At 41.7% G+C, this 138,285-nt stretch overlaps 3 protein-coding genes across 5 annotated transcripts; 1 reads left to right on the forward strand and 2 right to left on the reverse strand.

The window, feature by feature from the left end:
* Positions 1–10,043: 10,043 nt before the first annotated feature.
* On the forward strand, positions 10,044–11,549 carry ptger4c (prostaglandin E receptor 4 (subtype EP4) c). The gene is made up of 2 exons (XM_068340911.1): positions 10,044–10,901; positions 11,001–11,549. Exons 1-2 carry the CDS (start codon positions 10,044–10,046, stop codon positions 11,547–11,549), a joined length of 1,407 nt encoding a protein of 468 aa, XP_068197012.1.
* A 2,548-nt stretch (positions 11,550–14,097) lies between these two features.
* Positions 14,098–38,318, reverse strand: LOC137612743 (glial cell line-derived neurotrophic factor). Of its 2 annotated transcripts, none has more exons than XM_068341422.1 (4): positions 38,109–38,318; positions 19,982–20,052; positions 15,284–15,497; positions 14,098–14,947 (listed from the first exon to the last, which is right to left on the reverse strand). In XM_068341422.1, the coding sequence occupies exons 1-4, from the start codon at positions 38,215–38,217 to the stop codon at positions 14,442–14,444; spliced, it is 900 nt and encodes a 299-aa protein (XP_068197523.1). In that variant the 5' UTR covers positions 38,218–38,318; the 3' UTR covers positions 14,098–14,441. The 2 variants fall into 2 exon arrangements, with proteins under 2 accessions (XP_068197523.1, XP_068197522.1); XM_068341421.1 differs by having other exon boundaries at positions 38,031–38,318.
* Positions 38,319–49,072: 10,754 nt separating this feature from the next.
* Positions 49,073–112,519, reverse strand: st3gal3b (ST3 beta-galactoside alpha-2,3-sialyltransferase 3b). Of its 2 annotated transcripts, XM_068340924.1 has the most exons (13): positions 112,005–112,519; positions 100,140–100,287; positions 90,267–90,329; positions 89,801–89,842; positions 88,233–88,275; positions 86,867–86,959; positions 79,937–80,031; positions 68,241–68,304; positions 68,056–68,151; positions 67,682–67,868; positions 56,988–57,134; positions 54,815–54,961; positions 49,073–52,669 (listed from the first exon to the last, which is right to left on the reverse strand). In XM_068340924.1, exons 2-13 carry the CDS (start codon positions 100,246–100,248, stop codon positions 52,580–52,582), a joined length of 1,176 nt encoding a protein of 391 aa, XP_068197025.1. In that variant the 5' UTR covers positions 100,249–100,287; positions 112,005–112,519; the 3' UTR covers positions 49,073–52,579. The 2 variants fall into 2 exon arrangements, with proteins under 2 accessions (XP_068197025.1, XP_068197026.1); XM_068340925.1 differs by lacking the exon at positions 90,267–90,329 and having other exon boundaries at positions 112,005–112,517.
* Between the last annotated feature and the right edge of the window lie 25,766 nt (positions 112,520–138,285).

Raw genomic sequence — 138,285 nt, forward strand, 5'->3', positions numbered from 1 at the left:
TTCAATATTGTTTCAATCGATCAGTAGTTCAGTCAGAGGTGAGGTACAGCTATTTGCTGCTGCACTGTGTGTCCTAAACAACTTTTTAATTAGTTTTTAATGTCAGGCTGCTACTGCCAAATGCAATGCTGTTTTACTCCTAGAACTGACTTTAACATGGGTGTCTCACCGCAGTGATCCTCACAGCACATTGCTGCAGACAGAATACACAAGCCTAAATGCGCCCCTCCGCCGCCCGCCCAGAGCTATCAACTACATTTGCAAATCAATGCAGCACACCAGACACCTTTGTCTAGCAGTGACTCAGCTCTTGAAATTTCAGAAAAGGCTGGAAGTTCAGCTTTGAGGGTTTTTCATTCACCTTTATGCCAGTTTCTCCGCATACTAATAGAATGGACCATCACTAGAATCCAGATTACAGCACAATGGCATTTTTTAGACCAATTAAGTTTCAAGTGGGTTATTTCTGGCACCACAGTGGTTGGGAAATACTGAGATCAGTCAGTCAGTCAAACTTTATTAATAGAATTGTTGAAAGTTCCTTAACTTTTGCTACGTTATTGTAGCCGGTCAGTGGGTCTCTCTCCGCTGCTGCTCTGCTGTCACACCAGCAGGTCAGTGAGAGCCGCCACTTCTGCGATGCCCCTTGACTACTGTTGTTAGGGGGCGTAGGCCCGAATACTTTGTGAGGGTACCCTTGGTGGCGGAGTGTGGCATGGCTGCCGGCCAGACTGCCGTCTTTTTTTCAGCGAACTTGTTTTTAACCAATACTAATATTAATATTAATCCATATATAAGGCACATCAGATTATAAGGCGCACTACGGGATTATGAGAAAATCATAGGCTTTTAGGTGCGCCTTATAGTGCGGAAAATACTGTACTCGAACTGCAGTACGTCTGGCCTGCCTGTACCTGTCAGCTGCCTCTGGAGTCCCACAATTCAATAAGATTTGGGAGGACTCTTTCTTCAGCTTGACAGCATCCCTTACTACCGCGACAGGTCCCAGAGACCTTGCTACCACAGCTCCGTGCAGCCACTTTGACAATGGCAGTGGACAACATGGTCCACTCTGACTCATTGTCCCCAGCCGCCTGCGGGATCTGAGAGAAGCTGTCCCGGAGGTGGGAGGTGAAGACCTCACTGACAGAGGGGTCTGCCAGACGTTCCCAACAGGCTCTCAAAACACGTTTGGGCGTGCCGGGTCCGTCCAGGCCCCTGCTCTGCTAGTGGATCCAGCTCACCACCAGATGGTGATCGGTTGACAGCTCAGCCCCTCTCTTCACCTGAGTGTCCAACACACGCGGTCGGAGGTCTGATGATATGACAACGAAGTCGATCATCGACCTCCGGCCTAGGGTGTCCTGGTGCCATGTGCACTTATGAACATCCCTGTCATTGAACAAGGTGTTCGTTATGGACAAACTGTGACTAGCACGGAAGTCCAATAACAGAACAGCACTCATGTTCAGATCGGGGAGGCCGTTCATCCCAATCAACCCTTTCCAGGTCTCACTGTCATTGCCCACGTGAGCGTTGAAGTCCCCAAGGAGAACAATGGAGTCTCCAGTCAGTGCACTATTCAGTACCCCTCCAAGGGACTCCAGGGAGGCTGGGTATTCCGCACTGTTATTTGGCCCGTAGGCCGAAACAACAGTGAGACACCTGTCCCCAACTCGAAGGCGCAGGGAGGCGACCCTCTCATTCACAGGGGTGAACTCCAACATATGACGAATGAGTTGTGGGCCTATAAGCAAGCCCACACCTGCCCCCCACCTCTCCCCTTGGGCAATACCAGAAAATTGGAAAGTCTGGCCTCTCTCAAGGATTTGGGTTCCTGAGCCCAAGCTGTGGGTGGAGGTGAGCCCGACTATATCTAGTCGGTACCTCTCAACTTCCCTCCCAAGCTCTGGCTCCTTTCCCCCCAATGAGGTGAAATTCCATGTCCCTAGATCTAGACTCTTTATCTGGGGATTGGGTCGTCCGGCCCCATGCTGACGCCTGCCACCCAATCCACACTGCACCCGTCCCCTATGGTTTTCTCAGCGGGTGGTGAGTCCACTAGAGGTTGGGCCCACGTCATCCTTTCGGACTGAGCCAGGCCATTGTTGGAAGTCTAGCATACTAGTGGTGGGTTTAGCAGAGGATATTAGGGAATTGAAATTCCATTTGCTGAAAGCACTCCAGGATATAGCCAGTTTTAACCAATTCATCTGCTATGGGATTAATGTTTTGGCAGTATGTGATGGATCTCATCCCTGAGATTTGTAATTTTTTTGAAAGAATCTAAGAAAATCATCGCAATCCAAATTTAAAGAAATGGTAAGCTCGGTACTGTTGTGTTTTTTAATCAGCCTGGCTAAAGTGCTGGGAAAAAAAACAAGGTTTCTCTTTATTTTCCTATATTAATTTAAAGAAGTAAGTATTTCTACTTCCACAGAGAGCCTTCTTGTATAATATGAATCAGTCTTTATATCATACCTATGTATGTACTGTATGTAAGAATGCATGTTCCTTGTAAGTGTGGCACCATTAGAAAGGGAAAATAAACATTCTTTCCACTGATATAAGATATTAGATCACATTCATTTCTGGTGTTGGCTCACACACAGATGTATCTGTGCACTTTCACTGACACGTGTTTGAATATTTTTCATGTCGCAATCTTGCTCTACACTCAGTGCAGATATTACCACACTCATTGCACTCATAAACTGCATTTATATATTAAACATATCTTTTAACAAAAACTTGGCACAAATGTGTAGTTATTGGCTGTATAGTTCTGTGTTGCTACTATTTTTGTCTGTGTAATGCTTTTAAGGGTGGCTCTCTTGATGGAATTGTTTAATATCCTGCAGTCACCTGATACATGATGACAAAATGAAGGACCATTACCACAAATACTGGTCTCTGAGCAGGCTCAACCACTCAAGCACCTCTAAACAGAGACACAAAAAGACAGAGTGGGGAGGGGAGGAGTTTAATGATGAAAAATCATAGATATATAAAAATAGAAGCTACAAGGACACAAGCACATTTTAAATTACACATGGGTACAGAACTCACTGGCATCCATCCATCCATCTATCATCTGTCCATCTATCATCCATCCATCCATCCATCCATCCATCCATCCATCCATCCACCCATTCATCCATCCATCTTGGGCCAGGCAACAATCTAAGCAGGAATGCCCATATTTCCCTCTATCCACACACCTCAAATAGCTCTTTTGGGGGGATCCCAATGCTCCATTCCGAGCTCCTCGCTGGTGACTGAGCTTGACCAATTCACCTAATCTGCATTTTTTGGAGGTGGGAGGAATCAGGAGAACCGGGAAAATACTTACACAGATATAGGGAAAGCATGCAAACTACCCAGAGAAAAAGCTCAAACATCCATGCTGCGAGGCAACAGTACTACCCACAATGCCACCGTGCTGCCCTTATCTAATTTTAATGAAAAATTCCAGATCCACATGATGAGCTGGATTACCATCAAAATCTTAGAGATTGTTTATTGGGCCTACCTCTTAAAAATCCAGATAATGTTTTGTTTGGTGCTTATAATCTTGAACATGGAGGTAAAAAATGTTTGTACATATATGCAAGTAGTATAGTAATCCAAATTGAGTGCCACACTCCAACCAGGATTCTAAAGGACGATCTATAGAGGAAAAAAATAAAAAGGAAGATGCACCCCAGTGGAAATAAGGCTCATGAGTTGGCAGGATGTGGCTCTAATAGCAGTATGATTGAATGTCTGCAGTAGAGTGAGAACAGTGGAGGAGGAGGAAAAATCAAATAAAGCTGCATGGTGACATCACAGCAGTATCATGCAACCTCAAGCACTGACAGATATATCATCACCATCAGTTTAAAGCAGCCACACAGACGTCACCGAGCCAGTGGCGTCATTAGACCTCATTCCTTCACTTAAGCCAGATAATTAAAATGCAAGTACTATGAAGGCCCCAGAAACAGAAGTGTGAGAATCAATAATGGGACTGTAAGAAGTAAGGAGGTTTGACCTTGTTTATTCATTTTATTTCTCACATCTGCCCTTACTTTGGAATAGGTTTATATACAGTGCGTGTCAAAGCTTGCGACTTCACCTTATCGTGGATTTTTGGTAGGCAGTCACGTGATCCTGTACGTGCATTCTATTGGCTGACGGCATCCGGAAGTGTGCTCGGTTCCGTGCATCTCGGACTTACGTGTGACACAAAAGTGCTTTAAACAGTTGATAAGAGTGTGGGAAAAGGTAATACAGATAGAAGGTGGTTTAAAATCAGTATGGGAAAGGTCATAAACGTTTTAATTACCGTAAATAATAAGAAATAGTTTGTAACTCTATTGCGGAACTCATTAATTGCGTGTGGTTCCTGAAACGCATTAGCTACAAAGAACGAGGGCACATTGTATATAGCATAACTCCCCTTCAGCTACAGCCAGTGACAGTTATAGGGGGTAATCCTGTGCCTAGAGTTTGTAGCTTTTAATATTTTTTGTATTTTGAGGTCAATGCAGGGATGAATGTGAATTCAGACCACTTTTTCCCTTTCATCAGTATTGTCTTTTTTGTAACATTTTTGCCAATACCATGAAAAAATAGTAATAGGAAAATCAAACCAAAAACAACGTTTGAAAAGCATACACAAGAAATGTATATGAAAGAAAATTTTATTAACTTTAATCATAGCCAGGCTAGCTGTGGCCCACCATTTATTTTAGAGTTGTTAAATGCTAAATAGAATTGATTTAATGATACACTCAATGTGCTTTATAATACAATTTCACCCACACAGATTCATTCAGTAGTGGCAGATGCTACCTGCTCAGCAGAAGCCCAAACCAGGCACATTTGCAAACACCCATGGCTATGTCTTCAGGAGCTGTTTTTGGAATCATAGTTAAAGGCCCTTTGACATGTAAACCATGGTGGTGTAAACATTGACCTTCTAAACAGATAGTGATCCATCCAATGAATGAAGGTGGTAACCCGTCCATCTCCTCATTTAGTTATTTTGTGAGAAAGAAGATAATCTGTATTTATCAAACTGTCAAATGTTTCTTTTAATCCAGTCTCAGGAACCAAAATACAGTAAAAAGTGTTTGTAAATATATATAACAGTAAGAATATTCCAAAGCTCTTGAGTTTAGTTGTGCAATGATAACCGTTATGTCCAATCAAACCGTTAACCACACTAAAACAGGCAGCAGGGTTTTGACATTATGCATACCAGCCTCCAGGATTTTCTATCAGATGAATAAATGTTTGTGTGCCAATGTCAGAGCATCCTCAGGCTACACATACCTGCAAAGGATGCTTGATTAGGGCACTGAACAGAGTGTAAAATTCACTGGGAAATCCCCAGGTATAATATGTGTCAAGTGAGAAGAACAATGACACACAAGTTTACAATAAAGCCATACGCAGGTCACAGATATCATTATTGGATCCTCAGAGGTCCCTCAGGTTGCGTGTTTGTGTGTCTGTAGAAATGAAAAGTGTATTTTTATCTGCAGGCATCAGAGCATTGACGTCTTAGCACTGGCTTATTAAGACAAAGAAACCCACAGACACAGACGTATCAAACATATATATTCTCTTGAGGCATTGTTCCGAGAGAGGAGGAAAGGAATCCACTTAAGCACAAACAAAGAGCCTCGTCTTCTGCCATTCTCTACCTGTAGTCAGACCTCCCTTACGCTTTATTGGACAAATTCTTTCATTTCTACTGATTAGATTGTCCTGCCTGTCTGTGGCAGAGGGCCTATATTATGAAGACATTATTACCTTTAGCATTTAAACTGTTCAGGGAGCTTGTGATTTATGTAGCCGCAACAGGGCACAAGCCAGTGTGTCCCAGTCCCAAGCCCAGATATATTTAGAGGGTTGTGTCAGGAAAGGCATCTGACGTAAAACTTTTGCCAAATCAAACATGCGAATCAAATCTGTGACTTTCATACCAGATCGGTCGAGTCCCGGGTTAACAACAACCACCGGTGGAAATTGGACTACTGTTGCTTGAAGAAGGAGTGGAGGAAAGTGTGTTTGTAGGATTAAAGAGAAGAGGAATGCCAAGAGTATAGGACTGAGAGTTAGGACGTTGAATGTTGGAACTATGACAGGAAAAGGTAGAGAGTTGGTTGACATGATGCAGAGGAAGAAGGTAGACATACTGTGTGTCCAGGAGACCAAGTGGAAAGGTAGCAAGGTTAGAAGTTTAGAAGCAGGGTTCAAGTTGTTCTATCATGGTGTAGATGGGAAGAGAAATGGAGTAGGAGTTATCTTGAAGGAGGAGTTTGTTAGGAATGTCCTGGAGGTAAAAAGAGTGTCGGATAGAGTGATGAGTCTGAAGCTAGAAATAGAAGGTGTGATGTTCAATGTTGTTAGTGGGTATGCTCCGCAGGTAGGATGTGAGCTGGAGGATAAGGAGAAATTCTGGCTGGACTTTGATGAAGTGAAGTGATGCAGAGCATGCCTAGAAGTGAGAGAGTTGTCATTGGTGCAGACTTCAATGGACATGTTGGTGCAGGTAACATAGGTGATGAGGAAGTGATGGGCAGGTTTGGTATCCAGGAGAAGAATGCAAAAAGGATGGAAACGGCTATAGTGAATACTTTCTATCAGAGGAGACAGGAACATGGGGTGACCTATAAGAGTGGTGGTAGGAGCACACAGGTAGACTACATATCCTGTAGACGGTGTAATTTCAAGGAGATCAGTGACTGCAAAGTAGTGGTAGGCGAGAGTGTAGCCAAACAGCATGGGATAGTGGTGTGCAGGATGACTCTGGTGGTGAGGAAGATGAAGAAGGCAAAGGCAGAGCAGAGGACGAAATGGCGGAAGCTGAAAAAGGAAGAGTGTTACAGGACTTTTAAGAAGGAGTTAAAAGAGGCTCTGGGTGGTCAGGAGGTGCTTCCAGATGACTGGACAACAACAGCTAATGTGATCAGGGAGACAGGTGGGAGAGTATTTGGTGTGTCATCTGGAAGGAAAGTAGATAAGGAGACTTGGTGGTGGAATGAGGAGGTACAGGAGTGTATACAGAGAAAGAGGTTAGCTAAGAAGAAGTCAGACACTGAGAGGACTGAGGACAGTAGATAGGAGTACAGGGAGATGCAGCGTAACATAAAAGTAGAGGTAGCAAAGGCCAAACAAGGGGCTTATGATGACTTGTATGCTAGGTTGGACAGTAAGGAGGGAGAGACTGATCTACACAGGTTGGCAAAACAGAGAGACAGAGATGGGAAGGACGTGCAGCAGGTTAGGGCGATTAAGGATAGGAATGGAAGTGTGTTGACAGGTGCCAGTAGTGTGATGGGAAGATGGAAAGAGTACTTTGAAGAGTTGATGAACGTGGAAATGAGAGACAACAAAGTCTAGAAGAGGTGACTGTTGTGGACCAGGATGTAGCAAAGATTAGTCAGGATGAAGTGAGGAGGGCATTGAAGAGGATGAAGAGTGGAAAGGCAGTTGGTCCTGATGATATACTTGTGGAGGTTTGGAAGTGTCTAGTAGAGGTGGCAGTAGAGTTTCTGACTGGGTTGTTCAACAGGATCTTAGATAGTGAGAAGATGCCTGAGGAATGGAAGAGAAGTGTGCTGGTGCCCATTTTTAAGAACAAGGGAGATATGCAGAATTGTGGCAACTACAGAGGAATAAAGCTGATGAGCCATACAATGAAGTTATGGGAAAGAGTAGTGGAAGCTAGACTAAGGGCAGAAGTGAACATTTGTGAGCAGCAGTATGGTTTCATGCCAAAAAAGAGTACTACAGATGCAGTATTTGCTTTGAGGATTTTGATAGAGAAGTACAGAGAAGGCCAGAGGGAGCTGCATTGTGTTTTAGTAGATCTGGAGAAAGCTTATGACAGGGTGCCCAGAGAGGAACTGTGGTATTGTATGATGAAGTCTGGAGTGGGAGAGAAGTATGTTAGAGCGTGCAGGACATGTATGAGGACTGTAAGACAGTGGTGAGGTGTGCTGTAGGTGTGATAGAGGAGTTCAAGGTGGAGGTGGGACTGCATCAGGGATCAGCTCTGAGCCCCTTCTTGTTCGCTATGGTGATGGACAGGCTGACAGATGAGGTTTGGGAGTGACCAGGAAGGATAGGATCAGGAATGAGTACATCAGAGGAACAGCACATGTTAGAGGTTTTGGAGATAAAGTCAGAGAGGCCAGGCTGAGATGGTTTGGACATGTTCAGAGGGGAGATAGTGAATATATTGGTAGAAGGATGCTGAGTTTTGAACCGTCAGGCAGGAGGCCTAGAGGAAGACCAAAGAGGAGGTTTATGGATGTAATGAGGGAGGACATGAAAGTAGTCGGTGTGAGAGAATAGGATGCAAAGGGCAGGGCTAGATGGAGGCAACTGATTCGCTGTGGCGACCCCTGAAGGGAAAAGCCGAAAGGAAAAGAAGAAGATAAACGTAAGAAAATGTCAACATTTTCATCACAGTAAATTTCTGATATCAAGTGCCAATACATCCAGATCTTTATAAAAGCGACTTACGTAATACTCACAATCATTCAGATAGACTGCAAATGGTAAGGGAGCTAAATTTTCTCTATGTCACTGTTTTCTCCTTTGTTGTTGAGATTCATTTATTTGGAAAAAAAAATACTCTTCATAGTTACTCCTTCAAAGTAAACTGTAAGCTTTGGGTGTGAGCTTAGTGAAAGTGTTTTATGGTGGCAGCAAAGGAAGGACAGATTCATGGGACAACACCCAGAGTTCAACACCAACAGCAGAAGGATGGGGGCCATATGCCGATAAAAATAATTAATTAATAACAGTGGAGCTTTATCCACTTCTACAAACAGACCTAGTGGAGCGCAACATCATAATCAATTAAGTTTGTCATGTTGAAACTCTTTTTTAGATTTTTTAATTGAAACAAAATGAACAATCTGTTGTGTTTTTTACTTAAAGCACACAGACAATTGGCCCAGTATTGATGATTGTGGGCTCGTTTAACCTTATAAAGGCAAATGTATCATATTCGATGCATTCTGCCTTTTAGTATTTCGATACTTATACATCATGAATTTGATATATCCCCCCCCCCAAAAAAACCCTGATGCATACAATCTGATACATGAATCTGCATTTTCCATTCGATACCATTCTGGATATAGCTATATTTATACAAATTAAGCTCATGTATAGAAAATTTTGTAAATATTTCGAAATACTTGCCAGAATGTGCCATTAGACCTTTTTTTTCCCAAAAATTTGATTTTTCTGGCAAGTATTTCATGGTTCAGGCTTTAATGGGTTAAGAAAACTTGTTGATTGTGGGTCTGACTGCGTGGGAGGCGCTGACCTTGGTGCTGAAGTGTGGGATTTCTGACGCCAGTGGCTACATGACAGTCTTCTTTTATTTCTCGAACATGCCCGGTTACACAAACAAGACTCCGTAGTCGTAAATAACCTATTCAACTTGTGAATAATAATAAACCTACACATTCTACATAAGCCTAACAGTGTGGAATAGATGTAGCCTTTTTAATGAGAGTCCGATGATTGTGATAAAATGTGATCCAAGTTTTTGCACTATTATCTGATATGTGAGTCGGTATTGAGCAGTTTGGTGAAACTGTGATTGTTCTGACACTGTAGTGTGTTCTAAGTAATGTGAGATGTCACTTCAGCAATGAAGCTGTAGGACGACAGATGAAAAGTTTTTAATTGTGAGCCTGGGAAACGGGTCTGGCTGCGGTCACAGCCGCACGTCACTGTCTGACATCAGCAGGAAGCTTAAATACCCGCACCACCGAGTCGTGTAAACGCGAGCGGGCATGGAGTGACAGGCGCACACGGGGAGCCAGACACTAGTGAAAGTAAACAAAATAATTCCTTCATTGTAACGAAACCTAAGCGCTAGCAGAGACAGGATATTTCAGGGTATTGCCGCTTTTTGTGAATATTTCTTTTGAATTCTTTACGTCGTACTTTCAGAGTTAATTTTTTTATATAAGCATGGCAGAACGTTCTTGGACTGAAACGTATGTGCTTTAGCGATCTAGATAATGATCAACAACACTCTTGCCCTTGACGAATTGAATATCAATGTCTCTGAGCCGCTGCAGCTCCTCTCCTCCGGACGAAACCAGAGCGCGTTTCCTGCGCTCCGACTCGAGTCCAAGTCTCTGATCACTTCAGCCACAATGTTCGCCGTGGGAGTTCTAGGAAACCTTGTCGCCATAGTCGTGTTATGTGTCTCCAAAAAGGAGCAGAAGGAAACTACTTTCTACACCCTGGTCTTTGGGATGGCCATCACAGACATGTTGGGAACGTGCTTCACCAGTCCCGTGGTGATCGCCACATATGTGGCGAGCCGCTGGCCGGGAGGAGCGCTGCTCTGCCACTTCTTTTCATTCTCCATGCTCTTTTTCGGCTCTGCCGGGATGTCAATTCTTTGTGCTATGGCCGTGGAACGATACCTGGCCATAAACCATGCATATCTCTACTCTAAGCACGTTGACCGGACAATGGCACGCTTTGCTCTGCTGGTCATATACCTGTCCAACATTGTATTGTGCATTATGCCAAGTTTTGGCTTCGGACAGCATGTAAGTCACTTTCCTGGTACTTGGTGCTTCTTGGACTGGAGGGCAATGGATCCCCTCGGAGCCTGCTATGCCTTCTTGTACGGTGGTGTGATGCTGGTGCTGATCGCAGTGACAGTTCTGTGTAATCTGGCAGTGTGCAGGTCGCTGGTAAGCATGAACCAGAGGACAAGAATAGTCAGAACAGAGATGTGCGACCAAGGAGCGTCACGTCGTCGCTTTAGGCTGCCATCGGTCACCTCGGTGGCGGAAATCGAAATGATCTGGCTTCTGGTCTTCATGACGATCGTTTTCCTCATCTGCTCCATCCCGTTAGTGGTAAGCAAGCGCTTCTGGTACTTCTATTTAATTCGTGTCAGTTTCATGTCTAATTAATACTCACACCCAATCTCTGGTACGTGATTTCTTTGGTTACAGGTGAGAATCTTCGTGAACCAGCTCAACGACCCTGCTTATATTTCTGCTGGGGGGAAGCCTGACTACCGGAGCGACCTGATGGCGATCCGCTTCGCTTCATTCAACCCTATATTGGACCCATGGGTGTATATTTTGTGCCGGAAAAACCTGCTCGTAAAGGGCTGCGAGAAGGTGAAGAGGACGTTGGATCGTGTCAAGGATAGTCAGGGCGACAACTGGGTGGGAGGGCAACACTCTCCGTCCTTCAACAGCAACGACACCAGTTACGCGTCTGAACGCACAGGCAGCCGCAGGGACGACGTAGAACATCGATTATCCATCAGGAATAAATCATTTACGGACTTCGCAATTAGACAAGCGTGGGAGGATGATGCCGCCCGCTTCCACCCGTTCAGTGTAGATTCGATCTCGAACAAGGGATTTCAACAGGTGGCAGCGGACTTCAAACAGGAGGTGATGGCGAAGTCGTCCACTGGACACAGACAAGTGGACATCTCCACCTGTACTTTCAGCACATCGAGTTCATGTCAGTCAAAGAAATGTCCATGATAAACTTTTGTCGGTACCAGTTTGGGATTGATTCGACTAAGGTTGAGTACAGCACGATTTTACATGGTCATCTTCTTCATACAAATCAGAAAAATATACTGTGTAGTTCTTTCCCGGTAAGAGCTCAGACTGCTTACAATACTCTATTGTAGAGTCTGCTTGTATATACAGTATGTATGTATGTGTTAGTGTGTATATATGTAAACACACACACACACACACACACACACACACACACACACACACACACACACACACACACACACTTACAAGTACAGTTTTCAGACATTGTATGAATCTACATGCATCAGTCTCAGTTCATGTGTTAAATAGTGTCTGTGTCACTATTTTAATTTAGGTCAGATTGTGAAACTTTGTTTGTGCTCTAACAGAACTGCATGATAAATGGAAAACTGAATGTGGTTAAATCTTTTTTTATGATATTCATTTGCATTTCATGTTGTAAGCAACCAAAGTGAACAAATCACTGATAAAAACAACAAAAAAATACTGTGAACGACGTGAACAGAGGTTTTTTGCTAAATGTGTTGAGAGAGAAATAAAAGGTGTAAATCAGTATGTTCTCAATGGAACAGAGGGGTGGCAGTATAGCAACATTTCTTTCGTCCAAACTGGGGACAACAGGTTCACATAACTGTACATTGTATTTTAATTCATTAATACCAGTAGGTGGCGCCACAACATAAATATCCTCACAGTTGAATTAGCTGGTGAATTCTGTTCACGACCAAAACCATTATGATGGATAATCTGAACAAAGTCTCTCTCTTAAGAAAACAATGCAAAAAGATGTATATTAGAAACTTTATTTCCTCAGAGGATAATGGCATACAAAAATAAAATAACATTTCTAAAAATAATATTAATAATAATATTAATAATAATAATAATAATAATAATAATAATAGCAATAATGCCATACAGCAAATGATGAGAAATGTTGAGGTCCTGTAGTAAGTGTTTTCTGCACACACATTCTGAACATACGACTGACTGTTTTTCATGTTAGGCAAAAACTGATTTTGCTGAAATTGTTAGAAGATAATTGAGAATAAGACAAAACTTCGTCTCAACTGCTAAAAAAAGTACAGGTAGTCTTTAAGATAGGAACATCCGACTTACGAACATTCATAGATATGGACAACCGCTCCCTGCCATGTCTGACTGCTGTAGTTCCAACTTTGACAAATCCCACGCCAAGCACCGTAACATTAACACCTCAAAGATTAAGATTTCATGTCATGTCAAAATAACTAAGCAAATCTAAGACTAAGTTAACTGTTTACTCTGATGTCAGACTTTTTCCATGTGGCTTCCTTGCCAAAGTGTCACACAGTATCTATTGTGCCACTTTTATCCATATTTCTGCCAAGTTCTGAGGAGGGAATGAATGCAAAGTGTAATGTAATTATGTGCATGGGGACGTTTGCAACCATCAAAACTGTTGACAATTCAGGTCAGGTTGAAAGTTAGGGATAGTAATTTAGGCTATACAGTAGATTTCCTGTAAGGAAACTCTGTCATATCCTGCCTGTTGTTTCATAGTTTTTAAAAAATTAGTGACAGAGTTGTCCCTTTGTAAGAGTTAAATGATGTATGAACCACATTTCTGCCCAGAAGCATTCACCACTGAACGCTGAACCCTGAATGTCTTGTTAGTTGATGTTAACTATTGGGAGAACTAAATGATGGAAATACAACAGACAAATCAAGCATGACGTGTCATTTCAGCATTTCAGACATTTGATTAACAGGAAGTGCATCAGTGTGTCATTCATTTAAGTATGGTGGAATACCTCATTGGTGTAAAGCTTGGCTTAGCCTCTACACATCCGAGGATAAAATGAATGTGGGTAGAGATGTAAAGTGAAATTACGGTACAACAGTATTTTACTTCATTTATGTGTTGTTAATGTATCTTGTAATCCTTTCTGGTAAGTCTTCAGGAATAGTACTTTCATATTTTGAGTACTAATGACATATAAATGACCTCAAATGGTGATTATAGATTGAAATGTAATAAATCACAACTCATGAAGAATTCAGCTTAGGAATAGCCTCTTGGAACCAATGGCGTTTATAAGTTGAGGACTTGTATATCTGTATACGACATCACTTAAATTTTGGTCAGTCGTGTAAAAAAATGAAAATGTGTGGTTCACTGAATATGGATATATACACGCACGTACGCACATGCACACGCACACACACACACACACACACACGCACACACACACACACACACACATACAAAAACACACTTATATATTTGTTGAGTCCAGGTGAGGTGTTGGATAAATGTGAACATCTTTAAAATAAAAAAATATATGCAGCCTATTTGAGTAGCCTAGTAACTGTCAACACAAAATTTGGATCTTGATAATAAATACATATTTATCTACAATATGAAGTTAATAAAAATACCTCTCAAAACAAGCTAGAATAAATAAATAATTTATCAGAAATAAATATATTTTACTTTTATACAGTAATACATGAAGATGCATGGCATCCATCCGTTCGACTGTGTTCACCTGAACAGGGAAAATATACAATGCAATACTGCTTTTTGTATTGAGAAAATGTATGTATGTGCATGTGTGTGTGTATGTGTGTGCATGTGTGTGTGTGTGTGTTTCAGTGAAAGAAATAGTTGATGTTTTGTCAGTCTTTTTCTTTTGTATGAATCAGGATAAAAACCTTGCATGAGTCTTAATTGGGTATATTTGTTGAGAGTCATTCTTAAGTCTATCCTGTACTAAATCGATAATGTTCAAATAATGTTTCTTTTTTGTGTAGCAACTGGCCTGCAGTGTTCTGCATGAGTTACCAGTTATTCAGAACAGTTCACTCTTTCAAGGTCTGATGACTTCATCTGCACTGGCAGCTGGCAGCTGATAATGACTGGATGGTCCTCCATGTGGTCTGGGCATCCATGAAAGAAACTGGTTCATACCTGTCAGGCCTGCAACAGGGGTGGCTGATGACTTTGCGGGTTGTGCGCCGGGGCAGTGAGCCATTCTCCAGCAGCGCCTTCAGTGCCAGATCATAGTTTGTTCTTGAAGACTGACACGAGCCCACACAAAACTTAAAAAGGACAATCTCATCTGAGTCAAAGCCCAGGCCCAGGTCACGAACCTTCATCTCTCTCTTCTCCATGCGGCAGTCCCTGCTGCTTTGCTTCAGCATCCTGCTTTTACCTTTACCCTTTTTATCACTTTTTCCTGTCTCTCCTTCTTCATCCTTTTCTTTCTTCTTCCTTTTCTTTTTCTTCACTGATCCCTTGGGTTGAATTTCTGAGTGGTCAGAGGAACGTGGAGTGCGCCCTCCCCAGGGACTACTGTGATGGTCATCCACCTCATCTATTACAAAAGGGTCTATATTGAAGACAAAAGAGGAATGGTCGATAAAAAAAAGTTAGAGAAATCTATGATTAGGACCAATAAAGTACACATTTCCTAACCACATGTATGATTTCAATTCACTTTGTATCATGCGTGTATACTATATACACACACTATACTATATAGCACACTACATACTATAGTGTGTTATATAAAGTATAGTGTGTGTATATAGTATAAATGCATGATGCAAAGTGTGTATTAACCAATAGACGTGGCATATTATCAGGCTCATATCTCCATTCGAGTGCCATACTGTCTACTGAAGCAGACACACTTGAGATAACCCTTCCATGAGAATATCAGTACCATATAGATCATGCCAAGTGGAGTAAGGGTTACTGTTGTCTTCTTGTTCCTCGTCCTGCACTATCTCTGGCAGCGTCATAGGAAGTTCTCGTTCCTCCTGTCCTCCCAGCAGGTCCACAGTGCGGCCCAAGTCTGATCCTTCACCAGCAGCCTTAATTTTCATATGGGCTCCTTCTACCAGAGTCAGCAGGGAGAGGAGCACCCACACTAGCACCTAAAAAGAACACAGATCACAGATCAGATTCATGCGTTGATATACTTCCACACAAAATGTTAGGATAATACATGAACAAGAGAATTCATTCATCTTCTGGAAGATGAAACGATTGTAATGGTTTTGTTTTCAGCAGCTTATTCAAATCCAGGTCATGGGCTACGCCGCAGCCTATCCCAAATGACATTGGGCTACACCCTTAACAAGTTGGTAGTTCACTGCAAGGTCACACAGAGACAGACTATCATACCTCCTGTCTAATGTTTTGTTTTCATATCAATAACTTATCGTGTCATTCCAGATCCTGTCTCATCAGCAATCACCTCATTCCCTTCACCTGCCTTCTCTACAAACACCTGCGCTCAGCCTCTGCTCACTGCCAGATTGTTTGGTGTCCGTCCTGACTCTTCAGCCTACGTATCCTGCCTGATCTTGACTGTGTTTGAATCCCATCTGCTCTCTTGACCCAGCCTGTTACCTTCTCCTTGTCTGATCTGTCTGCCTGGTTTGTTGATTGCTCCGTGCCTGACCCTGCCTGATTCTGGAGTCTGTCGCTTCACCTGTAGTTTATTGGATACCTCTGCCTGTTGGACTGATTACTTGGAACCTGAACCCTGCCTGTACAATTAAACCCTTTTTGAGACTTGACCTGCCTGCTACTCTGTCGTGCTTTTGGGTTCCCCCTGCCAGTCGTGTTCAACCCTTCACGGAACAATCTGGCCAAAATGAACCCAGCCGACAGTGATCCTGCTCAGCAGAACCCACCATATAACCCAGTTTGACCCAGCACTATGACCATCACCTCCTGCCAAGAGTGCAGCATGAACATTGTCCAGGAACAGCTTACTGCGCTTTTGGCGGCATTCCCGGGGCGTCCTGTTTCCACTGCTGTCCCCGGATCTCCTGCTCAGTCAGCAACTGATTCCGAGGCTAGGATTCCACCACCGGAACACTGTTCTGGGTCCCCAGGTACCTACCGTCCCTTCCTCGTCCAATGCTCCCTTATCTTCGAGCAGCAACCCTCAGCTTTTCCAAACAAGCGAGCCTACGTGGCGTACATCGACTCCCTGCTCACAGGGAGAGCCCAAGACTGGAGGACTGCCGAGAGGGAGTGGCAGTCGCCTGTCTGTGCGTCCGTCCAGTCCTTCGCCGCCGGGTTGCGAAATGTTTGATCATGTGACTCCTGGGAGGGAGACAGTCAGGGGTCTGTTGAATTTATCCCAAGGGGGAAGGTCTGTGGTGGACTACTCCATAGATTTCCACAATTTGGCAGTGAAAAGTGACTGGAACCCTGCTTCCCTGTTCGACGCCTTTTGTAATGGGTTGGCAGACTGAATAAAAGACGATTGGCCACTTGAGACCCTCCTGCGGATCTGGACTCCCTCGTGGCTCTGGCCACTCGCATTGATGTCCGTCTCCGGGAACGCAGGAGGGAGAGAACTCGCCATCCCGAAAGCAGTCCGGATGTTCTCCTCCGCATCTGCTTCTTCGCCACCTTCTCCGCCGTCAGAGGAGGACGTCTCTAGACTCTCCTTGCAAGTCGTTCTTGCTTATCCCCAGACGAGAGACAGCGTCGTCTGCGTGTGAACCTTTGCCTGTACTGCGGACAGCCTGGCCATTTTGTGTCTTCTTATCCGGTGAAAAGGGCAGCCTCACCAGGCAAGGATAGGGCACTGGTGAGCCTGATGAGCCTGTCAGTTAATCACCGAGAAACACTCACCTTTTGTCTCATTCACGCTCCCCAGCAGCCAGTGATTTTGGGTTATCCTTGGTTAAGAAAACACAACCCACACATAGACTGGGCTTCTGAAACAATCCTGCAATGGAGTGCACATTGTCACTCCGCCTGTCTGAAAACTGTCCATCGACTCATAACCCTGGTTGGTCAGCGGAGGTATCAGATTGAACTGGAGTTCCTGAGGAGTACGCTGATCTGAGGGAGGTATTTAATAAGGCACGGACCACGTTGCTTCCTCCTCACTGACCTTATGACTGCGCGATCGATCTTTTCCCCGGTACAACCCTCCTAGGGGCAGACTGTATTCTCTATCGGCCATGGAGATGAAGGCCATGGACAGGTACATCCAGGACTCGTTGGCTGCAGGCCTCATTTGTCCCTCTTCCTTCCCTGCTGGTGCAGATTCTTCTTTGTTGAGAAGAAGGATAAGATTTTACGAGCATGCATTGACTACAAGGGTCTCAATGAGATAACCGTCAAGAACCGGTATCCACTTCCACTCATCTCATCCTTCTTTCAGGTAATGCAGGAGGCAACCATTTTCACAAAACTGGACTTAAGGATCGCTTTACCATCCTGTTCGCATCAGAGAAGGGGATGAGTGGAGGATGGCCTTCAATACTTCAAGCAGACATTACGAATATCTGATTATGCCTTTTGGTCTTACTAATGGCCCTGCTGTGTTTCAATGCCTCATTGATGATGTGCAGCAAGATTTCCTTAATGTCTGTATATTTGTGTACCTGGATGACATTCTAATTTTTTCCAAGTCCCGATAGGATCACGTGATTTATGTATGGCAGGTTTTGCATTAACTGTTGTACTGCCTGTGTTGTCCTGCCTGTTGTCCTCCCTGTTGTACTGCCTATGTTGTGCTGCCTGTGTTGTACTGCCTGTGTTGTACTGCCTGTGTTGTAGTGCCTGTTGTACTGCCTGTTTACCATGGGTCTGAGAGGACTGCAATTTCATCTGTGCTGTATGTCGTGCAACTATAGTACACTTGACAACAAAGATGACTTTGACTTTGATAATCAGCTTTTTGTAAAGGCAGAGAAGTGCAGGTTACATGTCTCGGAGGTCTCCTTCCTGGGGATCATCATCGGTGTCGGGAGGATTTCCAGGGACCCAGTCAAGACCTCAGCGGTTAATGCCTGGCCCACTCTTGCTTCACGAAAGGAGCTACAACGGTTCCTAGGGTTTGTGAACTTTTATTGGAGGTTGATTAGAAACTACAGTTTGGTAGCAGCCCTGCTTACGTCCCTCACCTCCCATAAGGTCCTCTTCACTCGTGACAAGCCAGGTGGGCTCTGTTCTTTAACCATTTTAACTTTTGTCTCTCATACTGACCAGGTTCATCGGATTGGTGCAGGCGATCCGCCAAAAGGAGACGCATGCCTGCTCCACTATGTCCACCGTGTTGAATCACAGAAGCTGGCTCCTCGGTTCGTGGGGCCATTCCCCATCTCCAAGATCATCACCCAGTGGCCGTTCGTCTGCCATTGTCCCGTCCAGACCCCCACCACCCCCCTGGCTCATAGATGGTGCCCCAGCCTACACGGTCCATTGCCTCCTCTGGTCTCGGCTTCGTGGCAGGGGCGTCCAGTACCTAGTGGACTGGGAGGGGTACAGTCCGGAGGAACGTTCTTGGGTCCCGGCTCGGAGCATCCTGGATCTGGCTCTGATCAGGGACTTTCGTCGGGACCACCCCGACCAGCCTGGAGAGACGTTAAGGGCCGTCCTTAGGGGCAAGATGGGGGTTCTGACACACCTCCTGTCTAATAGTTTCTGTTTTGCTTTCATATCAATAACTTATCGTGTCATTCCAGATCCTGTCTCATCAGCAATTACCTCATTCCCTTCACCTGCCTTCTCTACAAACACCTGCAGCCACTCCCCACTCTACTTTTCATATGCCAGCTCAGCCCTCTGCCAGATTGTTCAGTGTCTGACCCTGACTCTCCAGCGTACGCATCCTGCCTGATCTTGACCTAGTTTGTATCCCGTCTGCTCTCTTGACTCAGCCTGTTGCCTTCTCCTCGTCTGATCTGTCTAATAATAATTTCATATGCATTATTCATTTATTTTGTTTTTAACTGTAAAGATGAGCATTATAGAACGGCACACTGTGAGCTCTCTTCTTTCAACAGAGGAATTGTCTGTTTGGTAAGTAGATTGATGCGTTAAATAAAGTCAACTGGACTTGTAGAAATGCCTAAATATATTTGGCCTCTTATCAGGAGGCTTCTTCAGTTCAGGATCACTATTACAACAACACATTGTCAGTATGATTAAACTTACCTGTCTAACAATCCAACTCTTTATTTGACCTTATTAAACACAGAAATCTACCATGACCTGTGTAATTGAGAAATTAATTGATATCTGTCTGGTATTTTGCCCAAATGAAGACCATTTACTTAGTAAGAAATTGAATAGCTTTCACTAATATGAAGGCACAGGGAAAATGGCATGATATTAGAGACTTAAAACACACAAATCCTTGCCATCCAACCAGCAGCAGTAGCGCTTTGTCTTAATCTTGATCTTACTTCTAATTCATGTGATCTATTTCACAAGACATATGACATATTTCTGCTGTATTTTTACGTCGGGACTCAATCTTTGTCCACTGGGAAACACTTCAACAGTTTAAAAAAAAGTGGGAAAATGAATTCTGATTGTAAAGCAGAAGAAAGCGAATGGCATATTTTTAGTGTGTCCTTTTGGTACCCTGTTCCAGACAAACCTTGGCTTTTGCTGACATCTCTGAAATAATCTTCTGTTTATCCCTCCTCTGCACCATCCACCTGGTCTCACCTGAAGAGAAAGTGAGAAGAGAAAGAGGGGAATGTAGGAAAAAGATTACTTCATCTTTCTTCCTTCCAGAACCACCCTTGAAAAGGATAACATAAAGTAAAGGAACAACATGTGGGTCATATGATGTGAATACTCTCACAATTGTCTAGATACTTAAAATAAATACGTAAATAAAACACTGCTGTGGTCCCCTGAGCAAGCTGACATGTCACATAAGTCAAACCCTCAATTCATAAGGATACTGTGGTTTTGGAGTTTGTGTAAAAGATCAGTGTTTTTTTGCTGCCAGCTACTGTGGCCAGTGTTGGCTTGTCGGCTTATACATTAATAAGAACAGCCCTGTCTGGCAACAAAAGGCAGCATCTGTGATACCCTTGTCAAAGACATTCTTCAGGGTTATCACTGTGACTGACGTACAAGCAGGTAAAAACGAGGCACAGCCGGCACAATTCACGGAGGTCCCAGACAAAAAACCCCACAGAGATGAAGGTAAGGTGATAAGAAATGTCATGAGTGCAGATGTTTATATATATAGTACATTGTGAGGATTGTGATGGTTGAAGTCAGATCAGAGCATCAAGTACTCCATGGTAGGAACACCAGCAGTTATTGTATGAAGTTTAAAAAGCATTGCCAGGGGAATTATCAAAGGATTATGTAAGTCACTGGGATTCATACACTGGCGATACAAAACCGTATATTCGTATAGTAGCGGTACACATTAATCAATCCATTGGTTGTGTTTAGTCTGTCATCCCAATAAAATGCTGTCAAAGTCTAAGACACAAATGGATTCATAAGAAGAACAAAAAAACAACAGCAGTGTTTTCACTGGAGTCCAGAACAACTGTGGGCATTTTGTCTTAATGGCTTAATGACTATAAAAACTGCTGCTGATTGCATTTGATTTGAGTAATGAAGACTCCTCACTGAGAGGGTTTGCATCTCCAGACCAGGGTTTTCACACTATTTAAAAGTCAAAGTTGGAAACTACAATTACGTTCTCACTGTTAATTTGGAGCAGCCTCCGGAAATGCCTCCAAGAATCCAAATCTGTGCCGTCTAAAAAGGTAGCACTATAAACCCAACTTTCCTTGGGGTTCCTTTAAAATTTTTGTTTGTCTGCAATGTTTCCTGTTTTTGTGCTGTAGTTTGCTGTAGTATTTCTGCTTTATAAGACATGAACATTTTTGAAACACCCTCCCACCCATTGCAACCTACAGCCTCTATGAAACCATGACATGTCATCTCTAAGTTGCTTTATATAATCTGGGTACTGTGCTACACAACAGAGTACACCGATAGTTATGCATTCAACCATGAACTATTCTTGAATTTACACATCTCACAGATATGATCACCATGTTTATGTAAAAGTGAAAAAAATGAAAGAGAAAAAAAACACTAGTTGCTATGGAAAGGCTGACAAAAGATAGAAGATTGTAGGTGATGATAAGACCTGTTGATGCATTAATGCAATCCTCCATGTTACAGCTGTAGCTATTCAGTTTAGGCAAAGTTGGAGTCTGAGGACAGATGAAAGACAAACTGAGCATAAATCAGCCACTCGAGGACAGAGAACATGTCACCACTGCAACCTAAAACCAAAATGCGCTGACTCCTCTGCCCTCGACCTCCTCTTGTCTCTGGACAGACGGCTGCAGATCGTCAGGAGAGGTTCCATTCTGAGTCCCTAACACCACAGCTGGGAGTGTTCAGGCCCTTTTAGATCTATGTACTGGGAGCCTATGTGGGACCGACTGCTGCTTCATTTCAACTCGCTGCTCTGGAGCTGTTTACAACCTGACGCCTGCAGCTTTGTTGGATGAAATGGGTGGGGGAGTCCAGGGATAGAGAGAGGAGTCAAACAGTGGGCCTTGAAGTGCTCCAGAGTAAGACAAGCCTGACGGAATGTGCATATGTGTGTGTGTGTGTGTGTGTGTGTGTGTGTGTGTGTGTGTGTGTGTGTGTGTGTGTGTGTGTGTGTGTGTGTGTGTGTGTGTGTTCAACTGCAGACACTGCATGTGCATGTTATGAAGTGTGTTTAGAAGACTGAGCATGTGTCTCTTCCATGTTTGGCTGATTAAAGCCTTTGGTTTGTCCATCAGGCTACATGTTTGCCACAGTGAGAGTGGAATTCTTGTCACCTTCCATTTACATTGTTGGACCTCTGTCTTAAAATTGTTATTCAGTTATTTAAGTAAGTAAGCTCTCCTGAAGCAAATACAACCCATAAAATACGCTACTGCTGTGAAGTGCTATTTCCAATTTTTTATTTCTTAATTTTGAATTACAATTTAAAATCATCATTATGTACAACATACTGAAAAATGTAAAACTATTTTAGAATATCTAGTAAATTAAATTTTCTATTTTCCATGTGGTAAAGTTGATTGGACATGTTTCATGCCCACCAAATGTTGCGTTAGAGATTTTGTAGACATAAAATCCAAAGTTTCATTAAATGGTACAGTCTGCCAATAATTAGCCTCGAAGGCATAGAATTAAGCTTTTACAACATTTATAGCATTTCCACAAATGGCTTAGGCCAGGGGTGTCAAAGTCAAGTACACGGCGGGCCAAAAAAACAAATTTGCTACAAGCCGAGGGCCAGACTGGTTCAATGTTTTTTAAAACACATTGAAATGAACATAGCATATTGAACCAAGAACTAACACAGTGTATGTTATTTAATGATTAAATAAATAAAGCAAAGGCGACACGGTTGCGCAGAGGGTGGCGCTGTCACCGCACAACAAGGCAGGTCCGGGTTCACGTCTCACTCTGTGCAGTTTGCATTTTCTCCCTATGTCTGCGTGTGTTTACATCCAAAAACATGCACATCAGGTTAATTGGCCATTCCAAATTGCCCGTAGGAGTGAGTGAGTATGTGTGTGAGTGGTTTTATGTTAATGTGTAGCACTGGAGTCGCGCCTCACGCCCTATGCCAGCTGGGATAGGCTCCCAGCTCCCAGTGACCCGCGCAATCGGATGAAGCGGGTAGGAGGATTAATGAATGAATGAATAAAGCGATATTTTGTTATGGTTCTGTCAGTAAGTTCAAGGGGAAATCTTTTCAACAGGCAAACAGCAAAAAAGCAAATGTCCTTCAAAAACAAAATATTGTCCTTAATATCAAGATAAATGCATACATGAAATTGCAGTCCCGCACAGAGCGGGACCCAAACCCAGAGCTACCTTGCTTTGCGGCGACAGCGCTACCCACTGCACCACCATGCCAACCTGCTGAAAAACAATGAAACCCAAAGCCCGCTTGCTGCATTGCGGTGACTTCCGCTATTGTTACATTGTGGGGAATGTAGTTTTGGTGCGTTCAAAACACCAGTGGGCCGATGTGGCCTGTGGCCGGTTGTAATAGTAATTAAAAATCATCTGGCAAGCCATAAATAATTTGCCACGGGCCAGATCTCACCCACGGGCCTTGACTTTGACATATGTGACTTAGAATATCCAAACCTTTTGTTCCTAGTGTCACTGGAACAATTCTCCTCTTTGTGAGGTCTATATCGACAATAATACAATAATTAGATGTATATGACGTTCTAAGTTGTGTTTCATGACTTTTATTAATAGTGCTACTTTCAACAGAGGCAAAACTCTTTTAAGAAAAGTTTCAGGTGACCTAAATAAATGTGTTTCTGATTAGTGATCTTTGTGCTTATTGTATACTAAATGTGTTTCTGATTAGTGATCGTGGTGCTTATTGTATACTATTACACCCTCAGAGCTGAGCTTTCCCCACAGAACCTCTATCAACCTCTCACCTTGTAAAAAAGGAAAGCTCTGAGTGCTTAAAGCCAAACTTCTCTGATAATGACCTCTTATTAGAGACACACTCTGTTCTCTGCTGTGTGTGCATACACATGAAATGTTCTGACCTCCAGCTTTAACCTGTCACTATAGTGGTGCCTGATTGCAGGAGTGAAGAGAAAAACAAGAGTACAGTAAATCACTCCTGGCTCAATAAAAGACACCTGTAGTGTAAGAGGAGATGCGGGACAGAAAGGCACCAGGAGAGCGGTCTGATCACTACCAGATACTGAGGAATCTGTGGAGGTCCTACATAACATAGCATGGTGATACAAGTTGTATTTAAAAGCCCCAAAGCTTTGTATATGCAGAACAGTGTGAGGAATATTTTTTCCCTGATGTTACTTAAGGCTTTGAGTGTAGACAACCATTTAATATCTACATTCTGATTTTTTTATTTGACGCATTTAAACCCTCATCTAATCAAATAGTTTGTTTTGGAATTTGTGGTTTTAGGACAAATACATTTTTGAAAGAGTAACATGTCGCAGATGATGCTTTCCTTCAAATTCTCAATACTCATCTCCTCCTCCTTGTGATATTTTGTCTTGCTTTTGTCTTTTATTTACTGGTTTTCATTTTATGTATATTTCTGGTTTTCTGTCACTGTTGTCCTCTGGATTCATTGCACTTGGTCTTTTTCCCTGATTGCCTCGTTTAGTGTTCAGCCAATTTGTGTTTAGTATTTCCCAGTATTTACTCCCATGCAATGTGTTTTGTTTATTACTTTCACCTGAACCTAATTTAGCACCCTGGTCTGTGTATTTAAGGGCCGCCGTTTCAGTTCGGCCCTGTAATTCAGTATTCGTTTGACCCTTGCCTGTTTGACCACAATTTTTGTCTTTGATGCCCTGTGTATGACCTTTGGCCTGTCTGTTGGATTATGGTTTTGCCTGATTCCCTTGTACCATCCTGTTTCTGATCATCTGTTTTTGACCCCTGTGAATTGACTACAAGTTTGGACATCCGTCTGCTGCTGTAACCTCTGTACTTTCTTGGTTGTGAAAACAGACTGATTAAAGATTTTGTGACACTTTGTCTCTTGCACTTTCTTCCTTTGGAAACCGTGACAACACTCTGTGACCAAGATGAAACCAGCGAGAGACCCACAGCTTCAGGCTACGATGTAGCAACAGAATGTTGTTCTGGAGCAGCAACAACAACAGCTGCTGGCAGTATTGAAACAACTCTAGATCATTACTCACTCCAGATCTCCAGATCTTTAGTAAGACCATTCTTACTAAAGACCATGCGACCTGTTTACCTCCTCACAGACCCCATGACTGCTGTATTGTTCTGAAACCCGGGACACTGCCCCCTAGAGTTCGCCTATTTTCTCTATCCTGTCCAGAGCACCTGGACATGGAAAAGTAACTGGAGGAGTCGCTGGCTGCTGGGATCACCAGACCCTTGTCGTCACAAGCTGGGACTGGATTCTTCTTTGTGGGCAAGAACGACAGTTCCCTCAGACCCTGCACTGACTACTGTGAGCTGAACGGCATCACCATCAAGAACTGGTACCCCTCCCTCTCATGTCCATGGCTTAAGAGCTTCTCCAGGGAGCCACCATTTTCACAAAACTGGACCTGCGCAACGCTTACCATATGGTGCTTATAAGGGAAGGGGTTGAGTGCAAGACCGCCTTCAACACGCCCACAGGGCACTGGGGATACCTGCTTCAGGACACGTTAAACCGTTTTGTGTTCATCTATCTGGACGACATTGTGATCTTTTATAATTCCACAGAGGAACACATTGAACACGTGAGACGGGTGTTGAAGACTTTAGGAGAATAGCCTGTTCGTTAAGGCCGAGTTTCATCTCTCAGCCAATACCATCCTGGGGTTCAATATTGCAACTGGATGCATTAGTATCGATCCAGCCAAGGTTAATGTAGTTTCAGAGTGGCCTCCACCCACAGATCGTAAGTCTCTCCAACGTTTCTTAGGCTTTGCTAACTTCTACAGACGTTTTATAAGGAATTACAGCTCGGTGGCTGCTCCTCTCACTGCCCTCACGTCCCCCAAGACCCAGTTCTGCTAGACAGAAAAGGTGGAAGAGGCGTTTCTGCCCTGAAAGGACGATTCACCACCGCCCCCATTCTCATCCACCTGGACCTAGAGGTCCAGTTCATTGTCGAGTTCGATGCCTTTGATATGGGGGTAGGGGCAGTTCTCTCTCAGAACGCACTTTGCCGGTGCCGTGACTATGGACAATGAGGATCAGGTGAAACCTACCCAAGGGGATGGGGGGGCTCCTTGCAACTGTCCTGTAATTTTTTTTTTGTGCCAATCACCATGTGTAAAAAGGTTTTAGAGGGGTCATACACTGCCCGGCCAAAAAAAAAAAGTCACTGTTTGGGTTTCAATAAGCAAATTGCAGTGTTATGATCAGGGGTTGCTTCAGTTGGTCAAGTCTAAGCTCAGCAATATTATTCAGCAAAAAAATTAAGTCAGCTGGGTATCTGAATGTACTAAATGACCAGGCAATCCCATAAATGGATTTTTTTCCCCGGATGGCACGATCATATTCCAGGACAACAATGCCAAAATTTATCGGACTCTAATTGTGAAAGAGTGGTCCAAGGAGCGTGAGGAATCCTTTTGACACATCAATTGGCCCCCACAGTCCTGAGCTTAACCCCATTCAAAGTCTATGGGATGTGCTGGGGAAGACCTTGGTTTGACTCCTATTGTCAATACAATAACTCGGCCAAAAATTAATGCAATTCTGGACAGTAATAAATGCTGTGACATTGTACGAGGTTGTCGAAACAATGCCGCAGCAAATGCGCACCGCAATCAAAGCTACAGGCAGTCCCACGAAATGTTAGAGTGTGTGACTTTTTTTTGGGCCGGGCAGTGTACGTCACAATTGTCATGTCATCCAGGGGTTCATCGTACTTTTAAATTCATGGTTAGAAGATTTCGGTGACCTGACCTCAAGAAAGACGTCCGGGATTTTGTATCTGCCTGCTCAGTCTGTGCCCAAGCTAAAGATTCTCATCAACACCCCTCTGGTTTGCTCCAACCACTATATACACCTCATCGCCCTTGGTCCCACATTTCCATGATTTCGTTACTGGTCTGCCTCCCTCCAGTCATCACAACACCATATTGACCATTGTGGACAGATTCTCAAAAGCCGTCCACTTTATTCCATTGACCAAACTCCCTGTGATAATCTGTGTCTGTCTTGATTTCGTCTTTTATTGGTTTTCATTTTATGTATTTATGTTTCTGGTTTTCTGTCACTGCTGTCTTCTAGAATCATTGCACCTGGTCTTGTTTCCCTGATTGCCTCCTTCAGTGTTCAGCCAATCTGTAATTCCCAGTATTCCCAGTGTTGTTAATTACTTTCACCTAATTTAGCACACTGGTCTGTGCATTTAAGGGCCGCCGTTTCAGTTGGCCCTGTCGCAGTGTAATTCAATAGTCGTTTGAGCAGAGAGTCTCGTATACCAATCGTTACAGTTACTCGTTGACCACTTTTGTACAACCACAAATTTGAGTTGCCTAGTCTGTTCTTTTTCTGGATTACGCCCGATTCCTTTGGAAACCATGACATTCTGGTTTTTAATCTCCTTCAAGCTCATTTTAAGGCCTGATGATTAATTTTCTACAGTTAAGTGCACTCTCTGACTCTTTTAAGATTAAACAATTTCACCCTTCAGCAGTTAATGGCAGCTTTTCTTGACTGTGTGGGGCAGTCATCAAGCCAAAGGAGAGGAAACTGAGAGAAGAAGCAGCAGAGAGGAGACACTTAAAAAAAATCAAACCACAAAAAAGAATTACTAATCAGGAGAAATCAAAATTAAAAAATATTGAACTACTGAATAAAAGAAAGGAAGCAGGCATAAGGAGAAGAAGAAACAGGCAGATGAGAGTGCAGAAAAACAGTGCAGACAGATGCTGGTCAGTCTGTAATCTCGTAATCCCTGGCAGCCAGGCAGGATGTAATTGCTCGTTAGTGCCAGTTTCCACAGTAAGGCCTGTCACTGCTGGAAAACCACAAAGCAGGGTAAAATGAGAAACAGATAGCAGCTCCCATGCCTCAGCTCAGAGACGGGGGAGGGGGGTGTCCCCAACCTGACCACCACTAAACACACACCAGCACACAGATGCTTTTTCTGTCTGCTACTACTTATTACATCACGCAAAACAACCATTCTTTCACTAAATTAATTACACAGTTTCAACACACACACACACACACACACACACACACACACACACACACACACACACACACACACACACACACACACACACACACACACACACACACACACACAGATGAGAGGGAGAAATTTATTTATTTTTAAAATCATGTTTATTCATAAAAGCCCTATAATCAAATTGACACAAAATCCAAGAGATTCACATCTCAAAAACAAAGGTAGGATTTTCAACAGTACTGTGTGTTTCCTGAACAAAGAAAACATCTAACCTTTTAACATTTATCAAACTAACAAACACAGGTTTTACAAAAAGCTGACAAAATTCAGAAAACAACTAATCGCTCTCCACATTCATCCTGTTTACTTTTGTCATTAGTTTCTTCAATCGAAAAACCTCTGCTTGTAAAAACTGGTTGGTCAGTTCTGGATTTTATACTTAAAAAACGGACATTATCCTACAGAGCCCCTTTGGGGACACAGAGAGACAGAAAAATAAAGGTCCATCTTTGCGAGATCTCGCAAAACTTTTGTGAGATCTCGCAAAGCTACAGATATATTTTTGGCTTTATGGAGAAAAAACAATGGAGGACACCCATTCCCTTGCAGTGAGAATCCTTTTCAAATATCTCTGGCTTAAGCAAAAATTGTGCCACCTACTAAGCACTACTTGAACGTCCTTAAATTTTAGGCTAATTTCTAAATAAAATGCAATAAACCGCTTATACGGGTAATGTAGCTGCAAGAGGGCACAAGCCAGTGTGCACAAAGGGGCACAAGACAGTTTGATTTTGTGCCGGTCCCAAGCCAGGATAAATACAGAGGGGTTGTGTCAGGAAGGGCATCCAACGTAAAACTTTTGCCAAATCAATATGTGAATCTAACATGACTTCCAGACCGGATCTGTCGAGGCCCGAATTAACAACGATCGCCATCGGCGCTGTTCACCTACAGGGTGCCGGTGGAAATTGGACTACTGTTGGTCCAACAAGGAGAGGAGGAAAGTGTGTTCATAGGAAGAGAGAGAAGAGGAACACCAAGAGTATAGGACTGAGAGTAGGGACGTTGAATTTTACAACTATGACAGGAAAAGATACACAGTTGACATGATGCAGAGGAGGAAGGTTGAAATACTGTGTTTCCAGGAGACCAGGTGGGAAGGTAGCAAGGTTAGAAGTTTAGGAGCAGGGTTCAAGTTGTTCTATCATGGTGTAGATAGGAAGAGAAATGGAGAAGGAGTTATCTTGAAGGAGGAGTTTGTTATAAGAGTTTGGAGGTGAAAAGAGTGTCGGATAGAGTGATGAGTCTGAAGCTAAAAATCGAAAGTGTGATGTTCAATGTTGTTAGTGGGTATGCTCCACAGGAAGAATGTGAGCTGGAGGAGGAGAAATTCTGGCTGGACTTTGATGAAGTGATGCAGAGCATACCTAGAAGTAAGAGAGTTGTTATTGGAGCAGACATCAATGGACATGTTGGTGCAGGAAACAGGGGTGATGAGGAGGTGATGGGAAGATTTGGTATCCAAGAAAGGAATGCAGAAGGACAGATGGTGGTTGACTTTGCAAAAAAGGATGGAAAAGGCTATAGTGAGTACTTTCTTTCAGAAGAGGCAGGAACATAGAGTGACCTATAAGAGTGGCGGTAGGAGCACACAGGTAGACTACATCTTGTGTAGACGGTGTAATCTGAAGGAGATCAGTGACTGCAAAGTAGTGGTAGGCGAGAGTGTAGCCAAACAGCATAGGATGGGTGTGTGCAGGATGACTCTGGTGGTGAGGAAGATGAAGAGGGCAAAGGCAGAGCAGAGGAAAAAATGGTGGAAGCTGAAAAAGTAAGAGTGTTGTGTGACTTTTAAGAAGGAGTTAAGACAGGCTCTGGGTGGTCAGGACGTACTTCCAGATGACTGGACAACTACAGCTAATGTGATCAGGGAGACAGGTAGGAGAGTACTTGGTGTGTCATCTGGAAGGAAAGTAGATAAGGAGACTTGGTGGTGGAATGAGGAGGTACAGGAGTGTATACAGAGAAAGAGGTTAGCTAAGAAGAAGTGGGACACTGAGAGGACTGAGGAGAGTAGACAAGACTACAGGGAGATGCAGCATAAGGTGAAGGTAGGGGTAGCAAAGGCAAAACAAGGGGCTTATGATGACTTGTATGTTAGGTTGGACAGTAAGGAGGGAGAGAGTGATCTATACAGGTTAGCAAGACAAAGAAACAGAGATGGAAAGGACGTGCAGCACATTAGGGTGATTAAGGATAGGGATGGAAGTCTGTTGACAGGTGCCAGTAGTGTGATGGGAAGATGGAAAGAGTACTTTGAAGAGTTGATGAACGTGGAAAATGAGAGAGAACAAAGACTAGAAGAGGTGACTGTTGTGGACCAGGATGTAGCAAAGATTAGTCAGGATGAAGTGAGGAGGGCACTGAAGAGGATGAAGAGTGGAAAGGCAGTCGGTCCTGATGATATACCTGTAGAGGTATGGAAGTGTCTAGGAGAGGTGGCAGTAGAGTTTCTGACTGGGTTGTTAAACAGGATCTTACATAGAGAGAATATGCCTGAGGAATGGAGGAGAAGTGTGCTGGTGCCCATTTGATATGCAGAGTTGCAGCAACTACAGAGGAATAAAGCTGATGAGCCATACAATGAAGTTATGGGAAAGAGTAGTGGAAACTAGACTAAGAGCAGAAGTGAACATCTGTGAGCAGCAGGATGGTTTCATGCCAAAAAAGAGTACTACAGATGCACTATTTGCTTTGAGAATGTTGATAGAGAAGTACAGAGAAGGTCAGAGGGAGCTGCATTGTGTTTTTGTAGATCTGGAGAAAGCTTATGACAGGGTGCCCAGAGAGGAACTGTGTATGAAGAAGACTGGAGTGGCAGAGAAGTATGTTAGAGCGGTGCAGGACATGTATGAGGACTGTAAGACAGTGGTGAGGTGTGCTGTAGGTATGACAGAGGAGTTCAAGGTGGAGGTGGGACTGCATCAGGGATCAGCTCTGAGCCCTTTCTTGTTCGATATGGTGATGGACAGGCTGACAGATGAAGTTAGACAGGAATCTCCATGGACTATGATGTTTACAGATGACATTGTGATCTGCAGTGAGAGCAGGGAACAGGCGGAGGAGAAGCTAGAGAGGTGGAGGTTTGTCCTGGAAAGGAGAGGAATGAAGGTTAGCCGCAGTAAGACAGAGTACATGTGTGTGAATGAGAAGGACCCAAGTGGAAGAGTGAGGTTACAGGGAGAAGAGATCAAGAAGGTGGAGGATTTTAAGTACTTAGGGTCAACAGTCCAGAGCCATGGAGAGTGAGGAAAAGAGGTGAAGAAGCATGTAGAGGCAGGATGGAACTGTGGAGGAAAGTGTCAGGTGTGATATGTGATAGAAGAGTTTCAGCTAAAATGATGGGAAAGGTGTACAAAACTGTGGTGAGACCAGTGATGTTGTTTGGTCTAGACACAGTGTCAATGAGGAAAAGACAGGAGACAGAGCTGGAGGTAGCAGAGATGAAGATGCTGAGGTTCTCTCTGGGAGTGACCAGGACGGATAGGATCAGCATTGGTACATCAGAGGGACAGCCCATGTTAGAGGTTTTGGGGATAAAGTCAGAGAGGCCAGACTGAGATGGTTTGGACATGTCCGGAGGAGAGATAGTGAATGGTAGAAGGATGCTGAGTTTTGAACTGCCAGGCAGGAGGCCTAGAGGAAGACCAAAGAGGAGGTTCGTGGATGTAGTGAAAGAGGACATGAGGGTAGTTGGTGTGAAAGAACAGGATGCAGAAGACAGGGTTAGATGGAGGAAATTGATTTGCTGTGGCGACCCCTGATGGGAAAAGCCGAAAGGAAAAGAAGAATAAGTTTTTATTACAGGGCCAAAGGTAAACTTACTGGCTGATAAACCCAAGTGATTTGTGATCCACTGCATAGTCGTCAAACTTAAGCGATAAGGAGTAGGGTGTTACATTTATGGATTTTCTGTGAGATAGATGAAGTAGCACAGTTAGAGGGGAAAACAATTTGTAAGACTTAAAACCCATCTGGACTAATGCCAACATACATGAAGCTTAAAGTTGGCAAAGGTGTTGGGGAAGTTACTGCGAGTCATAACAGCACCAGGATCAGTGGGTCACAACAAACTCAGGGAGAGGCACATTTATTAAAGGCAACAGCTCATCTGAGACCAACAGGAGCATGGCATCGCAATGACTGCTATCATCATCTCAGCCACCTGCCATTAATGAAAGACACGTAGTCTTATCTTGCAGCATCACTGCTAGCAAGCCAAAAATGGAGAGATGCTCACAGAGAAACCTGATTGATGCTTACTGAGGATATCCAGAAATCTGGAAACCAAATGTGGAAGTGGGTGTAACCAAACAACAACAATCAGGAACACTAGGAAGGTGCCAGAGAGCACCTACCTCTGCCAACACCATTTACTAAATCTTTAACAATCGGAAAATACTTTTCTCACTTAAGAACCCTTCCTGCAATTTCTATCAGCATCCTGAAGTTGTTGGTTTTTTTTCCTGAAATAACCAAGAGACACAAAATGCATTCCATTTTCAAGAAAAACAATCGTTTGTTGTGTCAATGTACGTCACCACGGTGACATTGGTGACTCAGATGTGACCCGCGTGTGTATATATAATCATTAGTTTTTGAGTTGTCGACACAAATTAGAGTCACCGTGATGACAGTTCAGATTTATTTTTCATGCAAATACAACCAATCTTACCTTTTGCAGATATTTCAAATCCATTTGAAAGAATGTGGATAATCTATATTGGGACATTATCTAACCTTCTCCAACAGTATGTTTGACTATTTTACATGCAGTTTATGATAGGTATCCAATGATACATAGTGGTGGAACATCAAGAGTCGTCCATTCCTGGGTGTTTTATTTCAAACGGTCATTATTTTTCAGGATATTGGCAAAATGTCTGAAAAAAAAGGTTTGTTGAACAGAGCAAAAAACATCCACTTTCAACTCTTCTTGGTAAAGGTAGATACATACAGCAATCAGACAAGGCTACCGTTTTCTACTTTTAGCATTTTCTAAAAAGAATTTTTTTTTTCTCAATTAGTCAATTTTTACAGCCCATTCCCATTTTAGATGTATGCTTGGTGTTTGTGCAGAATTGAAAATGGAAAGCAGCAGCGCAATTCAGTGGATCTAACCAGTAACTTACGCTCATAACATCAGTTACATCAGCTAATATACGCTGTAGTTACATGAGTTACATCAGTTAATATACGCTATAGTTAAATCAGTTAATGTTTTCTTTTTATTAACTTATCCAACAGATAATGTTCGAAATGTCGAACAATCTTAGTTTTGAAAGTATAGAACACCGTGCATTGAAGGGGTACGACGCTGGAGTGACAGTAGTATCAGCCTGATGCCACTGCATAGAAATTAAACCAATGAATACAATCTGAGTATTAGAAACAGGAATACAGTTATGACAATTGAAATGAGACAAAGTTACAATAAAACACATTTATCCGTTGATGCGCAACCAACAGCCAGAATCAGATTTTAAACTAAACAGTGAAAGTGTAAGCAGCATCGTTAACCTGCCGCAGGATTTTCCAGATCAGCTTTAACTTCTACAATGTGCCACTGCTTCTACGAATGTGCAGTTAGCACTAATTAGCCACAAAAAACCCATATTGCACCAGACTTTAAAGAATCTTGTGACCAAGTCAGATAAATTAAAGTCGACATCCTCATCTGCAATGAGCTTGCTCTCCCATGAATTCTCAGATGAAAATAGCCTAGTGATGCAACACATCTGTGTCTTCACTGTCTTGCTGTTCATCGCTTTGTTTCCTGATGAGGCCGGTCCAAATGTCCATGACCCTAATAACCCAAATTCCTGCCTGATTAAGTTGGTTTTAAGAGGAAGCCACACAGAAAGTGGTTGGGTGAGCCTATCCTTAAATGGGAACAAATTTTAACCGTGTCAGAGCGATGATCTGAGGATAGGATTTCAATTTCCGGTGTTTGTGAGGACTGCAGCACAGACAAGACAGAGAGAGCAAATGTAGAGCTAAACACCCCAAAATTAGATTGTGTTTTCTTTCATTTATATGAATGTGTCAAGTGTGAACACATTAGATAGATCTTCCAAATCACTGCCTAATTGAGAGACAGTCGCAGTAAAGATCTCCCAGCCCTGTACTTCATTTACAACTTCAGCCTGCACCCCGGCCCAAAGTATTACATGAATGAACCATAAGAACAGATGTGGAAAACACGTTAACCTGCAGATGTCAGGATTTAACTTGACCTACTAGTTAAGTTGACAAAGGGACAGAAATGAAAGGGATTGAAAACAGGACTTGCAAGGCACGTGTGGGGAAGGGTTTAGTATCAGCAGTGCCGTATGTACCTCATACAGGGGAGAACTTAACCTCCTCTTCTTTTGCTGCCTGTATGTATTTACTTTCCTCAGTGTAAATGTCAACGATTTTACTGTGGTTTTATAAAGCTGCAACAGAGTGCCACTCCCATGCCCACCTGCAATTCGTCCATTAATAAATGAATGAATGAATGAATGAATGAATGAATTGTGGGTGTGTGTGTTTCTGTGTGTGTGTGTGAATGTGTGTGTGTGTGTGTGTGTGTGTGTGTGTGTGTGTGTGTGTGTGTGTGTGTGTGTGTGTGTGTGCATGTACATACAGTATATAAGTGTATACACACACTTGACCCCTGTCACTACACCTTTACATGCAAAGCCACATACACACAGCCAATGAAATCCCCTCTTCCTTTGCAAACTTTTCTTGCTCCCATGTCATGTTATTTGTCCAAATTTAGCCCACACTAAGCCTGAGACTAACATCTGTGAGACACACACGCACACACACACAGACATATACACACTGGTCATTATTAGTATGTCTTGCAGTTGAACCAGCACTCTCCAAAGTGTTTCCGTGTCACCCCCGCGTGCCCCAGACAGGCTGGGTTTAATGACCTGGCCTGATAGTTCAAAGCAGCCCTCAGAAGCTATGATTGATGAATCTGACCTGCTAATTTCAGGAGAATACAGCTTATTGTATCAAAAAATCCTCAAAGACACAAACATTGAGCTGGGCTAGTTAACATTGTTCTGTATTTTGAGAAAAAGTTGTTTTAAGGAGGGAGATTGTGTGATAAGGACAGGAGTTTCCTTCATGTTTCATCAGCGGCTCCAGAAGCATTAACCACTGCTTTGTTCTAAATAATTTAAATTGTTTGAACTTGAATAAGTCAAAGTGCAACAACAACAAAACAATCCAAAATCAGAGCCAAAAATTAGTCCCTCAGTGTACTTACACCAGATTGCCTATTGCTACAACAGCAAGGACCCAGAACCCAGAGGTAACATGTGAAGCATTTGTCTGAAAGACTACATCTAACAAATCTAAATTCCTTTTTGTCAGATCAGGCCTCCTTCAATTTGCCCTGAAGGAATCACTAAGGTTAGTTGCATATTCTAAGCACTTCCAGATTGAAGTTGCCCTGTGGCACTCCAGGTTGCATAATCAATCTCTCTTGCTGCACTCACTCTTAGTCCGGGACACAACGACAGAATAAAGTTACTCACTGCGGCAGAGAGCCAAGACTCCTTGCACACATCTGTCTTTTTATGACAGAATACTCTGAAACGATTGTGCTATAATTTATTGGTTGAATATTGCACTTACATTTATTTCTGCTGGACCAGTAAATTTTTACAAGTAGTCTATAATAATGATGGAGGATGCTTTTATGAGTCAGCTAAGCAATCCCTTCATTCCACCTTGTGGATTTTTTAGAAGCCTTGCTTTGCTGTCCTTGTTCTTGAGCGAGTACATTTTCCAGGTAATTTAGGCTATATTACAAGACTTTATTTGACTCTGTCACATAACAATGTCTAAACTGGTCCTGACAATTCATCTCACAATGTTTTATCATATGAAGACATCAACCATTGATAGAAAGAGGACAGCTTGATCTGTTATGAAAGTGTGATGTCTGCAAATTATACTTTAGCAAATTATACTTTTGGCTAAGGACTGGCTGGCTTTCCTGTAGTTGAACATATACAGTACATAGTGTGAGCTACTATGCATTGTTGAAAGACTGACGCAGAACAAAATAGAAAATCTATTTGAGTCTCAGCCTTGGCACTGAACATGAAGCCGATTCATGCTAAACTATGTGGTCCACTGAGGGGTCATTTGAGTTTCCTCACATCACACGCAAAACTGTGTCACAGAGCCGGGTGTCCACACACAGAGACAATCAGCTTGTCCTCCAATTCTGCTTCCAAAGAATCTCAACCCTGCAACACAGTGAAAATTTCTCACCCATATAAAGTAAATGGCAATGAAGACCACCGGGCAAAGAATACCAGCAGTGACAGAATATATTTACAATGACTGTAAATATATTCATGAACATGTTTCCACATAACAGAGTAGCGATAATGATAAGTTATTTTGTCATTTTAATTACAAGTGTATAACTTTCTGCAATCCTAACTAACAACACACAAGTACACTAAAGAGTTAAACGCATTACACCAACAAACGGCACGCTAGCTCTTGTAAAACCACATGCCAGTTAAAACAAACCAGACCACACATCAAGAGCCTGCTGGTAAAAGCACACACAGGCCCGCCATACCTGACCCACGGCAGGGCCGCTGACCCCATGACCTTTGACTGGAGGAAGTGAAAACTGTGGCGGGGGGGTGTGAGATGCCTGAAGGGGAGATACTCTTATATTTACCCTGGGAACAAACTAGTGACTTGAAATGACACGAGTGAAGGAAAACAAGATTGTTTCACAACATGTTTCTACACATTTTACAGGCATTCATTGGAAGACGCCTGCTGGGGATGTGTAACATATCTTGTGATTCCAACACTTCCAACAGATGCACAAGTACACATTAACATTCAGCAAGTACAGTAGCTCTAATATGCTAAGAGTAGATGAGTAGATTAGAAAGAAAAGTAAAACATAAGAGCAACATTTGAAAATTACAGGCCTGCTATTATCCAAAAGATCCTCATTTGTGCCCATGAGTAACACTGTTGCATGCACATGAGTCAGTACTTGAGTCAGGGAGAAAGTATGAATGATCTGTGATGCATCGTATAATTTCACCTACACCTTTAAATGGAGAAATACTGACAAATTGCATATCTTGGGACAGAAAGCCCTAGACTGAGGAATACAATCAAGAAAATATGTCCCTTACCTCCAATCATAAAGCTGAAACAATCGACACAATCGTCTGAAACTGAAAAGAAATGTGACCAACTTGAAGCACATCATAACACTTGAAGCTTGAATGGACGAGAGCGAAAGAATTTATTGAAGCCAATAATGTCATAACAGCTGATAAGGTAATATATTTGCCCTTTTTACATATAATAGGCCAAAAATGTAATAAAAGCATTTAATCGATAACGTACTAATTTTTGGCTGAGGGTTTTATTTTACCAGCCAAGTTATCAGCCAAAAATTATTACACCGTCGGTTCAGGACTTTTATTACTTTATTGGCCTATCACGTTTCAAAAATGGCAAATTTATTCCTTTGTTGTTATTACATTATTGGCTTTAACAGAGCTGCACACAGTTTCCTGACTGCCACTGCTTCATTAGAACAGACAGACAAAATCACAGTAACTCCGATTTGTATTTTTCAGTCATTTCAAGTCGCATTCCGGCACCTTGTAAACACTTCTGACCATGAACCTCCAAACTCCACACCATAAAGCAAAGAACAAACATCTCACTAACTGCATTTCGCTTCAATAAACGTTAAATTAGTTTCAGGATTGAGTCCTGGTCGCCGTGATAGTCAGAGGAGGCGAAAGCAGCTGGCAGGTGCGTGCAAGGAACTTTTGGATCTGAGCAACAACAAGACATCAGACAATCATTCCAATGTTGTAACAGCAAACAAAAAAACAACAGCCCATACCTGCTTTCAAAACAACACGACTCCATCCAACTAAATTCTCGCACGTCCCTGGATTCAAACTTGTGAGAGGTTCCTTACCGACTGTCCTGTGCACGTTCCGCTCCAAGCGCGCCCCGGAGCGGACAGAGAAGCGGCATCTTCCACGCTGGATACCGTTCCTTTCTTTCCATTTGCCGCACTGTGTCATGTTTTACACCTCACTCTCACGGCTTGAAAATGTGCATAGCAGGCTTTCTCCGCCGAGGATGAAGTAAACATGAAAAATCCATCTAAAGCGGTTCTGCCTCAACGCCAGAAGCGCCTCCTCCTCGTTTTATACGCGGCCGAAATCCCCTTTTCTCTGACCGGTCTCTTGTCACGACTTCTTGGCAACCTGGACAAGAACAGAGAGTGGGTAACAGAGACTACACGGTCTGACGTCACACTATCAAAAGTGTCTCAAGTTTTGTGCAGGAAGTTACTAAAGGTTGCTTTTAGTATAAATATCATAACATGTCATTATTTCTCCATTTTCCACACTTCATTTAACACTTGTCAATGAATAAACTATACTTTTGATTTGATACCTCAATTTGAAAGGAATTGCGGCTAAATTTTTATGTTTGTTTCAGAATACTTTTTTTTTTAATTTAAAAAAAAAATTCGGTGGGATTCAGTGAATTTACATCAATTGTACTTTTTCGAGATAGAGTTTGAATTTTTAGAGAAATTTCCATCTGAAGTAAGGATTTTTATTTATTTTTTATTTTTTATGCAAAGCGCTGTTTAAGAGGGAGGAAATAAACGTTACATGTGAAAGTCTATTTAGAACCTAATTAGATAGGCCATTGATTGCGGTGACACGAAAGAAAAAAGAAGTCCATGTCAGATGTGTATAAAACGTTTGTCTTCAATCAACAACTCGTGCAAGCTCTCCGCTCAGGAATATCCAGCCAGGTTAATGAAACGAAGCCAGTTCTTCAGGCAGAACTCCTTACCTCCAGTAACCTGTTCAGTCTTGCCTCTAAATAGCAAATGCGTAAATTTCACCGCGGGAAATTTCTCACAACACGTCCTGAAAAAAAATTAAAGTCGGTCCATAATCAACGTCCCACACGAAATTGCGCGATTCCAAATTTAGGACCGAATAATATGGAAAATCTTGTTCTCTTTTTTGTTTCTGGGGGGGGGGGGGCAGCTGACTGTGAGTGCAGTTGGGTTAGTAGTTCAAACGGCCAAGAAAAAAATAAAATAAAATAGACATATATATATATATATATACCTTAAACATAAATCTCCGTGTCACGCTTTGTAAGCACATGCAGTTTCCATACACTTCTATCTAAAAATCCCCTTACTTTGGGCGCAGGTATCCAGCTATCAGGGATTTTGTTGCTCCGATGTCTTCCTTGGAGCGTCTAACACAACTACTGAACAAAGTCTACAATACCTTGCAGGACGAGAGGCTACGCGTAAAGGCAGCGCACCGCTCTGCTCCGCCTGACCGAGACTTTGTGAAACCGGAGCGCGGTGTCCGCTGCACAGAGTGCTGTGATTTTTCTTCCCCATCCATAGATCAAATGTCTTTTTGTTCCTGCGCTGAGAGGAGGAGAAGGAGGGGGTTCATTATCATACAGGACGATCATTGAGCTGTTCGAGAAAAGTGTTCAGTGGAAGAATCCGACGACTGACACGTCCTCCAGTGTTTGCACTCCAAGACTAAATGTCGAGTGCTATAGTACTATATTCCACTGGTGCTGTACATACGCAGACAGGGCAAGCGTGGATAGACTTATACACAAGGACGGATTATGTGACAACATGCTCCAAGGCAAAGGCATGTAGAAGGTCCCCTACTCGTCCAATATACAAGACGGGTTAACAAAAGACACAGTCCAGTCTCTTTGTGTCAATTTGTTAGGCTTTGTTATTTTATGGTCATTTCGGGTCACTTTGTGTGTCAGTTTCTGTACATCTCTTTACACATCTGTCTTTACACTATTCTGTTTCAGTCTTTGTGGTCATGTTGAATCGATTTGCGGTTACTATAAGTTTCTGTGGTTGTCTTTCTTACCGATACTATATTTGACTTTCACACAACAAGTCTAAAAACCAGTCACTTTGAACAGAGGCTCTGGCCCCTCACTGCTTCTGACTGGGTAAGTGCCCAGTTGGTTATTTAAGAATGCCCCCAGGGGGGAGCAGCAGCTCAGTCCACTGGGTCTTAGACTGGGGACCCGAGGGTGACTGGCTCAAGGCCCATATGTGGCAAAAAGATTTCAGAGTGTGACTGGGCAGTGGAGAGGTGCTACTTCACCTCCTGAGCACTGTGGAGGTGCCCTTGAGCAAGACACCATCCCCTTCATAGGTTGATCATTGGGGTGCACTATGATGGAGCTGCCCGCCACTCTACCTCTCACTGCTGTGTGTGTGTGTGTGTGTGTGTGTGTGTGTGTGTGTGTGTGTGTGTGTGTGTGTGTGTGTGTGTGTGTGTGTGTGTGTGTGTGTGTGTTGTGCACCACAGGCCTGTACATGGTACGCTGGCACAAGAGTGGAAAAATAATATCCCTACAGGGATCAATAAAGTTGCAGTTTTTTTCAGTCGCTAGCAAGCACTTACCCACACTTCAAATACTTTTTCTAAACTCTTAACACAGACTCACGCCTAGAAATCACAATTGACCAAATGGTTAATTTTCTTCTCAAAAACACATTTTGTTAAATAAACACTTACTCTTCATTTCAAAATAGAATACATCTTTTTCTGTACACACACTTTACCAAAACACTTGGTATTCGACTCAAAATGAAATTATTATGTCAAAGAATAATGCTTGTTTTCACTTCATAAGGTACATGCAGTCAATCAAAGTACACCAGGTTTCAAAATACTGAGTATTGTTGACATTTGAAAAATTACATAGACTTTTATGTTTCAGTTTTAATGGTATTTGCCTGCAAAATGTACACAAAATTTCGTGGTTGGGAACTTTATGTCCACATGCAATGTTCACATTCGAAAGCATTCCAGTAAAGAGAAAATGGTTTTTTTTTCCTTTACAGTTTAATACAGGAGGTGCAGTAAAAATACTGTTTACAATATGATAGAAAAGAAAAAGCTTACAGTGAACAAAATAGCCATGAAAGCCACAAGAACATTCTGAACATTCTGGGACAGAACCGCTTGGTGTGCCGGATCCACCCTTTGCAATGACCAGCTGTGTGTCAATGGGGGGGCAGTGACTCAGCGGTAGAGCGGGTCGTCCAATGTTCCAAGATTGGTGGTTCGATTCCAGCTCCCACCCAGAAATACCCGGTGTGTGAGCTGACAGTGGGAGGTGTGAGCTCACCTCCGGAGCACTGCCGAGGCGCCCTTGAGCGAGGCGCCCTTGAGCGAGGCGCCCTTGAGCAAGGTGCCGTCACCCTTACAAGTTGTTCATTTGGGCTCACCATAAAGGAGTTGCCCGCCACTCTACCTCCCCCTGCATGTGTGCAGGCCTTGTGTGTGTGAGTGTGTGTTCAGGGCCTGTTCACATTAATATACAGTATGTACGTATGAATTACTAACACTAGAATGTGCCACTAATTTCCCCTTTGGGATTAATTGAGTATATAAATTTTTTTTAAAAATTAAATTAAAACAAAATGTTCAATTGTTTGTTTATCAGCTGTGAAACATTGTTTTTGAACTGACGTCATTGCAGAAGCAGAGGTTTTTATATTGTATCTAAGGTTTGGAATATTGTTGTTGCTATTGTGTGTTAACATTCGTAAATAATAAAAAAACAATCCATAATTTTGTTGGGAGGTATAGCTTGTCTTTTAAGACAATGAAAGCATTGTGGTAATATTTTTACTGACTGCATATTGTGTGAAAGCAACATGAAATGCGTGAATGGTATGGCCACAGAAGACCGATGCTGTGCTAATTATGTTTAGAGTTTTGAAAATGTGACTGCTGTTTGGACAAACGCTTGTTAGCGACTGAAAAAAACTGCAATATAGTAAAGATTTTCAATTAAGATTTTCTTTTTATTCTTCTTCAACACAGAAGACACAGAACATAAGACACAAAAGTGTGTGTGTGTTTGTGTCAAACTCTTTTGGATATTGTGTCAACATGATTATCTTGTAATTTGGCTATTGTGAATAAATGTAATTTTAAAAATACAATCATTCTTCATCTTCTTCAAGGTGCGTCATGGTATGCAGTAAGTTTAATAACGTCGCTCTGATGGATCCTCCCACTCATTTCTTCTTAGGGTTAGAGAGGAAAAAATGGGCAAGGGAGGATGATTCACTCTGCAATCCACGGAAGGTACAGTGCTGGAGGACAGTTCAGAAATCCGTAGATACGCAGCAGGTTTCTATGAAGAATTGTTTCACTCTGAATACTCTGAGAAACCTGAAATATTGTCATCCTGTCTGTCTTGTCTGCCGAAGGTGTCGGCGGAACAAAATAGTCATCGAGATGCTGACATCTCCCTGCAAGAGCTGTCTGAAGCCCTGCAGGGGTTGAAACTTGGTAAGTCTTCAGGCCTAGATGGCCTGGCCGTTGAATTCTACAAATAATTCTTCTAGATGATTGGTAGGGACATGCTGTGCTCAGGGAAAGCATGACAAGTTGGCTGCCCCTGAGCTGTAGGAGGGCAGTCCTTGTGCTCCTGCCAAAAAAAGGAAACTTTCAGGACATCAGGAACTGGTGGCCGGTGTCCTTCCTCTGCACAGATTGTAAGCTCCTCTCCAAGGTCTTGGCCAACAGGCTACGAAAAGTGATGGAACAGGTTGTTCATGTTGACCAGACTTACTGTGTACCAGGCAGCCTAATCACGGATAACGTACATTTAATTGATAATGTTTTGGAACTCTCGGGTTTATTGGGCACAGGTCTTGGTCTTATTTCCATAGACCAAGAAAAGGCTTTTGATAGAGTTGAACACTCGTACTAGTGGCACACGCTACAGGTATTTGATTTCGGCTCTAACTTTATTGCCAAGATTCAGACCCTGTATGGAGACATTGAGAGTGTATTTAAGATTAACCGTGGCTTAAGTGCTTCTTTTAATGTCCAAAGGCACGTGAGACAGGGATGCCCCCTCTCAGGGATGCTCTACTTTCTGGCACTGGAACCTTTTTAAACCAGCTGAGAGCTGGCCTCTCTGGTTTTAATTTTCCTGGTTGTTCTTGTGGTTTTGAGATGTCTGCGTATGCTGATGATATTGTGGTTGCAATCGAAGACCGGCATGTAGGCTTTTTGGAACACACTGCACAACTTTTTAGGTAGATCTCCTCCACCCAAAGTCAACTGGGCGAAGAGCAAGGCTCTTATGGTGGGAAGTTGGCTGGACGAGATCAGACTCCCAGATGGACTCCAATGGAAAAGAAACAGGGTAAAATACTTGGGGTGTATGTGGGAGACTATTATGGAAAATAACTGGGAAAATGTTTTAGAGAAAGTGAACGGGTGGCTAAAAAACTGGAAATGGATTTTATCAAAACTGTCTTTAGATGTTGAGTTTTGATTATAAACAATTTAGTTGCATCAATGTTGTGGCACCGGCTGTCCTGCGTTGAACCCCACCAATGTTGCTGGAATAAATCAAGGCGGTGAGGTGGACTTTTTTTGGGACTGCTGTCACTGGTTCCCTCAAGGCATCCTCTTCCTGCCCAAGGAGGAAGGAGGGCAGGGACTCATCGATGTGACCAGCAGAGGCGCTGCTTTCCAGCTGCAATTCATTCAGCAGTCCCTGACTGGCCCTGAGCGCCCGATGCAGGCAGTACTGGCCCCGTGCTGGGGTCTGGCACTCGATGGCTCATTGTTTTTAATGGACCTGAGAAAAGACTGACTGAAAGACCTTCCATGTTTTCTGGGGTCTTGTCTTGTCCAAGAGAAGGTTGTCCAAGAGAAGACCACAGGATTTTAAATCACTCCATTGGATTTTAAAGGAACCTGTTATCAGAGGAGGACTTTTTAATGTAAGAATTATTGCAGGAGCATCAGTGGAGTCCAAATTCATCACAGCTAAAATCTCCACTATTAGATGTGTGATGGAGATTTGTGGACCCACTCTGGAAGACACTGCCGCTCTGTCCTCTGCTGTGGTTGAGCCTCAGTGAGGCTCATCAGAAGCCTGTTGAGGAGCTGGAAGAGCCAACTCACCCAACAGCAACTGACTTTGATAGATTTTTAGTGTACATGCCTTTTAAACCCAAATCATGCTGATCCTTTCCCTGTAGAGAGTTTGTCTTTTTGCACTAACAACTCCATGTCAGACCCGATCAGCCTCAGTGACAGTAATGTGAAAAACATGTATACATTAATGGTAAAGATTTTAAACAAATGATAAACTTAAAGATTGGGTTGACACACCATGTCGGAAAACTGTCCAGTCTGTTTTCTCAGAGAAACTTTCACTGCTTCCTAGACTGTCAGAGACTCGACAATCTGTTCCTGTTTTCTGACTGAATCTTTCTCCCATTCAGTCGTGGTTTCGAAAAGCAGGTATACATTATTGTTTTGAAAAGTAAGTAGAATCAAAAAAGGATTGGCAGATTCTAAAAGTTCTTCTGGGCCAAGCAAAGATGGCAATTTATCTAAGCAGGAGGAAAAGTTTGAAGGTTCATCTAACGCAGTGCAGAAGCCATTTTAAAGAAGAATGTGTCAAGCAAGTATCAGAATCAGTTTTAACTATTTCAGAGCTGTGAATGATTTAGACCCTTTTACGAACATATGGCGTGTCAAAGGGGTCTTGTGTTCTGTTTAGAGTAAGGAACTTGTGTTCAGTCAGTGGTTGGTTTAATTCACATATATTTTGCTTATGGTCCTACAGTTCATCTTACTTGTATTTTAAAATGTGATTTATGTTTGCATGAATCTCTTGGAATTTGTGTCAACGTGGCTAATTTGTATTTCGACTTTTAAGAATAAAAATGATTTTAAAAATTAAAAATCATCTTCTTCTTCTTATAATAATAATAATAATAATAATAATAATAATAATAATAACAATAATTGTTCTTCTTCGCACACTCAGTTGTGTCCTGGCCCATTTACCAGGCTGTCACCTGCAGTCAAGCCTGAATGATGAATGAAGTGAGACCCGTAACTGATAAGAGTTGGGATTCCTCTGACAAACTCCAGACTCCATACTAAATGCACCATGTACTACACACCTTCAGTTGGCAAAGATCCTACCCTCCACCCAGGTTTCTTCTATTCTGGCCTGCCACCTCTCTCAACACCACCCCCCCATCTACAGACACACTGAAAGAACTTCCAGCAATGGCACTCCCTGCAGGGCAAATACTGAGGCCTGCTGATCATAAAGGCTGGGTAAACAGCTCTTTAGCTTTCCTCTTTGGGCCCACTCTCTATGCAAAAGTAGAGACAAATGCCGAGAGGATCCCTGGTCTCTGCCATGATGCTATTAATAGTACCACCCAACAAGGCATATGAACTCAGCTGGGGACCATAACATGCAGGAATGTACAGTAATCCCTCATGCATTCACGCATCGACACGCACGGCTTCACCTCATTGCGGATTTTTAGTAGGTAGTCACATGATACCGTACACGCATTCTATTGGCTGACGACATCAGGAAGTGCACTGTGTTCCGCGAGTCTCAGAACGCAGCGCACTTCCCTGAGACACAAAAGTGCTTTAAACAGTCTATAAGAGTGTGGGAAAAAGTAATGCAGAGTAACACAGAGTATGTTCTCAATAGAATGATCCATTGTGTGAGCCAGCAGGAGGAAGGTGGATGAGTTTCAACGGAGGGCAACACACTGCAACAAGGGCACACTTTTTTAAGAGTGTGTACTTTTGTGTGATCTTTGAGCAGATCACCTATCACTGTCAGCGATTGAGATGATCATGTTTGGTATTAGAGAGATCTATGAAATTACACTATTTGTGTACCCACTCTTAAAGCAAGTGCAACACACATACAGTATATCTGCAATTCACACACAGACACACAGACACACAGACACACACACACGCATGCACGCACGCACACACACACGCACACACACACACACACACACACACACACACACACACTAGATACCCACATGAAGGCATCTGGTCTCTAGCAAAGTGTACTTTACAGAGGCTGTTGTCTACTTTCCTTTCAAGAAAATACATTCATTTTTTGAAGATATTTTCAGCCTTTTTATACCTAGAATCTGATGTTTTCAGGAACTTAGAAGAACTGTTTTGAATGATGGTTTTGTGTAGAGCAGCTGAGTTCTTCCAAGTTCAGGGTTCCAGTGTTCCAGATGTGAAGGATTAGCTAAAGGATATTCTAAATTTACTCCATGGCTTGTCTTTTATCTGCTGGAGGCAAAGGTCACTGACCTCAGTGCTTCTCCGTGTCTACTGCACACTTTTTGTCTGAAGGTTGTTATGAGCTTGTTCTAACTTTTAAAAAATTGCTTTCACTTTTCAAAAGAGAACTTCCCACATAGTGCACGCTGTCCAAAAACCTCAGGCCTGATCATAAAGCAAAGCCAAATCTGTAGGACAAAGTCACATTGCTGTTGGAAGAACAAAACAGTCCATAACAATGTGTTTCCACATTAGCTCCAGCGGATAAATAGTCAGTAAGTTACACTCCAGCAAAGCATTTCACAGCTCCATTTATGTACGAGTCCTCATGCAAACAGATCGTAAGGCAAAATGTCAGCATACAGCTTGATTAGAGGCAGTCTGTGGATGGATGGAGGCTGAGCAGAGCAGAAGGAAATGAGTACAGTGGCCAGTGCATCATCAGTAGGTCACCTCACTGTTCTCTCATGGGAGCATTCAGCTGAATAGTTACATGAATAACAGCAATGTTAATGTTAGCATGTGAGATTTGTATCAATGGTTGTGCAAACATGATGACGTTGAGCAGGCACAATGTAATATTCACTAAGTTTACTTATGGGAATCTTGAAATAAAATCACATTTGCAAGCTAGTAAAAACATTCGGACCACAACTGAAAAAAACAGGCTTGATTGTGATGCTGGATGAAAAAGAAAAAGTCATTCAGAGGTGGATGATAGTACCTGAATCAAATTACATGACAATTCATCTGAGAGTTGTTAAAAAAATTAAGCAAAACTCACAGATTTGGACTTCTTGGACACAAAAGTGATGAGTCAGGGGACCACCATCATGTGGGGGCCATTCATGACTTGGCTTTTGCTGCTTTTTTCACTTTACATCAAGCAACTTAGTAACTCCATCATTGATCTCTTGAAAAACTATATTAATCCCATGAATTGGCCAGGTCAGGTGCTGCTCTGACACTTCTGTCCGTTGTCATATTATTTTCATTGGGAGATTGGACTCCGTCCTGTGTCATGGAAACACAGTTGCTCACATTTCACATTCAATTGAGACAGTGGTTGATAGAATAAATGAAACATATGGCTCTTGTTAAGTCAAAGTCAATAATATTATCTGATCACAACACTCAATGGCATCTGAAGCCAAAGCCAATCATTTTAAATCTGTCAGAATGGATGAGAACTCCCTAGTTACCTGAAAAAGAAAAAACCCCCAACATTTTCTTTTTGTCAATTCACAATTGTTTCAAATATCTCCCTTATGACTAGACAGACTGCAAACAAGGACAATTTTATTTTTGTAAAGACCACGGAATGAGCAAAGTTACAGATGCCGTAACCCTAAAAAAAAATCTTGCTATCTTTGATTCAATTACTTTTGAAATGTTTTGTTTTTTAACTAGAAATTTCTGTCAGGTTACCTTTGTCTCTGTCACATCTAGAGACAAAGGTAACCTGACAGAATGTGGGACACCTGAGAAGGAAATGTTGTTTTCCCTCATCTCAGCTGACAAGACATTAAGTAAACAGAGGGGAAAATGGGTACCTGAATGGGTGTTTTCTCTACCCATTCCAACTTTTTTACGAGGAGTTTGAATTTCAGGCCCAGGGGTTGTGGCCCCTCCATTCCAATCCTACTGAAAGGAGGTGGGGCGGGGGACCTGTCGCTGAGAATAAAAGGACCGTGAGATGAAGAGGTGCAGGCTGCTCATACTCCTGTCTTCTGGACGAACAGGAACACGAACAGGAATTACTGCCTTCAGCCAGCTGCTCTGAAAAGGTCCCAGGTGCAAAATATCGTCCCTGCTGCATGGATGGATCCTTCAATCCCACCTTGTGCCGATCATGAAATCTGTTGAGTCAAGAGCAGCCTAGAGAGAAGTGGTTTTAGTGATGAGTGATGTGACTCATAAGTGTTTGGAGGTTTTGGCACCACATTAACAGCAGGATGGGATGGTCCAGCGGTGTTTTAAGGGCCCTGAGGGTCTTGTCTTGTCCTCCTTCACCTCACACCAACACAGACTTACATGAGCCACAGCTGGACAGCCTTCTTCTGCTCATTGTCAGCCCTGCTCCTCTGGTTTATAGCAATGTTGTGGGGTGTGAAAGTGAGGTTTTCATAGCTGCAGCTGAATAGTGTTTTTGTCATGAGTGTGTGACAGATCTGAAATCAGTCCCTGGTGGATTCAGCAATGAAAGGTGGTCTGATTCTGAGCTGAGCAGGAAAAAAGAAATACATTCCACAGAGGTGAGAATAAGCATGAAAATAGGAGGAGAGTAGAAAAGTGGGTGAGAGGGACACATAGTGGGACTGACATAAACATACAAGAGAAAAGGAGGTGCATTAGAGAGGAAGTCCGGTGTATGGAGGATTGAAAAATAATTTCCTTTGGCTCTGCAGATAGGAGACACATATACAGAGCAGGAGAGGAAATCCCCTTCTCCTCTATTCCTCTCCTCCTTCATCTTTAGCATCAGCTTTCTGTAGTTTGTAACATCAGAGAAACACAGTGAAATATCTGATGTATGTGGTGTCAGTCCACACCGTGCTAGAGGTAAAGACTGTTGAGATAAACAGAAAATACATGAAAAATATTTGCTATATATACAAAAAGATACATATAAAACAAATTGGAGAAATCCCTGTTGAGCTATATGGGAAAAATAATTCCATTTGCTCCATAGAGGCAGTCAAAACATGCAAACAACATGAACAGGCAAATATCCATTACAAATGTATTTATTGAGTTGCAGAAAGCCATTTACAACGGTGTATAAAACGAAACAGTAACACTTTTGATCATGTTGACTTTTCACTGATGGTGAAATGTCAAAAAAAAAAAAAAAATTATAAATATGATAAATGACTGAAGCAAATACATTCGGCTTTAAATGAACAGGATTTTAGAAGAGCTGATTTGGGTCCAAACAATCTGAACTCGTCCAGCATTCAAGATAATTCAAAACCTAAATGGAGAAAAGACCAGAAATTCACTAAAGATTATATTTCTCTCAAAGATGTTACGACCACACTGGTGGTTTGGCACATTTTATTTAAGATCGACTGCAGAATACAAATTTTTTAAATTATTAATGATCATTTTCTAAAACATTCAATATTAGGATATTAGAGACTAATTTTCAGCTTCAGAAACTGCAGCAAGATCTCCTTCAAGCAAAACTCACCTTGTCTGTAATGTATAATACACAATTTATGATGGCCTCTTATTTCTCTAACATAAATTCAAGCATTAAAGAGGTATTCCAGTGATTTAGCAAAATTACATGCCTAATGTTGGAAGTTTAAAAGACAGACTGAAAAAGAACAATTCAACTTTTAGCAGCAGAGCGCAACATATTGTAACTTTTATTCTTTCTTTAATTGGATCCAGCTCCAAAACTATGAAAGCGCCTCCAGTACCTAGGGAGACACTTAATGGCTGCATTGCCATCCTTTTTATGAATAAACTGAAAGTCATGCTAAAAATCGGTTGAGAGGTTCCTCATCTACCAAAAATGGCACTGTGGTTAAGACACATGCAACAGCAAAAGTAAATGTAGACATTTAACCCTTAAGCAGCCAACACTTAAAAATACTTGAGAATATTTAGTTTATTGGTTCATCATACTAAAACACCAGTGTGGGGCTTCAGCTCTTCCAAAACCGAATATAAAAAAAAAAAAAGAAATGGATTGGGCCCAAATCATAGACGTGGTAGAGTGACAGGTTCTGACCTGGTTAATCAGTTCCTTTCCCACGTCGTAAGCTTCTCATTACAGTTTCCAGGTGGAGGCGTAAGGCATTGAGAGCATCTCATGATAGTGCAAAGGTCAGATGTTAACTGTACCTTTCCTCTCAACAATGTTCCAAAAAGAGCTTAATTTTCAAAAGTGAATGCAGCAGAACAACTCTGAACTGACTGGACTAGGCTGTTGCAAAAAGCAATCAAGGAGGAGGATGAGCAGTGAAGCGACTGATGAAACAAGAGCGATTTACTGTGAGAATGGAGATGAACCTGTGTGTGTGTGTGTGTGTGTGCGTGTGTGTGTGTGTTGAAACTGGGTAATTAATTTTAAGTACAGTTTAAGTACAGTAATTATGCACTTTTGAAGATTAAGTAAAAGCAGAAACATGAGGAAAAAAAATACACTGGATTATCATTTGACAACGATTTCAAAAACAAAACAACAAAAACCCTGCTTTGGTGAAACAGGACTTCAATGTACTGCCACTATTTAAAGCTGATTATCGCATTCATTTGCTATAGTGACAGAAAAGAAATGTGACATTCTCACATCATGGACACACAGAGAGAGAAGCAACATGTGTGTTTGTGTAATACTGAATAATTTAAAGTTAATGCTGTGTTGAAATCCTGAAAATCAGGTGACAGAAACTTAATTTGCAAACATTTGATCAGTAAACACAAGTCAGTTACATCAACACCTCATTAGAATCTCTTCATGAAACTGAGGATATCTCTATTTTGTTTTGATTTGTCTCAGAAGAAGAACATTTCATTATAAAATGCTCAAATCACAAACAGAGTCTTGTTGACTTAACGCATCTAAACACTAGTTCCCAACAGATTGATCATTGATGCGAGCTTCAGCCCTAGAACTTAAAAAGGTGCGATGTCTGAGGAAGCACACTGTTTCAATCAATTTTTTTTTTATTTTCCTCAAACAAAAACATCAAGTAGGCCTGCTGGTAATTTGTTACTAAATAAATGTATATCTACACACACACACACACACACACACACACCCTCCACACACACACACGCACACACACACATACCTATCAGTGCCTACAATTCAAGCGTTCACCATTAAATCTGCAGCAACAGGTTGCCCAAAGAAAGGGGAGATGCAGACTCTGTCATCTCTGACAAGGATAAGGTAGTATATGTCCTGCAATACAACCTGGAGAGTTACGGCTGATGAAGACATGAAGGAAAGAACAAAACAAGGAAGAAGGATTAAAGACAGGAGGATAGGGACAGGGAAAGCCACTTAACTTGACAGTACTTGCTAGAACTGGTGAACCAGAACTAATATTTTAGGTTCACCAAGATATGTAATATACATTTTGTAATGTCACTTTGTGGACAAAATCTTACATAGCAATTTCTTACAATCTATATGATGATATAAATTATTAAGATTGATTTTGAATGTAAAGCTTGCCAATATTTCTTAATTAATTCATCTATATTAATCTTTCATGTTGGTGCTTTATCAACCAAATGCTTAAAACCAACCACCTAGACACCAGAGAAACTTGCAGCTCCTCTTCTGAGAGCAATTTTACCAACAGTCACAACCTCATCTGTCACTACATTCCTTAAAAACAAAAGACAAGAGAGGAAACTAAGGTCTGTCATTTATTACCAACACTTGAATGCTGCCATCTCAAAATGAATCCAGTCTGTGAGGATGTGACCAAAACTAAATAACCATCATCTTGTCTGTCAAATGTACGATTGGGATCCTCGACAGAGAGAGACAAAATGTATGAATGAATGAATGAATGAATGAATGGAAAAATTGCAGGTGGGGATGGGAGTGGCTTTCTGTTGCAGCTTTATAAAAACCACATTAAAATCTTTGATATTTACACTGAGGAAAGTGAATACATTCAGGCAGCAAAAGAAGAGGAGGTTAAGTTCTCCCCTGTACGAGGTACATACGGCACTGCTGATACTAAACCCTTCCCCACATGTGCCCTGCAAGTCCTGTTTTCAATCCTTTCATTTCTGTCCGTTCATCAAGTTACCTAGTGAGTCAAGTTAAATCCTGACATCTGCAGGTCAACGTGTTTTCCACCTCTGTTCTTATGGTTCATTCGTGTGATACTTGGGGCTGGGGTGAGGGCTGAAGTGGTAAATGAAGTACAGGGCTGGGAGATCTTTACTGCAAATGTCTCTCAATTAGGCAGTGATTTGGAAGATCCAATCCTTCCCTTCCTGCCACCAAACCACCACCCATCATCACCCTCCCTGCTTCAGTCAGCAGGAGTCTTTGGTTTAGAAGGCACATGTGTGCATCGCTCAACAGAAACTCTCTTACATCTTTTTTCTTTTTAAATAATCTCCTTTGATACAAAAAACCCAGACAGTGTCAAGCCACCAAGAAGATTTGAAGGGTCCTTCTTCTTTCTTTGCTCCATTTCCCTTCTTCCTGTTAACAGTCCATTGGGAAAGGCAGAAGGAGATGATTGATGTAGGTTCATATACCATTAGTCAGGTCTGTGATGACGTTGGATTTCACCAGTTTACGGAGGAACTCCTTCTCCTTGGATATATTGTGTGTCCATGACTGTAAGAGAGCAAAGAGAAACAATAAATTCATCGTAACAAACCATGAACTTTTTTTCTTCTTTTTACTTAATAGTTTTACCAGCATCTAAATACATGGGTGGTTAAGCACAATCAGCATACAGTAGGTGTAACGTCGCACTGGGTCAGTTGTCTTCTCTGCTGTGTTGCATTTTGTATGAAAAGTGCTCTACAAATAAAGTTGATTTGATTTGAACAATGCAGTCCAGTGGACCATTCTGCGGTGGTTCCCTTGGAGTGCTTGACGGTTTCAGAGCAGATGGAGGCAAAGAGTGGAGGAGGAAATGTACAGGAGGGAATAAGAGCGAGGTGGAGATTGAGGAGCAGCTCAAGACTATAGGTTTGTTTGAGTCAACACTTCCTTGCACAAAGTGATGGGTCACAGCAGGACCAAAAAGAACAATAAGCTACAGTTTTATCAGAACAATGAGCTACAGTTTTATTAGAAATAGAACAGTTTTATTAGAAATAGAAGTAAAAAACATGTTTTCAGTCAAAATTAAATCATGGCTGCTACAATCATGTTGGAGTGGGGTTTTTTTTCTTTTAAAAATGTATTTGTCAAAGGATGACCTTGAGACAGGACTTCAATGATCCTGAAATTTCAGCTGACAATGTCTATAAATAATTAACATGTACAATTTAATTGTCAGGTGGCAAAGGTGGTGCAGCGCTGCCGCTGCACAGCAGGATGGTTTTAGGTTTGAGTCCCACTCCCCAGGTTCTCCGGCTTCCTCCCACCTCCAAAAACCTGCACTTAATGTTAACTGACCGGCTTAAAACTGTCCCTAGGTATGCATGCGTCTTTGTCTGTATATCCTTCATGTGGCTCTGCGGTGCACTGGCGCAGTGCCCAGAGTGTACCCTGCCTCACGCCCCAAGTCCAATGGGATAGGCTTCGGCAACATAGAAATAAGAAGGTACTGAAGATGTAATTTAATTGTCTTCTTCTGTCCCTTTTATCCTACCATTAAAGCACAATCCTTATCAAAGCATAATCACGAAAAGAAGAGGATATGTTTATTGACATGTCTTGTTTACATTTAGACTCAATTTCTGCTTCAGTATGAGACGTTTGCCTGAACTGACCTACATCTGCACAGAATCTGTAGATTTGTGATACTAGCAGTATTGACTACCAAACCTGATTAATCATCTCCTTTGAGTTATTTTACCCTTTTTTTCCTTTGGTTCACATGAAATGTAACAAAAGTGGTGTCACATTGTTTGGGTTTGCCACTAAGTAAGGAATTGATATTCACATCAGTAGATCACGGAAAATCTAATTGCCTCCTTGGAAAAATGGCCAGTGGCAGTACAGGCTAATATAAATCTCCACTCCATAATATACACAACTAGACAAAGCAATTGATGAGCAGCAGTCAGACATCACACTATGGAAAACAATGTGTGAATTTCCACCTATTTTAAAACAGCAGAAATACACTAAATATTATATGGATGGATGGGTGGATGGGTGATGGATGGACGGATTTCAAATCGACTTGAGGACCATTTCCCTCTGGTGGGCACAAGCTCAAGGGCAAGAAAAGAAGCTCTCTCTTTCATAGAAGGAGGAGAAATTAACAAGAACTCTCATGCCGTTCGTGGTTCAAAGACCAACTCTTTTGTCTTTGCTGCTGTTTGGTTGTTTTCAGTCACAAGACATCAGTGTTTGCATTAATGAGTCATGTGTGGTTGATGATAACAGTCTTGATGAAGATGGTGATAATGTATGTAAATGCATCATTGGAAGTTTAGACATTGGATATCAACATTCTGACTTCATGGTTTACACATTTCACCACATAGGTGACATCTTTGATTCCAGTGGGCTTAGGTGTAAACACAGAGGAAGAATTAAACGATGGGGAGGAAAATCTGTCATTAGGTAATTTAGAAAATGATTGCTTAAATAGCACACTAACAGCTACTATGCTTACAACTTCAGTTATTCTATTATCATCAAGAAAACATCTCATAGAATATCATTTAAAAAGAGGGTAATTGAGGGCACCTTGGTAATTTAAATACCAAAAAATATAATCAGTTCTTTAGGACTCCAAAAAGGACACACCAATTATATTATCAATGAGAAATAAGTGATAGATGTTCAGAAGCTCACCTCTTTAATGGCAGACATTTTGACAGTCTCGTAGTAATGCAGAGGTGCATGGGGTGTATTCATGTCGTATCCAAAGCCAGCAACCGCCACCTCATCACAGTTATGCAGCGCCATCGTTATAGCAACGGTCCCCAAAGTTGGAATATTCTGTAGTGAAACCAGAGAGAGGCTGTCAGGATACAGAGTGCACGCACGCAATTTACTTACTAAGACTGAAACACACACAATTCATATGACAAACAACATCCGCAGTTTTGTCATTTTCATCCAACTCTGAAATTCATTCATTCATTCATTTTCTGTCACAACTTTATCAGCTGTAGTGGGTCGCGGGGAGCTGGATCGCATCCCAGCTGGATTAGGCGGGGGAAACTCCGCCTGTGCCAAAAACACCAGTGCACCGCGGAGCCACACACATATGGAGAAAAACACTGCGGTCAATTTGGGACATCTACAGTCAATTTGGGACTGATCAATTAGCCTGAAGCGCATGTTTGTGGAGGTGGGAGGAAGCCAGAGAACCCAGAGAGAACCCACGCAGACACGGAGAGAACATGCAAACTTCGCACAGAGCGGGACTGGAACTCAGAATCGCTGTATTGCGCGGCGACAGCGCTACAGATCTTACATTTCTGCTACAAGCTGAGAGATTCATGCCCCCCATTCTCGTGTATCTACGTCCCTCAGTCCGGCCTACCTCTGTCTTTGTTCTGCTCTGTTGCAGTTAACTGACTTTGAGCGCTTGGTGATTAAGTACTACCTCTAAGACACGACCCCTGCAGACCCTGCTGTGACACAGTTATCTACAGGGTTGAACTACGCTTCCTAACTGCCTTCGGCTGCCAGAGATCTGGGGGGTACAAGGGATGTGTGTGTTGCATGTTGGAGAATGAGAGGGAAAAAATTGTCTTGGGGGGAAAAAAAGTGGGAGCAGGAGGAAGAGTGAAGGGAGGCCCCATTTAAATCATTACCCTGATTTGCAGCCCTCAGGGTAGTGGAGCTGAACCAGCAGCTGGTCAACCTCCTACTGCGTTTTCTAATACAGATTCATTACTCAGGCACACACAGACACACCATAAACACTAGTATGACAAATAGATCTCATCATTAATTTCCAAATATATAAATATAAACTATAATGGTCAGAAGATAGAAAAAAGGGACTGTTCTAGAAAAAGAATGTGCCAAATTTCAGCAGCTTGTGTTGTGTGAGACACACACACACACGCACACACACACACGCACACACACAAAATGTGCAAACAAAAACGACCAGCACACACACCAGATGCCCACATGTGGAACACATGTTTCAGAATGGAGTTCAAGCAAGGGTGTACTGGTGGCCCCAGAGGGCAGAGTTATGGTGATACACTCCTCATGTCCTCTCCAATTCTCCAACTTACCTTCCAACAAAACACACACACACAACTTAACAATACTTAAAAAGCAACCTGCTTTTTTCTTATGCATTTCTGTAGACTGGATACAGTTTGCATTTCAGCAATATCAGCAATGAGAAATGGTTTGGTATTTCCTTTAATCTACTTTTTTCCCTCTTGTATTTTCAAAAGGCAGTAGTAAGCTGCTGTTCTGAGGTGATCAACCTCAAAGAAAGTCTTCAAATCAAAGAGTTCAGCACAATAATCGAAGTAAAGAGCAGATCTTCAATCACATTTAGAAACTATGTTAATTTCAGCTTTCCAACTTTACTGCAGCTGACTCTAATCACACATCCCGATAAATAAGTGACAAATATTAATAACGAAAGATAATTCTCTCACAACTGCACCATTCACGCACGCACCAACACACTATGGGCAATTTGGAACGGTCAATTAACCTGAAGCACATGTTTTTGGAGGTGGGAGGAAGCCGGAGAACCCGGAGAAAACCCATGCAGACACGGGTAGAACATACAAACTCCACACAGAGCACAACTTGAACCCGGAACCACCTTGCTGCGCAGCGACAGCTCTACCCACTGCACCACCATGCCGCCCAAAAACAAATGGTGTGAAATGCAACTTTCATAGTACTGATGATCAGTGGGTTTTTTTCCTTTGATTCTCTTTCTGTGCAAATCACCACTTCGCGTCAGCACAAAAATAGGCCAACTTTAGACGAAAGTCTGGGAAATCATGTTTCAAGTGTGTACCTGGATGTGTCTTACCCCTTTGCCCATAACGCCATTGTTGAAGGGCAATCCTATAAACTGGAAGGCAGCCTCCTGGATGAAGTAGGGATTGAGAATTCTGATCTCAGTTGGCTCGCGAGGCACATAGTGAGCTACAGACTTCCAAAAACCTTCTGTTCCCCTCTGAGACATTAGAAAAGAGACAAAACAGGGAGGAAAGAAAGCAGAAAATTATGAATTTGTGGTTTTTCTCACTGAACAAAATATGTTTTCTCTACAAGGTCACAGTCATGTGCCCTTAACACAGACCTGACATTCTTATGATGACACAACAACCACAGACAGCCAATCGCTATTTGCCAAACAAACATCAAAGTGAGATTATCCTCTATAACACTGGCTTAAAAATAAAGAAGTCAACCGAGGAGTCAGAGCCCCTGCCCCATGTATGAGCACTGATTACAGACTTTGCTTTTGAGGCTTAAACGGATGAAGTCAGTTTGAGGGGGCTCAGGGGACATCAGTAATCACAACTAGGTGTGTGTATGTGTGTGTGTTTGCGTCAGTGTTCCTCTAAAATGTCTTAGTTGATTGATTTGAATAATATGACAAGACTGCCGTCGTCTTGTCTATGGATGGACGGACAGAAGGACTGAAGGGGTAGAACAGGAGGCAGAAGCTTCAGCTATCTGGCTCCTTTACTCTGGAACGATCTCCCGGCCTCGGTCCGGGGGGCAGACACCCTTAGCTTATTTAAGAGTAGACTCAAAACCTTCGTCTTTGTTAAAGCGTATTATTAAAAACAACACAGATTCTACTAGATAAGCTGCTATAGGCCTAGACTGCTGAGGGTCTTTTCTCTGTTTCTCCCGTTACTTTAGGAGCTTCTGTTACCTCTACTGATATTAAATGAGATTTACTGCTGCTGCCTACAGAGTTCATTTGACCTCAAGAAAGTAATTCGCTTCAAGACAAATTTGTGCATCCCAACATGACATTTATGCATCCCAAAAGTAATAACAGAATATACAGTAGAAAGTATACGCAAGGATTGACTATTGCCAAAAGTACAATATAAAAACTAAACAAACTGTTAATTTTAACAATTTTATTAATAAGGACGCCATAACAATTTCAGTAAAAAGGAAAAAAACAGGAAAATTACATCTTATTTTTATCAAAATGTTACAGCCTGGTGGTCATTCTTAAAAAAAAAAAAAACAGTTTAAGAAATAAATAAAGATGTAATACAGTTTTGGCTTTTTTTGCTTTTGCTTTTCACTCAATAGTTTTCTTTTAATTCATATATTCTACGGTGGACACTGCACCAAGCTGACAGAGCCTTCTCCACGCACATTTTTTGTAAGCTGCATTTTGTCTTGGGTGCTGACATCAAGCAATGGAAAAAGTTGCGTCCATTTTGGGTTCGGATTTTTGCTGGTTTTCGCTCGGCTTCTTATTCCGTAAATCGCGGAAAAAGGTAGCATTGATTTTTTTTATTGTATGCATTTAAAGCTTGCGTCCAAGAGACGCACATCTGATGATCGTGCCTCCCTGTCAAAAAATGTGCATCAAAGACGAAACGATGCACTGCTGTCTACGTATGTGCTTCAACTCGACATGTGTCGAATAAGTATGGAAGACAGGAAATCCAAAGGCCTGGAAATCCCGCCCCCGCTTCAGCAGTTAAGAGTACGATTATGAATGCAAATTCTATCTGGCCTATCTGCTACTCTCTCTTTCTCTCTCTTTTCCTTTCCCTGTCTCTATCCCCATTGTATTTCCTTTTCCACCCAACCGGTCAAGGCGGATGACTGCCCTCCAGAGTCAGGCTCCGCCCTCCAGAGTCTGGGTCCTGCCCCGAGTTTCTTCCTCAATTAGGAAGTTTTTCCCCGTCACTCTCTCTTATGCTTGCTCTGGACAGTCCTGTTGGGTTTCTTTGTCTGTTAAAGTGTTTCAAAATGTCTGATGATGTGATAAAGTGCAATATAAATAAACGTTGATTGATTTGATTGATTGACATTTTTTCACAATGAAGCTATAAACTTTCAACATTTGTGACTCTATTAAAAACTCTACTACACTATTATCTGTCCATTTAAATTAAGATATTACAATAAAAAGACTAGAAAAAAATGATGATAATTAAAGGGACAATCAAAGCTCAGCAAGATGTCTTTGTCTGCTCCGTGATCGAACTTCTGCCTGGCTGACTCATTCATCGTCAGTATTTTGCCAGGCCTGATGAAAGAGTGTAAGTTTTAATACCGGCATATAATTGTGGAAAAGTGTCAGTTAAGGATGTGTTCTGCTTCCTTGCTGGAAAAATTATGAACCTTCAACATTTAACCACAATCTTGTATATATACAGATGAGATACACATGAATATCATGAGGGAGGATATAAATTGTTAACTTCTTAATAAAAACTAATTTACAAGTTTACATCTCCAATAAATGTGTCTCTTTACCTGCAATACTTCAAACACCAAATCAATATAAACAGTCGTACAACGACCTGGCAGTGTGTGATTGACTTTATAAAGTGCAACTTCCTAAAAGACATGAAGCCAATAGGGTCAGCAGACATAAATGAGAATCACCTGTTCAAATAGTCACACACACACCCACCCGCCTTTGATACGGCAATGGATCACTGTGTCCATGTGCACATGTGTGTCTGTGTGTGTGGATATGGGTGCACGTGTGATGTCAAAGGCAGTAGCAACAAGTCTGCTGGTTTTATGTTTTAACAGTGGCGGCTGTTTTGAACGTTGTTCCAGCTCTGTGCCTTCAGCAAGTTGTAACAGGAACAGTAGCTCATCTCTCCTGTCAACACAGCTTGCATTTGCCAGGAATCTATTTAGCAATGCTATTTGGATGTGTGCGTGTGTGTTCGTGTGCGTGAGTGTGTGTGTGTGTGTGTGTGTGTGTGTGTGTGTGTGTGTGTGTGTGTACACTGAACAAAGCATGTGAAGCATTTTTATTTACTTTTTATTCCAGCAGGCAGAGAGGGCTAATGACACACAACACACACCCCTTACTTTAAACAAAAATGACCTGACATGTACCTGCACACTAATGTCATTGGGTGGAGAGCTCTGTGAAGATATTCAGAGAAATGAAATTATAGGTGGCGTCGAAAAAAATGTAAGAGAAATTGGTAAGGATTCAGGATGTTAAGAAGGGAGTGGGTCATGTGTACTGTACTGTTACAAGATTAGGAATGTGTGAACTTGTTCAGCGCTACAAATACCTCGCAATTAGCACAGACAGGACAAAGTGATGACACTTATGGTGGAAATTTGCAATACACACTCCACACTTGTTTTGACACTTAATTGTCTCTAGAGATGCCATTAAATAAGAGCAGTCAAAACCTGGTGAGTTAAAACACTGACCCAAGGTGGCTTTTGAAAGAATTGGCAAAGTCTTATCTAAAACAAATTAAAAAAAAAAAAACAGAATGCAAAAATATTATTTTCAGGAAGGGAAGGGAAGCAGAGAAGTTCTACACCTCACACTCAAACTCGCAAGGTGAACAGAGGTGAGGTTTTTGGGTCTGTTGCCAGGCTGTGGTGAGGGAGGAAATGGCTGGTTCCCTTCTCCCCAAAAGTTCCATGATTAAATTGATCTGTTTATTAGATTTAAGTGTGTGACTAAGACTGTGTGCTCCAATAAGGCCTACGATAAAACAGCCTGGAACTAGGAAAGTAAATTGTTTGCAACAGATGGAGATTCCAGAGTGAGTTTCTGTAGAAATGAAGTACAAATTCTAAATCAATTTCAACAAAATCATTATGAGAGTGAAACAAGGCATTATGTTTTCATCACCTATTAATCTGAAGAATGATATTTCTGCTCACAAATCTGTTGCTTTTGATGCTTCGTTGACTGCTTTTCCTTCATTTTCTCACACTACACACACACTTTGTTGCTTTATCATATAATATTTATACACCATATATCAATGGTATTGCAACAAATACCAATATGATTATGATTATGTAGTGCAGTTTTTAGGCCTTAGGGATCTGCGGTTGCTCGGTTCATCTGTCAGTTCCTTGCCTTCCAACGCTTCATGGTTTTGGATTGAACCTTGTTTATTACAGTTACAGACTATCTTCAAGTTCCTGCATGTTGTAAAATTTGTTGTAAAATAAAGCAAAAAAAACAAAACAAACCCACACACGCGACACATTTCTAATGATTATTTTTTCTCTCAAAATGTCACTAGATATTGTGGTTATGTTGTAAATGTGAAGTCTTCAGTGGAATTCGGATGCGTGAGAGGCCTATTCGGAAGACTGACTTATGCACAAATGGTGAATACCTATAAAAGCAAGTTGGTACAAACACACCTGGTGTTAACAGCCATTTTGATTATTATTAGGTATCCAAGAGCCTAGTAAATATTTTTTTATGACAACTTATTGTATTTCATAGTATATAGGTCTCATCATGTTTCTGTCTGTAATAATGGATCCTGTATTTGTACCGACCTAGGGCATTAAAGGTTTCAGCATCAGCATCAGTCCTTATAGTGGCACAAAGATGCAAAGTGTCTATGTCGATCACACTCAGTCAAATGGAGACAATTCGGATGCTGTAAGTTTATAGAGCTATAGGGCATAAGAAATTAAAAATGGTTAAAGGCCTGACTTGTAATTGGAACTCCACTAAATCAATAATTTTATAATAAGTCACCAACAGACATGTGATTAAGCGCTTTACAAATAAAAGTTGATTGACTGATTGATGTACCTTACTGAAAGCAACAACAACAAAAAACCTACCAGCACACCACCAGTGGTCCTTAACTAAAAAGTTTTAAACTGGGAACTATTGAGCCTCAGTGAAAAGGTGTCAGTAGATGTAAGCTGCTGCTATATGTGCTAAATTCTACTTCTTGTGCACAAAATATTAAATGTACGTAGATGATCATTCAACATGAACTACCTTCCTTTGTAAATGTTCTTGATGTTAAAGTGGATGTCATTAATACATCACTGTGAGATGACTACTGCCATAACAGCATTCAAACTCTTTATGCCAGTGATGTCAATTTCAACAGAAGTTTTATAAAGTCTATTTGTCTTGTAATTTCACAGCTGCAGGACGTAAATCACAGCTTTGCTAATTGTCACAAAGGGAGCTTAAAGTTGGGCATTAGAGCAGGACAGTGACAGGAGAGGAGGGCCAAATCTAAGTCAAGAAAGTGAGGGATCAAACAGATGGAGTAAGTCTCAGAAGTTAAAATTATTGTAAGTGTAAAAAAGAAAGTACTTTTTCTTTGATTCTTGCCTCATCTGTACTGCAAAGCAACAAAAAAGATAATGGACTAGTGACGGTCAAACATTTAAATAAGGCTGCCCTGCAAAAGCACGGCATGCACCTTTGCTGATGTATTAAACAACATTTAACTTTCCACTTTACTTCCTCCTCAAATGTTAAATGTCCATATAAGAATGAGTTTGATGTAGAGCCTAGATTTATCCAATCTTGGTTTAATGTCTTTCGTTGCAATTTGGTTTGAACGTGTCCAATGAAATTTAAATCACCTTAAAACTTAAATGTTTCTCCGCAGTGAATGAAGCATGTAGCTCAGTTTATAGTTCCTCAGGGACTAAGTGTAGCAACGTGGAGCAGTGAACCAAGCTGTAACACGAGGGCAGAGTGAAGATTCACATCTGTGGTTTTAAATACATTCACAGTAAACAGACTTGTTTTCATGTGCATGTTTGATTCCAAAGTGCCACCTCTTCTTGACTATTGCCTTGAGATCTATCTATCCTCAGTCCTGAACTTGGATGTGTTTGATGATAACAGGGAGAACAACTCCAGTGAGATCAACTGGATTCCGGAAGGTTTAGAAACAAACACAGTGACTCTGGACTGCTAACAATCACAATTAAGGTTGCCTTGGGGTCAATAGCACCGTGTACATGTTAAAGAGTCTCGCCATATACAAGAGGAACCAATTGAGAAAGAATGTTTGAAAAGAGAGGCTTCCAGAGTAGGTGGTTAAAACCAGGCACAGCAGGGGATCGTAATTCCTACAGTCCCGAGAGTTAAAATCTTGGATAGCTTTTGTTGTTTTATTTTATTTTATTGCTTTTTGTAAACCATGAATCTGAAGCATTCCCCAATTTGCCTTAGCTTTTTTTGACACATACCAAGACCTCTGCCCTCTTTGAGGTCACAGTAGTTTCCTAACCTCATACATTATCCAGTATGTGAAACCCTTGTGTCCACACTCCCAAGATGGCGAAGATAAAAACAGTGCCACTACTTCACTCACAGCAACCTGACCCTTTAGACATTCAATATGGTGGTCCATAAACACCAAACTGACAGATATCCTTTGCATTAGCACATAGCATTAGAATAACCATAAGTTAACCATAAGTTATAGTCCTGAGTGTTAATCATTGTGGGCTAGGTCGGTGAGTCATTTTTGAAACACAACACTCATACTAATCAGTGACATCCGGACTCTAAGATAGTCCCTTGGTTCATGTTCAGAATCCATGTTTACATGTATGTAAATGTTTATGAATACATGTATGCATGCTTCTTTGTGCTTCTGCACAGATGCATGGACGTAAAAAAAGGGCCATATAGACGGTTTTTTTTCATTATTTCTGTGCTTTCAGTGATAAAGAGTTACAATAAACGTGTTGAGCTAAAATGACTGACAAATCTATTTGATTTCAATATTATAGTAGGAAATCGTTTGAAAATATGATAATAGCAACTGGTTGCTTAATATTTTGCACATTTAGTAACGGCCTCAGAGATGTGTGATATTTTTAAAATACTGGCTTTGCTACTTTTGATACTTGTGGTTAAGAACCCCTGGCTTTATTTCTATTAAAAGAGAAGTGCTCTTTTACTCAAATTGTCTCAATCCTTCATTTATCTCTGAGGCCTGCACAGAACAGGGTATGCTCCTGTAAACAAACAGGAGAGATAGAACACCAACTCTCCACCTTGGAACCCCATGTTTATCACTAGCTGTATATCCTTCACTGCTCTGTTTGAAAATACCTCTGCATATACAAACAACCATGGCAATGTGAGTAAGAACTGTGAGTGCGAGCCGTGTGCACAGGGGAAAAATTCAAACTAGATAAATAGGAAAAAAAGAACATATCAGTGATTGTGGAAATCCTGTTTGAGTGCAGTTGTAAACAGTATGTTACAGGCAATCAACCAGACTGCTGTTCATGTGGGATCAGACTTAAAAGAATATGACAATTATAATCATGTATACCTGTAGCAATGTCTTCTGATGCTGCAAAAAGACAAAACCATGTCCAAAATCTAGATCTCATCAAGTGGGTAAATATGATCGGAAGTCTGAATTTTACCCTGAACTTTATGATTCTGTGCATGCAGGAACATGTGGGAGTTAAGAGTGTACGTTTGTAAGACAGTGTAAAACACTAAATAACAGATTGGGAAATTGCCTCGATAATTTGCATTCTGTTCAGCCATCCAAGACACAGCTGTAGGCATTTGAAAAGTCACAATAGTGTAGGACTGTTGAACATCCTGACAACTGCCTGGATGAGTCACCTGCGGCTGCATAACAACTGTGCGCCACCCACTAACCTTTCAAAGCAGAAGGAATAATACTCTTGCTTTCATAACTGCATCCAGAGTGAAGAGAGAGTTTGTATCCCTTTCAGCAGTGAATGTACAGGTTGATCAAAGGAATCTCTTGCTGGAAGAAAAGATATAAAATCTTCCCAAAGTCAAAACAGGTCGATCAGATCTCTCTGGTATGGAATACATGACATTATGTGTGTTCCTGAACTCACAGAAGGCATGTACGGTACATATACACGTAAATACCTCTAAATGTTTATGTATCCACTGCTTTATCTATGCTCTGTCCAATACAATCAGAGTCAGACAAAAGCCATTTAGAAGCGTGCTCTTTTCATGTTGTTGATATTAGTTCGAATCTACTTTCACTAGTATATAGATATGATTTTGTTATTTCTGGTAAATTGTATTGTTGGAAGAAAAAAAAAAGGTAACTTCAGAACTTGTAAAATGCCTTAATGCTACTCGTGTTGCTTGCATGCAACAACTTGAATGCCACCTACATTTTTAAAAATGTAGGTGTGATCTGTATAATGACAAGCATTTCAATTAAAAGAGAACTGCTAAAGTTTGTTTTGACATTCCAGAAAGTAGGCTTATTTGTATTTTCATGGAAAAAAACAGGTGTATATATATTTAAATCATTATTTTCGTTCTCACAGGATTGAATAACCTTAAAATATTATGTGCAGATATATAACGCTGTCAGCAACGCAGCCTCTTATCTCACTGGTAAGGCTAAAATGTTTTTTCGGTATTCCGAAATCAAGTTCCATTAACAATTATTTCTTGCGTGATTCGTATGTGTTCTATGTATATGCCCATAATGATGCAGATTTGGAGTAAACAATTGGCAGAAATAACAAGTGTGGAAAAATAGGGTGAACTGTCATGAAATTAACTACAGAGGATTTATTCAAAAAGATTATTCACTGGTCATTCATGGTTCTTCGCACAAGGTCTCTTCTTGCATACAATCATCAAGGCTCTTACCAAATGATTTTTAACCATGAAAGGCATTCTTTCTCCCTCAGCAGATCAAAGGGAGCTGAGTCAGACGCCAGGGGCCAGATCAATTATCCCAGGCAACCATTTCCACTGTCCAGTCCCTCTGATACCAGAAAAATCTGCATCCTATCAGAGGCTAAAGGGGCCATCAGCCATCCAAGTAGACTATTTTCTTACATTTTACATTATCATTACCTTCCGCAGTTCTTTTTATTTTCCCCTGCTATTATCCTATTCCCTTTTCCACTGGATGCTATTGTTACATTCCGCTTCAAAGCGGTGATGTATTGTAATTGTTCGTGTTTGTGTGTTCGTCTGTTTGTCCGTCTGTTTGTACACCAAATATATTCGCAACTGTTGCAGTTAGAAAGATGAAACAAAAAGCACATTACTCTGGCAGCAAAGGGGATGAAAATAAGTTGATGACCTTGACCGTGAGAAAGCTAGGTCAAGGTCAAATTTCAACTTTTGTACACTCAGGAACCGGATTAGATAAAAAGACGAGGGAGAAGACCAGTGTGAGTAAGCTAGTGCCTTGGTCTATGATCAAAGCTAGTGCTTTCACCGATCAAAGCTAGTGGTTTGATCTATGAAAGTAGGTCAGAGCACTAGCTTTGATCTCTGACCTATGCAAGTAGTTCAGGGTAAAATTTTGAATTCAGGGGCGTCGTGGGATGTTGCAGTCTGTGACTGCCTAGGTTTTACTTATATATTTCCTCTGCTCTCTCAACCTTCAGCCGAATAAACATTAAATACTTCAGCTTATAGTTAGCAGCCTTTTCATTACCTTATGATGATGGTAGCCTACTTTTCTCTTTATTCTGATAATCTATTTTCTTAACTCATTACTCACTGTGTTGTTTTGAAAAATCTCACCTTGCAAAAAAAAGAAAAAGACAAAAAAGAAAATCAGCTGGCAGCTGCTCCCTAAAAATTGTAAAGCTTCGCAGTGAAATAAAGAAAGTTTCCCCACTTTTGATAAGACATCCCTATTAAAGCAGGAAAACAGAAAGTAGAGGTACTCTGCTTGTGTACACCATTAAGGATTGTGCAAGTGTTTTTGCATGACTGTTTAGCTCCTTATTATTTTAAATATTTCACAAACTTTGTAGGTAAAGACACTGGGATGATTTGTGGTGGATAGGTTTAGGTTAGGCTTATTCGCAGCTTAGGATTCAGTGTTCAACATTCACAAGGGTTTTACGACAGATGACTTAAAGGCAAAGGGATCCTACTCTCCAGAACAAACAAACATGGTAATTAAATCCAGTGCACACACTGGATAATGCAGTTTTACATAAAGCAAAACAGCTTCTTGCCAGTGCTTTTCAGCTGACTCAGGACCCGCAGGTGGGTTAGATTAATATTAGCTCAGCTTGTTTCTCTGGCAGCTTAAGATCCAGATGCAAGATGAGTTAAATCCTTCTTTACTGAAAAGATAACATGTCCCATATGCAGCACCTAAAAGTGACAGCAATATGATATCAGACCGTTAAAGTAGTTCGACTTGGTCAGCTGGCTAACTTTGTTTTAAGATTCATAGGCACAACATATCTATGTTAAGGATATTTGACGTGGAGATAAGACACTTTGAAACCACACACAGGGACGTGTTCTGGACACTTGCCCAGCAGGGATGAGAGATCATTTGCCTGCTCCCTTCGATGGTTATGAAAGCTTGAGCCTTCTCAGCTGGCTAAGACAGTTTGGGGTTCCTGTCAGGGTGAAAGTGGGAAGCGGCAATGTCTACAGAGATGACCTGGTGAGGATTCCCTTAGTAGTTCAAGCGACATGGCCTTCCTAGTGAAGGAAAACCTTCCAGATAGTCAAAAAATAAGAATACCAACTGTGCTGGCCATCGTTTTTTTTCTGTCGTTTCAACATTAAGCCATCTAACAATGTAGGACATTCCTTATAATTGGTAAAACTTTGTGATGTAATTTAAATCTGAACATAACTTAGACATTTAGACACCCGTTAGAAGTACAAATCTTCTGCAGTATGATTCAGTGGGTGCTGGTGGTCAAAAAGCAAACCTGACAAAACACCTTTGTTGTATGCTGAGGATTTCACTTCCATTTTCTTAAAGAGCTGAAAAAGATCCTTACCAGTTTCTCCTTGAAGACCATCTGTCTGAGCCACTTGAAATCCAGTGGTTTAAAAGCAGAAAAAACAAAAAGAGAGTCTTTTTCATAATTTTCAGGTTTCTGAATTGCTCCTTCTGGATAAGTAATCCTTATGGTGGTTTTGGTCCCAACATCTTTACCATAACCAGTTACCGGGGCTTCGTTTAACCTGCCAGGACACACAAAAAAAAGAACTTTAGTAACACAATCAGCTGCTGCTTATGCATTTATCAAATGTGTTGTATTCATATAAATGAAGTATCCTGTTCTTAATGCTTTGTAAATTCTATAGGTTATACACATTACTACTATGTACTCCCCTATATCATATTCATTCATTGATTTAATGACCATACCTCACCACAACATCGTAGTCATCTATCCGGGAACCCAGTGACTTATTGGAAAGTATACCTCCGTTCCCTACAATGATGCACCTTTTACAGCTGAGGCTGCAAAGCAGGAGGTCAACAGTTAATAAATTTAAGAACGTATGGATAGACAAAACGTCCAGATGATGTGAGAGAGCAGCAACAATCACCTGTCCAGCTCCTCTCCAAGTCCATAATTTTTTGTTGTTGTTAAAATGCTGTCTATGATTCTCTCTGCAAAGGAAAAAAAAATTACCATCATGAGGGGGCAATTACAGATACATGAAGTTCACGTCTTCAGAATTCAACACAGAATCTTTATGTATCTAACTACTTGTTAGGAAATGTTACTTGCCAATGGTCAATTTTGTCTCATCAAAAATAGTGTGTCTCTTAATCTGACAATAACAAATGTAAGTTCTAATTAATGTCAGTCATTAAAAACATTCACATGTTGCGATGCAAAATGTCAGGTCAACATCGTGGGTGATGAACTGCACTCTAATAATGAAAATCATCCATCTATCTGGTTGGAGATGAGATGATTGTAACTGTGTCATCAAGAGCTGCTATCCACTCTGCAGGTCACGGGTCTTCTAGAGCAGTGGTTTCCCAACCTTTTTTGTGCCATAGACAGGTTTATTGTCAGACAATATTTTCATGGACCAACCTTTAAAGTGTGGTGGATAAATATAAAACAATAAAATGATACAACTGGCATAAAATTGGTATTTTTTTAAACAACAATTAACGTGAATTTACTGTCAAATTTATTAGCAGTGTCAACCTTATTAACAGTGCCAAATTTATTAGCAGGGTTAACTTTATCAGCACGGTGGCGCAGTGGGTAGCGCTGTCGCCTCACAGCAAGGCGGCTCCGGGTTCACGTCCCACCCTGTGCGGAGTTTGTATGTTCTCGAAGTGTCTGCGTGAGTTTTCTGAGGGTTCTCTGGCTTCCTCCCACCTCCAAAAGCATGCACTTCAGGTTAACCGGCAGTTCCAAATTGACCGTAGGTGTGAGTGTGTACGTGCGTGTTTGTCTGTGTCATGCCTGGAGTGTCCCCCGCCTCACACCCAAGCCAGCTAGGATAGGCTCTAGCTCCCCCCGACCCACAACAGCGGATGAAGCAGAGAAAAGAAAATGGACAGATGGATGGACCTTTATCAGAGTGTCCTCGTGACACCTCACCAACATCATAACATAAATAACGGCCTCCAACTCCCACATTCTCTGGTTGTAATGGTGAAGGTTAAACATGCCTTCAACACAAGATACAAAACAACACCAAATATAAAGTGCACAACAAATAAGTCAGCATAATATTAAATCAGCGGGAGCCCTGAGGTTATTTCTCAGCTACAGGATGGTTTCATTGATCGTGGTGATCGTGCACCAGCTGAGAGAATGAAGACTCCGGCTAAGTGTCTTCCCAAATGTCTGACACATGTTAAACATACCTCTGTTCACGCACTATCCCCACAACTCCAGTCTTGCTTTAAATGTTACTTTATCTGCCAGACAGTTGAAGACAGTTGTCATTTTCCTTTGAAATGACAGATATAGTCCATCAACCCTCTCGGTTCCTCGGCCGGGTTGATAGGACCCCCCTCTCGTGACACGTCCATGGAGGCCCCGGGTCGCCACGTTAGCCTCTTGGCTTGTCTCAGAGAGCAAGAGAGAGAGCTGTAGAGGTGGAGGTAGGGATCTCGGGATTCGGCAGACATTGACGACGGAGGGACGGAGAGATGCTTGCAGCGTCCAGACCATAGGGGAAGCCGATGAAGCGGTGGATGGGGCAGGATTGGGTGTGCTTGTGTGCATGCATACTTGATTGTCACTATGTGGATCCTAGGTGCATTGGCGTTGCGGCTGGAGTGTCCCCTGCCTCATCTCCTCAGTCGGCTGGCATAGGCTCCAGAAACCCGCGACAGCGAGTATCAAAAATGCATGAATGAGTGCACCTAAGCTGCATGTTTCTGGAGGTGGGAGGAATCCAGAGAATGCGGAGAGAGCCCACGCAGACACGGGAAGAACATTCAAAATGCACAGAAAAGAATCAAATCTAGAACCTTCTTGCTGTGAGGTGACAGCATCACACACAGCAACACCATGCTGTCTGATGAAAATCAAATATTTGAAAATCCTAAAAACTGAGAGAAGTTCTCCTTGTAAAGCTCAACTACCTGAAATGTCCACATACCAATAAAGATATAGGCATCGAGGTGGTCTTCACAGACACTTTCCTTTATCACTTGTTTATTTAGTCAGAGATTAGGACTGCCCCATCAGTAACAGTGAGAATATGGAGAGAAAAATGTTTTTTTGTGCCACAGAAGAGACAATCTGGGAGAAATAGACATTCACATCTCAAGATGCTGCGTCCCTGTAAGCAGAAAATCGCCCATAAATGTTCTCAGAAAGAAAAGCTCTTGTCAGAAAAGCACACTCCTTGTTAGGTGGGTGATATTAAGCCCTTCTCCCGGCGGGGCGAGCACCCACCCCTCCCATTGCAATGTGAGGAATGGGGATGTTTAGCTATAGAGCACATTCCTGTAATGCTCTACGTGGCAGTCTGATCAAGTCATGCTTACAGAATCAGAAATGACATAGATTTCTTCCTTCTACTAACCATCTGTAGACCTCTCATAATCGTAATCCGTCATAGCGAATAAAATATGCATATCCCATCGCGTCTTTGAGCTTTGTTATATTAGTAGAGATGGGGAAGTGTTTTAACTAACATGACAGCTGAAATGTTTTCCTTTATTTGTGTCCAACATACACAGAAAAAGAAAAATAACAAGTATTTTCATTCCTTTCTGTTTCACTTGACACAATGACGATGTTGCACATAGTTTGCAAAGGGAGCCAAAAGAAATAGCAAAAGTGAGAGTGAAAGGACAGTGAAAACAAGAGAGGTTAGAGGAGCCTGAAAGTCACTTGTGAGACATATTACAGTCCCATTCAACCTAGCTAACGGTCATAATGATTAACCTGCTGAGAAAAGGCGAGCTGAGCAACAGCCCATTGTTTGGATTTGGTGTTAATGTCTGGTGTCAAGCATCACCCCAAACCGCATAAACACAAGGCCAAGGACCACAGCTGGATCCAAGAAGGTGAAAAGTGAAAAATCACAATTGGCAGCACTCACTTTCAGAGGATGACAAGGAAGCTAATTGTATAAGTACCCAAGATAAACATTTCATCCAAGTATGTCTCATGGTAAAGCCAAAGACAAATAGAGTTCAGAGATTAGTCCAACATGGAACTCTTGAAATGACAAAAATCTTTGCTTGTAACATAGAAGAAGGTTGGAAGCATCACATAAACACAGACTCATTGTTGGGAACTATTCAGCCGAACCAATACAAAAATAACAGTGTAGATTACACTTTAACAGGGTTGCTCAACATGAGCAACCGGGGGGGGGGGGGTTGAAGCAGAGAGACAGAGAGGAGCGAGACTGAGATTTTGAAAATGAGTGACTTTACACAGCAAAAGAAAAACATCACAGTGCAAACAGCAGCAACATTGTAAGAGTTGCCTGTTTTAAATGGCATTTGACCGGGTGGGGTGGAGCTATATTTTCAGCACTTTGGAGAGGTTTGAATTTGGTCATGGGTTTATATCATGGATCACACTCCTATATACAACTCTGATGGCTGCTGTTCGTAGTAATAATGGTTTTTCCTCCTATTTTGAACTCAGGGATGTCCCTTTCACCACTCACTTTTTGCAATCGCAATAGAACTTCTAGCTCTAGCTCTGAGACAACATCCGAATATCGAAGGGATTCAACAAGCAGGGAGACAACATAAAGTTTCATTTTACGCAGATGATATGCTCTTGTTCCGATCACAACCCCTTGTGAAACTTCCTAAATTTATGGTCTTATACATGTCTGGATACAAGGTAAATACTTTGAAAAGCGAGATAATGCCTTTTGGCACATATGATGATGAGCCTCTTTTAAGATTCATGTCCCTTTAAAGTGAGCTCCAAGTACTTCAAATACCTATGCATGGGTTACACATAATTATAAAGACCTCTATGTTGCTAACTGCCCCTATTATCTAATCTCACTCAGGACATTGAACATTGGGACCACCTGACGCTGCCGTTGGGTGGAACAATCAACACAGTAAAAACTCGAACCAAGGCAGTCACAGACTGCAACGTCCCGTGACACCCCCTATTAAAAATTTTACCCTGATCTACTGTCATTTATCAAAGCACTAGCTTTAATCTATGGCCTTACTCACACTGGCCTTCTCCCTCGTCTTTCTATCTTATTCGGTTCCTGAGCGTACAAAAGTTGAAATTTGACCTTGACCTAGTTTTCTCAAGGTCAAGGTCATAATCTCATTATCATCCCATTTGCCGCCCGCCTTTTGTTTCATCTCTCTATCTACAACAATTGCAAAGATATTTGGTCGACATACTAATGGACGGACAGACGAACACAGGAACACTGATACATCTCCAGGATTTTCAGGAAGGTGACTGCGCCATCTGCAAATATAGCACTTTTGGGGTAGCCCTGAGGGATCTCCCTTTTGAGAAGTGCGAAATCAGCAAGCTGGCTTTCAGCTCTCTCCTAGCTCAGAGGCAGATATTACTTAAACCGAAAGACTCAAAACCTCCAACATAAACTCACTGAATCAGAGATGCCATGTACCATGTTAAACTTGAGAAAATTAGGTATATAATTGGAGGGTGTACCAGAAAGTTTTATAATATATGGCAACCATTTTAATGTTTGTTGATGGGATGAAAGCTAATAATGTAAAATTCTACTGCTTCCTTCCTTCTGGCCTTTCAAGTATTTCTTTACTCATTTATTTTTATTTATATCTTTATTTATTTAGGTTGTTTTTTTTCATTTTCACCCATTTTCCGTATGGCTGTTGGATAATGATATTACTGTATCCTGTAGATCAGGATAGATTTATAGAGTGTGTGGTGTACTGTATATATGGGGTGGGAAGGAGTGGTGGGGGGTTGGGTAGGATTTCAGCTCTGTTCTGTTGAGTTGTTTTGTTGAATTTGTATTGTAAAACGTGAAAACCCTATAAAAATACCTTGAAAAAAACATTTAAAATATAAATTCAATCAACAAGTTGTATCAAGCAAAATTGAATTTTGTTTAAAAAACCCACCACTAAACTGTATAGGGTTCTGGCAGGTAACATTTATGGTAGCCTCTGCTTGTATGCATTGGAAAATATGCAGCACAGCAATATCACTGAGACCGGGCTAATGTTATCTCTCCAGTTCCCATGGAAATGTGTATTGGTTTGATATGTGAAGTGCTGTGTATCTTTTAATGTCAGGCAACAAGTATGTGTGGAGGAATAAAGTCATATTGTTGGGGCCCTCAAATTCCCTGTTCCAAAGATAAGAGTGACATTGGCCTGGGCCAACAGGCCACTGTCGGCTGGTTTGTTCCATGCCATCTTGCCACAGTGAAACGTGCACACTTCAGGTCATCCAGACAATGTGGGTGAACTTGTGCATGTTTTTTCTTTCTTACCTGAGTTAAACATTGTGTAATATAGAGAAATATAGAGGAAGGAATGGGGTTTGATGGGTTGTAAACAAATTCAGACCTTTTCTGTTCCTTATTGAATTATTATTAACTTGATCTTTTAAATATTTGCAAGCAATTAAAGTAATAAAAAACACTTACTTTAAGATGTCTAATAACGTTTTGGTCGCCGAGAATGGAGAAACAGTATGGTTTTAAGTAGCAGCCTAATAAATGAGATAAGCAGCAGATGTATCAGTAACATTAAGCAGCTGCAGCCTTAATCAGGGACTCACTCCAAATACTGAAGGTCCTGATCAGGGTGCGATTTTCTGCACTTATTTGAATGACTCGCTGTTGTCCTTCACCTGTCCTAAAAGTCCAACATCCCACTTTATGCTTGATTACTCAGTTTTATTTCCATTAAGTTTTTCAGTTAACTCGACCATTTCAGCACTCAGCAGTCAAAAAAAAAGTTAATGCTTCAGGGCAGAAACCTAACTTGGCCAACATTGGTTTGTACTTGTACATGACCACCAATTATAACCAGGGGACCCAATACACCATTTGGCTGATATGGCAGGATAACCCTGTCAAAATTTTAAAAAGAATTTGAAAAAACGGACAGCTTGTGACAGAGTTTACATTGCTGGCACTAACTTTCAACCTCAATTGTTGGCAGTCTTAATGTTCACAAATGTCCCCATGCACATTCATTATGCGTTCATTCCCTGCTCAGAAGTTCACATAGATGTGGATTAGAGAAAGACAAAAGGTGCAGATGACGGGCAAACAGGAAGGCAAAAAGGCCACATGTCAGAGCAAACTGTTCACTTAGTCTTATATTTGCTGAGTTATTTTGACATGGCATCTGAAATCTTAATCTAAGGGGTGTTATATTTATGTTTTACAGACCCTTCACATTAGACTAAATTCTCTTGCCATGTTCATATTATCAGACTTATTCATGATCCTGAAGGCTAAATAGGCCCTCTTCCACATTGTGGCTGACAAAGAAAATTAAATGTTTTGTGACTTTTCCAGATTGTATCAATTACAAATGTTTAATTGTTCGAAATTTAGCTTCATGAGGACTACTATGAACCTAAACTAAGAATTAGACCTGTTTGATTGCCTGTTTTTTCATGATAAAAAAAATCCCTCGCTCTGTTTTTTTGAAAAACTGCACTCTGGTCCTGATGAACGAGCTTTTTGCTGACAAACCAAGTTTGGCTGAATACAGAACAGCTGCATAGCAGACAGTTACCAGATTAGAAAAAAATATTCAGTTTCAGACTGAAGTTTTTCTAGACTACCACTAACTTTACATTTCTATGTAAATTTAGTGGAGTGGGCACTGCGTTGCCCTCATTGTCACCTCAACTTAATGCTAAGAGCTTAAGTGTGTCCGTTCAGACACCACCCAAAGTGGCAGGGGGAAGTGGGGGCAGGGGATTAACTTGCAACTGCAGAGATTGACTAATGCCAGGCCTCACAATAAAAAACTGCTTCTGAATAAATTGTATTTTATAATTAACATGGACTGATATGTCTACACGTAATTGACTGGGTTACGTAAAAAATGTTTAAGGAAAAAAGTAAAGGTAAAAGACCAAAGAAGCCATCAGGTGTCCAGTTTAGAGTCCAGAATTGAGGCATTATGTCATGTACCTAATTTCATCCATAGGCAACCTAATTTAGTTTGTGTTTGCAACACACAGAAATCCTGACTGTGGACTTTTTTTTATTTAAATAACTTCTAACATACAGTACATTGACATTGACAAGGCATTTTGTAACCTACATGTGATAAAGCTTTTAAATAATTTGTACTGTTGTGGCCATTGTACTATTATGTTAAAGTAAATGTTATGGTCATTTTAATTGGATAACTGATACATGTGTGATATCAGTGTGATCTAACTAACATATTGTATTTATATAATTCTAAATTCAGGGAAAATTCTGAAATATTTTGGGGCTGGAGCAACAACTGGCCAAAAGGAGGAGTCAGACACTTGAACAGCAGCCACAGACATGGCCTTGGAAGTCTGATGAGAAGCCAAATGTTCTGTGTGTGTGTGTGTGTGTGTGTGTGTGTGTGTGTGTGTGTGTGTGTGTGTGTGTGTGTGTGTGTGTACGTGTGTGTGTGTGTGTGTGTGTGTGTGCGTGCGTGTGTGAGCGTTTTTTTAAACTTTTCTAAACACTTTAAATGCTGTGAATAACATGTATACTAATGACAAAAACATTTCTCTTTATTAGAGATCCCACCAAATCCTACCCCTCTGCCTGATGACCTTGCTAATTGGCCTTCAATTCTGACTGGACAAAGCTGGTTTGTAGAGGACCAAGTGTGGTACCTGCTGATTTTGCTTTCTCTAGGACTAAGTTGGATGGAAGAAGTTTTCATCATCAGTATTTCAAAAAGACATTGGTTGATGGTGAAAAGATTCCCAGATGCTGGTTAGTCTAATCAGTTAGTTTCCTCGGAGAAAAAGCCTTTTCTGCTTCTGCTGCAAAGTCTTTTCTCAAGAGGACAATTAATTTAACATCCTCAAGACTGACAGATTGGAAAACATTCACGTTCTTTGCTCACTTCTCACTACAGTCCAGAAAACTCAACTCCATGAAGGTATAGAACGAGCTGGCAGTCAGGATAAAAAAGGGGATAACCAGGAGACGGCGCTTCAACAGGCTGACAAGATGAGATGGAGAGCAGTGTTGACCCATTTGACTGTGATTGTACAGTGTCTGTCAGTGAGAATTCTGGCACTTAGGGGAGTACACTAATATTGTTCATGGCATCTAATAGCAATTTAATTTAAAAGAGGTAGAACTGATGAAACAATTTGACCCAATAATGAAACAGCACCTTAAACGGGTGCAAAAAAGTACTTTCGGTCACACCAGTTACCTCAGTTACAGCATACAGAACGAACTGGTTAATTTGATGAGCAATAGGATTACTTTAGAAATGGTGAGTGAGGTCAAGCAGGCAAAATATTTCTACATTATTCTTGATTGCACACCAGACATCAGCCACACAGAACAGCTGTCAGTTGAAAATTGTGTGGTATCACTGACAGAGGAGAAGCCCTGCATAAAGGAACATTTCATGGTAGAGGACAAAACAGGTCTTCCTTTGTTGTCTCTGATTCAAAAGAGACAAAAGGAAGTTAAAGTTCCTTTTGATGGCTGCAGAGGACTGGCTTACAACAAGTGGGCAAACTTGAAAATGAAAAGCAAGGATGTTCAACCCAGGCTTCTACAAAATAATCCAAGAGCTGGTTTTGTGCCAAGTGTGGCTCATACCCTGAATTTTGTGGTGGGTGATGCTCCTGAGGCTTACACTGACACCGTGAACTATTTGGGCATCTTACTCAAGATTTTCACCCTGTTTTCAGACTCCACTCTGAGATGGGCCATGCTTAAAAAACATGTGGGAATCACTTTGAGGACGTGGACTGATACAAGATGGGACAAGTGTATCAGTCCACGTCCTCAAAGTGAAGAGTGTTGAGCCCTTGAGATATCAGGCAGCAGCTGTGAGGGATGCACTGATCGAGAAATCACACTTAAGACCCCATCAGGTGCCATAAGAACCCCTAAAACCCCATTGGGGCCGCAGTGGCTCAGTTGGTAGAGTCGTCTGAAGATCGCAGGATTGGCGGTTCGATTCCCTCTCCTGCCCAGCCACCTGGAGTGTGAGCTGACGGAGGAAGGCGTCAGCTCCATACACTCTCTAATCCCGTAAGGGAAGTGACGTGTGCGCAGTCCCTGAGTTGAGAGAGGGAGGTAGTCAAGTCCTGGGAAGCTTCTCCCAGCACTTGGGGTTTTCTGTGCGCTGGTCCTTCTGAGGACTTGCCTCACGCGGTCCAGAGAAAAGGTCAACGCCTGGTCTCCAGGAGGGGGTGGAGTCTTGTGTGCCAGGATGCTGTTGTCTGCCTCAAAGAAGTCTTTTAGCTGATTCAGCAGAGCGGTTTGCTTAACCTCATCCTGTGCATGTACCTTGCGAAGTGCAGATTGATGGACTCTCACAAGAAGTCTACCATTCCTTACAAATACAACAGCTCCATCCTGACGAATAGCCACTCCTGGTCCCTTCCACTCTGTGCAATCTGCAGGTTTGTAATATATTTTGTCGCCTGTTTCATACTTGTCATTTGTAGGTCTGAGCTGCTTCCGCAGTGCCTTCCTTATCCTCTCTGAACATTCAGCTTCTGTGAATGCTTTCCTGGAAGCATGTAAAGCTGATATGTGCTCTCCTACTCTAGCACTTTTAGTGGTACCCTCTTGAGCAGGCAGCTTATTCACTAAGACAGAAAGAAGGTTAAGATTCTGTCCAAATACCAGCTGATATGGACTAAAACCATGAACACTGAACATACTGTTTTTAGCCATAAGGGCCCAGTCTAAGGAAGTGTGACACTTCTATCCATTTTCTCTTTTAACCTTCTGGATAATTTCAGTCAGTGTCTGATTATGTCTCTCCAACGACCCTTTGCTCCAAGGGATGTATGCTGCTGTCATTCTTGTCTCAATGTTGAAGTTTTCTGCCATGTCTCTGAGTTCCTCATTGTTGAATTCTCCTCCGTTGTCACTGTACAGTCGCTGCGGAGGACCGTGAACATTTATCCATGTGTGAATGAAGGACTTCGCAATCTCAGAGGACTTTTTTGTTTTCACACTGTTTCCTGCGCTGAAACGTGTGAAGTGATTGATGATGTGAAGATACAAAACGGTATCTTGTCCAAAACAGTTCCTGCCCTTTTCAGGGATGTTTTAGTCAGCAGCAAGGGAATATCAACAGGAACCACTTCTGCTTCAACATTTTCTCTGTGCTATTATAGCAGGTAGTTTTACTTTTCTGGTTGAATATACTACATTTCCATCTCCAAAACAAAATGGTCTGCAGCTGTGTACTTCACTTTGCAGCAGCTAACTTACTTGATCTTGGCTGATGTCTTTCACATAATGCTCGAGCCGCTTCTCCCCACACACTGAGTAAAAGCACTGACTCAATCAAAAATATTTCTGAGTCAAATTTGGAAGCTTCTATTAACAGTTTCAAATGCTAAGTGTTCTGACAAATGACAAGTGCTCTTACCAGATTTATCCAGCGGATAAGAATTTATCTGCTTGGTAAGACTATGACTACTGGACTACGACATCAAGTTTCCACTGAAAAGTGAGCTGAGAAAGATAAAGGTGACGGACAACTAAAAAGTCGTCTGGACAGCATTCACTTTTCTCATAGCAAAAGAAAAAGTCTCCACCGTGGCATTGTTTTGGGTGAGTCAACTCATGGTTAAGAGCAAGAAGGCCTTCCAAGACAGAGAGATGGTAAAATAAGCATGCATTTAAGCAGCTGACTTAATCAATTAATAGATAGCTAATGCTTTCAAACTAAAGATGCAAAGTCTGTCCTCAAAGCTGTAGCGGCATGAATTGGCAAAATTCCAGAACCTGGCACAAGAGCTGGAGATGCAAGGGAAGGCCTTTGTACAACTTGACAATACACACACACACATCTGCTACACAGAGTAGATCGACAAATGTCTTTCAGAGGTTGACCAACACTTTCAAGACTTTTCTTTGCTCAAGCCAATCGCTACTTTCATGTGCTATCCTGTTTGGGAAGATGTTGATATTGATTATCTTGCATCAAATTTTGCAGCACCATTTCACCTGAACTCTTCTGAAGTGGAAGATGAGATTTTGACAATACAAGCCAACATTCAGCTCAAGTCCAGAGCTCATGTACAGTTCTGGAACTTATAGAAGAAAAGTACCAATATGATGAAAAGTGCTACCTCCTTAACTGCATTATTCAGCTCCCCTTATTTATGTGAATCAGTTTTTTCCCCACATGAAGATCTTAATGTCCAAATGCCATTCTACCATGACTGATGCACATTTCTAAGTGTGCTTGAGGCTGGCTGTCAGTAGCTACTGTCCGAACTATGTATCCCTGGCTGATTCCATCCAGTGGAAGTCATCAGAGCAAACTCACGACATGACCAAAAATGTGCATAGTTGATTGTCTTGTATTGTCCACTATGGGCTCATGCAGTTATGCAAGGTTCATTAACATAGATAGATATACATAGCTTACCTAGCATAGCTAGCTTGAAAAAGAGTGAGCACCCGTGCTGTAAATATACTCCAGAAATAAATATTTCAGTACCGTGCAGCTGCGGTCAAGTGTCCTCTCGGTGTCTTAAGACATGTTGACATGCTATTCCTAGTAACTATGCGTCATTCTTGAAGACATTAATTATGGAAACATACAGCAGTTGACACTAATGGAAGGTAAATGATGAATGAGCCTTTCTTACCTTGTGTTTTGAATCCAAACGGAGGTAAGTAATTAGTGACTTTAGCTAGACGTTTGAAGTTTCGATCAAGAAACATGGGTGCTGGCTTCATGAACCTGCAATGAGACACAGTAAGGAATGAAAGAGGAAGGAGAAGACAGACATTTTTCATTGGCCATGCATTAAGAACAAGGGGGGGAAAAATTGTAATAATGACTTCTCTTGGTATGTACACTCCTGGGAACAAATCACAATGCTTCTTTGAAGAAAATTGTTGATTTTAATTACGCTTGTCCCAACTACTTATTAAAAATTCACTTTCTTCCCTGTCATTGACTTGAGGGCATCCCCACCTCCATACTAAAGGTTTGTACACAAGCACAGTCCACACATACATACACAATAACATTATAGATGTGGGTGGCGGTGGCTCAGTGGTAAAGCACGCGGTAGAGCTGGTCTTCCAATGTTCTGAGATTGGCAGTTAGATTCCCGCTCCAGAGCACTGCCGAGGCGCCGTCCCCCTTACAAGCTGCTCATTTAGGGCTTACCACAAAGGCGCTACCCGCCACTCTACATTCCTCTGCATGCGTAAAGGCCCCCTGTGTGTGTTTGTTTGTTCAGGGCCTGTACACACTAACATATGCATATGATTGTATATGACTAACTAGAGTGTGATCTTAATTTCCCTTTGGGGATTACTAAAGTATATTAAAATTAAATTTAAACTAAGCAGGTTATAAAAACTGGGAGGCAAAGGGAGACACAGAAGGTTCTTCACAAGTAATCAACAACACCTCTCCAACCTGGCCTGTGCTTACAGCAGACACATGGTCTCAGCAAATCTGTGGAGACAATATACTCATGCTAGATTGGTTTCCTCACATAATTGTTTGTAGAAACCACAAACTGAATTACTCAATTAAGTTCTTCTCATTGTTGGTTTAGTTTATAGAAAAAAATTAGACAGCTGATAGATTTGAGACTGAAATATCTACACCTGCATCTACCAGTGACAAATAACCAAATAACCACTGGGGCGGCAGTGGCTCAGCGGTAGAGCAGATGTCTTAAGACCAAACATCACCCAGCCATCGGCGGCTCGATTCCCGCTCCCGCCAGACATCATCAGAGTGTGAGCTGACAGTGGGAGGTGTCCTCCCAGCCACTGCCAAGGCACCCCTGAGCAAGGCGGCGTCCCCCCACAAGCTGCTCATTGGGGCACACCCCAAAGTTGTGACCCATTGCTCTGATCTCCTGTACTAATTGTTATTAATTGCATGCCTACAGGCCTCTAGTGTGTGTTGTGTTTGTTCAGGAGCCTGTATACGATGTTTGTCTGTGCTCTAACTAACACATACAGTATACAGTGTATATGCATGTACAAAACTGGAGTGTAAAAGATAATTACCCCATTGTGTGGATGAATAAAGTGGATTTAATCTTTAAATTTAAGCATTCCAGTGAGTATTACCCTGCCACATTAAAAATCAAACTGAGTTTGATATTCAAAAACACGTGTGTGATCAAAGATTTATGGTTCATGAACTGCGGCTCCCAAGATTGCCATTTCCCAAGCCTTTGTGGTTGCAGGTAGTCCCTGCCCTTTTTATTAACTACAGTCCGAAATCAAAATAAGCCATTTCCTCTTCACACCTGTGACCTGATCGTACTTTCAGGATGGATGTGTGTTTTTATGACCTGCTATTAAACCAGTTGGACACAAGAGTGGAGAGACAGAGATGTTAAGGTGCAGAGTGGTCCATGTCAGACATAAACAATCAATCAGAAGACAGTCTCACAAAGAGATAGAGAAATATATATATATGTGTGTGTGTGTGTGTGTGTGTGTGTGTGTGTGTGTGTGTGTGTGTGTGTGTGTGTGTGTGTGTGTGTGTGTGTGTGTGTGTGTGTGTGTGTGTATGTATGTATATATATATATATATATATATATATATATATATATATATAGAGAGAGAGAGAGAGAGAGAGAGAGAGAGACAGAGAGTGAGAGAGAGAGAGAGAGAAAGAGAGAGAGAGAGAGAGAGAGAGAGAGAGATTTTTTAACATCACATTTATTCATAAAAGTCAAATTACAAAATATTTACATTGACACAAAATCCAAAAGAGAGAAACAGTTATGGTTCCCTTGGTCTTCCTCATACCCCCTGAAAGGGGCTCACGAACTAACAGACTTCTGCACTGCCAAAACAAATGGAGATACATTAAAGCCAAGACTTCTAAGGCAAGAGAATGTTATAAATAACACCGGATCATTGCTAGCCACTGAGCCCTGACCAGCAGTCGGTCACTGACATCCTGACAAAGCAGAAAGACAGGGGGATGCTTGTTGTTAAATATAAAGTGAGGGTTCCCAAAACAGTAGGAGATGCATTGCATTCATTTCCTTTGCCAGGGCTCATCTCTCACTGGAAATATTTTCATAACCGTGCAACTTCAAGTTCACTGCCAACAATTGATTTAGGGCTACAGTGCAAACAGTGGTGGGTAAAATGAAGGGGACATTTAAGTGTGGAAAATAAATTGGATTTATTTCCACACTTTAGGGCAGAGGCTTCAGGGAAGACAAACATGGATGAAGCAGCTCATGAATAGAAGGAAACACCAGTACTAGAGGTTAAGTAGATTTTCTTTAACAACTGAAATGTAGTCAAAAATGCTAACAAGGACTTTTAATTTGATTTGTTTTCACCAAGTAAACACGCAGAGCAAAATAGGAAATAGGAAAAACCACACAGGATGTTAATGGTTTCACACAAAAAATACAACACAAAGTGACATGTGGCCGTTTGCCTAGGTTCAACCTTACACTTGAGCGCAAACACATACGTACATAAAAACTAAAAACGTCTGCATTAATTGGGCTCATTGACTTGTGTGTGACGGGGTTAAAGATGCTGGCTCCCGGTCGGCATTCTGTGTCATACAGAACTTTGATCCAACATGTGCAGCTGATTAGAGGAAGTCTTTCCTAGAGAAGACGTTAACGCGCAGCCTTTCAGGTGGGTACATGCCAGTTATACAAGATGTTTTCATCAGTCTTGTAAATCAGTGCTGGACTTTGTCTATAACAGTGCAGCTGATGGTGTTGGCTAGAGGTGGAAAATCAATTCAATCAGCATATACTGTACTGTATATATTACACAATATACTTTTGAGAGATTAATTCAAACACTAGGTCGATCCCATTTTTTTATGTGTTTTCCTTTTAAACAGAATTATGGGGCAAAACACCACTTGGGGTCTATTTGATAGAAAAAAAACATGGTAAAATTCTGTTGAGTGTGTTTTTTTATTCAGTTTTGTGGCATCTTAACTACGGATGAGCGAGTAAACCATTATCTGTATCTGTATCTGCATCTTTTCAACCATCTAAATTATCTGTATCTGTACTCGGAATGGACGGGACTTAAATCAGAAGTAGGTGTGGTATAACCATAAATGGGTGGGGCTTAAATCGGTACATTATTTTGAGTCTGAAATTGATATGGAATGATCAGGAGTTGCTATATCTATTGTTTATTTTAAAACTATTCACAGAACAGCCTCAAAATTGAGATTCAAATCAATGTTTTGGATCACAAAAGTGAGATGAGAGAAGGATTTACAGAACAAGTTCTTTATGAACTCAGAACGTGAAGTGCATTAATGAATACAACACATGCAATAAGAAATTATGAACTACAAAGTACACATGAACAAGAATTGTCATACTCAACAAAACTTTCAGATTTTTTTTCTTTTTCTTTTTAATTTTTAGAGCGAGAGAGAGAAAGAGGGATGGAGAGAGCATGTGTGTGTTAGTGTGTGTGTTAGTGTGTGTGTTAGTGTGTGTGTGTGTGTGTGTGTGTGTGTGTGTGTGTGTGTGTGTGTGTGTGTGTGTGTGTGTGTGTGTGTGTGTGTGTGTGTGTGTGTGTGTGTGTGTGTGTGTGTGTGTGTGTGTGTGTGAACTGAAGTGAGAAAGTGTCAAACTAAGAGCAAGCAGGTAAAAAAAAAGTGGAGTAGAGACGATGCAACACAAGCAGTTCTGTCTGGTCAAATGCGTGCAACAAAACAAAACAAGAAACAAGTTCCCCAAGTAATAGATCAAAATAGAGGCAAGCTAAAGAAAACCTAAGAATAGCAACTTTAGCTACAGCGAAGCCACGCACAGAGAGATCAGTCCATGTCTGTGTGTGTGCAAGAGTGGGACAGCGACAGTCTATTCCTACCCCTCCCCTCAGGCAGGAGACAACGGAGCCTCGGGAGCAGGACCACCAGGCTGAGAAACAGCTTCTTTCCAGAGGCTGTTTAACAGCTGAACTCCTGTGGTGCTCTGTAGTCACCCTCACGACGCCCCGTATGTCACCACAAATGCACAGGGATTTGGTGCAATATGGTGCTTTTTTCAAGTGCAATAGACTGAGCACCCACACACTTTAAGCTGCCACATTGTAAATAAAATTGCTGTTCAGCCACTTTATATATCTTCCATCTATAACTTTTTCTTTATGTTTTTCTTATCTTATTTATCGCTCAGAGAGATATTTCGTAATGTACCATGTGAAAACGTCTGTCAGCATGGCAAATAAAGATCTGGTTCTGATTCTGCTCTGCTCTGGCTGTAGTCTCTGTAGGGAGGGGTGGGCGCTGTGTGTGACTGGCTAATCACAGAGTGTGAAGACAGTCAGGAGGATTTTCTTTCAGCACGAGCAGATGAAGCGGAAAACTAATTTCCCTTAAGGGATAATAAAAGTATACTTCTCCTTCTTCTCGTATGAGGTAAACTGCCCCTCTATAACTTTAGCTAAAGAAAATGCTGATGGAATAGTACCCTTAGGTTACTTTATTTTATCTTATTTTATACTGTTTATATTTTAGTTTTAGCTTAGTATTTGTCATGTTAGTGCTGCATGCGTCTGTTAGTGTAGCGTATGTCTTGTGGTATGTCCTGTGGTGTCAGTGTTTCTTTTTCTCCTGGTGTTTATCCAGTATTTCATTATGTAATGCCTGAGTAGTGGATATGTGTAATTTCCTCCGGGATTAATAAAGTATTTTCCGCACTATAAGGCGCACTGGACTATAAGGCGCACCCTCAATAATTTGTTTGTTTTATAATTTATGTCATATATAAGGCGTACCGGATTATAAGGCGCACACAATAAAAATAAATAAAATTTCTTTGATAAACTGTAGCGGCTGTAGTTGTGCAATCCGTCCACTAGATAGAGCTGCGCTGCTCAGGCAGTAATGATTGCATTCATGACTTCCTGACTACTTTTGAATGGCCCCTATTGTTATGTCAATAAGCCATTCTGAGCCTCATCAAGGAAACCTGATCACTTGATCACTTTGCCATCTTAGAAAGAAGTCAACACGTGTATTAAAAACTGGTTAAATTCATTACGAGTGCAGTCAGTGCAAACAGAGCGGATTATTTCCTGATCTGAAGTTCGAAGGAGATATTTGAGCTCCGACGTTCGTCTTCGTTTATTAATTAAATATTGTTTCGATCGATCGGTAGACCAGTCGGAGGTGAGGTGCAGCTATTTGCTGCTGTGTGTCCTAAGCAATTTTTTAACTAGTTTTTAATGTCAGGCTGCTAATTTACTGGCAAATGTGACGCTATTTTACTCCTACAACTGACTTTAACGTCGGTGTCTCACCGCCGTGAATGTCACCGCATGTCGCTGCAGACAGAATACACAAGCCTGAATGCGTCCCTCCGCCGCCCGACCAGAGCTATCAACTACATTTGTAAATCAATTGCAGCATGCCCATTGGCACCTTTGTCTAGCAGTGACTGCTCTTGGAATTTCATAAAAGGCTGGAAGTTCAGCTTTGAGGGTCTTTCATTCACCTTTATGCCAGTTTCTCCGTGTGTTTCCACAGACTAATAGAATGGACCGTCACTAGATTCCAGATGACAGCACAATTGCATTTTTAAGACCAATTGAGTTTAAAGTGGGTTATCTCCGACACAAAATAGTTAGGAAATACTGAGATCAGTCAGTCAGTCAAACTTTATTAATAGAATTGTTGAAAGTTCCTTATGTTTTGCTACGTAATCACCGGTGCTCCTACAGTCTGCTCTACCGTCTGAGAGCAGCTCAGTTAGAGCCGGGACTTTGGTGACGCCCCTCGACTACCGTTGTTAGGGGGCGTGGGCCCGAGTGCCTTGTGAGGGGGCTCCCCTGGTGGCGGAGTGCGGCATGACTGGCGGCCAGACTTTCAGCGATCATGTTTTTAACCAATATTAATATGAATATTGATCCATACATAAGACGCACCGGATTATAAGGCGCACTACGGGTTTATGAGAAAATTTTAGGCTTTTAGGTGCGCCTTATAGTGCGGAAAATACGGTATCTATCTATCTATATATCTATTTAACTAATTGAACTGAGGTGGGCAGCTAAGACAAGCAAAGAGAAAAACAAAGAGCCGTGACATTAGAAAGGGTGATGGAGAACCATGTTGACTGTTTGGGCCCAGTATTAGGAAGTTTGTCATGAGTCAGGACAGGAAATCGGTTTGTGGCATCCATAGGAAAAGCCACTCCGGATCTGCTCTAGGACACGATAGGAAAAAGATTGGAGACCTTGTAGTTGGGTGACAAAGGTTGTTTTGTGTATCTGGGGGATCCCAAGGACACAGTGGCATATTGTGGTGGGGAAAAGATGATGTAGAAACATGATTGAAACTGGGGATGATTGACCAGGAATGTGGGGGCTTCTCTGTTCCTGACTCAAAACCCTCAAGGCTAAGCTGGGCAAAAGAGTACCATCATGCATCATGGATATGCTCGAGTGACAGTTTTACTTTTTCTCTTGCTTACACTGAATTCCTGGTTGCATATGTGAAGTTTTTTTAATCAATTTTCGAAGGAGAATCCAATCATATCCATACTATTACATGAAAATATTTTAAAAGAAGCGCAAACCCTCTCACTTAGGATAGATGGTAGTCATCTTAGCTGCTGCATATCCTGGCTTGCATACGCCTTCACTGAGGTTGCCGTACTTGTATAGCAAATCTGGTGGCCTGCACATTAAAAGAAGAAAGGGTTGGATTAATCAAACGTGTTGTGACAATAGGTTATCAATTATGCAGACACATTTTCCTCAAATCCTGAAAAACAGTGCTTGTCAAACAAGGCTGCCTCAACGACGAAGGACAATGGGGTTGCTCAAAAAGAACTCTGTCACGGCACTGACAACTTGTATAAGCCAAGATGAACGAAGATAGTCTTGTATAAATAATCACACTGGCAATGCTAAACCTAGAAAAATCCCAATTACGAGCACGATCATTAGTTAACTGCTGCACGCAGTTAACGTAGTTCAAATAAACAGAAAGACAGGCCCAGGTCTAAAAGCTACGTGAAATCACAGTCAGCAGCAAAAAAAAGCCTTGATTGCAATTTGTTTGCCGTATGAAGTTCTTCAACATGAAAAAAATAATAGAATTCCTTGGCCTTAAAGCTGGTAAGCAATTTGGTGAAAAATAAATCTTTTGGATCACTCAGTTTGCCAGCAGGAATAAATCACTCAGTCATGAAAGTAATTACCAGTTATAACATTGATTGCACTATTGTATGTATGTGTTATCGCATTGTAATTAATGACTCTGGGAATGTCATTTAGAGAGCTGAATTAGATAAACTGAACCTGTGTGAGAGCCAGCCATACGTGCTTACTTATGTGCTGCTTATAGTGTGTGTGAAGAGTGTGGAAAGACGTGCCTTGGGTTTGCCTAGGTAGTGATGGCAGCATATGATCGCTGCCGGCATGCTTTGGGTCGGCCAGAGAAAGGGCCTCATCATGACAGTTTAGAGCAAAAGTGTCAAACCAATTTAGGGAATTGTACACATATGAACAGACATGGTGACACAATGACGGTTGCATAATGACTAAACATAGCATGTTCTCGCTCTGAGAAACCACAGCTGCTCTACGACAAATTGCTGAAAAAAACACATCTCTGTTCACACAAGTCTCTTAATGTACTCCATAACCTTCTACTTAAATCTGAATATATATCACCATGCTTTGGTTAGGTCTAAAATGAGATACTATGTGTTCATTTAAATGAAAATCACGTGAGATTAATTGGCAAAACAGGGTTTTTTTTCTCATATTTTGTGTTCTCCCACTGATCAAGCAACTTGTGTGTGACTGAGAATTCAAAGCGCTTCAGCAAAGAATTCAGCTATTATAAATATAACATTTAAATATTTTACATGGTCAGTGATGGACAATCACTAAATGTGTAATGTTAAATAACAAAAGTGTTTACTACAAAAAGATGCACTCACAGTTTTGTGTCCAGCTGTAGCAGAAAGCCCTGCTTATCATACACTGGAGAAAAACACAAAACACAAAGATGTAAAATTCATTCAACACGTAGATCACAAAGCACATCAACAGTAAGTATGGCATCAGTGTTACATAGTTGGATCATCATCATCCAGTCTAGAGAATTACAACTACCAGCTCATTAGCTGTAGTTGTAAAGAACTTGTGCATCACTCACAGGGAAAATAATATGACAAATGACAAAGAAAAAAGCATTAGAATTAAGATTTGTGAGCAAGATTAGGGTGAAGCCAGCCAAAACAATCTGTTGAGTTCAAAATAAAATTAGAAAAGAAGTTAGAGACACCTATGGACCACCAAGCAGGCAGACAATAGGTGCCTGGTGAGGCATCGAGGGAGAAGACAGAAGCACAAATAACTAAGGTATGGATAAAGGTACATTATGATGAATGGTTTCATTTGAGGATTCACTTCATTCCTACATTTTATGATGCCCAGATGATCAATAAAACTGTTTGCATATTACAATACCTTCTGTATGTAAAGTTCTATAAAACCTATGTAGCATGACTGAGCATTAGTTAAAGGAAGGAAGAGAGCATTATTACTCTTGTGGTGGCAGATCTTGTCACAGAGAAGCTGGAGGAGAAAGATAAAGAAAAAGGACAATGGGAATGCATGATAGTTGGTTAAGGAAGGATCCAAGCACTGCCCTGGAGGATGCAGACATTGCCATAGCAGCTAAAACGAATGTTTGTGTGTGTATGTGTGCTTGTGCGCGCGTTTGTATACGTGTACGCGCACTATGGTCCTGTTAAGGGGCGTAAAGCAGCCAGAAGGCTAAGTTGACAAGGCAGCATGTGAGGAATTAAAGCAGCAGGGTACCAGCACGGCAAACTGGTTATGAAAACAATCACTGTTTGAAACAAAAAAGAATAAAAGTAAATTCTGAATACTGATTCCCCCACCAACCGTTTACTGCTGAGGCACAACGACAGAGGGCAGTGTCACATCACAGATTCGTGATGGATGTATGGATAGATCGATACGGATGGACGGACAGAGACAGACAGACAGACAGACAGACAGATAGATAGATAGATAGATAGATAGATAGATAGATAGATAGATAGATAGATAGATAGATAGATAGAGAGATAGAGAGATAGATAGATAGATAGATAGATAGATAGATAGATAGATAGATAGATAGATAGATAGATAGATAGATAGATAGATAGATAGATAGATAGATAGATAGAGACAGACATACAGACAGACAGACAGACAGACAGACAGACAGACAGACAGACAGACGGATGGATGGATACTTCAATAATTTGTGGTATGGGTACCAATTCAGGATTACAGTGACAACTTGAACATATTTATATTACGTTTTCTTCCTTCTTACAAACAGATGTGGTTGGCAAAGTTGGCTAACATCCTAGCTCAAATGAGGCTGCTAGCGTACGGCAGCATTTACAAAAACCATGTCATTTTCATTCAAATGGAGGGGGATCGACGAGGAAGGGAAGGGGTTCATTGGGTAGAGCTGCAGATGTACCTGAGCCTACTATTTGTCCCACGGTGATGTCAGTTTCCAACTCTGAAACACAAAATGGTCAGTTAGCATCATTTCAAGCCAGACTGTTATGGGAGCACTGGACTTCAAAATAAAACCAACTGCAAATGAAGGAAGGGAAGAGGTTAATAGCTTTAATCCCAGGCGGCTGAATTATAACCAACTGTAAGTATGTGAAGATGGAAAGTCCATTGAGGTGGAAAATTAAGTTCAGAGAGCCCTCATTGTGTTTTTCTGGTAATTATGGCAGACGTATATTGAAAGGAACCCTGTATCGTAAGAGTGAATGACCACATTTACATTTTTTCCAATTAAATGGAAAATAAAATGAAAGCTTTCATTGTTGATTTAGGAGAGATTTGTATTCCAAGTGGCAGAAAAACACTAAAAACCCAAATTAAAATCACCCATTTCACAATTGTTTAACAGGCAGTCTCAGCGCCTCTACCTGGAATTCTCTTCACTTCTGCCCCTTTAGCCAGGACTACAGCTGTCTCTTCTGCTTCACCCGCTGAAAACAAAAGGGGTTAAAAAAGCCAAAAAGGTCATCACTGTAGAACTCTGGAACTACTAGCTACTATACAACTAAGGCCAAAGTACTAAAAAAGAATGAAAGCATGTTTTCAATAAGTTTTCCAGCAAAACACAGATTGCAGATGCATACAAAAGGCAGACGCAAAGACAAAAGAAAATAAATCTAACAATGCCCATTGCATATCTACTGTCACATCACCGCCATTCATTGTTATAAATCACTGTAAATGTAAAGGTTTTACAACACAAAAGTCTGATTGTTTTTGTAAAAACATGTGACCAACTCACACACGGCTAATGCAAGGGCTAATACAGTTGGCTTTTTATTACGAGTTGTTCTCTGCTAATGAATGAATGTCCACTCATCTTACCCTTTCCAATCAATCCTTACTGATTATCAAATTGTAAGCAGTGAGGACTGTTAATGAAGAAAGATAACTTCAAATAAAAAAGACCTTTTCTTAAAGGAAAAAAGTAAATATCTCAAATTAAGCCATGTAATTTCCCACTAACTCCTCTTCAAAACAGAGTGAGAACAAGCGCTCTCTGTGGTCTGTCTTACATCCGCTGTCTTAATGGACAGAATTAATCCCCATATTGTAAAGAAATAAATCACACGTGACTATGCCGCTGCTACGTCTGTCAATACATCCATCTATGCTGTTCCATGAAATCCAGATCTATTGATTCTACAACTAAGGCACTTCTAAGGATATTTTAACCGAAAAACATAGACAATAGTTGTTTTTTTTAAACTAAGCACAAGGGAAGTAGTTGTAGGAGGGAACACCTCTTCATTCTAGGTTGAGTACAGATAGTAGGGTTTTAATTAAGTGCTCTTATTTTCCTTTTTTTTTTAACACGTTTTAACATTGGAGGATAGGTTTTATGACCATTTTTGCCACCAATGCTTTAATAACCTGAGAGATTATCATTGAAGTGGGTGTAGAAGTGGGTGCTGACACAAAGGAAGAACCACTGAAGGCTGGAGATTCCTGGTGCTGTTGTTGCTTGAGTGTGTGTTGTCTGCTGCTCTAACAGATTGAGGGATGGATGTCTTGCTTTTTTCCTCTTCTTTCTGTAACATCAGGAGTACCTTGAAGGAAGCCATTTTGATGACACACATTCCTTGACTGCTAGGCCGTGACAGAGGTATGTACTCTAATGAATGTCTAGTTTTACTGTAAAAGATCAGAGTTGAAGCTACAGGGGCATTTTTTTAATGTTAATATGAAGTGTAAATTTATACGTAGTACATCTTCAGTAAATATAAATTTCTCTGATTCGTTGCTTTGATTTCACTGGCACCATACCCACTCGTCGATATCTAGCTCTCTAAAACTTTGATGCTCTCTCAAGTCAGGTCGGCAGACGAAAACAGCAACTCAATTCTACACACAGAAAGTGCCAAAAGGCCTGTGTGTCTCCTCAAAGACAAATTGCAGTTTCCTGTATGATCTCCGTTTAGCAAATGGGAAAATACAGGTAATAATTTAACCTCCTGGGCAGATTTAAACACGAATAAATAAATAAAACATTAAAATCTTTAACTAAAGATATTAAAGATCAATAACATTTCCATCACAACTGAAAAAAAATCCATAAAAACCCACCAGTTTTGACTAAACGTTCCAGACATTGTCAAGTTTTAAATAAGACAATATTACCCAGCCGCGATGCACTGGCGTCGCGACCCGTGTTTACCCCGCCTCACGCCCTACGCCAGCTGGGATAGGCTCCAGCTCCCCGTGACCCGCGCAGGTGGATGAAGCGGTAAGGAAAATGAATGAATGAATATTACCCAGAGCTTCAAGTGGCAGCTAATGGGCTCTTCTTGTGTGTCATCCAAAGCAATTCTTTCACTACTGGAGCTCCACAAACGAGTAAAACAAATAATTTCCCTATACATCTCAAACCCATAGGGCGGCACGGTGGCGCAGTGGTTAGTGCTGCAGCCTCACAACACGGCGGACCCGGGTTCGAGTCCCGCTCTGTGCGGAGTTCGCATGCTCTCCCCGTGTCTGCGTGGGCTCTCTCCGGGTTCTCCGGCTTCCTCCCACCTCCAAAAGCATGCGCTTCAGGTTGATTGGCCAAATTGAGTGTGTGTGTGAATGGTTGTTTGTTTCTATGTGGCTCCGCGGTACACTGGCGTCGTGCCCGGAGTGTCCCCTGCCTCATGCCCTGAGACTGCCGGGATAGGCACCGGCTCCCCGCGACCTGCGTTAGCGGATTAAGCGGGTTGGAAGATGAATGAATGAATCTCAAACCCATGCTTTTGCTGTGTGAAGTCAGGCGAAGACAATCCATTACATCCACAAGCAAAAGAGGAGATGCTCTTGATGATATACTTAAGGATATCTGTGCTAGGCACAACATAAGCTTCTGTACATGACATTTCTCCCAGAGCAGTCAAATACAAGTGGTTTAAGGCTCTCAGTGAGACAGCAGGTTTAGCTGTTAAAGTCACCAAACCAAACACTGGCACAACAGCGATGCAAAAAGCATCACTGCAAGTAAAGTTTGTCTCCTTTGCTGTGTGCATCAGAAAACAAACTACAACAGTATCTTGAGATACGAGCTGCTTGACATGTTATCTGAGATAAGAGCCACTGCGGTTTCTATATTTTCGTTCAACATGCAAGCAAAACCTGAGATTCGAGCCAGGCTCTGTGACACCACCGCTAGTGTCGGATGGACATAACGTCAGCAGAGACTGTGTCATTCTTTCCCACGTGTTGGCGGATGGATACCTCAGCTGAGGCTGGATTTCATTCTCTTTTGCCGACTAAAGACAAAGTGTACATGTGTGCATGACTTTTGCATTTCTTTTCATAACTTCATCATTGTTATGTAACATGTATAATTAATTATGCACAGGAATAATATGCATGTCTATTGGTTGATAAAATGTTTGACGTGCACATTGTTTGACTTATGAGCTTAGTCACAGAACAGATTTACCTCTTATCACAAGGAACTACTGTGATCAAACAAATCATTGTGATGTAGGTGTTGTCAGTGCGAAACACTCATAAAAACATTTGACAAAACTTTGACAAATGAAGCAGTGAAGAAAAACAAATAGTACAAAATCCAAAAGGTAGATAAGTAAAGCAAGGTCAACTTCAATGACACAGACAGTTTGAAATGATTAGAGAGGTTTGTACTTGTTGAATGGGATCAGACCTGTGTTACAATAGAGCTACATGTCTGATCTAAATATAACAGAATACCTTTACTGTTGGAAACTGGCACCTGGCATATATGACAAAGGAAATTTAAAATCTCAGTTATTCACACAGTGGGAGTAATATTAGCAAATATAAGGAAAAAACATATAGGAAGAGAAGCACTCTCACTTCTCTTTCAGCCTTCATAACCATGACCTAAATGTTATTATGCAATGTTTGTTGCCATGAGTCAATAACTTCAGAGAAACATCACTCCACTGAGGCTAATTTCCAAACCAACTAGGACGTAAACGTCCCTCCCCTCCCTTGCCACATTAATTTGTTTGAAGAAATCCAATGTAAAGACCATAACATTTAAACATTCCAGAGGTAAAATGATAATCTCTTTTAATATGAAGTAAGAAAATAATAATAGGGAGTTCAACATTTTTCTCCAAATTTTATACTCTGGACATCATGCTGTCTCTCAAATCAGGATGTCAAAACACTGACATTTGTCTTTTCTGTTGCCCCATAATATACAGTCTTTGAAGGGGTGCAGAAACAAGAAAACTTCTTAAAATGGTTTAAGAGAAATAATCTAGCTCCCTCTGCTGGAAAGAAGGCTGCTGTATCAGGGCAGCCGTATTACCGGTAGTTCCTTTTCCCAAATTGACCACTTTATTTTTGCCGAAGCAATTTTACTTATTAATGCAGATAGTAACAGCATACAGGTTAATCAACAGCAGCAGCACTTTCCTAAACAAAATTCAGGCTATTCAACAATAAATGTTAAAATATTCTGTATCATAACCAACACTCCAACATATCTTGGATTATTGTAAAGAAGATGGACAATATGCACTGTAAATTAAGTGCATGTACTCGAGTAATTTAGAGAGTGAAAGTTTAGGTAGTTCCAATAGTAATTCACTTATTCCACTTTTTAAGTACAGTACACCTTTTTACATCAGGGAAGCAAACAATACATTGATTAGAGCATTGCAATCTAAAAATTACACATTTTTAGACCGCAATTGCTCATACCTTTCTTGTCCAGTCAAAACTCCAAATGTAAAAGAGATTACTTTCAAAGTGTATTTTAAAATGAAGGCTTATGTATTTTAAAGGTACAAAACAGCAGTAAAATTAGCTCAACCTGTAGCAACTACAGCAATAAAATGAAAATCACATATAAAGGAGCAGTTTTTAATCATAAAACATGACTGACAGGGGCTCTCAATGAATAATTTTACTTCAATGACATATGAATGCAGGACTTGAATTTGAACAATTCCTACATCACTGCTTCTCTTCATTTTAGAAAGTATTGCAAACATAAAGTTTTACTTTTTGGAAATTTGTTATCTCAGGATGGAAATCTTAATATAAAAAACACAGCTCATGGTCATGACGGTATCAAGAGTGTCCTTCTAAAGGAGACTATTGACTACATTATCAAACCCCTGACTCATAGCCTCTCTCTGTCTCTCAAAACTGGAAATGTCCCCCAGGACTTAAAAATTGCAAAAGTCATACCCATTTTCAAGACAGGCAACTCCAAGGAATTCAGCAATTACATTACATATCTATTCTACCATCCATATCCAAAATCTTGGAAAAACTAATCTATTCCAGATTATCAAATCACCTAGCAGCTAACAATATTCTATATCAACACCAATATGGTTTTCGCAAAAAACATTCCACTGAACACGCCCTTATAGTACCTGTTAATTATATCTCATCACCTCTTGATAATAAAACATTTGCCCTAGGAGTGTTCTTCCATCTGAGTAAGGCATTTGATACGGTCAGTCATGACATATTGATTGCAACACTTTTTCTGACAGATTTGTTAATCCATTTTTTGTACTGATTGTGCGTGATTTGTCTTTGCTGCCTTCTTCTTTTTGGAATTAACACGCAATTTTTTGTTGTTTTCTTTAGTTGATTGTTTAGCCTGCATGTCTTGAATTTGATACAGGCAGGTGTGGAACTCTGTACAAGCCTAATAAGGCTTCGTTCCCACCTTGCACAGTTTTTGTACTTGTACTGAACATGTGCTAAACAAATAAAAAAAATTTTAAAAAGCCTTTTCCTCTGTTCTACAGAATGAATGAACAGAGTGAATGAGAACTAATGTGGGGTGTGCTTTGATCTGATGGGAACTTTTAATGTAGCCAAACAGATTTGACACAACCTACAAGAACTGAATTTAGGTAGCAGAATCTCCAATATCTCGTACTATTGGAAGGAGAATGAAAAACTGATGTAATATCAGAATCAGAATACTTTGTTGATCCTCACTGGGGATCAATAAGTTGCTTTTTGTTCCATCTGCTCTGATCCAGAATGTACCACAAAGTCAGAATAATAAGAAAGAATTTAGAATTAAGAATAAAGAACTAAAGGAATCACAGACAAATAAGGAAATAATCAAACAATATAAAGATATGCAGTACGCCCTCGTTCGTCACGGTTAATCCGTTCCAGGAACCACACACAATTAACAAATTCCGCGACAGAGGGACAAACTATTCATCTTGTTATTTGAAGTAATTTAAACGTTTATGACGTCCCCATACTGATATTAAGCCACCTTCTATCTGTATTAACTTTCTCCACACTCTTATAGACTGTTTACCGCACTTATTCTTCTCACGTAAGTCCAAGACTCACGGAACATAGCGCACGTCTGGATGCCGTCAGCCAATAGAATGCGCATACAGTATCACATGACTACCTACCAAAAATCTGTGATGAGGTGAAGTTGTGAGCGTTGATGCGCAAATTCACGAGGGTGCACTGTAAGCTGATATACAGATTTTAGTGTCCACTCCATTCATCCTCCTCACTACATGACGGTCAAAGTGAGGAAAGAAATTATTTCCTACAGGGTTCAGTAGTATTTTTAGGAAGGGTCGTCCTGCTACTGAACAAACTCTTTTGTCCCATCAATGTTTTGTACAGTAGTTGGTACTTATTGTCCAAGATGGCCCTTTATTTGGATAATGTCTTTCTCTACAACACTAAAGAAAGTGAGGCCCCGTCCACACGTATCAGGATCTTTTTAAAAACACATCTTTTTCTTACCATGAGGCCTTTTGTTCACATGACAACGCATATATCCAGGACAAAAACGGAGGTTTTGAAAACGCCGGCCAAAGTGGAGCTTTTTGCAAATGCCGTGTATGCATTGTCGTGTGGATGCTGTAACCGAAGGTTTTTCTGTCCGGATCCGTCTCCCTGCAAAGAAAATTGCTGTGTGTGACGTAATAAGTGTGTGACCCATGTCTACATGTACAAACAGAATGTACGTCGTTAAAACCGTGCTGGAGGCAAAAATTGTCCAGTCGACAGTGGGCTATTTTGGGTCGTGCTGCCTGCTGGTGGGAGAACTCTGTGATGGAAGTCTCCTCCAGGAGGACATAACAGTCCATACTTCAGTCGTTACCGGAGTTGTTCTGCCTATAAACATGTTGATCAACACACTTACGCAGTTATGTTTGGAGAGAGATTTTTTTGAAAACAAGGTTGTGTGAGATGCAAATTTTTTTCTATGTGAAGTGAAAAAAGATGCGTTTTCAAAAAGATCTGGCTACGTGTAGACGGGGCCTAACTTTTTGCACCTATAATTTCACCAGCCCTCCAGATCAGTTTGTCCAGTGTGATGTGGTCCACCACCCTCAGACCACTGCACCAGCACGCCACAGCATAGAGGAAAGCACTGGTCACCACACACTTAAAAAAAATCCTCAGCATGGTGTTGCTGACATTGAAGGACCTCAGGAAAAAAAGACGGCTTTGGCCCTTCCTGTGGAAGGCATCCGTGTGTCTCCCCCAGTCCTGTCTCTTGTCAATATGGACCCCTAAGTAACTGAGTCCTCATTAATGTCCACAATGACCCCCTGAATGGAGGGTTACCTGTCTCTTTATTCTCCTAAACTCCACCACCAATTCATTTTCCTTTGCCACATTGAGTTGGAGGTGGTTTTCCCCACACATGATTCTCACAATGCTCCCTGCCTTGTCCAAGTGACAGTAAACCTGGTTCCTGTACGATTACATCCTCTACTCTGACACAGGGTCGAAGGTGTTCCACGACAAGTTTTCAGGGTTCTTCATAATTGGGAGAATTCAGTGCCACAGCTCTAAAATCTTTCGCTCCACTTGGATGTGGTGTCTTAGGTACAGGGACTAGGTAAGATGCCTTCCACATCACAGGAACCTGTTTTAGACTCGGACTCATGTTGAAGAGATGCTGGAGTATCCCACACAACTGAGTGGCACAGGTTTTAAACACTGTGGGGCTCACCACATCAGGGGCCTGCAGCCTTCCCACAGTGGAGTCGTCCCAACTTTCTTCTCACCTCATCTGCTTTGATCATTGTCACAGCAGTGGGGATAGCCTTGACAAAGAAGGAGTAAGGAGTAATGGAGGTACAAAAAGGAGTAACAATTACAGGGAGACCAAAATCAGCAGGGGATCAGACATCACTATGTTGAATCTGTTAAAGAACAGATTATGTTTGTTGGCCCAGTCAACTGTGCCTGCTCTGTCGACGCTTACATCTGTAGCCGGTGATTGTCCTCCTGCTGTTCCACACCTACCTGGTTTTGTCTGGTTTTGCTGGAGATTCCTCTCCAGCTTCTTCCCAAAGTCCTCTGGTCTCTGATCTTAGTCTTGAGGTGACTGAACAGTTCTCAGCTGATACTTATTCCCATGCGGCTCACAGGGTGTCTGCCACCTTAAGACAGTCTAGTCCCTCATATGCCTCATCCGTCCATCTCCTGAAGGTGGTAGTTTTGGCCAGCTGTCTCTTAAGCAGGGGCTGGTATGAGGACTTTAACAGTATCAGATTCTCATCTGATCTGACCAATGGGGGAGCAGCTGTATGCCTCCTTAACATTAGCATAGAGTAGATCCAGGACTTTCCCCTCTCTGGTAGGCCAGATCACATACTGTGTAAAGTCAGCAAACAATTTTTTCCACAGGCACATGATTGTTACACATGATTGTTAAAGTCCCCAGAGATTATGATGGCTGTGTTTGGGTGATGGGTGCGTAAACGCGTAGTAGTGGAACAGATGAGGTCACAAACTGATGTAGGGTTAGTGGACAGAGGGATGTAAACAGCTACAATCAGAACATGAGAGAAGTCAAGCGGCACAGTTCACAGCAGCTAATAGTTCAGTGTCCGGCTCACAAATTCTCACTTAGGTGGTGATGTCGGCGGAATGCTGTCAGTTGATGTTCACAAGAATGGCAATTCCTCAACATTTCCTCTTACTGCTCCGAGTACCATCTCTTTCAGTAAGAACAGTCTCTAAGCCCTAAATGTAAACATAATTATGGGATGTCCATGCATAACTAACCGTGTTTCATTGAAGCACATAAGGCAGCATTCCTGACTTGACTCCGGACAAGTCCTGTTAGCTCCTCCATCTTATTAACGAGCAATCTCACGTTACCCATAATAACTGTAGGGGGACACGGCTTGTATTTCCTCCTCTCCATACTCATCCGTTGTCTCCTACTGGCCTCTCTCCTCCGCTGATTTCTTTTTCCCTTCCAACCTCAGTGCATTTTAACCCACAACTCCACAGTAATATCTGTCAGCCTTGAAAAAAAAGGCCAGCTGGCTTCAGTTCCATCAGCTAATCTCATGTGTACACAATGCAGTCACGGAGTTGTTAGGCTCAGCTGACCAAGAAAAAATAAATTCTAGCGCGAATAAAATGGCTACAAACCTGAAAAGCTGCATGATTATTGTAAGGAAAACGTAAAAGTTATATAATGAAAAGTGGCAAATAAGTAGTAATAAAGATAAAAGAAAACATAGAAATGAGCCGATTAACTATAACAGGCTGCATGCATGTTGGTGCATGCACACTAAACCATATATCACAGAAAGGCAGGTTTTGAAATGCAATTATGAGAATTGGCACACTAAAAATTCAGCAGAAAAACTACATAAAAATAACAATAAAAATATTTTAAAATGGACAGACAGATAATTGGCAGTCAGCACATAAAGGCATGTAACAGGCAGGTGTCAAAAACATTTGCGTAATACAAGAGACTAAGGCCCCATCCACACGATGACGGATTTTTTTTTAAACGCAACTTTTTAAAAACACATCGAAAACGATTCGCGTCCACACAACAGCATTTTAAAAAAAATCTCCGTCCACAAGTAAAACGCACCAGTGAGTTTTCGAAGATGGCTATAAGCATGCCATACCATGTGGTGGCAGTATTGAGTCAAATTTTATCCAACATAAATATGACGTCACAGCACGCTTCGTCGCAGGCAAGACGTCACCGTTTTTAAAAAGTCCCGGGGATACGCCGTCCACACGACAACGCCAGCGTTTTTTGTAAGAAACCACCTCGGCCAGCGTTTTTAAAAAGTTGTGTTTTCGTTCCGGATATCTGCGTTGTCGTGTGGACGGAAGGCGTAAACGCAAAAAATAGTTGCGTTTTTAAAAAATCCATTATCGTGTGGACGGGGCCTAAAATATGTCTTGGTTTCAAACAGGACATAGACATTCTCAGATAGTTGGCATTGATGAAAAAATATTTAAAAATTCAGACTGGGGGTGTCACTTACGAGGCTTCTGGCCCCATACGTGTAGATGAAGCTTTCCAGAGGAGTAGTAAATAAACCCCAGGACCAGCATGGGGCACAGTACGAACAGAAGCTTGTGTGTGGGCTTCATTGTCTTCAGTCATTCACATGACACAATCTAATTCATCACCTGCAATGACATGAAGGGGATGTGGCATTTACATAACTCAAAAGAGAAAATCATCAATCACTATTAAGGACTTACAACTGACAAAGCAAACAAGGCAACAACATAGTGAAAGGACAGAACATACACAAATGAGGAATGAGTGGAGAATGTGTGAAACTTGAGGATGCTTTGAATGTGGATGCAGGATGGAGAAAGGTTTCTAAACAGCAGAACTTTAGCATAGGCAAAACATGTTATACGTAAGGGAGTTTTATAAAATTTTGTTCAGTAAGACATGACAGAGCTGAACGGTCAGGTCTCTCCTTGGCCTACATGCAGTGTAGGAACCAAACCATGCTTTGGGTCTCCTGAGGATAATTGGTCACCACGTATAAATAGGAAACAATTGTTGGCCGGGTCAGGTTTTCAGCCTGGAAGCATCAATAATTTTTGACCGGTGATCATGGAATGCTGAACGCCAAATATTGTGATACTGGATGTTAACTATTGGACAATTTAAATGGTAAATAAACAGAATAATCAAGTAAAAGGTTGGAGTATCTGGCATTTTATTAAGTAAGCATTAACATGTCAGTCACTCAAGTGCGGTGGAAACCTCAGTGGCTTCAAATCGGACATTGTGGCTAACTGTATTGAAACGCTCACTGACAACTTTCTGCGATAACACTACCTGACAAGTTGTACAGTTTACAAAAAGGTGGAAAAACTTAGCTGAACAAGGCTATCAATTTAAAACAAATGATAAAAGGTTATCCAAAGCTGATTAAGTCAATCCACTGGACTAAGAAAGTTGAAGATGTTTTTTCCATCATCCAAAAGACTTCTTCAGTTGTAAAGGTAGCTGGTCTTGTCCCAGCTTATTTGGGTGGCAGTGGCTCAGTGGTAGAGTGGGCAGTAGAGTGGGTCGTCCTACAATTCGAGGTCAACAGTTTGATTCCCGATCCCGCCCAAAAAACATCCAGAGTGTTAGCTGACAGTGGGAGGTGTCAGCTCACCCCCGGAGAACTGCCAAGAGGCCGTTGAGCAAGGCACCGCCCCCTTTACAAATTGCTCGTTTGGGGCACTCCACAAAGGGACTGCCCACCATTCTACCTCCCCTTGCATGCCTACAGACCCCCTCTTGAGCGTGTATGTGTGTGTTACAGAGGCCTGTACTCACTAATATGCACGCATGCGTTTGACAACTAACTAGAGTGTGCTTTCTTAATTTCCTTTCGGGAATCGAATCAGTATTTAAAATTAAATCTAAAAAAAACAACCCTGTGGGGTGTGGTCAGTGCTATTCACATTTCAACGACCATTGTTTGAAACCCATCTGGCTCCTCAACGATGGTTGATGGGGGTGTTAAAAGGGGGTCATTGAAATGCAAATTTCACCTTTGTAAAATAGAAGCTCCCTCTTCACTGGAAATAGGTGGTGTCTAGGCAGAGGTCCAGAAGTTGACAGAGCTAGTCGGGGTTGAGGATTGTCCTGTCGCTGAGGATGTTGTCCTGTGAAAGCCATTCCCTCACTATCTGTGTAGGTTCTCAGTCATCTAGGTCATGGTTAACCAAAAGCTGATAGCCTCACCCAGTGAGGACGGAAGAGAGCAAGCGCAATGGTGTAGTGATCCCGTATGTGTTTAGAGTGTCGGAAAAGCTGAAGAGGATCTTTAACAAACACAAGGTTCCTGTGTATTTTAAGCTGGGCAACACCCTCCGACAAAGACTGGTCCACCCAAAAGACCCGACACCACACAGTCAGAAGAGCAATCTCGTGTATGCAGTTAAATGTAACGAGGAATGCTCAGATGTCTACATAGGGGAAACCAAACAACCACTCCACAGACGAATGGCTCAACACAGAAGAGCCAACACATCAGTACAGGACTCAGCAGTCTTCCTTCACCTCAAGGAAGAGGGACACTCATTTCAAGACACCGATGTTCAGATCTTGGACAGGGAAGATAAATGGTTTGGGGGAGGAGTGAAAGAGGCCATCCACGTCAAAGTGGAGAACCCATCTCTGAACAGGGAGGTTGGTCTGCGACATCACCTTTCTCCCATTTACAATCATGTCCTTTCAAAACTCCCAAAAAGATTGTCTCAGCACATTAGTATACAAAGGTGAAACTTGCATTTCATCCATCTTCAACCGCTTATCCGGGGCCGGGTCGTGGGGACAACAGTGTGTCCTATGTCTTCCTCGAGGTCTCCTCCCAGTAGGAGGTCTCCCCAGGGAGGCGTCCACGAGGTATCTGGAACAGATGCCCATGCCACCTCAGCTGGCTCCGCTTGAGGCGGAGGAGCAGCAGCTCTACTCGGAGCTCCTCCCTGATGACTGACCTCCTCACCCTATCTCTAAGGGTGTGCCCAGCCACTCTTAAGGAGGAAATTCATTTCAGCCCTTTGTATCCGGGATCTTGTCCTTTCAGTCATGACCCAAAGCTCATGACCATAGGTGAAAGTAGGAATGTAGATTGACCGGTAAATCGAGAGCTTCGTCTTACGACTCAGCTCTTTCACCAGACAGACCTATACAGCAACTGCATCACTGCAGAAGCTTCACCGATCCGTCTGTCAATCTCACGTTCCATTCTTCCCTCACTCGTGAACAAGACCCCAAGATACTTAAACTCCTCCACTTGGGGCAAGGACTCTCCACCGACCTGAAGAGGGCACACCACCCTTTTCCGGTCAAGAACCATGGCCTCGGATTTAGAGGTGCTGATCCTCATCCCACTTGCGTCACACTCGAATGCAAACCATCCCAGTGCACTCTGAAGGTCCAGGTTTGATGAGGCCAACAGGACAACATCGTCTGCAAAAAGCAGAGATGAAATCCTTTGGTCTCCAAACCGGACTCCCTACGGATCCTGGTTGCACCTAGAAATTCTGTCCATAAAGATTATGAACAGAACCGGTGATAGAGGGCAGCCCTGCCGGAGTCAAACATGCACCTGGAACATGTCTGACTTACTGCCGGCAATGCGAACCAAGCTCTGACTTCGGTCATACAGGGACTGGACAGCCCTCAGCAAAGGGCCCGGAACCCCATACTCCCTAAGCACTCCCCACAAGTTACTACGACACACAATCGAATGCCTCCTCCAGATCCACAAAACACATGTGGACTGGTTGGGCAAACTCCCATGAACCTTCGAGCACTCGATGGAGAGTATAGAGCTGGTCCAATGTTCCACGACCGGGACGAAAACCATTTATTTTGTTGAACAAGAAACATTCAATCACTCAACTTTTATTTACATAGCGCTTAATCACATCTGAAGACATTTCAAAGCGCTTTACAGATAGAAAGCCAACAATGCCCTCCAGAAGAAAGGGATTCAGGAGGAAGCAGATGTTCCTCCTGAACCCGCGATTCGACTATAGGTCTAATCCTCTTCTCAAGTACCCTGGAATAGACTTCCCCCGGGAGGCGGAGGAGTGTGATCCCCCTGTAGTTGGAACACACTTTCAATGACCCCCCCTTTTGACACCACTATCGTTGAGGAGCCAGACAGGTTCCAATGACGGTCCTTTGAATGTGAATAGCACTGACCACGCCCCACAGGGTTGATAAGCTGGGACAAGACAAGCCACCGTCAGAATTGAAGAAGTCTCTTGGATGAGAGATGAAACGTCTTCAACTTTCTTGAAAGTCCCATGGATTGATTTAAACAGCTTTAGATAACCATGACCTGGACAACAGAGATCCTACACGGACAGGAAAAAGACCACATTTTCCCTTGAAAACAATGTGACAAGAAAAGGTTGTTTCATCATACAGGTAGTCGTCGACTTACAACCTATGCAACTTACGACCGACCGACTTTACGACCACAATGTCCGGGCAACGCGGGCATTCCCTCCAGCCACAGTACTCACGCTCTGAGGCTCCCGCGCTCTCTTCAGTCCCCACAGCGCACACACGCTGTTCAGTCACACCGTGAGATCAATAGCCCAGCCCACTACTGATGGGCTGGGCTGCTTAGGAGGCTGTGACGCAGAAATGTATGAATGGCGTATGGAAAAACTGTCAAGCGTTACGTGAACTCTTCTGCTGGATTTGGAAGTGACGAAGAACTTGATCAGATTCGGGAGAAAATAGTGAAACTGGCAAAAAACCTCTCCTTGGAGAACTTACGAAAGATCGCGCTGTATGAAGAACTGATCTTGTGGAAGAAGAAAGAGTGGAAGAAGAAGAGAGAAGAGAAGCCGAGAAAGAAGAGGAGGAAACAGAAAAAATGTTCACCACCAAAGGCTTGTCAGAAGGCTTTTCCCTGTTAAATAAACTCCGTGCACACTTTGAAGAAATGGACATAGAACATAGAAACATTTGCAAGGATTGAACGGATGGCAAACGACGCTTTCCGTCCATATCGTGACATTTATGAGGAGAAAAAGAAACAAACAATTCAGACAAAGCTCACAATGATTATGAAAAGATCGTCTCCCGCTCCCACCAACCCACGCGCTGCCCCAGCTGACGATCCGGACGACCCACAGCCAAGCACCAGCGCTGCTGGATTTGAATTTTTACTTAAGAGTCGATTTAAGACCAAGTCGAATTACGACCGATCTGTCGGGACCAATCGCGGTCGTAAGTCGACAACTACCTGTACTCCTTATCAGGGATGGAGGTTCCTGGTCTTGCTGAAAATAATTTTCATGCTTTACCAGAGGTCCTCACACAGAAGCAGATGCCAGTCACCAAATATAACATCCCAACTAAAGCTTCATTTCCTCCGCATTTAAGGATAATGTGGATATGTTGATCAATGCTCCCAAGTAATTGGAAACATAACCATAATGACGAACTACTCCCAAGGTCCTCATCTCACCAGTCCTTTGCTTGGAATTCTCATTTGATTCAGGCAGTAGCCCATGGCAATCATGGAGACATTAAGGCTATGCTTCATCAGTTGTAAGTTGAACAAGAAACAATCAATGACTCAACTTTTATTTACATAGCGCTTAATCACATCTGAATACATTTCAAAGCGCTTTACAGATAGAAAGCCAACAATGCCCTCCAGAAGAAAGGGAATTTTTCTCTAAAAACAAACTGTTATCCATCATGGATAACCCCGCTCACCCTCTCCACTACAAACTGGACAGACAGCGGAGCTCGTTCTCCAATAGACTGCTAGAGTTTGAAAAGACAGGTACAGGAAGTCATTCCTGCCACAAGCCATCACACTGTACAACTAGCTCTAAAATATCAGATAGAGTTCCACCAGTCTGATGTTTAGATATGGCTTTCATTAGGTCCTGTGTATGACCACAGAGTGCCACACTTATTTATAACTAAACGCCTGCCGTGCTTGGGTACTTTTATTATTATTATTGTTAAAATTTTTAATGTTATTATTATTATTCTCTTTCCTTATTATTTTCTTCAATGTACTGTATATTTTCCCTGTTTCTGTCTGTTCTGCTACTGTAACGTTTAAATTTCCCAGTTTCTGGGCTTGCGCTAGCCATTTGCCATTTCGCCATAGGCGAAGTAAACTCCAGATTGGCTACCAGGTTTTTAGACTGTGTAGCCGCAGTGGCGTTCTTATTTTTACGGAAAAAAAGCTAAAACTTACAACTTTTGCGCTCGCTAGCACCGCTATTTCGGCTAGCACCGCTATTTCGGCTAGCACTGCTCGCTAGCGCTGCTATTTCCGCTAGCGCCGCTATTTCCGCTAGCGCCACTATTTCTGCTAACGCCGCTATTTCCGCATGCCGACGGAAATAGCCGAAGTGACCTGAACGCTCCCGATCATTAAATATTCACTCGGGTCATAACCTCCTCTCGTCCAATGAAAAACAAAGATTCTTTTTTACAAGCTAAACCCGTGAATTGGTGTACGACAAGGCGAGGACGATCGATCTAAATAAATTGAGAATCCAGTGTCATACAGTAGAATTTGTGTAAAAATACTAATTAATCAGCAAATGGTGAATGTTGAGAGGGGGTAGGAGTGGTTACAGACCGATCAGAAGGTAAATGAAAGATATTATCAATACTTCTTTTTAGTCTTAGACTTTTGATCCCTATGACCGGCAGGAATAACCAGCGATGCATGTAAATGTGTATTCACCTCACTTGCTATAATAGCAAGTAAAACTTACAAGTAAACATTGAGAAATACCAGGAATCAAATTTATTAAAATCAAAGTGTCTAAGTCAAAGTTAAAATGTCTTCTAGTCTAAGTAAAACTTACAAGTAAACATTGAGTAATATTTTGTATGACTGTATCTTCACATAGTGAATGCAAGTTTTCAGTTGTTGAATCTCACATTTATACCTGCATAAAGTAGGATAGAAATAAAGATAATTAAGTTTGAACTATTGACTTTAGTGTATTTTTGTAGGTAAACTGAACAGAAGATTTTGTCCTCAGAATGCACCAGAATACAGGAAAACAACCCCACTTTCTAAAAAATTTCCCGGGGGAGGCCCCCCGGACCCCCTTGTGGGGGGCTTTCCCCCCACACACACTCCACAACAGGTGTGGTTTTACACCACCCAACGATTGAAAAACTTGGATTCTCTATGCAAAGATACAGTCATACAAATATATTAGTCAATGTTTACTTGGAAGTTTTACTTGCTATTATAGCAAGCCGCTGTCTTGGACACAGAATGTGGCTTTGTGTGGCTTACTCAATTTGTTTACACTGAGCCACAGTGGCTTAGTCATACTAGCTCCTGGTGCAAGCCCAGAGTTTGGGACGGACGGACGGACGGACAGACAGACAGACAGGCAGACAGACAGACAGACAGATAAAGTCAGTCTGTCTGTCTGTCTGTCATTGGGCATTCTGGCACCAGTCACTTTGTCTGTGAAGTTGATGCACCAGTAACTTTGCAGGAGACGTTGTGGATGGGCTGAGGTCTTGCCAGCAGATATTTCAAACCAGTAGACAAGGTGGTTGTTGGATATTCAGTTGCTAGCATCATTCACAGTCAACAGATGCATGAAGCAAAAGGAAGTCAGAAAGGGTCACTGACTATCTTTTACTTACTTTTCAGACGGCAAAAAACTGAAGTTGTCAGTGGCCTGGTTTCTCAGGTTTAACCCAGTGTTGTGGGAACTCAGCGGTCTTAGAAAAGGGTTGAAGCCTTCAGATAATATGCAAGCTTAAGGCCACAATCACTCAAAGGAATAACATCTTGACAGCAAAGGAGGTGTTGGAAGCAGAACTGGCTGTCATTCGTTGTTTTTAGCAACAACGATTTCAGAAAGAAATTTCATCTCTGACTGAGAAAGCAACATTGAACAAGCAAAGTTCCATTTATATGCTGGATCCAATTCTGAAGGATAGAATCTTAAGAGTTGGAGTGATTTCCACAAAGGACCAATGCCTTTGAAAGTCAAGCTCCACACCAAAACCAAAATTATTGAGAAACCTGTAACTAAAATTGGTATAATTCACAAGGTACAGATCAATTGAAAATAATGTATGCTGATTAATTTTTCAAATATGGCTACGGTATATTATATTGTATTGTACTGAATTGTTATGCCTGCATGTCATTGACAATTAGGGGCATGTGTGTTGATCATGGAATGCTCAACGGAAATTAATATTGTAATGCTGGATGTTAACAATTGGTTGACTTAATTGGTAAATAAACGGAACATTCAAGCAAAAGGTTGGCGTGTCAGACTTTTATTTAAGGATGCGCATCAATGTGTCAATCACTCAAGTGCAGTGGCTTCAAGCATCGCTTAGCCTTTTCATGCAGCATCATCTCTCCTTGAAGATTAGTCTGTCTAATGCAGGGGATATCCCCAGCAGGCAATAATAATAAAAATATCAGAAGAAAATCAATTTTTCCCCATTATTTGTAATTAAAATTGAGGAACAAGTATGAGACATTGAAGGACGCACAAAAAATGCAGTTGTGCGTATTTGTATTAGAAATCCTAAATGAGACTGTTAGCTTTGGTCGAACAATTTAGTTGGATAGCCAAAAATAATGAGCAATTTGAGAAAATCACATAATGCCTGCACTCATGAGTACAGAATTATGCAGTTGAATAGTGTCCCTTCTGACACAAACTTCAGTCTCCCTTGCATATTGCATAACTAATTGCATAACTATTTTTTCCTGTTTCATCAATTACAAATTCCACCCACAAATTACTACAGACAAATTACAGACACATTAGTGTCAAATAAGTATTACATTATTGGTCAAATATCCTCCGGCTGATGATGGATGCAAACTGTCAATAATAAGTCAATCATCACTTCACCAATCACCCATGTAGCAACGCTCTGCAGGAAACTATCTCGTTCATACTGGTTCATGGAAAGCCACAGTCACCACAGCAGAAAGCATGAAGGCTTAAGATAAAGGAACCATGCGGCTAAGTCACTGGTATTGGCGCTTCATTTTATGATGCAGAACTACAGCTCCATTTACTTGATTTTACCTCATACTAAAGCTTGACAAAGAGTTAATCAAGCACACAGGATATGAATATGAACTGTCCTGATTATAAATATATTTAATAACTAAATTTAAATACAAGTTACTCATGTCATACTAGGTCCAGCAAATCCTATCCAGTTTACTAGAAAAACAGAACCCACTACTAACACTAGTATGGACTTAACTCTCTTCTTGAAAAAAACCGCTGAGTAAATTTGAGCAATGTGCCATCTGTAACCAAATGCCAAGAAAAAGCTGTCAACAGCATACACATTTAACATTTAACATGATTAAACAACTTTCAGACCCTGCCTCAAAACAACACATTTTGCAGAATTTCTAATGATGGAAGCAAAATAATTCAACTCCTATTGTATAATAGGTTTACTGAATAACGTGATATCTATCGTCTGTATCATCTGTGTGCAATGACCACATTAGATGAGACAAGTTCAAATATGTCAATACATGAAACTTTGGTTTTCTTCCCATATTGAATGTATCATGTTACTTTCAATGACCAGTCAAAATTATCCAACCCAATGAATAGCATATTTAATAGGTATTTCCAAATCAAGTGTTATAAACATACTATGCAAGTTTCATAGACACACATTAGACTCAAACTGTTCCCAAGGCTGCTTTTTATGACTACCACACAAAACTCCAATATATAACCAATGATGATCCAAGTCTTTCAGAAGGCTCAAAGCAAGCTAAATATACCACAGTCGTTACTGTTCTGTGGAATGATAAATCACAGCTCTGAAACTCAAACTTTTCCGGCCTATGGATCAGGGATATGTGTAGAAGAGGAAGAATAAAGCCCATGCTGAACACAACACACCCACCTACAGTGAGCCATGGTGGTGACTCCTGGTTACTTCGACAACGGAAAACTGCTGTGCACAAATGGTACTTTGGTTTCCTTCAAGTATCAGGAAATTCAAATGAAAACTTACAAACATTTGAGAAAGCTGAAGCTTGGGCACTATTGGAGATTCCACAAGCATAGTTATCCCAAGTAGACCAGCAAGGCCTGGTTTCAGATAAAAGTCTGACTTAAAAAGAAACTGTCCCACAAGACTGAAAGAAGGTGATGGCAGTACATGCACACCATTCACCCATGACAAATATGCCCCCAGGAACACTCAGAACCTAGTGTCTGGATAAATAACATATTTGCAGGAGCTTGTATCAGCTCCAGGCTCTACCAAGAACTAGAGACACATGTCATTAATGGCTGAATCCTTTTAAGTGAGCACTTATCAGTTAAAGTACGTACCTGTCAGTTGCTGCTGTCTGTTATATACGGGAGAACACTGTTGTGTTGTAATATTTAAATTTATTAAATCTGGATAGTATTTTTGCCAATAAACCTAATAATAATAATAATAGTAATAATAATCTTCTTCTTTTCCTTTGGGCTTTTCCCTTCAGGGGTCGCCACAGTGTATCAGTTGCCTCCATCTAACCCTGTCTTCTGCGTCCTCTTCTCTCACACCAACTACCTTCATGTCCTCCCTCATTACATCCATAATAATAATAATAAAAATAAAAATAATGGTAATAATAATAGTGTATTTTTTATTTTCAAATGTTCATAACTGAAATTACATGAAACTTCTTCCTACTAAAGTCAAAAGAAATATTGGGGCCTCACCAGAACAGGGTTGTCTCAGAGCAGATCCATCCTAACGAGTTCAAAATACAACAAGAACCAATGCAGTCACAGACTGCAACATCCTGTGACACCCCTGAATTCAATATTTTACCCTGACCTATTGCGTAGATCAAAGATCAAAGATCATTATATTGCTTTAATCTACTTTCATAGATTAAAGCAATAACTTTAAACTATGGTCTTGCTCACACCGTCCTTCTCCCTTGTCTTTCTATCTTATCCAGTTCCTGAGTGTACCAAAGTTGAAATTTGACCTTGACCTAGACCTAGATTTCTCAAGGTCAAGGCCATCATCTCATTTTCATCCCCTTTGCTGCCCGAGAAATATGCTTTTTGTTTCATCTTTCTATCTGCAACGGTTGCGAAGATGTTTGGTAGACAAACAAACAGACGAACAAACACACCAACACTGACAACTACAATACATCACCGCTTTGAAGCGGGATGTAATTAGTTAATACACTGGTGTAGACTGACAACCACTGAATGATCTGCCTCTCGGTTTGCATTTACAAGGCCTGAAGTACACTAAAACAGTCACGTCTACAATTCATTCAAATGCTTTAATTGTGTAAGAGGCTGTACAAATACTACTTTTGGGAGTTACGAGTATATTTCTTCTAACGTCACATTACATGTATTTGTTGCTGTCAACATTGATCAACTAATTTAAGGCGTATTTAAGAAAGAATTGTAGTCATGGGGGGTGGGGGGGGGACCAAGTAATAGCTTGATTTCGCAGAAGCAAGAAGAATAACATCGACACACAACGATCAAAGCTAGATCAAACATCAAAAATCCAACATCTATGTAGCTGCGACCATAACCCAGCATGTAGTCACTGACCTGAGGTCACCACTGCATTAAATAACGGGTTTCACCAGCAACATTTTTGACAGCAGCTCATTATATCTTTCGTTTTTAAAGCCTGCATAAGAGCTGTTTTTCGGACCTTGAAGGGAAATTATGGGTACCCCCGACTTTATGTCACATAGTTTACAGAAGTACGAAAGTAGGATTGAGGTGAGCGAAGAGTTAGCATTACAACCATAACGGAACCCGGGGGTCCGGCGAGATCAACCCCGTCCCTGAATGCCTCTGCGTTCAGTGAGTACTTGAAGATTATCTGTGGTGTTTGATGTACTTATGAAGGCTCAAGTTTGGTAAACATGCATAACAAACACAGATAAGCGACACAATGCACTGATCACGAATCAACGTTAACAACCCGACGGTAAGTCGAGTGCAGAGCAGCTAACGGTCACTGGTAGCTCTCAGTTAGCCGACCGTTATGCTAGCATTGCTACGTTGGCAGTGAGGGAAATTTGCGTTGATTCCGTCGGTAGGCCTGCAACGGAGCAACGCGCCACTGGTTGGGCAATATTGTGGTAAGAAATCGGTTTGGGTGCAGCAGAGCAACGCCTGGGAATGATAGTTTAAATGACAGTAAGATATGATATGTAATAACACTGAATTCCAACAAAAGAACAATGCTGAGGTGGTCTCGGGGCTAACAGGATCCCCCTAAATAAACCACCACCATCATTGTCGTGTAAAACGGCGCAATGACGTCTTGTTGCCATTTTCATTTGATCTGAATGAATGTTAGATATTACCTTTTCCCCTTCCTTTGAATCGATCAGGTAAAAAAAAAAAAATTAAAAAAAAAAAACCTCAGTTGAAATAATGGAGTGGTCGATGAAACGACCGTGTTCTCCCTCCTCTCCAAGCCATCGTGATGAAAGCCGTGAACCCCGCACTGAACGCGCTGCTCTCGCCTGCACGTCTTCCCTTTACTCGCTGTCCCGCTCCGCTTCACATGAACCCTGGTAGAATGAAGAAGCAAGACCGTCCACCGACATTATTGCGTCTAAATGTTGATGTTCCCCTCCTATCCTAATAAATCTGAAATGAATGGACCTTTTCATCTCCCGTTTTCACGTGATACCGTCTGTGCGCGTCGGCTGTTATCGGCAGCATTGTACGCCGTTTGCTTTTTTCACCAGCAGACGACCGACTGTAATGGTCCCATCTCAGCAGCAGGCTTTTCTCCTAGTGTGACGGAATGTGCTTGCAGTGCGCCACTTTTTTGCTTTTGTAATTTTTATCTACAAGTGTGATACGGAAGTCGTGGTTGGATGACATTCAAATAGTTCATGGGAATTGCTAAAAAAAAAAAAAAAGTGACTACTAGTTATTTGTGAAATCATTTGTTCTTAGTTTAAGCCCAGTTTGCAAGCTTTACAGTAATTTCTCACTTATTTTCCCCCAGACAGTCCTTCTTCTCTTGTTCTCTTGATAAGATGCTGGTTTTGGTCAACATGCATCTAAATCCATATGTAACTTGAGTCCTTCGCTGATGAATGCCTTAGGTGGATCATCTCTGGCTTCCTGAAATGCTCTAGCTCCTAATTATTTCTTGGAATACAAATAATCATTACCTACTAAAGTGTAAACCCCTTGGCTGCACAGTGATAAAAATGTTCCTGTACTTTCATTACATCCAGACACCCTCAGAGCAGCACAGCCTTGCGTACAACTTTTTTTAAAATGTGGGTGCTCTTAAAGCCCTTTTGCTAATCCTCCATAGGCATTTTGGTAAACTGAATTTTAGAAGCTGGGCATTGTAACCGAATGTGTTTTGTCCTGTCCTATATAATCAAAGAACACACTGAAATCGCTGTCAGTGCTGACAGTAGCAATTTAGCAACAGAAAAATGTAAGCCTCACACACTGTTCCCATCAATGTACAGACTATTTTTAACAGACTTCTTAGAATATGGAATGGCTTAGTGAACATTGGCTGTAAATATCAGGCTGATAACGGCAGTGTTTTGTATCTCAGAAGATCTACTACTATTAACTCAATTTTCCGTTTAGATATTGCGTTTTATTTGTGCCCTGGCATTCACGGGGCCTTGTATCCTACATAAGCATTTGTTAGGCTTAGAGCCAAGAGGATTGGGTGGTTTGGGACAGTTTTCTTTCTCTTTTTTTTCCCTGCGAAAGAGTGTTGCAGGTTAGAATACTGATCTATTAAAATTAGATCAAGCAGGAAACACAATCTGCTCAACCACTGCACTCCGTCAGGGGTCTGGAGATTAGCAGGAGCCAGGACAATAAAATACATACACAAACAAACATCAAGTTGTGCACAAGTACACAAGCCTATTAAGTGTCCTGGGATCACAGGCTTCTTTCAAATCTATTGTGGGTCTCCTGGGGATTTGGCAGCACATCATGGATTTTTTGCACAAGGCTCATTCGTTTACAGGACATACAAAAGGGAATGATCCATGGCCATGGAAAACAATGGAAGGGGCTGATATTTTCCATGTTCTAACCTTGTCTGGAAGTGCACTGGTTTGTTTGCATTTGTTTGTCTATCAAAAAGGAGCAGTTTTCCTGAAGGTTTGTTTTCTATACACACAGATTACAATGCACTTGCTTCACTATACATCCTTTGTTGACAGGCCGTGATGAAGACACAACTAAATACATTTCCTTCAGGAATAAAACATGATTTGGTCAATTTATAATTTTGGTTTTCCTACTTTTCTTCTGTCATGCTCCATTCCTCTAATTCTTTAATTATTTTTTGCAGTGGCAAAGATTAATTATAGGCCAGTCTCAATGGTCAGGTTTATGATGATAACAGAGATACACACTCCAACAAAAATAATTCTTAATTCTATATGGATTATTGAATCACTTCTACTTGTAGGTCAGCTAGTTGTGTTAGTAATTGTATACTGTAGTCAGACAGTGTTCGTGGCCCACAAAGCTCTTACTTATCACTGTCAAGAGTTTAAAGTTACAGCACAGAGTTAATTTTACCTCAAGAAAGTAGTGCATCTCTAGGATGCGCATTGAGAAAAATTTGTGCATCCCAACATGATGTTTATGCATCCCAAAAGTAATAACAGAATATATGGTAGAGGCATATGCAAGGATTGAATTTTGTCAATAGTACAATATAAAAACAAAACAAGCTGTTCATTTAAATGATTTTATTAATAACAATGTCACAACTGTTTAAGTAAAAAGAAAAAAAAAGCATAAATTACAAATTGGTTTTATTAACATGTTAAAGCCTGATACTCATTTTAAAAACAGTTTTAGAAATAGGGAAAGATGTAATACAGTTTGTTTTTTTTGTCACTTTTGCTTTTCACTCAATAGTTTTCTTTGCCATTAGTTCATATATTCTCCTGTGGACACTGCACCAAGCTGACAGCGCCTTCTCCGTCAGTAATATCTGTCTCTTTTTCTTGATTTACTTTTGGTTGTTTTTCATTCATTGTCACTTGGTTTTTCTCCAGTTTTGCATCTTTTTTGGAGGCATGATGATAATCAGTCAACCTTTACTTTAGCGCTTAATCATATCAGCAGATATTTCAAACCGCTTTAACAGACAGAGAAACCCAACAGGACTCTCCAAGCATAAGCGACCGCTTATGATTGTTCTGAAGGGTTAAACTATCTCCTCGTTCTCACTGTAGCACGTAAAACGAGCAGACATAGATTTTAATAAGGCAAAATCACACAACATCAAAAAATAATGACAATTTCAGGGTTTGAAATTTAAGTGGAGAAATGGATAAATTGTGAATATTTTTTCAAATGGAAGTGCACTTAAAGCTTGCGTCCCAGGGACGCATGCTATCTGACGGTTGTGCGTTCCTGCTAGAAAATGTGCATCAAAAACGCAAGGACGCACGCAAACAAGAACACTGCAGCAGATCAGTGGGTGGTAGGAAGCAGAATGATGGTCAAGAAAATTATCCGCCTTTCATGTCCTTTTATTTGTGACATTTTAAGACTTTTTCTACCCTTAAGGCAAAAGCTCACTAAAGAAGTTCCCAAGACTATGGTGATTGATAAAAATCTATCCTACTATAACCCTTATTGTCAATTGCTACGTAATGAATTGGTCTTAAGTCCGGAACTTTCACTATTGCAAACCACAGCGCATTATGTTACTTAGTAAGTAATGTGATATGGAAACGGAAGCCTCCAGTGCACAAACACTGAGAATGGCATTGAAAGTGAAGCAAGAGACATCCTGTGTACATCTCAATATACAGTACATCAAAAAAAGATGTAAATTCATGCAGTCTTATGACACAGAAGACAAATACTATTTAAAGATTTTAATATGATATTATACTCATTATAATGAGTATAATACTTATTATAAAAATTATCATTATAATCCTCTCCAAGGAACCATCACCTTATCATAGTGGAAAGGTTTGTGTGCCCTAAAGATTCTGGGAACTATGTTGTCGGGAGCCTTGTACTGCTTGGAGAGTCACCCAAGGCAAAAGGGTGAAGGGCAAGACAAAGAATGGTTCAGAAGACCCCCATGAAATGTGAACCTGCCCGTAGGCCCACGTCTGGAGCCAGGTCTGGACGGAGGGCCCGTCAGCAAGCGCCTGGTGGCCAGGTCTGCCATGGGGCCCGGCCAGTCTTATCCAATCCAATCCAATTCAATCTTTATTTGTTGAGCACTTTACCACAACCGCAGTCGACCAAAGTGCTGTACAGACGAATAAATAAAAAGAACAAACATTACAGATAAAAGACAAAGTGGCTCAAATATTGCAAGTAAAATAAATTAATTTAAAACCTAAAATATGAATAAAAGCAAAAGCCGTATAATCAGAGCAATAAAAATAAGATAAAATAAGATAAATAAAATAAAATCCAGTGTCTATCTAGATGTTAAAAGCCAAGGAGAAGAGGTAGGTTTTCACACGAGATTTAACAACAGACAGAGAAGAGGCCTGTCTGATCTGCTGAGGCAGATCATTCCACAATTTAGGTGCCACAACAGCAAAGGCATGGTCCCCTCTGAGCTTCCGTTTGGTTTTGGGCACATTCAGAATCAGCTGATCAGCTGACCTGAGAGAGCGAGCAGGTACATAGGGGTGTAGAAGCTCAGAGAGGTAAGGTGGGGCAAGGGCATTCAGGGATTTAAAATTAGATAAAAGAATTTTAAAATGGATTCTAAAATGTATGGGCAGCCAGTGGAGTGAGGCTAAAATGGGGGTAATGTGCTCATGCTTACGGGTGCTGGTCAAAAGACGTGCAGCAGCGTTTTGGAACATCTGGAGACGGGAGATGGAGGAAGCACTGACCCCACATAAAGGGAATTACAATAGTCCAGCCTAGTGGTGACAAAGGCGTGGATAACTGTTTCAAAGTGTTGCCTCGAAAGAATCGGTTTTATTTTGGCCAGCTGCCTCAAATGATAAAAGCTTGACTTCACTACTGCCTGATCTGGCTGTCAACCTTGAGACCTGAGTCCATTTTTACCCCAAGATTAGTGATGGCTGGCCTGACATGCTGGGCCAAAGAACCCAGATCTGGAAGGGGTGTTCCAGCGGTGCCACCAAAAAACATCACTTTGGTTTTCTTTATTAAGTTTCATTAAAACTCAAAAAGTTCAGAGCCATCCAGGCTTTAAAGTCATCAAGACACTTAACTAATGCAGCAATAGAGTATGCATTTTTCTTTTTGAGCGAAACATAAATTTGGCTGTCATCCACATAACAGTGGTAGTGAATCCCATGCTTACTAAGTATGGAGCCAAGCGGGAGCAGATAGAGAGAGAAGGGAAGAGGGCCTAGAACTGAGCCCTGTGGGACCCCACACAAGAGAGGAGCAGAGGAGGACACCGAGTCGCCAAGGCTGACACAGAACGTTCGATCTGCCAAGTACGACCTGAACCACTCCAGTGCAGTGCCCCTGATGCCCACCCACTGTTCCAAGTAAGAGATCAGGATTTCATGGTCCACTGTATCAAATGCAGCAGTTAAGTCTAAAAGCACTAAAATAACACAGTCACCAGAGTCAGTAGCTAAAAAGATATGATTAAAAACCCTTAAAAGAGCTGATTCTGTGCTGTGCAGGGTTTTAAAACTGGATTGGAAAACCTCAAGAGGGCTGTGGGAGGCGACCCTCCCAGAACCGAGGAGTTTGTGCGTATGCACCAAATAGCAGCTTGGCGTATTCGGCCTTCTTGGGGTCCCTAAATGAGGTCCTTTATGGGATCCCTGTAGGGCAGCGGACCCCAACCTTTTTTGAGCCACAGACCGGTTTCATCGAAGACAATATTTTCACGGACTGGCCTTCATTTGCTCGATAATCGTTAATGACGCCGGGACAGCTGTAGTCTAATAATAAATCATCTGCAGTGGTTTTATGTGAAATGTAGACATCAACAGACAATAAACAACATTTTTTTCATAGACTGATAATCAACATCTTTGTAAATGAAATAATTGTCAGAAAAATTTTTATTAAAAAATCGATTCAAGTGACTGCACTGATGAGGTTTATTTTGAAATTTAGCGACTTACAATCAGAGCATTCAACCTAGGAGAAATACTAATCATATCCAATAAAAGAATGAACAAGTAAATCAAATAATAATAATTATCATGATGAGAATTAGTGGTTGGGGACCACTGATTTAGGGATAACAGGAGACAATGACACCTGAAGTGTGTTCTGGACGTCCGGTCTACCCCGCAGTTTGGTTTTCTTTACGGTCACTGCAGAAAGTCCTGCTCAACAAAGACAGGATGTTGGAAATGGAAGCAGGGTTTTCGATACTTTTTGGGCGATCTCAGGATAATCTGCCTTGACTTTAATTCAGAACACTGGCACAGTTGTGTGCGCTTAATTTAGGTGTAACCTGTCACGTGACCGAGATCTGCCAAGCGGACAGACGCATGCATTTGTCTATGTGTCATTCTGTACAGACGTCACTTTTCAAAATAAAACATCTATAGACTGATAATAAAAAATTTTTTTTTAAAGTCAAACATTCTGTGCCACCCAGTACCTAATGTAACCGCAACTCAGTACCAGGTCGCGACCCAGTGGTTGAGGACCACTGACCCAGACGGATGTAACAGAGAATCGGATAATTTTTCAAATAATACATCTTTCAAATTTCGTGATAAATAAAACAAATGTAATGTAAGTTATTCATACTTCCTGTGCAGCCCGGTACCAAATGACCCACGGGCCGGTACCAGTCCGCGGGCCGGGGGTTGGGGACAGCTGCTGTAGGGCACTTTTGTTGGACTTCAATGCACAAGTCAGCAACGATGGAGACACCTGGGAGGGCATGATTGGGAGGAATGGCCTCCCTGATCCAAACCCGAGCGGTGTCATGTTGTTGGACTTCTGTGCTAGTCACGGATTGTTCACAACTAACACCATGTTCGAATACAAGGATGCTCATAAGTGTACCTGGTACCAGAGCACCCTAGGTCGGAGGTCATGGTTCGATCTTGTGATCGTATCATCTGACCGTCCACCGTGTGGACGGTCAGATGATACACTGCTAAATACCCTGTGGGAGTCTACTTGCTGCCCAAGAAGTTGGATGAAGAGGTGGCCGCTGCCCACCTGGATAAACTGGGGGTTTAACTAGGTGGCCAGTGTGCAAAACCACACAAATGTTTTGGGACACTTGTGTGAAGACAGGAGCAGAGCTGTCAAATGATCACCACCTGGTGGTGAGTTGGTGGGGGAAACCTTTGGATAGACCTGGTCAGCCCAAATGAGTAGAGGCGGGTGAACTGGGAACGTGTGGAGGAGGACTCTCTCCCTTCATTTCACACTTCCGAAGGAGCTTCTCGTACATCCCTGTGGAGGCTGGGGACATTGAGCCTGAATTGTCGATGTTCAAAGCTTCCATTGCTGAAGCTGCAGCTGAGATTGTGGTCTCAAGGTCTTGGGTTCCTCAAGGGGTGGTAACCCTTGAACTCCAGTGGTCAGGGAAGCCGTCCGACTGAAGAAGGAGGTTTTCAGGGGCATGTTGTCCCTGGGGACTCCTGAGGCAGTTGCAGGGTACTAACAGGCCAGAAAAACTGCAGCCTCGGTTGTGATGGAGGGTGAGGGTGTGGGAGGAGTTTGGAGAGGCCATGGAGAAGGAATTTCGGATGGTACCAAAGTTGGTCTGGAGGACTGTCCGACACCTCAGGAGGGGAAAGTGGTCTGGTCAAAGTTAATAAAAAAAGTCTGCTCAACAGTAATTAAATGCGGACAATGAAGAACATATCCAATCATGAATGGTGTTAATCAGTACATACAAAGTAATACATAAACTTGCATGTACTACAGCAAAAAAATTTAGTTATTGTTACACTACTGGCAAAATCTTCCCACCTGTATATTTGAATAAGCTCCCTTGAAAACGTCAGGCTGTCACGCTTCCAGTGTCTACCCGGAAGTTCTGGCCGCCAGCCGAGTTAGCTCCAGTCTTCACATTTGTCCATGTCACTCACTTACAGAGCCATTTTGGCTTTGTCAAACAGCGGTTTATATTCTTTGAGTGTGATGGACCTCACGTTGTCGTGTGGGGAACCGATGCTTTATTCACCAGGACCGTCCCACACACAGGAAGCCGTTACGGCTCCGTCGGTCACAGCAGTTTGTTTTCTTGGGACGGCGGAGAAAAAAAAGAAAACACATGAAGTCTGATATTATTGTTTTATCGTGGAATTTCCATTGGTTACAGCTAGTACAAGCAGACTTAGACTCCCGTTTTTCCTGGAACATTGGGCAACGAGTCCCCTCCATTTGTTTCAGTCACTGCCCTTCTTGCTCCATGCCAGCTGACTCCCATCTCTCTTAGGTCTTACTTGGCTGTATGTCTCCACATCTTCTCTGGCCGTTTCAAGTTTCAAGTTTCAAATTTATTTATTCTTATATAGCCCAGATTCACAAACAATGTCTCAAAGGGCTTTACAATCTGCACATGGACGATATCCCTCTGACCTTTGTGCACTGCAAGCAGTGCGACCCTCGCATCGGATAAGGAACAACTCCCCCCAAAACCCTTTTAACAGGGGAAAAAATGGATGGGAGAAACCTCAGGAAGACTGCAGAGGAGGGACCCCTCTTCCAGGAGTGGACAGACGAAGCAATAGATACCGCATGTACAGATTAACAACACAATAATAATAACAGTAACAATAACAGTAACCATAAATGTATAACAAAGGCATGCCGATCCATCCAGTAGAGCGAGTCACCACCAGCCGATGAAGCACACAGAGGTCACCGATTGCCGAGGATCCACCACTCTGAGGACAGACCAGACAGTGCCTAAGTCATTGAGCTCAAAAAAGTTAAAGTCAAGGTTACTCTGGCAAAACCCCAAAACCACAGCAGAACCAAATGAGGCAGAACCAGCACTCCCCTAGTGGATGGTGAAACAGGACCACTGTACAGCTTGTGCTATCGCCAGCCATGGAAGCAGACAGAGGTAGCCGATTGCCGATGATCCACCACACAGAGGCCTGTGAGAGAGAACAGCAGAAGAAGGGAGAGAGACAGAGAGAACAGGGGGAGAGTGGTGCTAGAGGGACCAGAATAGCAGAGGATTAATGGGAGTGTGCGGGTGCCGTCCTCTCTTCCTCCTCCCCCCCTCCCCCTTGTGGCACCCAGTCCATTGCCACACTTGCGGGTCTTTCTCTTGGTAGTCGGAGTACGTGTCCAGTCATTCTCCTTCTCCTGCCAGAGACTATGTCAGACAGAGGTGCTACCCCTGCCCTTCTCATCAACTCTTCATTGATGATGTGGTCTGATGATGTGATCCTCAGGAATGTATCTGAGGCACCGTCTGTAGAAGGCACCCAGCTTGTTGGTGATGCTGGCTGTCTTCATCCATGTCTCGCAGGAATAGGTCGCTGTAGGGATGACCACTGACATATAGAGGCGCAGCTTTGTAGACGTAGTGATAGATTTAATAGCCAGATGTTCTGGAGGCGTTGGAACACTCCTGTGGCTTTTCCGATTCTGGTCTGTACATCTTTTTCTGCGTCTCTGGTGTTTGAGATGTTGCTTCCAAGATTCGTGAAGTTTTTAACGTATTCAACGCCTTGTTCTCCTATGATGAGTGGTGGAAGGTTTTGGTCTTGTGCGATGGTCATGGCCTTGGTCTTCTCTTGGCTTATACGTAGGCCGACGTTTTTCCCTTGCTCATGCAGATTATTGATCAATTCTTGGAGTGCATCGTGAGTATGGCTAAGTAGAGCTAAGTCGTCTGTAAAGTTAAGATCTGCCAGTCTGTCCCCTCCCCACTTGATGCCGAGGTTTACCCTGACGACAGACTTCCTCATCACTGTCTATAACAATGATAAACAGTAAGGGTGACATGATGTAGCCCTGTCTTACCCCGGTCACAATGTCAAAGTCGTCGGTTGTGCTGTTGGTGGTTCTCACTTGACAGGTGGAGTTGTGGTACAGGGATCTGACGATGTTGACATACTTGGATGGTATATCACATAGCTGCAGGATTTGCCACAGTGATCCTCAGTGGATGCTGTTGAAAACTTTCTTGAAATCGATGTACAGGTAATTGATGATGAGGGGTGTCAGGATTTCTTGGCACTGTTTTACGATTTTATGAAGATCTGTTCTGCGCAGGACCTTCCCTTTCGGAAACCGGCTTGCTTTTCCCTTAGGATTGTATCTACCTCATCTTTCAGGCGTTGGAGCAGCACATTGCAGAATACCTTGCCATGGATAGACAGCCAGTTGGTACAGAGTGCCCTGTCATCTCTGCTCCTGATTGGCACCCCGGAGCTGCTCCTGGAGCTGTTTAATTTCAGCATAATTCTGTAGAGTGCTTTACTGTTGTTTTTCTCTGCTGCCTCTTGTGCCTGTCTACCGTTCTCCTCTAGCCACTTCTGTTTGTCTTTCCTGCAGCTGTTTTTTACTTTCAGGTCCAGGCGCCTGTACTCGTCTTTCATCCTCCAGCATTGGAACCTCCTCCTCTTCCAGCCCTGTGGACTCTGTGGAGAGCTTCAAGTTCCTGGGGACTACTGTTTCCCGGGACCTGAAGTGGACTCTCCACATCAGCTGCATCCTCAAGAAGGCCCAGCAGAGGATGTACTTTCTCAGGCAGCTAAGGAAGCACGGTCTGCCACAGGAGCTGTTGGTCCTGTTCTACACGGCAGTCATTGAATCGGTTCTGTGTTCCTCCATCACAGTCTGGTTCGGTGCTGCCACCCAAAGGGACAGGACAAGACTACAAAGGACAATCAGGTCTGCTGAGAAGATCACTGGGACCTCCCTGCCTTCCCTCCAAAAGCTGTACTCCTCAAGAATTAGGAGTCGGGCAGGGAAGATCATCTCAGACACACCCTGGACACTGTCTATTTAAAAGTCTACCCTCTGGGAGGCGCTACAGAGCCCTCCTCTCAAAAACAACCAGACTTAAGAACAGTTTCTTCCCCGAAGCCATAAGACACTTCAACAACAAACGTTAAATATCTGTCTCCAAATCCCTGCAACATGCACTCAGCACCTGTACATTGTGTCCCCCCCCCCACCTACTGCATTTTGCATCAATCATGAAGCACCCCTGCCCAGTCCACCTCATTTCCTTCATGCCTAAGATGTCTAGGCGATAGTCCGTCATAGTCTTCAGCACCTGGTCCATGCGCCCACACTGAAACAGTGTCCGCATGTTCCAGGTGTCTACTCTTGTGTCGGCTTTGGCATCGAAGATCGGGGTCATCAGGGGTCAGGTTTCCTGCCAGATTTCACCAAGCCCCAATCATAGATACATCCAAGGATGTGCTCTCTCTTCTCCACCCCAGTATACCAGAATGGATACTTCTAGTCGTTTCAGTAACATGGTGTTTTTTTACAGGGTGATGCTCAATCGTCTGGCCTCTATCCCGAAACCTGCCTGGCATGGTTAAACCTGCCAGGGGTGTGATTCCCCAACCAGTACCGGTATAGCTTTCAAGGGTCATTGAAGCACGCAAGCCTCTCCACCAATGGCAAGGTACCAATACAGGGAGAGGCTGGTACAAAATACAGGTAGACCATATTTTTGCCTCCAATCTGCTTAAAAAAAATTTGTTTTACAATAAAACATGTTTTACAACTACCAGAAAGAAAGAAAGAAAAATTATATTATATATATACATATTACTCTATTCTATTTCTCATTTTAATCATATCTGACATGTGTGAGATGTTATTAATAGAGTCTCTATAGTGACTGTGAGGAGTTTTTCTGTACCAGAAAAAAAATGGCAAAGATTTTGTTTATTTGTATGAGAAAAACTATTAAAGTTATGTTAGACTAATAAAATATGCTTGTCTGATGTATGACATTTTAGGCAAAAAGAGACATTATCTTTTCAGCTGTTTGTGTCAGGTCCTTACTCCAGTCACATCCCCCTAAATGACAGAACAAATTATCAAATGTTCATATAGAGCAATATTTGCGAAAGAAAAAAAAACAGGGTCAGCACTATTTGACTTGGTCTCTGTCCTTTAGGCACTGTCGGCAAATATTAGTTAACCAATAACTTGGAGGATTTTACCAACAGGAAAATGTTATGTTACAGACAATCTCAATTAAGCACATGCAGTGCAGGATAGTTTGTTAACCAGCGATGAGGTTGGTAGGAGAATCTCTTTGACTTGTTACACTTCAGAGGAACGATAAACTGTTCTTTCCAAAATAACAACTAACACTCCATTATGTTAAAACAGTGGTTCTTAACCTGGGTTCGATCAAACCCTAGGGGTTCGGTGAGTCAGTTTCAGGGGTTAGGCGGAGACGGAGATCAAGACAAAACACCCGACACGATGTGTCAGGTGTTTTTGCCGAACATACACGAATCACTGTGTACGTTTGACACATCGTGTCAATTCATGATGACACGCCCCCCTTAGCCATCACTGGCTGTAGGTGATCACGCTACATCGATTAGCTTACCTGTGCTACATGGGAATTTGCACACTCAGTAGTCGATTTATGCTTGTCATGATGGTACGTCCTCTGATTCCTTTCTTAATTCATAGTAACTATGTTGAGCAAAAAAAAGAAAGTGGTCGGATGAATATGTGCAACATGAATTTACATGTACTGTATATGCCAAGGTGAAGCCACTCATATCTGAACTGGTCTCTCAGTATCAACAGCAGAAGTCACACTGATTTCCAAGTAGGTAATTTCATGTGAGTTCATGCACTGTCTTGGTTTTGTTCTTAGAAAAAGGTGGCATTAATGCACATTTCATTAAATACACCAGTAAAACACATACTTATGTCTTAAATTTGGAAAAAAAATATTCTTTTTTACTAGGGTTCGGTGAGTGAGCATATGAAACCGGCAGGGTTCTTTACCACCAACAAGGTTAAGAATAACTGTGTTATAATATGTCTAAAGATACTATGCAGTAGAAAGAACAGATAAAAATGAAAAATTTAGTCTGAACTTTGCATAAGAGTTTTGCAAACACATCTTGTTCAAACCATCTTATATTGTGATAAATATTTTGTAGGATTGGAAGCAATCATTCTTGCAAATTTATCATATAAGAGTCCTATGTATTGGGTTACTACTTGTATCAAGTACTTGTATCAATGATTAATTACTTTAGAGTGTACTTGGATTTAGATTACAGTATTGATTGTATAAAGATGTCTGCGAAGATTCCCAGTTCTCCAAGTAATGGTAGATTACTGTTGAATGAAGTCAACTAGACTTGTAACTAGGCTTCTCATTCTTGAACTTGAGTAATTTATGTTTACTCAATAAGATTGTATTCTTTGATTGCAGTGGCCTCCATTTCACCTCTGTTCAGAGTGGGGCTATGTTACCATGACAGCAATATGTAGCCTTAAATTAAACTTAGTTTTATGAACTTTTAATGAACAAGTGGTGGATGTCTGACTTTTCATTCATGGCGGGTTCAGATAGGAAAAGCCCATTGTTTTTGATTATTAATGTGGATACTAGGTACAAACAACAAAAATCCCTAAAGACTGTAACACACACCAGGTAAAGCAGGAATTATCTGATATAAATGATAGTATAATTCATCAATCAATATATGTAGCAGACTTCTAGCTGTAAGGTAAGTTGAACTCATAGGACTGATTAGATTTATTAGCTCTTGGAATTGAATGGGTGGGGGATGGGGGTAAATGTTTCATTGGGCTCTTCAGGTGGGCACCCTTCTTCAGTGGCGTTTCGTTGATAGGCTTACAACACCTCCAGAAGGCTCAACAGTGAGGCCTGGCATCTCAGGAGTGCCCCCAATCCAGGATCCCTCTGGCAAGTATTCTCAATCAACTCAACAAACTTTTGAAAACTTTTTATTTAAATAAAAACAACAATAACATTTGTAATAAAAATAATTGAATAAATTTAAATACGGGCATCACTGAGGAGCATCACGGGCATCACTTCCTTGCATTGTCACCACACAGCAAGGAGGTTCCAGGTTCACTTCCCCTTCTGTGCGGAGTTTCCAATCCCCCCCATGTCTGCATGGGTTCTCTCCAGGTTCTCTGGCTTCCTCCTACCTCCAAAAACATGGGGTTCAGGTCAATTGGCTGGTCCCAAATTGACCGTAGGTGTGAGTGTGTGCGTGCCTGTTTGTCTGTGTCTCTGTGTGGCTCCGCAGTGCACTGGTGTCGCTTCCGGCGTTTCCCCTGCCTCATGCCCTTAGTCAGTTGGGATAGGCTCCAGCTCCTTGCGAACAGCCACAGTGGTAAGAAGTAGAATGAATGAATAAAATACAAAACACAAAATATTCCCAGGCATTAGACTATGGACCACTTTTTCTCCCTTTTTTTTTCTTTCTACCCCAGGACAAGGTCAGATATGTAACAATTTTTTAAATTACATCTTTCATCATTCAATTAACACCTAAATATTTTTTTAAACTCAATTTATCAGGTTTTGTTCAGGAATTAAACAGGTTCAGGCAAACCTCGGTTTCTGACCATAATTTGTTCCGGAAGGCTTCGATTTGTTCGAATTCCAAATACATTTTTCCCGTTACAAATAATGTAAATGGTCCTAATCCGTTCCAAGATGCCAGAAAACTACCTTTTTTCAACATTACCTGTATATGTTATTTCATAATGTCATTTATATATCAAATTGTATAGTAATGAAACATATCAAAGAAATGTAAGAGAAAGAAGCAAACACGAGAAAGATTTTTTTTTGCAAAAAAAAATCACATTCAGAACATTTAGAACATTTTACAATTTTTCATTAGATGAAACTTCAAAAACACTAAACACCTATAAACAAAAGGAAATACAATATAAAAATTAGTGCATTATAACAGGAAGTTTGCAAAAGTGAGGTGGACATCAAATAAAGTGCATAGGACATTTTTGTAACACCAGATGTTCCTAAAATTATTCAGGTCTTTTGTCATTTTATAGAAACCAAATTCTTGTTTTAAGCAACATTTGATGTTACAGCAAAAAACAGTAGCTGCTTCTTGAACAGTATTGTTTTCAATTCTCCTCTTCAAGAAAGAACGATTTTTTTGATTTTTGCAAAAACACTTTAATCACATTCAAACATTTTACAATTTTACATTAGATGAAAGCACTAAAGTGCTTCAGAAGAATAAGATTTTTTGCAAAAAAAAACTTCAATCGCATTCTGAACATTTTACAATTTTTCATTAGATGAAACTTCAAAAACACTAAAAACCAATAAGTAAAAGGAAATACAATTTAAAAATAAGTGCATTATATCAGGAAGTTTGCAAAAGTGAGGTGATCATCAACTAAAGTGCAGAAGATAATTTTTTAACACCAGATATTCCTAAAGTTACTTAGGTCTTTTGTAATTTTATAGAAACCAAATTCTAGTTTTAAGCGACATCTGACGTTACAGCAAAAAAACAGTAGCTGCTTCTTGAACAGTATTGTTTTCAATTCTCCTCTTCCTGGTCACATAAATTTCGAGTTTTGCCTCTCCAGAAATAACATTTAAAAGCTGCCACTTTCTTTGATTCGATTTATTGTACCCAGCACCGTAGATTAATTTCCTGATATTAAAATTTTCACTGAACAAATTAAAAACATTCGTTAGAAGAGTGAGGAGCACTGCAAGTCTCCCACACTCACTAAAAGCATGAAAGACTGTCTCATGAAGGGGACAGAAGGGACACTGACTGGACACAGCAGGGTTAAAAACAGAGAAAAAAGCATTGGAACCGACGGCACCATGTAAAATCCTCCACTGGAGGTCGGCTGTTTTTTGTCTTGAGGGGATATACGTAGAAGTCTCCACTGTGGGTCAGGTCCATTTCCCGTCATCCTGTTGGCCCAGGTAGTGGGTGCTCTGTTACACAGGCTTTTCTTGTTGATAACTTTTACACATTGTTTGTACAGTATTTTTTTGTTGGTCGTGTGCAGGCTGATTTGTCGTTCATCTCCGAGGAGAGGAACCTCCAGTTCTCCAAACAGGGGACTGATGTGGACCTCAGGGAAAGGATCTTTGCTGTCCGGCACAGTCCCTGTACAATAGTCCAGGAGAAGGCTTCTCTCCTTCCCGGAGAGTCTTTGCCTCCACATTTGTAGCACCCTCTGAGCCACCCTGGTGGACTGGATGTTCAGCAGGGAGCTGACAGCCTGGACATCCGCCAACGCTGCACGGCGTTGTCCACCAGCTGCTGGAGGGTCAGGGTCCTGGTTCTGAAAAGCGCTGCAGACAGCTGAGGTGTGGCTCCACTGCAGACATCCAGCCTGGCTCCATGCACTAGTGGTTCCCTCAGTAACCAGAACAGAGAATCAGAGCTTAGTCCTGGGCTGCTTTTAAATAGGGCCCATGACTTAAAAACACCATGATAAAACGGAGGCAAACCATTTAACTTTAGAAACTTGGAATCCATTAAAAACAGTGCAGCATCCAGGTCCAAGTTACTCACACGTTTGAATACGCAGCTGGCCACCTCTCTCCACATCAGATCCGCTGGTCCGGTCAGAAACCACTGGATGAACTGTAATCTGAATGTGGCTGTTCTGCTAGCCAGGATGATGAGGCCCTGTCCCCTCTCTTCTCTTGATAAAAACAACACTCCTTGAGGCATCCAATGTAGCCCATCCCAGAAAAAGTTAACAAGTTTGGTCTGGATTTGAGCTAGAAACCCTGATGGAGGGTCCATACAGACCAAGCGGTGCCACAGCTGCGAGGCCACCAGGTTGTTTATCACTAAAACTCGACCTCTGTACGACATTCTGGGGAGCAACCATTTCCATTTCTTAAGTTTCCCTTCTATTTTTTCAATGACGCCCTCCCAGTTCTTCCTGGTTGTTGTCTCATTTCCCAGGTACACACCAAGATATTTGAGACCAGTCTTCCAACACAAGTTTTGAGGAAGAACCGGGAGGTTGCCATGCCACTCACCAACAGCAAGGGCTTCACTTTCGCTCCAGTTTACTTTTGCAGTAGTTAAAACATTGAACGAGTTTGTTAAACCCACCAAAACATCAACATCCCTTTGGTTTTTGATAAGAACAAGAACATCATCAGCATAGGCAGATAAAATAATACTCTCTCCAACACCAGGTAAAATCAAACCGTCGATGCTTTTGCGGATTTTACAGAGGAGGGGTTCCAGAGAGAGTGCATAGAGTATCCCAGACAGAGCACAGGCCTGCCGGATGCCCCGGTGCACCCTGAAGGGGGCACACAAACTGCCGTTAAACTTCAGTATACTCTCAACGTCACTGTACAACACCCGGATCTTGGCCATAAAATCGGTGCTGAACTCCATAGTTTTCCAGAGGAAGCTGTGGTCAACATGGTCAAATGCCTTTTCCTGATCTAAGAAAGAAAGAAAGAAAGAAAAAAACCCCAATGTAATCAGGTTAGCCTAAGGTACGAATTACCGTCGTCTTTTGGACAGAAGTTTACGGTACCGTAACTCGCACCATAGGCAATGGAATGCATATTAAGTGAAAAATTATTGAATACAGTAAACTAAAATAAAAATCACATTACAGTTAAAGCATAAGAACAACAAAGATAAGAATTTTTACCTTTGTGGTGGTGAGCAGTTGGCATACGTGAATGTTGGAGAGGGAGAGCAGGAGGAGGATGGACGTTACTGCGTTTGTTTCGCGTTCGACTTCCAAATTTTGTTCGACTTCTAAGACAAAAAAATTCCCAATTTTTTTGGTCAAATTCTGACTTGTTCAATGTCTAAAGCATTTGAAAACCAGGTTTGCTTGTACATTAGAACAAAATAAGGTACACTCTATGTATGCCTAATAAGAACAAAAATAACTAAATAAAACTAGCCTGGGATAAAAGAAAAATAGCTTTTCTCTACTAACTGAAACAAAGGCCTCAATATTTGTAGAAATGTATCAGTGGATCCCCGTAGTGACATTCTAATTTTCTCACGTTTGAGACAGTAAAGAGTATCTCTGAGCCAGTGTACAGTATATGGGAAGGTGGCTGGAGTGACTTCCACTTAAGTAAAATAGGTCTCCTGGCCAGAATAGCCATAAAGGCTAAGAAATCTTTTTGAGAGGAGGACAAAACTGATGGTCCCGATAAAACCCCAAACCTACACAGACAGCACACAGGGTTTGGGTCAATCTTTCAACCAATCATGTGTGAAACATGTCTCTTCTTCTTTTTTTCCTTTCGGCTTTTCCCTTCAAGGGTCGCCACAGCAAATCAATTGCCTCCATCTAGCCCTGTCCTTTGCATCCTCTTCTCTCACACCAACAACCTTCATGTCCTCCCTCATTACATCAATAAACCTCCTCTTTGGTCTTCCTCTAGGCCTCCTGCCTGGCAGTTCAAAACTCACCATCCTTCTACCAATATATTCACTATCTCTCCTCTGGACATGTCCAAACCATCTCAGTCTGGCCTCTCTGACTTTATCTCCAAAACCTCTAACATGTGCTGTCCCTCTGATGTACTCATTCCTGATCCTATCCTTCCTGGTCACTCCCAGAGAGAACCTCAGCATCTTCATCTCTGCTACCTCCAGCTCTGTGTCCTGTCTTTTCCTCAGTGACACTGTCTCTAGACCAAACAACATTGCTGGTCTCACCACAATTTTGTACACCTTTCCTTTCATTTTAGCTGAAAGTCTTCTATCACACATCACACCTGACACTTTTCTCCACCCGTTCCATCCTGCCTGTACATGCTTCTTCACCTCTTTTCCAGACTCTCCATTGCTCTGGATTGCTGACCCTAAGTACTTAAAATCCTCCACCTTCTTGATCTCTTCTCCCTGTAACCTCACTCTTCCACTTGGGTCCCTCTCATTCACACACATATACTCTGTCTTACTGCAGCTAACCTTCATTCCTCTCCTTTCCAGGACAAACCTCCACCTCTCTAACTTCTCCTCCACCTGTTCCCTGCTCTCACTACAGATCACAATGTCATCTGCAAACATCATAGTCCATGGAGATTCCTGTCTAAGCTCTTCTGTCAGCCTGTCCATCACCATAGCGAACAAGAAGGGGCTCAGAGCTGATCCCTGACACGGTCCCACCTCCACCTTGAACTCCTCTGTCACACCTACAGCACACCTCACCACTGTCTTACAGTCCTCATACATGTCCTGCACCGCTCTAACATACTTCTCTGCCACTCCAGACTTTTTCATACAATACCACAGTTCCTCTCTGGGCACCCTTTCATAAGCTTTCTCCAGATCTACAAAAACACAATGCAGCTCTATCAACATCCTCAAAGTAAATACTGCATCTGTAGTACTCTTTTTTGGCATGAAACCATACTGCTGCTCACAAATGTTCACTTCTGCCCTTAGTCTAGCTTCCACTACTCTTTCCCATAACTTCATTGTATGGCTCATCAGCATCTTCTCACTATCTAAGATCCTGTTGAACAACCCAGTCAGGAACTTTACTGCCACCTCTCCTAGACACTTCCAAACCTCCACAGGTATATCATCAGGCCCGACTGCCTTTCCACTCTTCATCCTCTTCAATGCCCTCATTACTTCATCCTGACTAATCTTTGCTGCTCCCTGGTCCACAACATTCACCTCTTCTAGTCTTTGTTCCCTCTCATTTTCCTCATCCGACAACTCTTCAAAGTACTCTTTCCATCTTCCCATCACACTACTGGCACCTGTCAATAGACTTCTGTCCCTATCCTTCATCACCCTGACCTGCTGCACGTCCTTCCCATCTCTATCTCTCTGTCTTGCCAACCGGTATAGATCAGTCTCTCCCTCCTTACTGTCCAAACTAGCATACAAGTCATCATAAGCCCCTTGTTTGGCCTTTGCTACCTCTACCTTCAGCGTACGCTGCATCTCCCTGTACTCCTGTCTACTCTCCTCAGTCCTCTCAGTGTCCCACTTCTTCTTAGCTAACCTCTTTCTCTGTATACACTCCTGTACCTCCTCATTCCACCACCAAGTCTCCTTATCTACTTTCCTTCCAGATGACACACCAAGTACTCTCCTACCTGTCTCCCTGATCACATTAGCTGTAGTTGTCCAGTCATCTGGAATCACCTCCTTGCCACCCAGAGCCTGTCTTAACTCCTTCCTAAAAGTCATGCAACACTCTTCCTTTTTCAGCTTCCACCATTTCGTCTTCTGCTCTGCCTTTGCCCTCTTCATCTTCCTCACCACCAGAGTCATCCTACACACCACCACCCTATGCTGTTTGGCTACAGTCTCACCTACCACTACTTTGCAGTCACTGATCTCCTTCAGGTTACACCGTCTACACAGGATGTGGTCTACCTGTGTGCTCCTACCACCACTCTTATAGGTCACTCTATGTTCCTGCCTCTTCTGGAAGAAGTATTCACTACAGCCATTTCCATCCTTTTTGCAAAGTCAACTACCATCTGTCCTTCTGCGTTCCTCTCCTGGATACCAAACCTGCCCATCACTTCTTCATCACCTCTGTTACCTGTACCAACATGTCCATTGAAGTCTGCACCAATGACAACTCTCTCACTTCCAGGCATGCTCTGCATCACTTCATCAAAGTCCAGCCAGAATTTGTCCTTCTCCCCCAGCTCACATCCTACTTGTGGAGCATACCCACTAACAATGTTGAACATCACACCTTCTATTTCTAGCTTCAGACTATATCCGACTCTATCCGACACTCTTTTTACCTCCAGGACATTCCTAACAAACTCCTCCTTCAAGATAACTCCTACTCCATTTCTCTTCCCATCTACACCATGATAGAACAACTTGAACCCTGCTCCTAAACTTCTAACCTTGCTACCTTTCCACCTGGTCTCCTGGACACACAGTGTGTCTACATTCCTCTTCTGCATCATGTCAACCAACTCTCTACCTTTTCCTGTCATAGTTCCAACATTCAACGTCCCTACTCTCAGTCCTATACTCTTGGCGCTCCTCTTCACGTGTGAAACATGTGATTGGCATCATTCATCATTCAGAGGATCATCACTTCCTGTTGCGGTAAACGTTTCCGTCATTTCCTGTTGTGTGTGTTTGACTGCGGCGTCCTGGCTCGCTGTTGTCGCACAATCACTGTTAAAATCTAGTGTCGTTTTAGAACTGTAGAGGAAGATAGTTGTTTCTTTACAGCTTAAAACTTGATAGAGAAAGCTATCACATATTTCGGCTAACCTTTTGAGAGTTGTTTATTGTCAAAGTAATCTGCCGTAGGTCAGAGCTACCTTAGCTTAGTTGCTAACTATGGCTACTCTTCCTCCCTCTTCCTCTCTCCTGCTCAGTCTGTCTGATATTTAGTTTTCCCCCCGCTTCCCTCAGTGAAAAGGGCATCTGCACAAAGTGTAGTGCTTTTTCTCTAATTGAAAAAAAGGCTTTGTCAATTGGAGGTACTGGGCCAGTCCTTGACCAAAAATATAGCTGTGCCACCTAGCCAGGTAGCTTTAGCCGGAGTGGTAAATCAACCCATCACCCATCAGCTCGAGAGCAGGAGTAGTGGGTGACCGTTCAAAGGAAACAGTGGGAGGCGAAAGCCGCAGGTTCACCACCAATCCACGTAACCACCTTGTGGGCACGTTTCTCGAGGGCAGGGTTAACAAACCCTGAGGTAAACCTGTGGTTCTGAGTTGATTTACCATGAACTTGGAAAACCAGAGATTTCGGTTTCACAAACGTCTTCCAGGGTTTTTTTTTTTTTAACCCAGAGTAAGTTGACCCGCATTCTTAACAGGCGCGACAACTCGGGAAAAAAAGGCCATCATCAATGGAGCCCCGATTCGACGATTCACCATGACGACGGACGAGACGCGCACCGCAATGCTTTATGGCAGTCGTAGTGCAAATTTTAATTTATGCATATAAAGACTTTGAGGACATTTTAAGAAAGACAAACAGAACTGCTCCTGCAAAGAAGACCGAGACTGCGTGGGAGTGAATTGCTGCTCAAGTCAAGTTTAAACATAGTCCGTTGCACTCACGGTAAAAACATCTTGAATAGTAGTCTAATTAATTTTATTTAGGAGCAGTCCAGCAGGGGAGAAGTGCACGTCAGCAGCTGAGAATGAATGATAAAAACATTGTGTGCATAAGTCAGACTTCTGCATCATCTGAGATCCTCCTCTTCCTCATTATGTTTGATATTGTACAGCAAATATTAAGTGGACGTTTGACTTTCCAGTTTTATCACCAACATAACGCTCCTTTCACACACATAAATGTGCTCTCATATATATGAAGTTCTATTAAATAAGGAAATATATTTAAACGTTTCAATGTCATGTTAATAAGAGTAAATCGGCATATGCACCTTACAAAAACAGTTGACAAGGATATTCATACCATTGCGTATACTTATATAAGAACCGAAATCAAGAGCTGACATCCAGCTCGTTTTGCAGGGTTTCCCTGATACAGTAATAGCTAAAACTGCTCTGGTTCTTACATCAATACCTGTGGCATTGTACTGCTTATAAATGCGTTAAGGTTTTCTAAGTTTTATTTTCTTTCTGTTTTAGTCACATGATACACACAGGGGTTACCAATTTATAAAAAGAAAAATTAACAAGAAATTGAACAAAGGTGGTCTTATTTTATGCTGCTGATTGTTCTCTTCCCATTGCTTCACATTCTGGAGTGTGACATTTATCCTCTACTGAAGCACTGACAAATTCTCATCTTTTTTTAAGAGCATGGATGGACAGTACTAGAAGGGTCCCAACTACACAGATTATCACAGTGAAATAGAAGCTCAGTGACCACCAGTGGTTAATTCTGTGGAATTCATATGCAACTATGTTTTGCAACTACAGTATGTCCTCCTGATGTATTCCCATCTACCTGCTGGAGAAGTTTATAGAATTCACTTTCTAAAAAAAATACAGACAATAGAAATGGTTTACTAGAACCTCCACATTAGGAGGGCAGATCTGGACATAGAAATACTGGAGCACAAGTTGGAGGCGTTACCGGTAATGGTCACAGGTGAATCATTTTAACTATTAGAATGTTACGTATTGTAACGATACAAAAACTAACTTTGTATTTGTCAGAAATAAAGATAACCAAAGGAAATGTGTATCGTATGTTTTTATTGCCCGCTGTGATGGTGGTGATGGTGACTCTGAAATGATTCTGGCAGATGGTGTGTGTCACTGCTATGCTGTCCTGGGTAGCAGGAATCATCCTAAAGTGTTGTAGGCTCTCTCCTGTAATGTGTAGTGGATTCATTAGACTGGATTAAACAATGAAGACAGGTGAATTATTGTGCAAATCTTTAGGTTACTGACCACAATACAGTCTGCTGCTCAGCTAAAACTGATCATACATCCAAGAGTCAGGAACAGACCCAGACCTCCATATCAGAAATGTAGTCTGCAGCATCACATGATCTGGACCGATGTTTGTCTATGATGCAGTCTTTAACATGTTGAAAGTGTTCAGTCTACAAGTACCTTGATAGGAATGACCATCTGTGCAGCCAATTACAGTGGGAAATCCTAAAATAAATTAACGTTAATAATCCAATTCAGAGGTTGTAGCACAATGTGATTGAGAGAATATGATTTCGAATTCATTAATCAATTTTCTACATCATTCACCTGCAATCCTGTGGAACTCCTTGATGATTCTGACGGGTTTATCTTCAGGGAAATAGAAAAATGGGTAAAAGTTTCAAGGGGGGGTGCACAGAGCATCTCCCCCATTTTGTAGAAAAACTACCGTTTGCAAATAAAAAGCTGAACAGAGCACTACACACAGCGATGCTGCAGATGTGAGGATGGATCAGGTCGTATATGTGTGTGTGTGTGTGTGTGTGTGTGTGTGTGTGTGTGTGTGTGTGTGTGTGATGGATCGAGACGTGAATCGGTACCTATCATAAAGAGAACTTTCTGGATATGACTGGACATCTGAACGCAATAAAAAATATATAAATCTCTGAATTAATTCAGAAATTCCATCAAGAGGCTCCACGTCAAACGGACATGTTTGCTCTAAAATACGGAGTTATTCATAAAACCTTACGTCGGTAAAACGTCATCTAACAGAACCATGAAATGAAGCCCTGCGAACGGCGGTGAAAGGGGGCAGAGTCAAAAGAAACCCTGGGTTTGTAGAATAAAATCTACTACCAACCAGGTTATGTTCAGAGAGTCTGTTACTGCGGTAACAAACCCAGAGGTTGTTTACCTCGCTACGTGAAACAGGTCAGGGTTACTGCTCTAACTCAAGGTCAAGTTACCTCCATCTGTGAAACCGAAAACCCTGGTTTTCCCTGATTTCAGGGTTAACTTACCCAGGTTTTCCATACAGCACTCTGGGAACAGCCTATTCGCTCAGAAATTTCTTTGTGTCTTACCCTCTGGCTTGAGGTGTCAATGATGTCTGTCTGGACAGCAGTCAGGTCAGCAGTCTTACCCATGATTGCAGTTTTGAGTAAAGAACCAGGCTGGGAGTTTTTAAAAGCCTCAGGACTCTTTTGCAGGTGTTTAGAGTTAATTCATTGATTCAGATGATTAGGTTAAGAGATCATTTAAAGTACCTTTTCATGATATGCAAATTTTTTGAGATAGGAATTTTGGGTTTTCATGAGCTGTATGCCAAAATCATCACTACTAAATCAATAAAAGACCTGAAATATTTCAGTTGGTGTACAATGAATCGAAAATATATCTTTCATTTTTGTCATTACATTATGGAAAATAATGAACGTTATCACAATATGCTAATTTTATGAGAAGGACCTGTATCGTAAAAGGCCAATTGAGGACTCACTAGTTGCAAGTTACACCAAGGTTGTCATGTTTGGTTTTCATATTTTGCCGTCATTATTATCATTCATGATATTCTTTTGTAATTGATTGCTCAGAGAGACGTGGAAGTAAATGCTCCTTATACAATTCAGTTGTATTTCATTTTTCTATTTACAGTATGTTTTGACCTCTTTTCTGATGATAACTCTGAGCTGCAGCAAAGCTATTATGCTGCTACACAGGACAATTTGACCGGAGACTCATAGTGTGGGTTGAAGGATAAGGTCTAATATGTTTTCAAGTCTTGGATGTACTGAATGATTTATTCCTATTAAGAAAGGCAGACTGGTCAAGAGATGTGGGTCAGCTAGATTTTAGATATTTCTGTTGCTAGTTATGGCCAAATGAGTCATTTCGAATAAAGGTTCTGGGTCAGATGAGCCGCTTCATGAACGGTTCCGGAACGGGTCCACGTCGTGTCATCAGGTCAGGATGGCTGAGCTGCTTTATGAATGGATCTGGATTCGCTCCGCGCCCAATTTTGATTGGGTCCGCGGTCCTGGTCCATTCCGGGTCCGTCCCGTTGTGCAAATGGACTCCGTTCTGGGCCTGGTTCACGGATCTGTGGCGGATTTGGGACTCTCGCTCTCTGTCTCACTTTCTCTTACCCTGTCCTTATCTTCATTGTATTTATTTTCCACCCAGCCGGTCAAGGTGGATGGCCGCCAAAAGAATCTGGATCCCGCCCTGAGTTTCTTCAATGAGTGAGTTTTTCTCTGCTGCTGTTGCTTATTTGTGTTCTGGAGGTTTCTGTTGGGTTTCTCTGCCTGTAAAACGCTTAGAAATGTCTGTTGACATGATTAAACACTTTATAAATAAAAGTTGATTGACTGATTGAAGTGTAAATTGCTCCTGTAATTTAGAAAAGCTTTGAAAACCACAGTCCCACACAGAGTGAGGAAACTCTGGGATGTGCGAAATCGTCATGGCTCTTGAGATAGATTCAGACCACCTGAACTGCTGTCCACACTTTTTAAGTATGTTTTACCCACTCATTTTGTATTTTCAATTTGATAGATTTAATATTAAGGCAGTATTGCCAAAGCTATACTCTTACTTGTACTCTGTTCAACCTTCACCCACCCCGTTTCCTCATCCTTTGTAACCAGGTCTTTGAACGGGTTCATGGAACAAAAACGAAAACCAGAAACTTGATATTTTGCCAGGAACGAAAAGAAAAACTTTATATTTTTTAATGTTCTGGACCAGAAAGTTATTCAAAATAATGGTGGTTAATACCAAGTGTTTTCCATTCTTGAATAATTTACCTCATGACCTCATGTTTCCTGTCATTCACTCAATGCATGATGATAGGCATATCACCAGCAGTAAGAAAAAGGCAGTCTTCCAACCTCGATTATATTCATAACAGGTAAACGCTGCAGTCTCCCAATCGGGATTACAGTGTGTCCTCAAGCATTCGCACAACACTCGTGACGTCACCTCATCGTGGATTTTTGGTAGGTAGCCACGTGATACCGTATGCACATTCTATTGGCTGAAGGCACCTGGAAGTGTGCTACCTTCCGTGAGTCTTGGAACGTAGCGCAGTTTACTTCCTCCGACGCTCCAGACATTTATGGCTGTTTTCTTTGTTCTTGACCGACTCCAAGATGCTTCATTGAGAGTGACATCATGTTTGCTCCCCGTTACGCTCTGACATACGTAAACTTTGTTGTATCATAAGATGCCACAACTTCTTTGTCTCCATTGATTCTCCATCCTCTGTTCTGTAACTGGATCAGTGCTGTTCCATTTACTGTAGGGACAAATGTACAGTATTTAAACTAATTGCTTTCATTACCAAATTAAAAGTCCTAAAGCTACCTATT

This window comes from Antennarius striatus, chromosome 18, assembly GCF_040054535.1.
Source record: "Antennarius striatus isolate MH-2024 chromosome 18, ASM4005453v1, whole genome shotgun sequence".
Lineage (NCBI taxonomy): Eukaryota > Metazoa > Chordata > Actinopteri > Lophiiformes > Antennariidae > Antennarius > Antennarius striatus.

Excerpts from the sequence above, each read along its gene's own strand:
- ptger4c (XM_068340911.1), top strand. The coding sequence starts at position 10,044 with ATGATCAACAACACTCTTGCCCTTGACGAATTGAATATCAATGTCTCT. Across the intron at positions 10,902-11,000 it reads TCTGCTCCATCCCGTTAGTG|GTGAGAATCTTCGTGAACCA; the intron begins GTAAGCAAGCGC and ends CTTTGGTTACAG.
- LOC137612743 (XM_068341421.1), bottom strand. The coding sequence starts at position 38,217 with ATGACACAGTGCGGCAAATGGAAAGAAAGGAACGGTATCCAGCGTGGA. Across the intron at positions 15,498-19,981 it reads AGATGTCAGCAAAAGCCAAG|GTGCTAGTGTGGGTGCTCCT; the intron begins GTTTGTCTGGAA and ends TGTTCTTTTTAG. Across the intron at positions 14,948-15,283 it reads CACTTGGCATGATCTATATG|ACCCTTTTGTAATAGATGAG; the intron begins GTACTGATATTC and ends TCTTCAATATAG.
- st3gal3b (XM_068340924.1), bottom strand. The coding sequence starts at position 100,248 with ATGAAGCCCACACACAAGCTTCTGTTCGTACTGTGCCCCATGCTGGTC. Across the intron at positions 80,032-86,866 it reads ATGACTACCATCTATCCTAA|GTTCATGAAGCCAGCACCCA; the intron begins GTGAGAGGGTTT and ends GTCTCATTGCAG. Across the intron at positions 67,869-68,055 it reads GACTACGATGTTGTGGTGAG|GTTAAACGAAGCCCCGGTAA; the intron begins GTATGGTCATTA and ends GTGTCCTGGCAG.